Raw genomic sequence first — 131,761 nt, 5'->3', positions numbered from 1 at the left:
CACGTAATAATTTAAATCAAATGCTTTAATGGCAAGAAAGTTGCATAAACTAAACTATCTTTTTTTCTTTATAAGTTATAAGAGTTATAAGAACATAAATAATAACAAGATTTTTAATACCTACAAATAAGATACTATTTAAACAATAAAAACATGAACATGAACAATGAATAAAAATATGTAAAACATTTTTTATTAAATTAGCAATTAAATATTTCATATCTATTTCTAAATCAATTCACTATTAATAATATAGATTATGATATTGTAGAAAATGTCATACCCATGTCACTAAACAAACTTTGCCATACCCTTTTTTCTGATATACTACATAATGCTCATAGTTTAATTTACCATTTATAAAGACTTTTAAAATAAAGAGTCTCTTTTGTTCGTGTTATTGTGCCGACCTGTCTTTGGTTGATCTTGATTTATTTGTTTACATATACATTCATATTTTTTTCTTTGGGACCTTTAAGGCAGATATTTTAAATTTGTGTTTAGTTATTCATCATGTCTACTTCTAGTGTTGCAGTAGTCTTGTATGGTGATGCTTTTGCGTGTGCAGATTTGTTTGAGAAGTCTGCAGCACCAGACATGACGGAGAGCTGCAGTTTCATGAATTAACCACAGGAGGGCAGTGCAGTATAGAGCTATGAATGATCAACTTCTGTCCTGTGTTAATTTCCGAATTCTTTGACAGAACAGTTTTCACTCAAATCCTTCTGTGCATTCAACAACTAGTGCCTTATTATAAAGTCATCAGTAATATTTTGCTTTTATTTACTAGTTTCACTCTAGTCTTAACAGGATTTAGTGACTGAACACTTGATTTGTTCAATCACAAATAAACTAAATAAACAAGAAAGGAAAAAGTGCTGCTTGTCATTTTAAGCAAGGTAGTATGACTGTACAATATGTTCACATCTTTAGTGTAGTTTATATGTATAATGCTCATGCTTTACATGCTACATAATTGGTGGAGATGGAAATTAGTCATTTGAATTTGCACTCAGTTCCATGTGCTGATGAAGACAGGTGAGAGAAACCAGGTGACAACTAGTCTGGCTGGATGATTTAAATGATTTTTAAAAAGTTGACATGTGAAGGATTTGTGTTCACCACTGTGCCCTTTTTTGTATTACCACTTGGGGGCAGACAAAGTTAAAAATGTAAAAACAATCTCTAAGAGACGAGTCCAAGCGGCAACCTTCAGTTGTAAAAAATGATCAAATTCTGAAGTGTCAAAACATGCAGTTCCTCTGGTGTCCACTTGAGGCTGTCTCCAGCAGTGAGTCAGTCCCCATAGAGCCCCATGTTAAACTTTACAGCAGAAATAAACATGTTTACAGCCTGGTACAAAAAACAGTTTGGGTCTCTATAGCTCATTTCTCTCTTCATGACAACTGTACGGGGAGAATCTTTATACAGCTCACCTGTTTACATTATATTAACGTTTAAAGTGCTGCATCATTAGGGGCGTGGCCTCTTTGAGTGACAGCTGGGAGCTGCTAGCTGTCTGCTAGGTGTCCCCTCAGCTAACTCAGTCACTGAACGTAACCTCTGGGCCGGGTTTGTGCTGTTGGAGCCTTTTGGAGATTTGTTCATGTAAATATCAGACAGATAATCTGTGTGTGCGCTTTATTGGACTAACAGACCGTCCAACACGTCTCACACACTGTTTATACACTCAGTCACATTATACTATTATTTTGTTTCTATGTTAGTACTAATTAGCAGCCATCTGTGACTGTGCTCACCATACCTGGCTTGTTAGCTGTTGTCAGATGTCGTTGTTTGTCGCATTTTCAGTTATTTGTGGTGGCTTAGATCCACAGTCAGAGAAGTGGGTTTCAGATGCTGTTAAAAGATCCAATCAGGACTTTGTTGAAACACACAGGGGCTGCTTCTGATACTCTGCAGTCTTGGTGTCTAATTGTGTCTAAATTTTATCTGTTTTATTCATTTCAGTTAGCCTATACAAGCCCTGTCTTTAAGTTAACTCAGCACTTAAAGACAGGGCTTGTATAACTTCTTCCTTCTCCTTCAGGCTCTTCAGCAGAGACGAACACACAGAATATCGAGGCTGAGACATCATTTGGCTGTCAGTGCCTTCAGTCACCAGTGAGGGGAGCTCTAGTGTAAAAATCCTCTGTTTCTGTTGGTGGCACCGGTGATTCAGTCCAGCTTCAGGATCTGATGTTGAGGATTTGTTCCTGAACAGAATGTTTCTGGTAGGAAAGAGAGGGAGATATGGAGCCAGCATGTGAAAACTGTTAAAGGCTACATGAAGGAACAAGGCATTTTTCGAGGGGGGCCATGGGGGCTCATGAAAGAAAGCGACATAAAGAAAGAAGATAAAGATTAAAGATTTACTGAACATAAGCAGTAGGGAGATGAATGTGGTAAATAGCAGCGTCCTAATATAATCTTTTTTTAAGGGAATACAACAGGAGTCCCACAGGGTTCTGTTCTTAGTCCACTTCTTTTCAGTTTGTACATAAATAACCACAGTCATGTCTCGGAGCAGGTTTTCACATATATGCAGATGATACAGTCCTATATGTATCTGGTAGGACCACTTCTTCAGTTTCGTATCTACAGCTTGAGAGCTCATCTTTCACACTTAAAGAGGGCGCATTATGCTAATTTCAAGCTTCATATTTCACTCTGTGATATCTGTGGAGTAGCTTAGCATAATTTACAGTTAAAATACTCATCATTTTTCTGACACTGGTGCTCTGTGCAGGCCCTCATACGGCCTCTGTCTGAAACGACTCAGTCAGCTCTGTCCGTTTAAGAAACCCCGCCCCTACAAGCCTGCTTACTTCAGATTGGCCAGCATTCGAAGGCGGCTGAGGCTGCACTTTGTGATGTCACAAAGTGCAGCGTGTAGAAAAACCTGTCTGCAGACTGAGCTGAGAAGCCTGGGGATTATGCCAACATACTTTCACCTACAGATTGGAAACTTATATGTCTTAAAATGTGAAACAGAGAAATACCTCCTCTTTAACATTTTATTGTATTTTAAAGGCCTGTCTAGGGACGGGCCTTGCAAAAGAACTAAGACTTTAAATGCTGTATTGTGTGGCATAGTTTAACTTGCTTCATACTTGTTCCTTTACAAATAAACATTAAATAAATACTAATAATCCAATATGTATAAGTAAACTGGTAGAAGTTAGCTTGGTAGTTAGCACACACAAGTTTTTCACTTCACATAAAAGGAACACTGTTTTCCAAAGATGTACGACTTATGTTTTTTAAAAAGATATGTGAGCTACTTTCCACAATTGTTTTTAAATTTCCTTTTGCACTTTGACTTTCGTTTTAAAGGCTCAACTTTGGTATTGTGGCAGCTGACATCTTGTTTTTTTTAGCCAGAAGTGGCCGTATTTGGATAAGAGGCTAGAGCTGAATTATTGGTTAATGCTAGTGCTAGCTTGGTTAGCAAGGTGCTTTCATAACTTATGTTAACTGTGATATTAATTGGCAAGCTTTATTTCTTACCAGGCTTTGACAAAATATTTCTTACATAAAAAATGATCAGCTGAATCATCAGAGCACTGAATATGACATTTTTTGTCGACTTGTCAATCACAGGTAGCCCCGCCCTAAACCCTCCTCTGCTTCATGGTCTGTGTGACTCTAAATGGGAGCATCAGTGACTAAATGAACATCATGCTGCGTTGAAGAAGACGTGAAACTAGAGACTGAGACCATAAACTCAGAGAAGTAGACTTTTTTTTCTCATAGACTTCTATATAATCAGACTTCTTTTTAAGACCAGTGGAGTCGCCCCCTGCAGGACTTCAGAAAAAATGCAGGTTTAAGTTACTTCCACATTGCCTTCACTTTTCAGACCTGCAGGCTCTTAAAATTCTAAGACTGACTCTATGTACGTGCAGCCCTTTAGCAGCTAACAGCTCCACTCTGTTCACCAGCTAGTCATCTCTGTTTGGTGCTGAGAACAAAATGTACATATTTAAAGTGTATGCTGTTTTCACCATAAAATTGTCAGCTGAAAAACTAAGATACACGATAAGCTATAGAAACAGGCAGGTTTTACAGTTTTATTTTCATAGTTATATATTATTTACATACATATTTTGTTCCAACTCTGTGATGGTATAGAACATTTTAGTTGGGCGTGAAGGGTAACGAGACAAATGGCAACCAAAGTGGTACATTCCTTTAGAAAATAAGATTTGATAAGTAGAGGTTTAACAAACTCAGCTCATGGAGGGGGAAGATAGAGGAAGACAGAGGCAGAGATCTAGAGCCCCACTCTGTGACTGATGCAAAGTTGCATTGGTGCATTTTCTCATAAATATTTCAGGGAAGTGAACTCCCCCTCAACACCTCCATCCTGCACTCACTGCCACGGTTTAGACTGCAGGGAGAGACAGAGAAGATAAATTGAACTTACGATAATGGTGAGATCTGACTTCATGTAAGAAACAACTGCTTCTGTTGAGAAGAGAAAAATATATATATTTAATCTACTTTTAATGGCATGATGAACTACTTCAGTGGCACTTATATCATCGTGATTAACCCAGACAAGTGGTGTTCACAAAGCCCAAGAAAAGACCAAGAGTCTTTATACTTTCTGACTTATGTAACCTGTCTGTGACAGCAGTGGTTCCTTCTGCAGACCAGGCTGGGGGAGAAATAGAATACATGTAAGTGTTATTAGGACACAAAAAAGGTAGCCTTACTGTCATCCAAAAAAACCTAAATACATTCAACAGAAACTGGGATGATCCACAAGATTACAATTTTAAAACAAATGTAAAAATGTATAAAAATATCCTACCATGATCCTGCTCAGAGTGCACACATTACAAAGCCTGCTGGCTCTTCAGTGACGTTGTAGGTCATTTTACAGCTGCCATGGCCTCTAGTGAAAATGTTGCCATTTTGTCTTTATAGCAGAAAAAGGAAACACTTCAAACTATGTCATGTCCTGGGACTCGACTGCTTGTGTAAATAAACATTTACAATTAGGACAAACCGTGAACATTAGCTGAACTCCAGCTATTAATAGTTAAAGCTAGCTAAAGTATCCTTACTACTACTACTAGCTGGTACTAGCAATGCAGTGCTGCTGACTGGGATGGTGTGATGGCATAAAACACAAGACCTAGTCAGCAAGTTGAAACTTAGCTAGCTAAAGATGAATTAGCTAGCAGTTAGCTAGCTAATCTGTCAATCCAAAGAATACGACTTGGTACTATCACTATCATTGCTAAAATCTCAATTTACAGATTCTACATAGAAATGTAGATTTTAGGGATGGCATGTGTTCTGGTGTTTCCGTTTGTAGTACGCTTGTAGTCCGAGTAGTATTGACCAATCGCATATCAGCAGGCTGCGGCGTATGCAGGAAAAACAGTCCGTGAGGAGAGGAAAAGCAGGCGGAACGTAATCCACCGTAATGACATCCATCAGCGTCATCTGACAACGATTTAGCTTCTTATTAATCTCTATAAACAGACATCTGCATACTAACAGCTGTTCAGCGTTCAGATTTCCCGACTTCCTCGAATGCATCAGATGTGATCCGACCTCCGTTCAACAAACTTTTCATTTTAAAGTAGTTTTCTTCTCCGCTTGAGGACAGACCTGACAAAGCTTCATTTTGACTTTTTAATAATCTGCATCATGATGTTGAAATTTCAGCGAAGGTCAGACCCGGTAATTAAAATCAATCAAAAGAAAAACGGTTAATTTTTCTGTAACAATGCAGCGCGCGGAAAAGGAAGTCTTGACTGGAAGCTGATTATTGCTAACCGCTGGCTACACACCTGGCATGTTCACCGTCGTCCCCAGAAGCTATATTGTCGTCAGAGCCGATTGGATCCGAGATTGTGATTGATACTAAAGCTATTGAAAAAAGTGTGAAATATTACTAATAGGCCTAATATAATTTGATAAGTATATTTGTTTTTTAGCCTGTTTTTCAATAGTTAAAATTAGCATCCAATTAACAATGGATGCACCTTGCTAACCAAGGTAGAGGTAGCGTTAGCTGAAAACATCTGGCTCCAAAAAACAAGTTGGCAATAGCCAAAGTCAAAAAGTAGACCTTCACTAGACATTTAGCAGACAGGAAGAGTGCAATAAGAATTGTTGCATTTAGCGACATGTTAGTAACATAGGACAGTTGTTTATGTAGCCTCACAAACTAATAGTCAGGAATTATGACGTTTTAGTTACATTAGCTCAGACTGGTTGAGACATAAAGTTACAGTTTTGTGGTTCAGGAGAAGTTAAAATCTTGATCCTGCCATTTAAATGGAGGGTTCAGGGTCTCTACCTGCGATGCAAATACATCTGATGTAATCAACAGCAGTTAGCTGCTTAGAGGCAGAGTAAATGCTACTAATTCTTTAGAAAGGACTTCACATCTGGGCTGAGTGTTCGAGTGCGACAGGCCGAGGGAGAGAGAGAGAGACAAAGAGAGAGAAGGATGCAGAGAGAGACAGACAGAGATACACGGCTATTCAAACTTCGGTGTTTTATCCCGCTCTTATTGGAAAACCGTCCACAGTGAACTCAGCACTGAAATTAGATATTGATCCTTCCTTCTCCTCCCCCCTCCCTCCCCCTCTCTCCCTCTCCAGCTTTGGGACCAAACGTTTTCCCTTCTGGTTACTCCTTTTCTTTCATTCGGTCTTCCTCTCTCTCTCTCTTCCTCTCCATCTCTCCTGGGACTCCTCTCAATCAGGAGTCTTGTCATTTATGCATCCTCGCTTCCATCACTTGTATCCTCCCACTTAGGACACGAGGAGAGATGTTAGGATGAGATGTGAGACTGAAAGAAATGATGCTACACCTACAGCTTTGGATCAATGTACTCAAATGTTAACTGCTTATCATTTCCATATTACTACATTAGAAAAATAAAATATAAATGCTGCACAGAAGCGTCTGAATATGAAGCGTGGATTGGTTTGTCTGAACCACACACACACACACACACACACACACACACACACACACACACACACACACACACACACACACGCACACACACACTAAAACAAATGTTCCATCAGAATGCGTCAATGTGGTGACTCACTGACACTACAGCATTTTGTGTGTGTGTGTGTGTGTGTGTGTGTGTGTGTGTGTGTGTGTGTGTGTAGTTCAGACAAACCAATTTTGGTTTCATAGTTTGTTTGTTTTTTGTCATTTTTACAGTTTTACAATTTTATTTTGCTTTTCTCCAAAGCGACAAACATCTGAGAGTTTATACAACACAAGCAACGATCAAGACAGGAGGGAACAAAGACAGTGAGAGCCAACAAACAGCTTTATGGTACCTTGGGGCTGTACGCTGTGTTAGCCTCATAGCTAGAAGGTTCCTGGTTCGAGTCCCGGTTCAGACGTAGTGGGCCTTTCTGTGTGGAGTCTGCATGTTCTCCCCGTGCATGCATTGGTTCCCTCCAGGTACTCCGTCTTCCTCCCACAGTCCAAAGACATGCTTGTTGGGTTCATTGGTGACTATAGATAGCCCGTAGGTGTGGGTGTGTACATGAAGGGTTGTCTGTCTCTGTGTGCCAGCCCTGTGATCGACTGTCCAGGTGAAACCCCGCCTCTCGCCCAATGACAGCTGGGATAGGCTCAAGCCCCCCCTCGTGACCCTGAACAGGATAAGCGGTAAAATAATGGCTGGATGATAACTTTGGATCCATATGTTGGCGTAGGCACCCTGTCTCTGGTGCTGCAGTAGCCAAAGACAGCTCCAGATTCTCTCTTTCCAAACTGTCTGTCTTCAACGTTTATTAATCAGTGTTACAGCGAACACTGTGAGCACGTCACTGTCACTGTCATCCACTTCTTTTTATAACAATAACAGAAATCCAGCTAGATAATTCATGCAACCTAGGCCTAATACTAACGTTATAGTATTAACGTGGAAGTCGTGGGGTGTCAGTACATTGTTGCTATGGAGACGGTCAGCTGCGTTGCGTTGCTTAGATGTGAACGGCCCAGTTTTAGAACGTTTACGATGTCGAGGGATTCTTTTGGCAGTTGCATCCAGTCTCGTTGCGAATCCTTGATCTGAACTGGACTAAGTGGACATCACACATCTTAATCTTAGTTAGCAGCTAATGCTAGCTTGGTAAGCAATGTGCATCTAATATATAGGCTAACTGTGATATTAAGTCGGATGCTAGTTTGGCTAGCAAAAAACAGGCTGTAAACGCATTCGACACCTCAAACCAAACACTTGTGGCATTTTTACACTGGCAGTGCGCAGGACCTCAATTTCAGAGCGCTTCTCATCCGTGCTTTCTGTTGCTAGGTTACAAAAGTTGCCTGCCAGCACTTCTGCTTCGCTCTGAATGCCTCACATTTGCTTTAATTCCAGTTAATTTGACAAAGAAAACAAAACAATGAAAAGAATCGTGTCCTGGCGTCAGCAGCAGCTCTACACCCGGAAACTGTACCCTCATAAAAACGAAAGGATTAGCTTCTTCTCCGCCATTGTTGTTGACAAGTTGATATCGGAAGTCCAGCCCCTTCTTGATTATGATTGGTTGGTGAGTCAGATGTGACATTGACGAGCGTGGCGACAAAGAACAGCTTATGTTGAATGCTGAAAATGCTGCACTGCATTGGTTTTGTTTAGAAAATAGGCGTTTTTAGGTTTCCATCGTTGCAACTTGTCAATCACAGTTAGCCCCGCCCTTAAACCCTCCCCTGCTCTCTGGTCTGTGTGACTCTAAATGGGAGCATCAGTGACTAAATGAACATCATGCTGTGTTGAAGAAGACTTGAAACTAGAGACTGAGACCATAAACTCGTTAGGAACATGTTTACTGAGGGAATACATCAGGAGAGGAGGAGGAGCATGTTCTCATAGACTTCTACAGAATCAGACTTCTTTTTGCCCCCTGCTGGACTTATGAAAGAATGCAGGTTTAAGGTGCTTCTGCATTGTTAGACCTGCAGGCTCTATGCACCTCTTATATACAGTCTTAATATTAATTTTTATGGCATATTTTTTACTTTACTTGTTAAAACGTGACAAAAACAAGTCTCAGCCACATTTCAGAAACATGTCTTGATGAAAATGACAATACAGCGGCAAAAAAACTACAAAACGAGAACTTCAGTTAAGTTAAATATGTAACTTTACATTATGTTAAGAACAATAAGGCCCTAAGTTAATGTCGACTTCTGGTTTCACGTGAGACTCAAACTCCCGTCTCCTCTGAGCTTTAGTGCTCTTTATACTTTTCAAGGATGCTAACTGACTTTTCATTCGAATTGTTTCCATGATTGAAACTATATTTTGGTGCAAGGCTCCTCTGCAAGACAGCCACAAGGTTTGGTTGTGATGCAGGACTCACCTTTCTATGCTGAAGACGTGCAAATTGCTTTCCTCAGGGTTTGGGCAGTTGGCTTCATTGGGCAGGTGATCTGGCCCTGATTATATTTTGCACATTTCTATGCAGAATAATGTTTAATTAACTTATATCATATAAAACTTATGTTCCAGGAAAAGAAGTATTGTTTTATTCTTGGTTAGGAGGAGCCAAGAAGATGTTAATGCCCTCTGACCTGCTAACAGGCTAATTTAAAAAGTTTTTAAAGCTTCAAATTATTTCTGCAAACAAATATTCTGGTGTGCATTCACACAGTACACAGTGTTGTTTATGTAACATCATGGACCAAGTATCAGTTAAAGAACTGCTAACAAAGAAGTCAGAAACATACAACACAATCGAACACAGTTAATATTGATAAAACCTTATTTTCTGCTCATGGAGCAAACTTTATTTTCAAAAGTGTCAAAAATTTAATTAATCCCATTCTCTCTTTTTTTCACAACCTTGCAGCTCACAGCACATCACTTGTAGTTTTTGATTTAACAGGAACATTGTAGAACAAAAACAGAACAATCCACGAAAGCTTGCCAAGAAGAAAATAACAACCAGCGCTCTCCTCCCAACCATCTCTTCTCTTTCTCTTTCCCCTCCTCCTCCTCCTCCTCCTCCTCTCCCTCGGGCTCACCTTCACTCATCACCTCATCTATTTTTTCCCTCCTGTTGCCAGGCAACAGACAGGAAGAGCATCACTAGGAGACGTCAAAACCACAGGAAGAGCTCGCAGGAAGACACATCACGCAGACGATCCGCGGAGGAACCGGGCTCCATCGGAAGAATCAAAAAACATTCTGACTCTTTTCTCTGCGTTTGTCCTCGATAGAAACGAAAGCTTTCAAGCAGAATGCGTGAGCAGACGAGCTTTAATACATGTAACTGAATGAGTACAAAATATAAATAATTTAAACTGTACTTTCACATGAATAAGTTGTTAGACAAATACTTTTAATGTAATCCGTCATTCACTGGACAGACAGTTTGATGGACTGTCTGAGCGTGTGTTTCAAAGGTCGGGATCGAGGAGTTCAAAAATTTACAAAAAAAACAAAGAAATCAAGAAAAAAGTGAACAGAAATCTGTATTGCATATTACATTTTTTTTAAAATTAATAAGCAGATATAGAAATTAAAGTGATAATCTCAAAGATGTTCATGTAAATAAATGTCTGTCAAGTCTCTATCTCTGAATGAGGTAACATAATGGTGACTGAGCCTATGGCCCACTGATGAAAGCCTTTGCATTTGCAGTATATAGTATTATTATGGACTGGGTGTCTGTGGCGGGGTCTTTAGCTGGTAAATGCTCCACTATGCCTTACTAGTTTGAACCTCTGGTTGCATCCTCACCTCCTGGACCCTTCTAGAAATCTATGAAGGTCCAAGAGAGGAAGGAAGATTTCAGACATGCCGACATGACAGCTCCCTAAAAGTGAAGCCTAACCCTCTCTATCGCCCCCTGCTGACTGGCTGCAGTATAGCTCATAAAGCCCGCCTCCTCCATGTTAACAGATGGGACATGAGTCAAACTATAAAATCAAAATACACGTCAAATACATTTTTCGCAAACATGGTTTCTGTCATTATAGTTAGTTCTTATCATGCTGATTTATGTCCAAGTGTTAATTATTCTGACAAGTTTACTTTTAATTAGTTGTTTGATGCTGTAAAAAGGGGGCGTGGCTTCATGATTGACAGCTCTATTGACAAATGGGGCTCCTGCAGCGTTCTGTTCCCGAGTAGCAGAGTAGAGGAGGAACGGCGAGAGGAGACGTAACTAACACTAACACTACAGTCATTGAACTTTCCATCAGCGTGAATATCTGCTTCAGACCGACACAAGAAGCTGTTCTGCTGCAGACTGAGCCCACCTGAGGGCTCCAACACGCCAAGGACACCTGAGGGCTCCTACACGCCAAGGACACCTGAGGGCTCCAACACGCCAAGGACACCTGAGGGCTCCAACACGCCGAGGACACAAGGTAAAGGTGTGTTTTGGGTAGAGGAAGGGACGGGGCATCAACACTGCGGCTCCACCAGCCGATCTCTGCTGCACACACTCTGGATACAGATGAGCAAGATGGCAGCGCCCGCTCTGGGGGGGGGTTTGGCTTCACTTTTATAAAACGACGTGTGGAGACATGTTGTCCATCTTTATATACAGTCATTCATTTCAAGTAATGTCACAATTATTTTTAAGTATATTAATAAAGCAGATACATTTAGTCAGCTAGTGAGCTAAATTTGGATGCCGCAAGGCTCGCAACCCCGTCAAGGTCATCAGCACAACACAGAATTTTAATGTTTATTCGTTACTTTAACTGGTTTTAATCACTGAGTCTGTTTTGGAGACGAGACCTTGCAGATAATTAGGCTCTATGAAAAAACCTTGTGAAAGAATCCTAACCTATAAATAAGCTAGCAGCAGCTCCGCTAGCAGTCCCTCCTGACAACTTGTGTCCAAAGCCTGTTAAGAAACTATGAATTTTAATGTGGAACTTCTCTATTTGGTGTTTTAAGCGGTTTAAATCACTGGATGTGTTTGAGTTAGAGAAAGGGGACCTCTGCAGATTATTCGGCTCACTAAAAACATTCCACGCACACTGAAGGATCATTTTGAGAGTGGTTTGGTAAAGTTCACGGTGTACAATGACACAGCTAAAATTCGAGTGTGCCGAGATTGGACCGGCAAATGCAAGGAGTCTTTCTAACTGATGATTTGATTTGTCAACTTTAGGGTTCAGCCTTTTAAACATTATTATGATGCAAAGCTGCGTTTCTCTAAATGAGCTAAATAAAGTGTAATTTGTATGTATCTGGCTCTATGCATGTGTCTCCGCTGCACACACGCAACAAAATCCTGCTCTGTATGCCATGTGTGTGTGCCTGTGCATGTGTTAACCCGGCTCTCTCTGCTCATCAGTGGCCATGTGGTGTTCTGCTGCTGCTAAGAAAATGTTCCACATGATTTATCTTCACTCGGTAATGTGGCCCCTTTTCATGCAAGTAAAATTCATCCTTATCTCTGCAGCTCTTTCTCTCTGCTCTGCTTTTCATTCCCTTTTTTCTTCTTCTTCTTCGTGGCAAGCACAGCAGCAGTATTTCCTTCTCCTCTGTGTCACCTCCAATCCACCCCTCCCTCCCTCCCTCCTGCTGCTCCCATCCTCCCTCCCTTTTCCGCTGTGTGTTTGCAGATGAAACGGGCAGCCTGCCAGTTTTTCATATTTCTTGGCAGCAAAGTGGCTAGCCAACTTCCTGGGGACGGGGGGGAGCGGAGGGGGGAGTTGGGGCTTGCAAAAGGTTACATTTGCACAATGTGTCTGTGAAAATACAGCAAAAGAAAGAAGAGGGAGGGAGAGAAAGAAAGAAAAAAGAGTGGAAAAGCTGGGCTGGATCAGCTAAACGACTCCACCGTTCTGGGGTAATGGAAAAAACCCTCTGGGGGAATATTCAGTATGCAAGAGTATCGAGTTGCAGCAGTCTTTACAATGAAGTCTGTCCCTCTCTGTTTCTCTTTTTGTCTACCTTCTCTGGAATGTTCTCCCCTCCCCGCAGCACACACACACACACACGCACACACCTCACCTTCCCTCCTTTTCTCTCTGCCTGTGTGAAAGTGTTCTGTGAGGCTTTGGGACAACAGAGCTGCAAGAATCGACGCGTTTCTGACGGGTTTCTGCGTGCGTTCGGGGGGTTTTTGGGGGGGTGTAACTGCTGCTGGTTATATACCAACAAATACCAACCACAGAATGACTGTGTGCTCTGTCCTGCTGGGCTGTCAGGATTGAGTGAATGAGGATAGATAGTGAGAGACAGAGGGGGAGTTAAACAGTTGACTGAGAGGGAGAAAATGCAGTTGTTTACCTCGAAACTTCTACATCCACATCGGTCTCCAAGGAAGAGAAGGCTCTGTTACAAAACACAGATGAGAGCTGAAGGGATCTTTTATGACGTCAATTAAAAAAAGAAAGCAGCTAAACAATTTTCAAAAGTTTCAAAACTGCAGTTCTTCGAATGTCCACTTGAGCCTGGCTCCAAAAGTGAGTCAGTCCCAATACAACTTTAGTTTCATGCGACAAACATTTTTATAACCTGCTAAATCACAGTTTTGGTCTGTTTTTGTCGTATTTATCATTTTCCTCTGACGTCACGCTCAGGTTGGGAAGCTACAATGCAGTTTGTTTCAGTTCTGAAAATTGTATAAATGTAGGGAAACTAACAAATTGTTAGAATTTCGCTACTTTCCAATTGATCACTCAATGAAAAAGATAATTAATAGCAAAACTCTTGAAAGACTTTGGGCCATATTTCAAGTTAAAACATATTTGATAAAGCTGCTGTTCTTTTCCTGCTAACACTGCCATTTATTAGTGCCAATGATACACTAGTAATGTAAATTCCTATGGTTATGTAAAATAGCTAACGGTAATGGTAATTAGATAACAGTACTGCTTCGCTAGCTTATAGTTGATGTGCTTTGATTGTGTTGAAGAAGAAATGCATTAAAGTACATTGTAATACTTGTTAGCTAACAGTATATTAGTTAGCTAACAGTAATTAGCTTGCTAACAGTAATATTAGTTAGCTAACATAACCATTAGCTAGATATAATTGCCATTTGTTAGTGTCACATGATACAATAGCAATACGTAAATTTCTATATTATGGTTATGTAAAATAGCTAACAGCTAGATTAGCTAACATTACTGTTTGGCTAGCTAATAATATAGTCTGAATGTATGGTACAACAAAAAGGAGTTAAATCCTAGCAAACAGTCAAATTAATTAGCTTATAGTTATATTAGTTAGCTAACAGTAATAAGAGTTAGCTAACAGTAATATTTGCAAGTTAACAGTAATATTAATTAGGTAACAGTTATACGAGTTAGCTAACAGTAAGATTTGCAAGATTAAAGTAATATTAGTTAGCTAACAGTAATAAGAGTTAGCTAACTAATATTTACAAGCTAACAGTAGGCTAATATTAATTAGCTAACAGTTATAAGAGTTTGCTTACAGTAATATTTGCAAGCTAACAGTAATATTGATTAGCTAACAGTTATAAGAGTTAGCTAATAGTAATATTTGCAAGCTAACAGGAATATTAGTTTGCTAACAGTTACAATAGTTAGCTACTTAATATTAGTTAGCCAACTTTATATCAGTTATAAGAAAGGCCTGATGTCCTTGCAGATTATACTATCCATTGTCTTTTCAGTTGCCGATCAATCGTGGCGGTTAAATAATGAAGATTCATGATTCTTCACATTTATATGATTTGGAAACCTGGAGCAAATCTCTACGAAATTATTACAGCTTTTGAGCTTCCCACCCAGAGAATAAGTTAAGAGGAAAATGGCTGCCATAAGGATATGCTCATATTCCCAGTTTCTGAAGGGATGTTTTCTTCTTTTTGTGGTGTTGGAGCCTTTTGGAGATTTGATCATGCAAATTATGAACAAATATGACTGGCTGTGCAGTTTATTGTTCTAACAGACTGTCCTAGAAGTCTGAGCTCCAGACAAACTTAAACATATAAACAATTTCATATAACAGGGAAAGGTTGGGGAAATGTATGTAGATAAAGCTACTTACTGATGTAGTACAAAGTATTCCTAATGTGGTTAAATGTTAAGTACATGAATGAATAAATAAATAAATACTTTGATGAACTAAGCTACCTTTGCTGTTGCTGTAGTTTAGCTAGCTACGTTTCTCTGAGGTATAGCTTCAATGTAGAGAGATGTAGAGTAACCGGACGCTAGCTCACTAAACTCCACATGTAGTTTGCCCAACGCTGAGTGCTGTTAGCAAATGTTAGCGTGTTAACATACAAAAAAAGATGGAATATGTTAAAAATGACCTGCCAAACATTAAATATTGCATATCTACGATTTAACTGTGAGCACGTCAGCATGCTAAGGTTAGCATTTAGCTAAAGCTCCACTATCACCACTGCCGTCGCCTTTATCTTTTGTATTTTGGTCTCTACGTCAGATGGTTTTGCACAATTTAATGTTGCGATCATTTAATGACGTGGTTTAGAGAGTTTTGAAACACACAATTAGAGTCATATTAACTATTTTACTTATTAACTAAACAAATTATGTCTGACATATTTTGCTTGTGACAGCACGGTGAGAAGAAGACCCATAAAAATGAAAAATTAACTGAAATACTTTCCCAAACCTTCTTTTCAACAAATCCCTCTAAAAAACAGCCTCCACTGCTGAAACGATTCTCTCTCTTTCTGTTTCCCTGCCACACAGAAACAGATGCACACACACACACACACACACACACTGAAACACAACCCCCTCTTTCTCCCTCCCTCCCCCGCTCCCTCTCCTCTTTGCTGCTTCTATAATTCAAATTCTGTCATGCTCGTTCCAGACTGCTGGCTCCAGCCTCTCTCTCTCTCTCCTCCATCTCTCTCTCTCTCTCTCTCTCTCCTCCGTCTCTCCCTCTCTCTCTCTCTCTCTAGGAAAATAAAAGCGAGAAGAAAAAAGCTCTTTGAGGGACAAAGCTGACAGAACCACACACAGACAAACACACCAAGCTGAACCAAACAGAAAATGTGAGAAAGCCGGCTGTGCAATTGGATTCTTGCAGGAACACTGAGCATCATCTGGACTCGTCTCCAGACTCCTCGTCTCTGTTTTACACTCATTATTTCAGACTTTGCCTCTTCATCGTCCCAGGCTTCAGTGGTAGAAGACATCTTGTTTTGAGACCATTTTAATTAACAATACAAAGAGCTTCTCCACTATTTTTGAGACATAGATGAAAAATAGGTTTGACCAAAATTGAAGCAACAGAGATTGAGGTACCCTACTCCTCATTGGGTTTTTTTTATCAAGCTCTAAACATTTGCATCCTACACTTCCCATAATGCAACTTCACAGAATATTTTTCTTCCACGTCTGAAAGATGGCGATCATTAGGGTTAGACTTTAGACTCAGACTTTATCCTCAGAGGACATAATTCAACTGTGCTCAGAGGCTTTGTTTTCCCGATGAGAAGTAAACTCACCTTGATTGTTTAAATTAGTGGACTGTCGCTTTAAGACTTGAACTATTTTTAAGTTATTCTTTTACGATGAGCTAAAAATAGATTGTCGATAATAAAAACTCTGACAACATGTAGCTATGCTTTGTTTTCGTTAACGAGACGAGATGGGACTAAAATGTTAGTGGTGGGCTTTTGGACATTCAAAATCCAAGTGTTCCCACACTGTGTGTGATTGATCTGTCTGTCAAAACACAAGCAATGCATTCCTGTAACTGGTTGACTTGGTAAAATGTGATGACTTTTTATGGACTAAAACTAATAAACATTTTCGTCTGAAGACTAAATCTAAAATAACACAGAGTCGTCGTCTCTCAACTCCAACTCCATCCTCGCTTCCCAAGTTGGTAGTGAGACTGTAAACAATGTAGGAGCAGGAGAGGAAGTCTTGGCCTGAAGTCCTTTATTGCTCACTGCAAGCTACACCGGAAGACCGAAAAGTTGTCCATCACTCCCAGAAGCTACATGGACGTCAGACGGTAGCCGATGGGTTACGAGATTGGAATATGATATACATTTTCTATGGCATACCAATTATTAGAATTGCTTCACCGCTGTGCAGTAGTAATGAAAACAGGATAGCTAAAGACTATTTTCAAACAGTCTAACAAAGAAATTGTTTTTAGAGGAAGAAAATGAAAAGAACACAAAGAGAGAGAAGAGAAGAAGAGAGATTTAGTGATCACCTTGGTGGAGACTCCAAGCAAACTCTGCAGATACTAAAAGGTGTAACTAAAACTGTACATCAATGATGAGTGCAATGTTCTCTGCAGAGATGTTGACTTGAGACTTGGTGACTTGGACTCGAGTCGACTCAAGTCACTGTTTTGATGATTTGCGACTTGACTGGAGGCATGATGACTCGGATGACTTGCGTGTGTTCATAAGTTTGAATGTTAGCTGTTAAATATAAAATGATCAAATTCAAAGTTTCTGTCTAACTATCAGGTATGTACGCAGCGCAAACTAGGAATCATGATTGGACGACTCAAAAAGCTCCCCGGTATGTGATTGTCATGATTAAATGACTGGCTGTCAGTCAAACTCCTCACTATGGCAACACGCAACATCAAAGCCCCCAAAGAGAAGCCTCATCAGTCGTACTCGTTACTCCTCAGTACGCTCTCAGAGCAGACCATCATCATGGCTGCGTCTGTGCCAAGATAACACAGATACAATTCACTGTCATACTTTTTGAACAGGTTATATAAACTGGCCAATAATATCATTATTAGACGGGCTGCTAACACCTTGTGTTTTCTCTTTATAAAGACCGGATACTACAGGTCAGAGTGCTGGATCTGGGGTGGAAAAAAAGTGACTTGATTTGGGACTTGACTTGCCTTAACTAAGGACTCGACTTGACTTGACATAACCTGTGACTTGACTTGACTCGACTTGACTCGCCCAAGAAAAAAATATTCGAGACTTGCTTGAGATTCAGCATTGAGATTCTCCTCATCCTTAGATTTCATAAGGAATGGTCAAACCAAACTCCATTTAAAAAACAAACATTTTAAAAGTTGTTTGCTTCGTGTCTCGCAGACAGACCTGACAAAACAGGAATTCAGGCTTTTTACAAATCTGAGACATGATGTTGTTATTTCAACATCATGTTAAACTGTTCATTCCTGTAAAATCTCAGTTAAATCTGTTTGCTTTGGTTCATAGCGCTGTAGTAAGCCAGATTTCAATGACTTGCTAGATACAGTGAAACTGCCACTCAGAGGAGACAGATGGACAGGCGCTCCACAGCTGAAACAGAACGCCGGTAGTCGGTGTCCATCAGAGAAATCCTGGTACTGATCCGAGCTAACAGCTCATCACACTGGACACTGGTCAGCCTCGAGGAGCTGGAAGCAGCAGGAGAGTTCATCCAGACACAGCTCAGGAGGAGGAGGGGAGGTTAACCGAGCTTTGTCCAACTTTAGATGATGTTATGAAACGAGACACAACGGCAATTTCTTTTAAAGCCCTAATTGATGCTGTACGCTTTTAAATGCACCATATGAATAAGCTACCATTTACTTGGTTACCAATATTTCAACACAGTACAATAATGTAAATACTCTGTCTCCGTCTCCTTCAAGGTCTAATTCTGTGTAAGGACCTGAACATCCCTGGAGATGGCGAGCTGTTGGGCATTATGCCCTTTTCCCTGTCTGATGACCTCCACAGATGATTGGCAGGACGGACTCACGTATTCACCGTTGGCCTCTCAGGATGATTCAATCATAATGGAACATTTTCCGTGTCCCGGCCCGGTTCATTGCCCCCCCCCCCCCCCCGCTCTGATGATGCAACAGCAACAAAAGTAATGGTTCCTTTAGCCACGTCATAAAACCATCTAGGACCAGAGCAGCCATGAAATTGCTTCACGTCTCCAAATCTGACACATTCTGTAATCCAAACAAATAGGTTGCCCGGCATGTTCCTCAGACAAATGAAAAGCACAAAATATTCCTGGCTACCTCTTTGATTTGTCTTTCGCCCCTTGCTTTAGCTTCCAGGCAGTTTCAGACGTACGTCTACGTCAGTGAGCTACGTTCCACAACCTCTCTTAGCTTTTAAGTCTAATAGAAAACAAATACAGTCTGCTACCACCACAAGTAGAATGTAATGGTTCTCATCAGCCAGCTAATGAATTAGCCTTGGCCCTAGACTGTATGACTTTGATTGAGTTTGCAAACCCCTCGCTCCTCTCCAGTTCCTCCGTAACGTCAAAATAAGGTCACTTCTGGCTCTGAAAAAAAACAAGATGTCGACAGCCACAATGTTCAAATGTTCAGTTTGTTTTCCTGAATCAGTCCTTATTATATTTCCACACATGTTGTCAGACTCAGATCTGTGTCTCCATCTGAAGGAGAGAAGCAGCTGTTCAGACACAACAGAGAAAGACCTGACTAAGTATGGGAATGTTTTGCATCTTAGGCAGTTTCAGAGGTAATCTGATACACGTCTTGCATAAGAAAACACACACACACACACACACACACACACTGCAGCGTCCATGACTTTCCTTAGAGTTGCAAAATAACAGCATCCCTGCATTTCCAGATTTGTAGTCTCTTAAGGACACAAACAACAAGGAACGCTCACAGCTCACGACAACATCACCATCGATCAGGACTTGTGTTTAAACCTTGTGTGCTGTTTGGTGCAGGACCAGGTAGTGTACAGTGGGTGAACAGTTGTGTAATAAACCTAATTATACAGGCCACGGAGCTAAAACAACAAGCTGAAAGACACTACAAGGCTCTGTCAAGAGAAGTAGTCTGTGAATCTTCTGTGGGCTCAAAATGAGTGACCCATTTCCCCGTTCTGTTTAGTCTTGTAATTCATCGTTACTGTCAAAAGGCCAGTGCATGGTCTCAGTTTGCATACTTACACTACCATGTAGTACACTGTGTACACCGTTGCATCGAGCATGAAAGAGAAGTGTTGTCTCAAATCTAACGTCTGCTTCTTCTTCTTTAATAGTGAGTTGTAACCAGTGTTGGGCAAGCTACTCGTGACATGTAGTGAGCTAAGCTACAGGCTACGCTACATTAAACTTAATGCATTTCCCCCTTAGAGAAATGTAGCAAGCTAAGCGACAGCAACACGACTAAAGTAGCTTGTTAATTTAAAGCTACTTTCTTTTACGATTTACTAATTCTGTTACAAATCAGTGCTGTTATCATGCCGTTTTTTACCACTGCTCTGTGCTAAAGTTAGCAGCTACATTGCCTTATGTTTATATCAGTTGAACAACTGGTTCATTTTCTCCCACATCATTTGGCTCGACTTACCCCAGAGGAGTTAGTAAAATCTGCTGACCATTTTGCCTTTTGTCACGACTCTGTTTGTAAAGCAGTCGTGTCGTCTCCTTCAGACTGAGCTGTGCTGTCAGATCTTGAATAAAATGTAGAACTGTAATTAAAAATTGATTTAAAGTAGTTTTGCATATGTTCTGTCTGTAATGCAGGTTTGTTTCCTCTCAGTCTCCATCATGAGCTGGTGGGGTCACTTCCAGGTGTGATGTAACCCCTGAGCAAACGGGGAGCATAGAAACGTGTGTTTCTGCAGCAGAGGGTCGCTCAGTCTTTCTCCTCGATGAAGTCTGCTTCTTGTGTGCAGAGAAAATAAATATGCTCTGAGCTCCGTGCCATGCACGCCTGTGTGAGCAGCAGAGCCAACAGGGCAGAGGAGAGACACAGGTGAATCAGAGGGAGGGGGCCGTGAACCACAACCTGCTTTTTGGGGGTCGCGGCTCAAAAAGGTTCCTATAAACATGATTTTACTCATTTTTGTTGCTCACAAATTTGCCATTTTTTCTACGAAATTTACGACTTTAATCTCTGAATATTTCTCTTGTCCTCCAGCTCTGTTAGCCGTCATCATTTTCAGCTAAATCTACAAATATTTTAAAGATTTACATGGTTTGAAATGTTTTCATGAACTACAACTTCAGAAATTATCCCATATTTTTAATTGTGATCTCTGCTGGCACCACTAGAAGCCCAGAAACATTGACCGTCACCCTCAGAGGATAAATCGTTGTTAGATAACCAATTGGTTCAAAGATTGCTTGAATGCTAACTTGACTCCTGTTCAGTTTCAATAAAAATGAGCCGACTGTCACGTTTCGTGTCCACTGTTTCACACAATGTGAAAATGATGTTGCCATCTATGCTGATGAGTCCTTCCTCTCTGTTACATAGCAAAGATGGCCACCACTGAGGCCGAGAGGTGTCCAGCTAAACTTGCAAAATACTTAAGATCAGGTGTTTGCAGAACAGAGCTGCATGACGAGAGGCGGGTGGTTCTGAAACGTAAAGGCAGGTCTGTAAAAATGTGACTTTAGAGGAAACTAACTGGAAGACTTTTCCAAAGCTTAGGTTCCACTGCAGCATGTTGTCTTTGAGGTTTCTGTTCCCATCGCAATACAGTGTCGGTGAACCGAGTCTGTTTTATGATTGTCACAGCACAAAACAACATCAACATCTCTCTCCAGAAACAGTGACACTGTCTGGATAATTGAGAGAGCAGTGAGAGCCTTTGAAGACTCGTGCTATATAGAGCCTGTGGAAAATGGTGTTCGTTAAAGGCTAAAACAGAGATAGTAAGTAACAGCAACTGGACAATAATAGACAACTGCACAGCATGCTTTTGATGTCTTCATGCCGAAAGGTAGGATACTCTTTTCTTCTGTTATTGACATTTATTTCACATGTTCGCATTTAATTTAAACAAGGTGCGCCCATTCTTACTTTCTGGATAGGACCCAGAAAATTTTGGTTTAACTTCAGATTTCTGTCTTCAGTAAAAAGTAGCTCTTATAAAAGTTGTTGGGTCTTTTTTTTATCATATAGACTGCATAAAAAGATGGCCGACATGACAGCTCCCTAAAAGTGAAGCCAAACCCTCTCTGTCGCCCCCTGCTGACTGGCTGCAGTATAGCTCGTAAAGCCCGCCTCCTCCATGTTAACAGACGGGACATGAGTCAAACTATAAAATCAAAATACACGTCAAATACATTTTTCGCAAACATGGTTTCTGTCATTATAGTTAGTTCTTATCATGCTGATTTATGTCACAGTGTTCATTTTTCTGACAAGTTTACTTTTAATTAGTTATTTGATGCTATAAAAAGGGGGCGTGGCCTCATGATTGACAGCTCTGTTGACAAATGGGGCGTTCTGTTCTGTTCCCAAGTAGCAGAGTAGAGGAGGAACAGCGAGAAGAGACGTAACTAACACTAACACTACAGTCATTGAACTTTTTATAAGCGTGAGTATCTGCTTCAGACCGACACAAGAAGCTGTTCTTAGTGCTGTAAGTTGAATGTGTGTTTTGGTTAGCAGAAGAGGCAGGACACCGTTATAGTGGCTCCAACCGCCGATCTCTACTGCACAGTCTTTGGCTCCAAAAAACATCGGCAGTGCAAGATGGCAGCGCCCGCTCTGGGTGAATTTTGTTTTCAAATAAGTGCAATGAGAGGAGGTGGAGACACGCCTTCCATCCGTCTATTATTTCTATTATGTAAGTGACCCCATACTCAAAAAAATGACTGGTTTAACTGGCTTCAGGAGTTCACATTGCAGATAAAATGGAAAGAAAGGAAAGCCAAAAAGAGCTTCTCATGAAAGGGAATGATTGTGTTTTTTTCATTTGGCTTTTGTGTACGTGTTTTTCAACAATATCTGCAACTTCAAGATTCTGGCAAACAGTTGAGAACAGTTTTTTTATACGCTAACAGAACCGTTAGAGCCGTTGCAGAAATGAACCAGCAGCAGTCGTCATTCAGACACAGAAGGCGAGAAAGAGGAGACAAAGCTGCAGCGCTGTGAGCAGAATGTTTGCAGGCTTTCTTCCTCCTCCTCCCTCGTTCCCTCCACCCCAGTTAGCTGGAGACACACAGACACACACACACACACACACACACACACACACACTGAAGCTGTTTGAAAAAAAATGGAGGCAAAACGCAGCCACACAAAGGCAGCGCTTGCTTTCTCCATCGCCAGCTTACTAATCGGCGTCTTTGCTGTGCTCGATGCATGCCTGTCGCCCGTTACACGGCAGCATTGCCATGGCTACCGGGGTCTGAGTAATCATTTGTGCAATGACCCCTATTCTCCAGAGGGAAGACGGAGGGATGGAGGAGCTGAAGGGGGGAGGAGGAATGAAAGCAGAGCCAGCAAAGCAGAGGAGGAGGAGGTGGAGGAGGGGAGAGAGAGGGGAGGGGGGGAGCAGCAGAGCAAAGCAGCAGGGACCCAGACAGAAACAAAAAGGAAAAAGAAAACAGATTTTCTTTCTACTGGCAGCAGGGAAAGAAGCTTTTTATGTTTAACGAACACAACTCACCCAGAGAGGAGGGAGAGGGAGAGAGAGCGAGAGCGAGCTGAAGAAAAACATGGATTGAGTTAAAGATAATGGAGGGTAGAAAATGTGACGTGCATCTTGTGGACAACAGAGGGAGGCAAAGAAAGGACACGCGAAAGACAAAGGGTCACCAGACAGTTAGAGAGCTAATGTGCAGCGTTCATCACACCCAACATTATGGAAGTGTGAGAGGGGCTTCAAATGTAAGATTAGTCCTGAGGGCGGTGCTCGAGGAAAGGGATGAATAATTAACTTTAAAAGGGTTCATCCTCTGTGGAGCAGGAATACGCTCAGTAGATGTCTGAAGTAGGCCTACACGTTTACATTTGTTTGTTGGTGGTACTTCAGGAAGTCTGACTATAGAGCGTCCTTGAAGCCTTTGTAGACCTTGAATTTTATTGTATAACTTTATTGCAATAGCTTGAAGATTTTTGCTTCTCATGTTTTGAAATGAAAATAAACCCACGTTGTGAGCGCCCCTTTTTGGTATCTCATAAAAAAGCAAGAGGTAGTTTAGAGTCCGAATTCTCCTTCTAACACGAGGGTAACGTTAAACAGTATGGTTCGTTTTAGGCACAAAAACTATTTACTACTGCTACTACTGTGCAACACTCGCTAACATTAGCTTAGAGATGGAGTCCGGTTATGTCCACAAACAAGTCGTCACAAAGCTCAAAAAGTTGAATCAAGTGAAGCCTTTCTGCAAACAGTAAGGTGTCAGGTGTCAGGGAAAACTACAACATCAGCAGGGTCCTTCATTTGGTTTTGTTAGCTTATGTCACCTTGGTAACTAATACAGACAAACTGCTGGCTAGCCAATGTAGCAAAATATTGTCTTGAGGGTCTTGAACGTCAGGTAATTCATCCATTGATTGTCTCCCTGGATAAATCAGGCTGCTAAATAGCTAGCTTGCTGTTTTCAAACTACTTAATCAGCTAAAATTAAGACACAAACAACACCAGACCCACACAGCAGAGCTAAGTTACAGCTAGCTAGCTAACCTGCATGTTAGTTAGCTAGTTTACTAACTTAAATTCCTTCTCTCGCTAAAGTTTTCCATGATACTGTAGTGAGGTAATGTGGGGGAGGGTTCCTGTGGACACTCAAAGGGAAGAATCCCCGCGGCCGGGCAGTGAGTGAGAGAGACTGAACTGAGCTGCTTTGTCCGTAGCCGTGCCACGGTGGCGGGAGGGTGCTGTTCGCAACTTCTAGTGTTGCCGGCAGTGAAGACAACAGGCGGGGGGTCCGTTCCTATGTTAGGAGGGGAGGCTGGATGACTCCCAGGTAGAGAGAGAACGGGTAATTAGAAAATGCCTTGGCCTACGCCGGATCACCGTGGCTCGATACAGTGTCGCGCTCCGTCGCGCCATTACTGCCTGTCTGGCCGACTCTGCCGTCACTGTGGTGGCGCTACTGTTGCGCTACGCTGCTGAGTGTTGCTGGATTTAGAGTGTATCTTATTGAATATGATTAAGTATAAAAATAAGTTTAAAGTAATTGACATCATGTCACTAGCTCATTAAGAGACAGCACTGTGTGTGATGGGAGCCCTCTGCCTCCCCCTATTGGTAGAAATGGTTCTGAGCTGCCTACAGTTTGGAGTGGTCCTTACTGATTGCGGTGCATTTTGATATGTGTGCTCATTAGTGTGCAGCGACACTGAGTACAGTGATTCTTCCAGGGTGGTTGCAAAGTTTAATCTGAGAAGTTTTGCAGTGCTGTGTATGAAGGGGTCGCAGGAGGGCCGTCAGTTGTTGATCTCTGTGACGGCCTTTAAGCTTTGGTCATTTGTATTTTTAATGAATGCACATCATGGTGTGGACTAAATAGTACTTACAGCTCCTGTGAGGAGTTAACAGTTAATCCTGATGTCTCTGTATGACCTACAACAGCAAACAGACCGTCAGCAAGAAGATTGATTCTTTGTGTATAGTCATTTTTAATGCCTGTTTCAGCTGCCGTTGGGTCAGTGTCTGACAGAGTGATTTACAGCATGTAGAACGGAAGTGCCTTTGTTAACGTTTTCCACACAAGATTCACAGCGAGTAACACTTTGACTGTTTAAAGTTATTCTTTTTAAAGAATGGAATTTACTCATGTCAGCAAAGAGAGGAGACATACTGCTTTGTCCACAGAGGTCGCCAAGATCGACATAGAATGAAAGTTCCTCAACTCTGGAAATTTCCAAACAATTTCCAGACATTCAGGTCCTGATATTTTCCTTTCTTGCCCCTTCACATCCCACACAGTAGGAGATTGTCCATGTCAGACGTGTTCTCACTACAGGCGCCTGAGTAGGATGGTAGCCATGTTTTATGTAACACTGCCTCAGTTTGCAAAAAATTCAGTTAATATTGTCGACCATTTGTTGAGGACTTGATAACTTTTAACCCTTCAGTCCGCATAAGAAAATGAACAGACTACCCTACATGATGGCACGCAGAACAAAGGGGTGTGTCCAAGTGGTTAGTCCAATGGAAGGATCGGGCCTAATAATCTACAGCCATGTTAACAGCTATATCTGGCTTTACTTTGGAGGTGTTGTTTAAAGCTAAGCTCAAATGTCAGCATAGTATTCAGGGGCTGCAGCCTTCAAAGCACGTATTTGAAGGCTGATTGCGTCACAGCGCCACGAAGGATCCATCGGGTGCATCCAACGTATCCTATAATTCATTGTGTGCCAATCCAAGCAAGATGGCGGACTCTCAAGCGGCCGAGGAATACACTTTAAATATCAAACGTTTTGCTTTCAACTCAACCAAATATTTGGCGATACAAATGTTAAAAACCAAAAGAGGCCTTGAAACTTCAAAGTATCTTTAAATAGTAGGTTAAGTCACGAGACGTTAGCTATGTTAGCTAGTTAGCCAGCTAGCTACCTGTAGCTAGGCAACAGGAGCAGCTTTGTGATGAAAGGGTAAGTTGACGCAAACAGTAGACCAGACCGTCTCCTTTCAGTTCAGCCTTAGCGTCTACACAGGCTATGAAAGACTTTGTAAACTGCGTCTTTTAAAGGATGCAGACCCTGAAGTGAGACACAGCTGTTGAGAACATGCTGATGATGATTAATAGTGCAAATATTATACAGGTGAGGCTGATGGGAAAAAGTTTTACTCAAAACAACTAGTGTTAAATACATGGTGGTTCTAGATTAAAGGTCAGAGCGTCACCGAAGTCATTAGGGTTCATCCTCTGTGAACAATGAACGTCAAAGGTAATTCATTTATCAGTTTTAGAGAAGTCTATTAGATCTAAAAATGTTTCACTACTTGTGTGTCAGTGTAATCCCACATCTCAGCAGTGAGTTTGGCGAGTACAGTGATTTCATGTCTGATAGAACTGGTCGCCAAAGCTTCAAAAATATAACCACATTTGGAATGATCCACTTCTGCTAAATGTTCACTCATGAAAACACGGACACCCACAAGGCCACCAAAAATGACAACAGGTCTCAGTCTCAGTGGACCCTTCTTCAGTCAACAACAACAATAAGTGTGCCAAAACATAGAGCACAAGTACACAACCAAAGTACCATAATGATGACAAAATACAACACAAAACGTCTCCATGTCAAAGATGACAAATTACAGTTACATTTACACTTTCTGTCTCCTAAGTTTGGCCGTCGCCATCTTGGTTTTCTTGAGCCACAAGTGACCAATTTTGGACGAGAGGGTGAAGCTGGAAAGGAGAGAGGGCTTTGCAAATAGCAACATGTCCCACTTATAAAGTCTAGGGCAAATTCCTTAGCTGGCAAATGAGATCAGTACAGTATCGTGGTAGCTGATCAGAGTTAATAATTCATCAGACTAAAAAAGCTAAGAGAGCTCGTGAAACGCAGCAAACATCCCACATCTCAGGTGGGAGAGAGAGAGAGAGAGAGAGAGGCAGGTGAACAACACGAACTGGATAACTGGTCTTCTCTACGATCCTGACTTCCTGCACAGACCGCCACGAATAAATAAATGTATGAGAAATGATCAGCAAGCTAACAAGCCAGGTATGGTGAGCACTAACATATAGCGCTAACATATAAATAAAATACTCATATAATGTAACTGAGTGTATAAACAGTGTGTCAGACGTGTTGGACGGCCTGTCAGTCCAATAAAGCGCACACACAGATTATCTGTCTGATATTTACATGAACAAATCTCCCAAAGGCTCCAGCAGCACAAACACGGCCCAGAGGTTACGTTCAGTGACTGAGTTAGCTGAGGGGACACCTAGCAGACAGCTAGCAGCTCCCAGCTGTCACTCAAAGAGGCCACGCCCCTAATGATGCATCACTTTAAGCCTTAATATAATGTAAACAGGTGAGTTGTATAAAGATTCTCCCCGTACAGTTGTCATGAAGAGAGAAATGAGCTATAGAGACCCAAACTGTTTTTTGTACCAGGCTGTAAACATGTTTATTTCTGCTGTAAAGTTTAACATGGGGCTCTATGGGGACTGACTCACTGCTGGAGGCAGCCTCAAGTGGACACCAGAGGAACTGCAGCTTTATATTTATTTATTTTCTTTTGTGACTAAAGAGGAGAAGATTGTCAGTGAAAAGTCTCAGGTCCTGTTTACAGTCTCCTAAAGGGACACAGATACAGGAAATGCTTTCATGTTTCAGTCACCAAAGACGACAAACTGAACTATAACAAAAGCCCTTTAGACCCAAAGTAGCACTGAGGAAGGTCCTTTGTCCTGACCTCTATAAGTTGCATTGGGACCTCACCTTACATCACATCAGGGTGTGGTCACGTGCGAATGGTTGCACGTTGGACCACACCCAGCTTTGACTTCACGCCCTCTGAGGTGCTTCGGTCGGGGTGTGGCAGGGCATCCAGAAACTGGCTTCATGAGCAGGTTTCAGGCTCGGTGCAGAGACGCCTTCAGAGGAGAAAAGAACAGCTGATGTGATTGGACTTCATTAAAATTCCTCCTGCTGATACTGCAGTTCTCCTTCTGATAATGTATTCATCCTCCTTCCTCTCTCTCAGCCTGCACCACGCTGCACCAGGACTGTGGACGTGCCTTCAGTCAATGAAACTGTTAATGATAGTTAGTCACTACACCCTGAAATAGGCCAGCAACTGAGCTGGTGCCTGTATGAAGGAAGTATTAGTGAAAAAGGCCTTTTCCTAAATATGTCTATTTAGTTGTCAACAAGCAATTATTAAAGCTGCCCAGATAATATTTAATTTACACTATTATCTACCATTTCCCTGAACTCATGCTTCTCCTTGTTTTGGTTTTATAAGCTGCTAGTTTCTTGTTTTGGTTCACCGCTCTCATCCACCTGGTCTCCAGCTGAAACGAGCTTCTGTTTTCACCATATCATTTGTTAAAATCCAGCTGAACACTTCCTGCTTAGCAGCCAATAGTAGACATACAAAGTTAGCGCCCAGCTGTTGGAGACAGTGCAGTATTTCTGCGCTACAAGGACAAATGTTTACCACGAGAGTTGGTGAAGACCAAAATCGGAGCTAAAAGGAGAGCTTGGCTTGGAGGCCAGCAGCAGAACTCGTTTTGTTTTATAAGGTCCTGTAACTTAAACAAATAATGCTGTTTGAAAATGCAATCAGAGATTATCATTTAGGATGTTAAAGTTTACTGTCTGCACTCATACCTACTGTTTTAGTTTGGGGATGTCGAATAATGGACGTGAGGCATCCAACTTAAGGGCAGTGAGACGGCAGATTGCACAGAGAAGGACTTTAACTTGTCAGGTGGTTTTAGATGCACTTCACAGGCAAAGGAGAACACAGGTCGGGTTGGCCGAAGCGCAAACTGAGCAATGGGTTCTCCCCCTATTTACAAGAGTCTTTATTGAGTTCACCTGTGTCTAATTGACTCCAGCCAGCACAGGTGTGCACATTGCTCCTCCCAGAGCTCGGAGGGATCATGGCAGAGATTCCAACACCTATGAAAAGGAATTATTTGGAGGACTCACCTGAGGCAGAGGGAGGCTGACATGCTAATATCTGCACTGCAGGGTTTTTGTGCAGACGTTATGAGACAGTCAAAGCAACAGCTCCGGCTTAATGTGGGAAGTCAGGTGACGTAGTAAAGAGAGATCCTGGGTTGGAGGTTGAACGCATGGAACAACACAGGACCAGCACCACGATGTGTTTCCTAAACTTTAACCAGGTGATGTTCGAACTAAGAAAGAAAAGGGCTCAAGTTTACCTCGGAACAATCACAGATGCTGACTTGCACGTCAGAATGAGATGATGACTTGTTGCAGCCCCGTCACCATATGAACTGTTGTATGAGGATGCATTGAAGGCATCATTGCATAGAGACTGTAGCTTTTGTTAGTGTGAGTCTCTGCCAACTGGCTTCATTCAAATCCAATCACAAGCATCTGATATATTTTGTTTAACGGACGTGATATCCCCCCAAGCTTCAAGACAAGATCGTCATCAATAAATCATTTCACTGTAGTTCATTTTCAGTACAGTCGTCTTATTTGTTAAACTTAATTTTTTATATAAGAGCTGCTACAAATAATTTCTCTTTTATGAGCCTGAACGGAGCAGCTGGTGGAGAGGATGGTGAGAAGAGCAGTGATCAGACTCGAGCTGTAGAGATGCAGAGAAGTTTAAACAGGGAATAGATGAGAAGAGATGTAATTTGTGGTTTGGATGCAGGACTGCAGCAGCACAGACGGACACCTCTATGCTCGGTGTTGCTGACCATGCATGCAAAAGAAGCTGCGAGGAAACATCACGGGCTCTGCTGACACCTGAAACTGTGCTGCAGTGCTGCTCTCCCTCTCAAAGAGAAAGAAACTCGGGATGCAACCGAGGGAGAGAAAAAATGAGGATGTCAGTGCAGTGAGAAGAGAAGAGGTAGAAGAAGGCAGAGAGAATCGAGCTGTGAGGCTGAGAGATGAGGGGAGGAGACGGGCGAGAGTGGGAGGATGAAGAGGGGAGAGGAGATGCAACGAGGAAGGAGTGAAAATAGAAAGAGAACAAAATGTAATGAACGAATGTGGAGAGAAAGAACGCACGGTGATGTTTATGTTGACTGCTTTTACAGGTAGGAGTGAATACATGAGTATACATGTACATCCTAATTAAGAGTCAAGTTAATATGCCTTAGAGTCAATATAAAAAGTGGGTGTAGCCTGCATTTTATCTACAGTCCAGCAGGGGGCGACTCCACTGGTTGCATAAAGAAGTCTCTATGAGAAAATGTTCCTCCTCCTCTCCTGATTTATTCCCTCAGTAAACATGTTCCTAACGAGTTTATGGTCTCAATCTGTACTTTCAAGTCTTCTTCAACACAGCATGATGTTCATTTAGTCACTGATGCTCCCATTCAGAGTCACACAGACCAGGAAGAGGGGAGGGTTTAGGGTGGGGCTACCTGTGATTGACAAGTCGCTACGACAGCAACTTGAGAATCTTGTTTTCAGGTTCAGTTGTATGAAAAGACACTCTGAGGAGTCGCCTGTTCATTTGCTCAAGCTCTGTGTTGTGCTAGCCAAAATTAGCATTCAAATTATAATCACAGTTGCCATCAATTTAGTACACCCAGCTAGCAAAGCTAACAGTAGCATTAGCTGATATTTTAGCATTTGCTAACGCCTCGCTCCTCTCCAGCTCCACCCTCTCATCCAAATATGGTCACTTCTGGCTCCAAAAAAGATGCAGACTACCAAAATGCCAAAGTCAAAGTTAAAAAATGGCAGTCCACAAACCAGTGAGTGACGTCACAGTGGCTCACATAGAGTCTTTGGAGAGAATCCACTCTCCTGTGTAACATGTTTCAGCTTGAGCAAAGAATTTTTGGCTTTCCTTTATAAATGCACCTCAGTGATTTAGAGACACCAGTGGAAAGAAGATGCACCTGCAACAGTGCGTGTGAGCAGTCAGAGCAGTGGCTCTTTTGGGCACAGAAGCACGTACAATATAAACTCTTCAACATCAGATATTTCTATCCCACTCTAAGGCTGTGGTTCACATGTTTCCCTTTGGACAGAGCGATGCTACATGTTTCCCTCTGCTTCCACCTCTTATGCTAAGCTAGGCTAACGATGTGTTTGGTGTTGTTACTCTCGTTACACACTCGTTACAAAATAACCCATTAGAGTACTCTGAATACTTCTAGAAGTAACGCTTTACTTCAATTTACTGCAATTCAAGTAATTTGCCGTTTAGTTACTTTTTCATAAACAGTAATCTATTACTGAAAATTAAATTACTGTATTTCTCTTTTCCTTTAGTTACCACGAAAACAGAAACTCCCTAAAGCTCTGTTTCTGTTTCTCTCCTTCTTGGCAGGTAGCTGCGTACCAGCAGAAGGTAAACACAGCTGTGTCACCGTGCATGTGTAGCTAGCTAACTCAGCTAGCGAGCTGTCAGAGAGGACAGCGTTTACTTTGTGGAAATATTCACATTATTCTGAATGTTTGTGTGAAAGGGACGAGAACAACATGACGGTGAAATGAAAGCTGTGTCTGGAGGAGAAGTGCTCGTCAGCTGTGAAGAGCTCGACTTCAAATGTGAAGAAGCATCTGCAGCTAAACACAGCTCCACAACACTGGTGGGACTAAGAGCCTGTGTTGTATTGTTGTCATGAAACAGCTGTGCCTAATACTGTCTGCCTTTGCCCAGTTCACTGTCAGATTAACGTTACCTGACACTGCTAGCGATGTCCTGACTCCGGCTCCATCCTGAAAACACTCAGTGAACTCTTGGACAGTTGTTATTAACCTGCTTTCCAAGAATTCTAAACCATTGCTTTCGTCAGTGTTCATGTATTCATGTTTTTTTTTAAGTTTATTTAATGGTTTGCATATAAGGAGTGATTTTGCTGCAGCACCGCAACACAGTTAGTTTGGGTTTTATTTGCCTAAATATTACATATAGGGCGTGCTTTGCAAGAAACCACCAAAGGTAAGTGATTAACTTAACATAACTTGTTTTCATTTCGGTGAATGGACGCTTACATTTGACATGTGACAGTCGTTCAGCAAATGTCCACATGCATAAAGAAAGCGTGTAGCTTCTCTGTTGGTCCAGCTGTTATTTATTACAGTACTGTTAGATCCAGGGATTCTTATGGTACAAACTCATGCACTCTTTGTCATTATGTTCCTACACAAGATTTATTATCATGCATTATTAAATTACAATACTTTTGGTGCATGTTGTGTATGTTGTGTATTTGCTTATTTGCTTGTCAGTTGTTGAATTTGTATTAAATAGTGTCTTTTGTTCGTGCCTCTTAAATAATTAACTCTCCCTGATAAATCAATCCAGCACAGGTGCAGCGTGTTGATGCTCCTCCTTATAGGTTGAATATGAGCTGCAGAACCTCCAACAAGCCTTTATCTAGTGAGAGTAGGTGTTCATATATGAACCTGTTTGGTTTCTGGGACCCTCTGTGGTCTGTCCTCTTTGCAAACAGCTACCTCCTCTGGAAGAAAGAAGCGTCCTGCTCTGCATCACACATTCATCATTCATAGAGAACATTTCAGTCAGGCGTCCTTCAGGCAGCCCTGAGCTCCTCTCGGTCTGATCCAGAGGGACTGCCTCCTCCTCCTCCTCCTCCTCCTCTTCTTCTTCATCCTGCGAGGAGATAAAGATGTGGTTGCACCCTGCAGGCTGCAGCAGCACCGTCCCACCTCAGAGGGAGAATTTGGAAACGGCAACAAAGAGCTAATCACACAGGGCAGAAAACTGGAGCTGCACTGGCCTCTACAGGTTCAACACAGGTTATTGCACTCACATGGCAGCTTTGAACTGTGAGTAAACCTGTAGAGGCCACTGTGCTGCAGAGCTGCTCCTGCAGAGACAGACTGAGAGGGATGTCTCTGTGCTCAGACTCACACGGAAACTTCTGTTTTCGTTCACCTCCAACCATCCTTATTCATTCTGGATGTTCTGCTGCCTTTACAGAGAAACTATCACACACATTATGATTTATGAAAATGGGTTTTATTCCAACATGTTCACCCACAGTAAGAGTTTTAAATACTGAGGTCACTGCGCGTGAGGAGGCCTAAAAACAGAAACAAATCAGTCTACAACGATGTCATATGAAACATTTGTCATATGTGAAAAACAAAGCATTGGTAAGGGGTTGTTTTTACTTGAAGCGGTTTGGGTTTACATCTCGCTTCAATCTGGAGGCAGAAATCTTCATTCACACAAAGATGGTGCGGTCCATGTGAAACGAGCATGAGGACAGGATACCACCCCTGCTGACTGTAAATGTATTAAATGCCCCTTGAAAGTAACTCTATTTAACGCTGCCTTCATTTATTTTCTGGCCACTTGGGGGCAGAACAACAAAGATAAAAAACATGCAGCTTATATAAAAATTGCACGTAGCCACTATGACGTCACCCTTCGGTTTGGGGACTACCGTTTTGGATGTTGCCGTCTTGTGTTTTTTTTTTTGGGGGGGGGCAGAAGTGCTGTGCCTCTTACAGACAGGTAGCTGTGGTAGCAACTCGTCAATCACAAGTAGCTACGCCCTAAAACATAGACTGCTTTAACCTCTATTTTACTTTTTGAACATGTTTTGGGAGACCTATTTTGAAGAGAGGGTGGAGTTAGCGTTAGCTTTGTTAGCAAAGCACATGAAGTGACCATATTTGGACAATGAAGGTGGAGCTAGAGAGGATAAGGGGTTAGCAAACATTAAGCTTTTAGCTATGTCTAGTGATAGCTTGGTTAGCAAGATGCATCTGTTACTCACATAATCGCACTATTAATTAGGATGCTAAGTTAAGCTAGCGAAAAACACTTTGAACAAATGTACTCACTTAAGAAATGAACAGCCGGCTTCTCAGAGTGTTTTTAAAGTACAACTGAAAGCTAAACAAAACAGTTTTTAGGATGCTTTGTTAGTGGCGTGTCAATCACAGGTAGCCCCGCCCTAAACCCCTCCCCTGCTCTCTGGTCTGTGTGACTCTAAACGGGAGCATCACTGACTAAATGAACATTACGCTGTGTTGAAAAAGACTAACTAGAGCTTCAGGAGAGAGGAAATCAGGAGAGAGTATTTTCTCATAGACTTCTATAGAATCAGACTTATTTTAAAACCAGTGGAGTCGCCCCCTGCTGGACAAGAGAAAGAATGCAGGTTTAAGACACTTCTGCATTTGTTTCATTTTTTTAACCCAGAGGCCACGCCCACTTTTTATATACAGTCTATGCTAAAACACAACGTTAACATATTTATTTTAGGAGCTTTTATTTTGAAAACCCTCCTGCTGTTGGTATTAGGGGGTAGAAAAAAAGACTTAAATATGACAACTAGAAAAATAAACTGTTGACTTTTTAAAGAGTGAAAACGTAACCACATACGTAAAGCAAGAGAGACGCAGACGCCGATCAGAGCAGGGCTCGGTATCAAATTCAGAAGCATTTCACAGCCCCTCTCTCTCGCTCCCCCCCCCTCTCTCTCACTCTCTCTCTTCCTCCCCCCCTCTCTCTCCCTCTCTCTGCCTGTCTCTCTCTCTCTTTCTCCCCCCCTCTCTGTCTCTCTGTCTCTTCCTCTCTCTCTCTCTCTCTCTCCCCCTCTCCCTCTCTTCCTCTCTACCTCTCTCTCTCTCTCCCTCCCCCTCCCTCTCTCTCCCTCCCCCCTCACTCTCTCTATCCCTCTCCACCCCCCCTCTCTCTCCCCTCTCTCTCTCTCTCTCCCTCTCTCTCCCCCCCCCTCTCTCTCCCCTCTCTCTCTCTGTCTCTCTCTCTCTCTACCCCTCTCCCTCTCCCACTCTCTCTCTCTCCCTCCGTCTCCCTCTCCCTCTCTCTCCGTCTCCCTCTCCCTCTCTCCCTCTCCCTCTCTCTCCCCCTCTCTCCCTCTCCCTCTCCCTCTCTCTCTCTCCCTCCCCCTCTCTCTCTCCCCCTCTGAGTGTGTTTGTGTGTTAAACCCGCCTCTCTCCTGCTGCTGCCTGGGTACTTTCCACAAACACAGACCTGCTTCACAACATTCCCACACGTTAGCAGGTTAGCTGCTAATGTTGCTACACTGACAAGCCACAACACAGTATCACTAGGGACTGTGTTTACTGCTGTTCCAGTGGAGGAGGACGTGGCTTTGGTGCATTTCTGATTCAGTATTTGACATTAAATTTTAGGAAATATTTATCTGAGTCTGAGACTAAATCAAAAATGTATAAATTCTGCTTTGATTGACAGTTTAGCACATCGTTATTTAACAGTTTACACACCCCGAGCAACATCAGAGTTTCAGGTCACCTTTCACATGTAAATCTGATATTCCCTCTTTTATCTGCTGTTTGGTCCCTGATAAGTAAACTACAGTGGGTCTATCTCTGACAAATGAGGCTGAAAATTCTGAAAGTGAATCTAAATAAATACACTGTAAGTCCCTCAAAATCCTCTGAAGGCGGATCTGCAGTCGGTGCCTTAAATCTCTCACCATGACACGTAAAAGAAGAAATATTAGAGCCTCAGCGGGAACTATAAACTGGTGTGGCAAAGACATACTGTAGTGTAATCATATTACAAGAGAGAAGTTGGAACATCTGAAGTTGAATCCTGTGCACATTGTGAGGCAACATTTGAGTTATTGGATGCTTCCTAAAAATGTGTTGTATTCACCTGGTTCAAATATCTCTAAGTTATGCTCAGTGTTGTTTTAATATTCTTGCATGTGTCCTAATTTTTCCTATTTATTTCCTGAGGTATAAGTACAAACAGTGAGCAGGAACTTCCTGTTTCACTGCAGCTGTTATGGGAGATTTATTTTGGTGACTGTATGTTTTGTTTTTGTTGTACCGGCCCTTTAAACAGGTAAATACTTCCTGGTCTTTGTACTCATTTACCTGGGAATACACACAGTTTCTTACGCAGTGACTGTGGTGCGACTACACAAACTGAACTGAACGTTTCCTCATCAGTGAAACCGGCAGGAGACGATGACGATGAGTCACACACATTCCTGTCTTTGATTGACAGCCTGCTCTGTTTGAACATGGAGCTACATAAGAATATAATGACCCTGCTGACCTTGTCTTTTCAAAATAAAGTTGGTGTTATTGTATGATTTTTTTTTTTATTACTGTGAACAAATCCAATAAATAAGAATTAAATTAGAGAACAATTAAAACGGAAACCAGAAAATCCAATTGTATAACAATAGAATATGTAATTGGGTTTATGAGGACTTTTATTTTGTAGGGTATCTCATGAGGTTTTATAGCTTGTAGTATTCAGATCATTTGTTGGCTATGTGTTCCTTTATGTACTTATTTGTTTGTTTCTTTTTACACAGTTTGAGGACAAATTAAAGTTTTGCTTCGAATATTTTGGTCAAAAAAGTTCAATTTTCCACTTTAGAGAGTAAAGATTGAACAAACTGTGGAGACTTTATCGGCTTGATGTAAAAAGAAAACTCATTTGAAACTTGTAAACCCGGAACATGAACTGGTTTTCTGGAGCTCTCAGCTCTGAGGCCTGAAATGAGGACATTCCTGTTAGACAGCCTGGGAGGAATTTGAATAGTTCAGAGGAACCGCCGGACGCTGATTGGCCGAGAGCGACATATTTCCAGAGCACCAGGCTGTCATTCAACAGACCCCAGGCAGCTGATTGGCTCGCTCCAAAGAGGGCGGACTCTAAGTCTTCAGTATATATATTCTGTTTCAGGCCATCTGCAAATGATTGCTGGCTTTGAGGCGGAGGCGGATCGTTGTGTCCGATGTTTCCACACAGAGCTGACTTGAACCTTTCTCCTCCAACAAAACGCTTCCCTCTGAGATAGCTGAGAGACGCCTTTCTTCCCCCGGAGAGGAGGCACACTGACGATGATCAACACCATGGAGTGCGCAGCGGACGCGCAGAGCCTCATCTCCATTTCTTTAATGAAGATCCACAACTCCAGGACGCAGAGAGGAGGCATCAAGCTGCACAAAAACCTGCTGGTCTCCTATGTGCTGCGGAACGCCAGGCAGGTCTACATCAAGGAGAAATACGCGGAGATCTACAGGATGCAGCAGTACGAGGAGGTGATGACGGTCTGCAACGAGATCCAGGAGCTCAACCCGCTGGATCTGGACGCGGAGGACGCAGAGGATGAGGAGCAGGCGCGGGCTGCTTGCTGCGGCGGAGAGGAGGCGAGTCTGTGCGGCGCTGCGTGCCACAGAGGCGCGGCGCACGCCCGGACAGCGAGCGCTTTCCCCGGCTGCTGTCCGCTGGAGGAGGACAGCAAGGAGCCGGAGCCCTGCTACTACCGGAGCTGCTGCATGGAGTCCTCTCCGGTGTCACAGTGTGACCAGTTCTCTGCGAACAGCTCCGCGTACTGCAACAAAACCACCGTGCTGGACTTGGACACGCATGTGGTGACCACGGTGGAGAACGGTTACCTCCACCAGGACTGCTGCTGTGACGCGCTCCAGTGCGGACAGGGCGCGCAGTCCCCGGCCAAGAAGCGGAAGGTGGAGTTCGGTTGTTGTGTGTCTGATGTGGAGGAAATATCGGATTTTACAGCGGCTCGCAAAAGAGCGAAACGCGAGGACTGTTTGTTCTCCCACCCGGACTACACGGACACTTCCAACATCTCCAACCTCATCTCCATCTTCGGATCGGGGTTTTCAGGGCTGCTGAGCAGGCAGGCGGACTTGGAACAGATCTGTAGCAAGCAGGTCCTGGCCAGTCTGGGCGCGTGGACCCGGGCGATTGTGGCGTTTTGAATCAAACACTTTATTTTAGGGGAGACCGGGGTCAGATGTAACATGTTTAACACCAAGTATTAGTAACAGAACCCAGGGGCAGTTTTCTGCTGCCAGTCTCTGTGTGGGAACATTTTAACAAAGAAACGTTTCTAAGGTTCTCCACATCTTTACATGTTGATATGCAGAAAACGATGATTTGATTGAAACTTTTCTGAAACCTTTTGGGGTCATTCTTACATCATGTTAGAATGTCCTTATAAGTTTACAGAAAATAAAAGGGAACTCAGAGTTTCTAATGTTCCACAACAGTAATGTTTCAAACATGACAGATGTGCTGCAGAAATCAGTGTCTTAAAAGCATTTTTACAAATGTAGCGCTGAATGTGGGGTCTGTTGTAATGCTGCAGAAACTCTGCTGTCTGCTGATGGTTGCTGGTTTCATGCAGTTAACAGTTTTTTTCCACTTCCATGGAATTTTAGCTAAATCAGTGTTAGCATGCTTACAACTGACCCCAATGTTAGCAAACATAAATTCAACATATACAGCAGATAAAAATGTAAAGACTTAAACCTTAAACCTATTAATAACACACCTGAGTTTGATTCATTTATTGGTTTGCACTTGATGACATCACTCGGGCTTCTGATTGGTTGAAATTGAGGTGTTACAACAGCCCCCGGTCTCCCCTACTAGGTCTAAATCAACTTTATTTTTGCAGGAAAAATGAGAAAGATATTTAAATGAGCATTTTAATGACAGTGGTTTGGCTGGGAGAGGAAAGACTTTGTGCCATACTGAACCTTTTCAGCTCTCCTGGTGAAACGGATTGACTTCTGTAGCCTTAAATCAAACGCACATTACTGCGAGCTGAAAGCGAAAGTGACTGAATGTCTGCCCCGTCCTTCCGGAAAAACAGTTTGAAACAGACTCTGTTGCACATTTTGAGCAGTTTGTTGTCATGTAAAACACTTTCAATACTCCCTCCTGAACACTTTAATGGTACACGGACTGAACCAGCTCATATCACTTAATGAGTGCCAACACTTCAACTCTGTAACACTTTTTGCGCTCTTATTTTGGTAATCACTTCCTCTGTGTGACAGTAAATCAGTCTGGTTTTGTTTTGGCAGTTTGACACCCTCCTCTTTTAATCATGGTTGTTGCTGATTCATGACTCCAACACGTCTTGGTTTGTACAAAAGATTTGAGTCCTTTTGTTTTAAAAAGGAAACTCCTGATTTTAGCCATAACCCGAGCGTCCACGCGTTAGCTTTACGAGCACTATGTGTACCAAAATAAAGAGAGTATTCAGCCATTCTCGACATATTTTGTTGTTATTCTTGTATTTTTGTGCTTACTAAATTGTATATCACCGGGTAAAACTGTTCCAGATGATATTTGTTAAAATTTATAACCTTAATAAAAAATGGTAATCTTATTAATGTTGTGTTTGACTGTAGTTATGAAGTCTGTAACATGATACCAGCATGAAAAACACGTTCAGAGAGTTATAATTCACCTGAGAAAGACAGCATCTATAAAGGGTTAATAAGCTGTAAGTTATGACTCTATTACTGATTATTTAATAACTGATTAATCTGTTATAGATCAGTTATAAGCCTTTAAAATAAATCATAAATGTATCGTTTATATTGCATAATGACGCAGCTAACACATTTCTAATAGGCTAAGACCTCATTAATAATGTCAATATGTTATCAATGAAGGACATTTTATAATAATAATACATCAATCTGCAGCTTAAAGGTTAAATGATTAGTTTTATAGTAAGAAAAGGAATCTACAGCCATTAGCTGATTAGCTTAGCTTAGCACAAACACTGGAAACAGAGGGAAACAGTTAGCCTGGATCTGTCTACCAGCGCCTCTTCTTGCTATCATTTATTCTTTGTTAAATATAACTTCCTGGAGTGTCTGCTGTTGGCCCGGCAACACCTCAGAGATGATACCCCCACATAACCTCCGCTAAAAATAAAACTATACATTTCTCAGTTTTTATCAGAATAAGACAAATAAAAACTGTCAGGTGTTAATAAGTGCACTTTAGATTTTTTTTACTATTTAACTGATCCATGCTAATCGTTTCCCTTGTTTGCAGTCTTTAAGCTAAGCTAAGCTAACCGGCTATTGGCTCTATCCTACACTTAATTGGACAGATATTAGAGTTTATTTATTCATTATTTATTCATGCAGACTTAACAACAGCACTGAAACTGCAACAAGCACCACATGCATGCTTTTAGTCTTAGAACACACTTTATGAAAAGGTTTAAATAATTATAAGTAAAGAAGAGGACAGAAAATACAAATATAAAACAATAGAATAAAAGTACAGGTCTAAACTGGTAGGCATCTTTTCTGAAACCTAAAAGTTGTTGCTGATTACGTCTAACTTAATTATTATTCATTCAAGTTTTTGGACTTTATTAAAGCCAAAGGTAACAACTTATAAACTCTAAAGCACACAAAGTGGAAAGAAAAACTTATGTTTTAATAAATTACACTGTACTTCTGTCAAAAAAAACAACTCATTTTTTTCTACAAACAAACAGTAAGTAAAATAAAAAGATCTTTATTTGACTTGGTTCATACCTGCTGGTCACAGAGCATCTCAGTGTTAGAGATGCAGAACAATCTAAATCCTGATTCTGCGTTTTTATATTAACAATTCAAATATACAAGAATAATAAAAACAAAACTTACAGTCTAACTGTTTTAAGTGTAATGAAGAAATGTGTAAGATAACATTTATATTCTTGTTATTATATTAACCTATATTTATACTCGGGAGGAGCTTTTTGTATGAGCATGTTTAAGATGAGATGCAGTCAAAGCTCCAGAAACGTGTGCAGAGGATCTTTAGAAAACGAACTCTATGTTCTAACTTCATAAAGATGAGACCTCCTGCAGGGCTGTTGTATTGGACGCATTAGATCCACTGCAGGATGTTTATACTCATCTTAATAAAATAAAAGCCTTTTTCAGTTCCACTTCCTGCCCCGTCATGTGACTGATGCTTCACTTCTCGTCTCCGGCTGGAATTTCCTCTCAGAACTTTGCGTCCTGTTATCTCTGCTCTGTGCCACTTGGTGGTGTTCTTTAAATCAATGAATGAAGATATCAGTGAGGCTGTGTATGCAGAGCAGAGCCACCTCACACTGACCCTCCCTCCACCCTCCCTCCACCCTCCTCCTCCTCTCTTTGGTCCTCCTCCTCTTCCTGGCTGCCTCATTTTTCTGAGTGAGGCATCGCTCTGCAGGAACACATCACATCCATCGCTGCTGCCCGTTTGCTCCTGCAGCTCTGCAGGATTTTTCCAGCTGCCGCTCTACCCATAAAACCTTGCAGTAGGTAGGTTGCGGTGGAAGTGAGGAGGCAATGTGAACAATGCATGGTGTAATGATGCAGGAGTGGCTTGTTGCAGGGTTAAATATCTGCTTTTTATTACACAGAGAAACTGCACAAAAACGTTCTTTAAAAATAAAGATCCCTTCAAAATAAAAGCATGGAATGATATCAGTGCCGCCGTCTCCGCTGGTGGTGAATGGTGTGGACAATGGTTTTGTTCCATGGTGCAGACACAGCTCCTCCATCTGGATCGAGGAAGACTGACACCCACAAACACACAACATCGAAATCTATTCTGGCATCAGTGATTCTGTTTCCTTTATTTCTCAGTTTCTCCTGAAACTCTCTTTATTAGTTTTCTCTCTTGATTTTCATTTTCTTTGGTTTAAAACTGCAATCAAATTTTAAAAATACAAACAAAAAACAAATAAAAAACGTGAAAACAAAAAATATCTGACACAAAAACACAAATTAAATCATGTTTTTATAAATAGAAATGGATAAATAAACAAATAAAACCTGTAAATGAAGCTTTAGATGAAGATAAAAAGACATGAAAACAACTTATTTCTTCAGTTTCATTATTGATTTCACTTCTCTGATCACCTTCTGCTCATTAAAGGACGAAACCAGGTGGTGGGGTGACATGAGGGGGGTGTGAGGACTGAAGTGACCACTGTTTGTTGTGTGTGTGTGTGTGTGTGTGTGTGTGGGGAAGGGGGGCGATGGGGGGAGGAGAAGGAGGGCTAGACAACAGAGGGAGAAGGAGGGGGGCATGAGGGAGGCATGCTTTGTCAGGGATGGGGGTTGATGTGTTGGGGGGAGGAGGCCACATGTGACAGCAGAAGGGAGGAATGAGGAGGGGGGGGAGTGTGTGTGTATGTGTGTGTGTGTGTGTGTGTGTGTGTAGGGGGGGCTGTCGGGAATAGGTGCAGCGGCACAGAGAGGCAGACTGTGGCAGCAGAGATCGAACAGGTCAGCCGGGCCGCTCAGAGGTCTGAGGGGGGAGGGGAGGGGAGGGGAGGCCGGGGGTGGGGGGTTGTGATGCAGACCAGGACCCGGGTAGTGTAGACACGTCTGAACACTCTCCTTTTTTAATCCTGTTTCGTTCTGTTATTAAAACTATTCTGGTGCTTTTTGCTACTTCAGAGCGGAAAATATGAAATAATATTGTCAACAGAAGTCGGCTCAATGAAAAGGCAAAGAGACACTGAACCCTGAACTGCTCCCGACGGCGTCGCCATCGGTGTTTGACTAAGTGTGAATGGTTAGCTTTGATTCACTGTAAAATCTGAAGCCTCTTTCCCACTGGTCAAAAAACCTGCTTAACACTATCAACGTTTTTGCTAAGTAGGAAAGGTTACAATCGGCATTCAGACCCGGGTCCCATGACTCTGCAGTCGACCCGGGTAATTATCACCCCGGCTCCGATCGGCATTGATGGGGACACAAGACCCGTGTCGACACGCTAATCTCCTACCCATTTCCAGCGCGATGCTATGATGCGCATTGAACTTCCGGCCCCTGTCGCGTAAACACAGAAGAACAACATCAACAACAGCAAATGTGTTCTTTGTTTTGTGCAAGATGCAGCAACACTCACAGCAAGGCGAGAGAGCTTCCTCTGATCCGAGGGGAAGAGGACATCAGACGGCAGGTTTCTGGTGCATTTGTGACGTCAGACGGTGACGCAGAAAAGAGACAGACAGGAGTATACTCCACTGGCAATGGGAAAAGAGACAATCTGCATTTATTAGCGGGTCTTCCCGGGTCTGAAAAACCTGCACCAACGCGTTAAATTTGTTGGGAAAGGAGGATTAGACTGTAGGTGTGTGGACATGTGTGGAAGTGGAGGTAGCGTAGTACGTATTGGATGTGAGGTCGCCATTTGTACGTGGACTGCCGTCTTTGTAGCCTTTAGTTTTACATTTAGGCCGTCACCGCCTTGGGTTTCTGGAGCAGGAAGTGACCATATTTGGACAAGAGGGTAGATACGCATTGATACGTCTCTATCCTGGTTAAAAATGCCACAATAGGGACCTGTCAATCACAGCTAGCCCCGCCCTGATTCCTCCCCTGCTTTATGGTCTCTGTGACTCCACATGGCTAAATGAACATAAACTCATTAGGGAAATGTTTACTGAGGGAATAACTCAAGAGAGGAGGGGGACCATTTTTTAAATAAACTTTATACAACCATCGCCTCCTGCTGGACATGAGAGAGAATTCAGGTTTGAGCCACTTATATAGTCTGTGCTGTAAACATAAAGGAAATGGACGTGGATTTCTTCTACTGTTTATTGTTGGCTGTGAAACCAGCCTAGAGGTGCGTTAAGGGGCCTGGTTTATGCCGACAAAACAACAAAAAGAACATCCTTAAAACATGATTTGGTTCCCATTCTTATCTTCCAAAGAGCTGTCAGTGTGTGAGATGTCATGTGATCTCTTAATTAAAATAAAACATAAACATTTCTTATAAAATCATGAGCAATAGGGAGATAAGTAGCTACAAAGTCAGACAGTCACACTGATTGTGTTTCTAAGCATCTTTTGTTTTGTTGACTCCCTTCACTGTAACTTACACTCAGACGGATTCTCCTGCTTCTGGAAATAAACACAGAAACTATTAAAAAGCATAAATGAGCTGCTGAGTAATCACATGTTAACAGTCAAACTGTTAACTCCTAGCTGCATATTCATACGTTATGCAAAAAGCCATACTGTAGAATACGTTACACCCAAACAGGGTCTCACTCGTATTTGCATACTGAAGAAGTAGACCACACCCTTATTTACATATAGGCCACTACTGTATTTGCATAATGCCACAGAGCAGACCACTCCGCTTTGCATATCATTTACATGTCAATGACAACGAGACCACACCCAAATGTTCATAAATTAAAGGAGAGAATTAGACCACTCCTCTACGTGATGAACACTGATGGAGTGAATATTTACAGTAACAGACCACGCCTTCATTAGAATATTAAAAAAGCACTTAGATCATATTTAAATAAACCACTGATTGAATTAATACACATAATTTGGTTGTAATTTTAAAGTTATAAGTTTTTGTAATAAAACTAAGAGAAGAAAAAATAGTTACTTACAACAATAGACATTAAATTAATCATTAATCTATATCCGTTTGTAAAATGTTTCAGTCTATCTTGAAATGAAGGGTTTAACTTGAAGTTATTGACAACTTATTGATGTGTAATTTACTTTATTTTTAAACCTGGGGCCCTTTTTTAACCAGAAACAGCCGTGACATCATCCTCCTACCAGACTCCATTGACAAAAACAATGATTTTACTTTACAGAACACAGCAGTTGCTGGTCTACGGCTGCCTGGACCAGTTAGTTTGTTTGTGTTACAATGTGTTACACTAATATTGTGTTGGATCTGAAATAACCATTCTAAACACTGAAGTCACACAGTAACACGAACAAACAGAACTGATCGAAGCAGCGTTAGCCCAGAAACCTTCATGTTCTGCAATGTAAAATTAGTGTTTTTGCCAATGGAGTCTGGTGGCTTCAGAGAGAGCGATGTAACGTCTGTTTTTGGTTAAAAAATCATCTTCCTCTTTAACAAAAAGGTTTATCTCTGCAGGGATGCTTTCCGTAATGTTGTTAGATACTTTGAATAGCAATCTTTCAGTGGACAGACTTTGATCGGGCTCACTGGCTCTGAAAGGATACGTTGCAGCCATTGCAGCCTGTCCAAATATAAAAAAGGGCCTTGGTTTAAAAGCACCAGAATGAACCTTTAACTTTTCTAATATATAATTAATATATAATACATAATAATTTAACCTTCCTTTAGCCTTTGAGAGTTATTCGAGCTACCTACCATCTAAGATGTGTTGCAGTAGAAATAGAAAGTAGCATCACAGGGCCTAATCACTACTCATTTGTACTTAAGTACAGTATACTTGAGTCATTGCACTCTGTTACTTTCCACCACTGTTCTCCACCATCTTAGCTCTGCAGCTGCATCCCATTTCAAAGAGTGCCTCCATGAAAGTCTACATTCAGGCTCAGACATGTCGGAGCGCGTCGACGCAGCTGTCCCATTCCAAACATTCCTCCAAATGAGGCCAACAAATTCTGCCTTTTCCCCCTCAGTTTTACACCCCAAACACAACCTCAATCCACAGTCGTCACCAACTCGTAAAGTCGGACATGTTTTTATTCCTTGAGATCCCCGGAGCTGTTAAACCCCAGTGGTTAACATGTTCTTTGATACTCTGATAAAAGTACTTGTGATGCTTGACAATGGAAAGATACTGATAAAAATCAGTCAGTATGTTAGAATTACTTTTAAGTTCCCATGAAATCAAAGTAGATGTTTAACTTTGTCCCTATATTTTATTGTCCGGTCTAACCATTTTTAAAAAAGTCCTTTTGTAGGTTTTCATAGTGATGTTTAGAAATATTTTTTTTAGATGACTTACAATGTTGATCCTGAAATCTGGAGCTCGAAGTAATTTTACATCCAAATGAAACACTTTCTAGAAATGTTATATCTCTACATGGCGGCCATTTTCCTCTGACGTCACACTCAGGAGCTGTGTCCCAATCCAGGGGCTGCATCCTTCGGAGGACATATTTGAAGGCCGGTTGCGTCACAGCGGCGCATGGACGGCTGTCCCATTTCGAAGGCTCCTTCAGATGAGGCCGACAAATGCATCCTCCTTTGCGTGGGTCACAAAGGATCCATCAGGTGCATCCTTCGTGACCCAACTTATCCCAAGATTCATTGCGCACCAATTCAAACGAGATGGTGGACTCTCAAACGGCCGAGGAATACACTTTAAATGTAAACGTCTTTGGTTTCAACTGAATCGAAAAGCTTGCGATACAAATTTTAGAACATGAAAGGAGATAGCTAGTTAGCCCGCTAGCTACCTGTTGCTAGGTGACAGGAGCCGCGTTGGTGGCACAAGAATAAGGGCGGGAACAGCCGGTGACGCAAACAGGAAACCCTCCGTAGACCAGACCGTCTCATTTCAGTTCGGCCTTGGCGTCTACGAAGGCTGACTCATCCTCTGTAGACTGCGTCCTTTGAAGGATCCAGCCCCTGAATTGAGACACAGCCATAGTGTGAAGCTAACATGCTGTTAAAATGCTGTACTGCTGTGTTCAAGGTTTGTATAAAAGTGTGTAATCTGACATAAATGCTAACATCGCTGTTTGTTATTCGACATGATAGGAAAGGCACAAATTCCAACTAATTGTAGCTAGTTAGCTGTTAGCTAGTTCACAGTAGTGTAACATGGTAATATTATCTAAAAAGTGGCTAAATGCTAACATTACAGTTTGATACTGTTATTCAAAAGGACGATCCAGCTAAAGCTAATGTAACAAAGGAAGTGGCTGTATGCTAACATTACCATTCGAGTGTTAGACATAATCGGTAAGCCGTATTTTCCTGGCTAAAGGTATTGTTAGCTAAGAAGTGACTGTATGCTAGCATTACCGTCTGATCATTTACGATTCAATGGGAGGGGCCTATTGTCCTAAGTTAATTTTAGCTAGGAAGTGGTTAAATGCTAATGGTTGCTGTTGTCTGGAGGCTAGAGGGTTTTCAAATATGTACCTTCTCTAGCTCTCTGGTTTTAAAGGAAACACATTTTGGGGCTCAAATAGCTAGCTTGTCTGCTAGCTGTTTCAAAGGAGCTTTTGAGTTCTCCATCAACACTTGCATTAAATTGTAAGCCAGCAGCAAAGGCTAAATTCACAGTGTATTATTCGTTGGCAGCTTCACAATTATGCTTGTAAGAAACTGTGATGTGGATCTGAGCACCATGTTCAGGCTGCTGAATGGGACAAACAGCGGAGTTTATACCTGCCTCTCAGTGGACCAGATTTATTTAGCTCTGACTAAACACAAAGAGCTGGAAACACGACTTGATAAGGGTCAGACTTTATGATCTGAAGAGGAGCGTCTGACCACATCAGTGCTTTCTTTCTATGAGTCAGGGAGCAGGAACTCATGATTCGAAGCTGATTCATCGGGGGAGACCTCACTCCTCTGAAGGACGGGCCGGGCGTACAACAAGTCCCTCAGTCCCCTCCGGTCTGCTCTGCTTTACTGCAGCGCTCTCGGCTCTCCAGCTTCCTGTATGTGAGGGGAATTCCACCTCAGTCAGTCCGTTTTTTAAAAAAACTGTTGCATGTTGACTTTGAATTGTAAATTTGACAAGAATCAGAGTTTCCCTAATCCTGGTAACCACGCTTTAATAAAAAAAAGGTCCTTCTTAACATGGATGAGTAGATACAGTATCCTCACTCATACAATATTCAACACTTTCTCCCCTCTACTCAGAATCCATCTACCTCACTGCCGGGTTCATCTCTGGGTCACCGGCGAGGGAAAGTCTTCCAAAAGGCCTCGTGCAAAGAGACTTGACTTACTTAGACAGTTCTGATGTGGCAGGATGAGTTTAACAGTTCACAGCGTCAAACTGGAATCATCATCCTCTCGAGGATGGAGAGATTAAATCTGATAAATATCATGCAGACACAGTTAATGGAAATTAATATTATGTTCATCATATTATCGTCATGGCAGATTATTTACTATTTAGCTCCTAAAGAATTCAGGCAATGGAACATTTTAGATAAAAAATACTCTTATAAATACTTAATAAGGTCACACTGAAGCACTCTTTTGTTCACCAGTCAATCCTGAAATGAACTAGAGTTAAATCCCAGATCACACGTGCGTTAAAGGGCCGTGAATACTGTCTTCTGTGTTGTGAAATATTATGTCACATGTATGTATTCTGTATGCATCCATCCATCCATCCATCCATCCATCCATCCATCAACGTAAAATGTTTCTCTGGAAAAGAAGCTAAAGGATACCCTAACACAACCCTAGAATAAACCGGGTACTTAAAACAGATACTAAAAGTGTTGTTTTAGTACCTTTAAAATAGGTGACAAGCTTGTCTTGCTCTCTACATTACCACTGGGACACTAAGGGCCTGTGTCCACTGACAGCGTTTTTGTGGTGGCAGCGCCTCTTTGCTGCACAAAATCAATGAAGTTTTCAGCGCTCAGCGTCCCAAGTGCAAAAACACCCTCAGCGTCTGCAGTTTTTTGCTCTCAGTTGAAAATAGTTCAACTTTAGGAAAATGCCATGCTTGTCAATGTCACTTCTCCCTCACTGACCAATCAAAATGAAGAAGGGGCGGGACTTCCAATTTAAACTTTGTCAATAACAATGGCGGAGGAGAAACTAATCCTTGTGGTCAGACATTTATCTCATGCACCCTTACTCGTATTTTCAACGGTACATTTTCCAGTTGCCAGGACACGATTCCTTCTTTGTGAAATTTCCTTGAATAAAAGCAAATATTAAGCGCACTGAGCGATTTAAAACAGTCGCTACCAAGGGAAGAAGTACTGCGATACAACTTTCGTAGCCATCAACATTAGGCGGCAGTGAGAAGTGCTCTCAATTTGAAGTCGTGACCGCTGCCAGCACAAAAAACTCTGTTAGTGGACACAGGCCCTAACGTGGGGAATCTTCAAACTGTACATAAGTCTGTCACAGAAAGTGAGAATGAGGGTCAAGAGATCAAACATGTGAAAAGGGAGAAGTTTATTAAATCAGGATTTGACAGGTCAACATAACAACACAAAAATATCTTTTCTTTAAATAAAAAAACATCATGCCGAGATTTTTAAACATGCCAATTGAAACAGGTGCAGAGTTTGTGTTTAAAACTGGAGTAAAAAAACGACAGTATTTCATCTGGGTGGAGAATTTAGAGGGAAAAGCTGCAAAACACGGGTTCGTTCATCAGTTCATGTTTACCTATTCTCAGTGACTGAGTCTGAAGGGAGTTCAACTAATAAGAGAGATTTCATGCAAACAGTCTCACCTTTACTGTTCTGTCACGGAAATATGGTCAAATTAAGTCAGTACGTTTATTCTAAATGAGCTTTAATGATCCAGACTTTTGCTTTTCCCTGTGAGCGAAATATGTCAAAAAAAAAAAAAAGCCTTTAACTCAAGTGCTTCTTTGCAAATGACTACAGTGGCTCATTGGTTTGTATGTAAGGAGAATAAGAATACTGGTACTTTAACAAAACTAAACACTTGGCCTTAAAAGCAAAACCAAGAAAGTAGCTCAAACTGAAGAAGAAGCTATGGCAGAAGTTTTTAAAGAACTCACACGGTCTCGTTTCAGCTCACTCAGCTTTTCAGGATCCAAACTTTGAGGTAAATTCAAGCATCAATGATCACACCTCTAACCCCTCCGTCCCTCAGAAAGGAGCCCGACTCAAACTCTGAATATTTCATAAATAAAATGACAAAAATATAAAGATGCTCCAAAGTTCATCCACATCATGCTCTGCATTAAAGTTATGGATGTCCTACAAGCTTTCATGACCACATGCGTGCAACATGTGGGAGTGCGTGCGTCAAACTACGTGTGGTTGATTTCTGCTACTGTTGGATTAGCAGGAGAGGATGTCGGAGGATGTCGGAGGAAGGGAAAACTGTTGGTTCTGGTCAGGATTTTGGTCTTTCCATCGTGTGCGAGGTGTCATCATCAAGGCTTCGTTGGCTGGATGGAGAGCAGGCTACCGAACTTGAAGTGCTGGATCACAGGGAACTTCTCCAAACACTGGAAATAGGAGGAAAAAAACAGAGGGAACACTTTACTGAGCTGAGGAAAAGAGGTTAAAGCGAGAAGGTAAACAAAAGGCATGTAAGGCCTCAGTATGCTTAAAAAAGGATGCTCTAATGGCACCTGACACCTCCTTCACTTCCAGAGGGCTTCCGAGGAAAGTGTAAGCTGTCACTCTACAAAACTATGAAGGCTCCAAAGATGCAAGAGAAAGTTCTCTTTAAAATGCTGAGGTTGATTTTGTGATAAGAGTGGAAGAAAAAGTGAAGTTCAGTTGAAAAGTCCCGGCGTAGACGTCCATTATGTCAGTCGTATGTCTACACCTTTGTTTTAGCTACATGATAGACACAGGAGCAGCAGCATAGCAAGTCTTATCTCCCTCATTGTTCATGTTTTTACCTGAAGCGGACTCATCCACAGAGGTCTCCTCGTTTGGTTATTGAGCCGACAAAAACACTGAATATCAGGTCAAATGATAAACGTAGAAGCCATGGATGCGAGGTGAACAATTTCTCCTGACAATTTCCAGGAAATTACAAGACAGTCTGCACCTGGAAATTTTCCAGCGTTACCCTTTAGCACACGTCCCTCACAGCGGGTGATGTTCCCTGTTGGGCGGAGGGTTTCATGACGCAGGACGTGATGTAAAAAGCACTCTGCGCTCCCTGCAACTCAGCCCTCACAGCCTGAGGCTCCTGACTCTCCTCATCTCTCCAGTCTGCAGACATCTCTGCTGTCGTCTTGTAAACGATCCTTCTTCTTCACCCTCGGATGTTTTTAATCACCGTTATGTGTCGCTCTTCTGCTTTCACACGGGTCACATGATATGAACGTCATCACCCCGCCCAGGAGCTCAATGTTCCTGACTGTTACCTGCTGCGTTCATACGTCGGCTCACCCCGACTTCTTGCAGACATTTTACCAGGAGGCTGCAGGAAAAAGTCTGCGTACAGTCGGGGTGAAATGCATGTGAAAGGGGCTATACAGGTTTGGTTCAGCCCTATTCTAGTTGTACCTTCCCCAAAGCTTTAGATATGACATCTGTTTGCGCTCTTATTCTGAAAATTTAAATGCACAAATAAGCTGCATCACTGTTTAATTCCAGTTCCAGCATTTGTTAGCCATGTTAAACTGACCTTTCATTATCATATGCTCCCAGTGCAGCTTCAAATTAAGACCCCAAAGATGGTGAAAGAAAGTTTTTATAGCAGTATTTCTGCTCGGTTTATTTGATGCAAAGAGTTAACGGAGGGTTTTGTAGGTAACAGAGTTCATCGTCAGATCTGACCTGCTGATGGCGTCGTTGGAACAAATCTTTGTCCCCCAAACTCTGAAAGTTAACTTGACTTTAAGCGTTGTCGTTAACTCTTCTCTTCTTTTAACACGTCTGTGGATCAGCCCAGAGGAGGAGGCTCTTTGTGCGTTCAGACATGGACCCAGTTTTCGGGGAGCAGGGAGCGGGGAGCAGGGAGCAGGGTGGGTTGGTGGATGGGGGGGGTTTGTGGGTGTCTGCGGTGGGGGTTGGGAGTCTGCTCTGGGGAAATTGAACTCTGTGCTCAGTCAGTCTGCGCAGCAGTGACACTATCAGTCATGATCATCTGAGCAGAACGGGGCTGGAAACACAGGCTGCAGATATCTAATCAATGAGAATGTGTAAAATCATCAAAGGGTCATCGATCGATTAAATCTCGACTAAACTTTTAAAGGACGTCACTCTGCGGTTCATCCGTCCTGTGACTTTTAGACATTTCAGTTCTCGTTATCGACAAATCAAACTTTCCACACTCCTGGAAGTTTTCCACAGCGTTAAACTTTCCTAAACCTTTAGAGGTTTATTTCTGCAGTAGGAACCACGAGCTGTGTGCAAAAACTGGATGTAGCATCCCAGTCTGAGAAGTGAAGCTAATGCATTCTTTAAAATAACCAGCAGGGGGCGACTCCTCTGGTGGCAAAAAGAAGTCAATGAGAATATGCTCCTCCTCCTCTCCTCATTTATTCCCTCAGTAAACATGTTCCTAATGAGTCTCAGTCTCTAGTTTCAAGTCTTCTTCAACACAGCATGATGTTCATTTAGTCACTGATGCTCCCATTGAGAGTCACACAGACCAGAAAGAGGGTCGGAGTTAGGGCAGACTTTTCATGTTTTCAGTAAATACATTTCATTTAAATCTACTTTGTTGTGAGGTAGCATCCAAATTCATGTCACAGTTTGTTGTGTCCCAATTCAGGGGCTGCATCCTTCGAAGGACGCATTTGAAGGCTGATTGCATCAGAGCAGTGTGTCGAAGGCTGTCTCATTTTGAAGGCTCCTTCAGATGCGTCCTCCTTTACCCGGGCCACAAAGGATCCATTGGGTGCATCCTTCGTGGCCCAGCATATTCCAAGATTCATTGCACGGCAATTGAAACAAGATAGCGGACTCTTAAACGGCCGAGGAAACACTTCAAATGTAAAAGTGTTTGGTTTCAACTCAAGTGAATAGCTAGAGATACAAATGTTAAAAAAGCGGGCCTTGAAACTTTAAATGATCTTATCTAAATAATAGGTTACATTCAATGACTCCAGTTATGTTAGCTAGTTAGCCCACTAGCTGCCTGTTGCTTGGTGACAGGAGCGGTTTTTGGTGACCCAAGGGAAAGGGCGGGAACAGCTGGTGACGCAAACAGGAAATCCTCTGTAGACCAGACCGTCTCATTTCAGTTCAGCCTTAGCGTCCACACAGGCTACGAGTGACGCGTCCTCCGTAGACCGCGTCCTTCAAGGATGCAGCCCCTGCATTGAGATACCAGCACTTTTTACACTACGGTTCGGCCTCAGCGCCGTAACGAAGCTCCGCTGTCATGCAGCCTTTGCCATTTTACATTCGACCAAGCAACACCGGCGTTGCAGAAGCAAACTGTGCGCGAGGTGTAAACACACAGCGCCTGCTACACACACACACACACACACACTGTTCCGCCCTGCAGGCTCCGCTGTTTACACAGACGCCGCTTCGCCTCTGTTACTCCCTCTGATGAGGCGGAACGACTTCGCCCCACCATTCAGCCTCTGTGCATCCAACATTGAAGACAGAACGTAACAGGCGTAATAATCCCGCCTTCAACTGGCAGTGTGAAAAGAGCTACAGCTATCATGTGCACCTTGCTAACAAAGCTAGCACTGATTACTTCACTCACAGCTGCACCCTCTGTACAAGTATGTTTGCTTCAGGCTGAATGAACTCAATTGAGGCTTCACAACAGTGGTCCTAAAAGTAATGATTGATGCCATGTAAGCTACATCCAATTCTTATATACGGTCAATGGTAGGAACCAATTGATTGGAGCTGAGGGCCACAGGCAGAAAGCACTGAGAGACGTTTTCACACATTTTTTTGGTTATTTTTTCACGAGATTTAAGAAAGAGAAATACAGAATAAAAGCATCTTCTAAGTGTTTTAAAACGCGTTTTGTTCCTTTCAGAGAGTCTGGATTTAATTTATTTCCCTGCAGTTTGTGAATCTACTTGTTGAGACTCCCAGCTAGCAGACATGAATTATCCATCTGAAGGTAGTTTCAAGTCTGCACAAGTTGATGTTTTACAGTGCACTGAAAGGACCTGAACCTAACAGCCTCCTGAAGAATAAAACAAAGAAACGTGTGTTAAATCAAACAGGCTAAAACATCCAAAAGCACAGTGAGGGATTTTAAGTCGGGAGCTTCGTGTACGGACAAGAAGAGCAGTGTAATTCTGTCCTTTTAAGCAAACACGCCATTGTTCCTACCCTTGTTTCTACCACTGTTTCCTTGAGCATGTGTCACTTTAAATACTATTTTCAAACAGGTTTCAAGGCCTCAGATTCGCCTCTCGCAGTCGGACAAAAATGGAGGATTCTGCTGTTTCTCCGTCTCGTTCAACTCTCTGCCCGAAACCCTGTGTGGGGCCAGGAAAAGGGAGAGAGGAATGCAAGTCTGCTGATGGTTGCTCCAGGCTCGGAGGAAGGTCGGGACAGAGGGAGGGGAGAATTTAATGAAGGGAACGGCAGAGGAGGGGGAGGAGGAGGGAGGAGGGGGAGGCAGACAGCTTGGCCCCTCAGCTCTTTGGGAAGACTCACAGGCTGCTCTGGAAAACACAGGATGTGGGCATGCAGGCGGGGAGAACGGGCTTAGACATCCCCCCTAACCCCACCCCCAACCGCCCACACACACACACACACACACCAAACCAAACACACACACACAATTCCATTCTCTCCGATCCTCTCTTAACCCTTTCCTGCCTCTCTCCTCTACAGTCAGCCGCTCTAAAGGAACCCGGTCACAGTCGGGTTTCAGCGCCAAACTGATTTCTTAAACATCATGCAAACACAAAAACAGGTTCCGTAAAATTCAGGTTCAAATCCAGTTTACACAGCTACAGTTTGGGTTTCTAGTTCCTTAGATACCAAGTGATGAATAACCGTATAACAGTTTCTATTCTACATTTTCTACAGCTGAAAATGCATTTAAAATAACTATTAAAGTACACTGGGCATTGAGTGCAGGAGGTAACAGGAAACAGATTGTCTACTTTGAAAATACTGTGAACAAAGCAGCATCGCTGAGACGACCAGAGACTTCTTTGTTCAGGCCGACGATGAGGGGGAACTGTAGCTTCAAGCAACACACAAGTCAAACACCTTGTGACCGATTGGACACAGTCAGAAGTAAATGTCGGTGTCCACGTCAAAATTTCCCAGAGTCCCGTTTTGACCCCTGAACACCACGCAATCCAGGAGTTTCATCCAAAACAAGGTCAGCAGCTTTTTCAGAAGTCTTCATTAAAGAGATTTTGATAACGCTATCGGTCCGAATATAAGACGACCCTGATTATAAGACGACCCCCATTTTCAAGACTGTTTCTTTCGAATAAGACTCTTTGAAGACCAAATTAGCCCGTTACCAGAGCTGGACGACAGCTCTGGACTGTTAGCATTTTTATGACGTGGCGGTACAGCGGCCCGTTGCAGCATTTCTTCAGGCAGGGGAAGGCAGGACCGGTCCTGGGGGACTCCCAGGAGCCAGGGTGCAAGGGGAGGAAGGGGCATGGAGCTCCGTGGTTAGCCGCAGGGCTACGCATCGCTATGGCGGCCCCTGGTCTTTTTCTGCTCGCCATCTTCAGACGATACACTATGACAACGATTACATTGACATAACTTCCGGAGGATCACCGTGTCTCTCCATCTTTCATCCCCCTGGCTCTGTAGCTGTGAGGGACAGGCTGGCCTCAGTAAGGTCTCGCTTTACAGATAAGTGCTGCGTCTCCTGTTGTGAACGTGTGTCGGCCTTTAAAAGATCTAGACCCGAAATATAAGACGACCCCAGTTTTTTAGATTTACGCATCTTACATTCTTCTTCTTATAGTCTTATATTCGGACCAATACAGTGACTGGGAAAATCAAAAAGAACAAATACTGTGGATGTAGCATGAAGTCTGATTTATGATTCTGTATATGCAGAACAGGTATGAAAAGAAAATCAGACTTTATTCTTCATCCACAACATAACACATATATGATGGAAACTACAGGCCGGGGCATTAAAGACAGCATCTGTGATTGGTCTGCTTGGTTTAGTTCATCACACTTAAACTACAAGGGGCACTGGCAGTTTCAGTGCTAGCTTGATGCTAGTTTGTAGCTAGCTGCTACAGTGTGTTAGCTTCTACATAAAGATAAAACTAGGAAGGTGATGCCAGTTTCTGTTTAATGTGTTGCAGTAACTTTAGTAAAAAAACCAATAATACTTGTTTAACATTTCTTCAACTTGATGAGCTCAGCTTCAGGAAATCAAAGGAAAAAAGGAGGACACTTAACCACAGTGGCTCAGAAACCCCAGCGCCCACTAGTGTTTCGGAGGTGTAATTGCAGGGCGTAGCAGACACACCATCACACAGGTATAAACGCTCACTGTGTTCTAGGTTTAACACAGAAGCATAAACCAGGTTTCATCAGCAGCTCTGTGCTGGTGGGCTGCTGCTCCTCTTCTTTACAGGAGTGTTTGGAGCCAAATGCTGACATCAGCATGCAAACATGCTCACAGTGATACAGCTAACATGTTGATGCGTAGCAGATGTGCTGTTTACCGTGGTTGTCATAGTCATTTAGTGTATTAGCATGCTAAAACAGTAAATGCAAACATTTGCTAATAAGCATGAGAGTACAGCCGAGCCTGATGGGAAGTTACTTGTTATGCAAGTTTTTTGTACTTCAAACCTTTGACCCTCTGATGGTGTGAGAGATAATGACAAGGCATCAACGGTGGGCTGGAGCCTATCCCAGCAGTCATAGGGGAGAGGCGGGGTTACACCTGGACAGGTCGCTTGTCAATCACAGGGCTGGATTACTGAGATATATCAGACTGAATGATCAGAGCCATGACACTTAAGTGGCTTGAATAAGACATTATGAACAGACATTTAATGAAATTTAGCGACTTTTGTCTATTTGTCGTCACTTTAAGCATTTTATGACCAAACACCTGCAAAACTAACGACATTACTTCCAGCTTCACTTTGTTTTTGAAGCCAGCCTGTAAATGTCCAAGCAGGAGAACATGGTAAACTTTACATATCTTCTGAACATCGATGTTAGCTTTGTCACTGTTAACATGTTAGGATGCTGAAATTGGCTTGTAGCTTAAAGAAAGAATGGCTAACTGCAGCCTGACATGGCTAACCTTGTTGTGAAAGGAGGAATCTTTTCATACAGACTTAGTCTGACTAGCTTTTCTTTAAGTGTTTTATTTACACTGAACTCAGTTTATTTAACAGACTTGTCATGATCAGCAGATGTGTTTGGGCAGCTGAAAATTCAACCACTGATTTCTTTTTAAAATTTTGGTGAACTTTTGCATGAAAATTTGCACTATTTAACAACTGCAAACCCTCCCTTTGAGGAAACCAGGAGAACTGGATAAATATATGTGTGTCAAACCATCCATTTTTACAACCCTACTCTGCTTTAGCATGATCTGATACCCCAGAGAGATAGTCAGTAAAGACAGGTACCAGGACCATGCACTCATACTAAACTGATGCCTTAAAACCTACATTAACATCTTCTCCAACAAACTTTCTACCAGACTGATAAATGACTGAAGACTTGGACGGATCAGTGACAGCGAGGAAGGACTAAAGCAGGCGTACCTCAGCCTTGTACATTCTGATCAGACCCTGGTTGACTTTGGACCAGGAAGGAACGGCGCTGATGTTCCACAGCTGGTTGGAGTGTTCGGCAAACGGACCCGTCTTCATCTACAGAACAGAGGAAGAGAGAGAGAGAGACGAGGTTAAAGTGGAACAAGTGAGAGGTGTTGTGTAACTCTTTGACACAGAAAAAGCTTAATAACAAAATTCCAACCAGAAAAACTGAAATTTGGAACAGGATCTGGATTTAGTTGATTATGTCAGAGGATGGCAGGTCATCATTACATAAAAGCACTCAGTGTCAAAGATTGTGTGTATTTTTTTTAATTCATTGGTAGTATTTGTTACATACTTTGGTGTCTAAATGTCTTAAAGGAACGCTGCAACATAATCCTCAATGGATCAAAGGTCGTCCACTAAAAGTTCTTGTTGTTTCCACTGACAGGCTCATCGTTATTCTAAGTGTGTGACGTCATTACAGAAAGGATCCCTACAGAGATAGACCTTTTTGTTACAGAGGAAGATGACGTTTCATGGCTCTCTCCAAAGCCACCAGACTCCATTGACAAAAACAGTGATTTTATCGCTTAGAATTCAGTAATTGCTTGCCTACTTCTGGCCCAATCTGTTGGTTTGTTTGTGTGTAAACATATTGTCTTTATCCAAACAAACAATTTAAAGCACCAAAAGTCACACAACAACACGAACAAACTAACTTATCAAAGCAGTGGTAGACCAGCCACTCTTGGGTTCTGCAAGGTCAAGTTACCGTTTTTGTCAATGGAGTCTGGTAGCATTAAAGACATAGTCGTGACAGTGTTTCTGGTCAGGAAAAATCATCTTCCTCTGTAACAAAAAGGTCTATCACTTGTCAGACACTTAGATTAACAATCTGAGCCTGTCAGTGGAAAAATACAAGAACAAGGGTGCTAGCTCACCCTCATCATGTGGCGAGATTGTAAACTACAGTGGAAATTGTAACTTAATTCACGAGGTTAAATCAGTTGTCATTTTTTAACATGAAAAAGAGAATAAGTAATTAAACCTGGGACTTACTTTTTATATTCTTGGGTCCAAATAACTATAAAAAGATTTGGAATTGCTCAGCTACCAAACTATTAACAAAAACAGTCATTTTACCTTGCAGAAAACGAAAGTTCCTGTTCTACTGCTGCCTCTATGTGTTTGTACTGTTGGGTGACTTTAGTGTTGGTTAGCTAGGACCTAACACAACATTTGTTTAAAAAACACAAAATAACAATAATAATCAGGGAAGTTGTACTAGAAAGTCCTGTTCTCTGCAATGTAGAATTACTGTTTCTGTCAATGGAGTCTGGTGTCTTTGAAGAGAGCGTCCGTTTCTGGTTTTAAAACAATCATCTTCCTCTGTAACAAAAAGGTCTATCTCTGTAGGGATCCTTTCTGTCATGTTGTCACACACTTAGAAGAACAATCTGAGCCTGTCAGTGGAAACAACAAGAACTTTTAGTGGACGACCTTTGATCGGCTGCAGTTGCCCCAAAGGATTACATTGCAGCCATCATAGCCTGTTTCACTGCTGCCGGCTGAAGACATCTACTGGAGCAATTCCAAAACTTTAGCACCTTTAAGTCATTTAGACCCCAAAACATGGAGAAAAAATCACCATCTAACTCAACCCTTTACTCTATTTTCTAACACAAGGTATCCAGGATTTAACAGGAAAGTTGTGATGTGTCCAAGCATCAATCAGTCCCGCTGCAGTCTGGAAAAGTGGTTTCCAAATGTTTCGAGTTTCTTTGGTGATGAAGTTTTGGTCGGCCTGAGTTGAGTCACTAAGAAAGGAATCCAACGATGACCCATATTCATGGCAGAGAAGACATTTTTTTTGCAAATCCATGAGTTTTTGGAAAATAGTGAGCTCATTCACAAACAGGGGGGGTTTGCACTTTGGAAATGGGTCACCAGGAGAGTCCCTGATTAAAGCTGACTGGAGCTGCTTCTCTTAATTAAAATAGCAAATGACATAAAAATACTGTAATGTTCAGAAAGGGAGCGAGTGGGAAATGCTGCAGAAGTGATAATGAAGGAAGAGTACAGTTAGTGCGTCGTGTACAGGAACAGATCGTTCTGCGTATGAAGGAGGATGTTTAGCTCATAGCAGAGAGGAATCCAAAGATAATGCTGCTGTTTGATTAATCCCAAAGTCCAGAGCAGGACTTTATTTAAAATTTTGTCTTAATAAGTCAAGATTTATTTTTTGACTTGATGATCTCTAAAACCCTCTAAAGCACTCTCTTGAACAGTGACAAACAGAGGATTGCCCCAAACGTTGGAGCAGCACAAAAAGACGTAAACATGACATCGATCTTAAAATCAAAACCAACAAAGACACTAAACTCCCTACATCAAAGGTCTTCTGTGTCCAAAACAAAGACTGTAGAAAAAGATGGACACCACCCTCTCTATCGCCCCCTGCTGACTGGCTGCGGTATAGCTCATAAAGCCCGCCTCCTCCATGTTAACAGATGGGACATGAGTCAAACTATAAACTCAAAATACACGTCAAATACATTTTTCTCAAACATGGTTTCTGTCATTATAGTTAGTTCTTATCATGCTGATTTATGTCCAAGTGTTCATTTTTCTGACAAGTTTACTTTTAATTAGTTATTTGATGCTATAAAAAGGGGGCGTGGCTTCATGATTGACAGCTCTGTGGAAAAATGGGGCTCCTGCAGCGTTCTGTTCCCGAGCAGCAGAGTAGAGGAGGAACGGCGAGAGGAGACCCACCTGAGGGCTCCAACACGCCAAGGACACAAGGTAAAGGTGTGTTTTGGGTAGAGGAAGGGGTGGGACATCGTTACTGCGGCTCCACCAGCCGTTCTCTGCTGCACACACTCTGGATACAGATGAGCAAGATGGCAGCGCCCGCTCCGGGGGGAATTAGCTTCACTTTTGTACAACGAGAGGAGGAGATGCGCTGTCTACCTTTATATACAGTCAATGGTCCAAAATGACAGATTCACGATCAAATTGGACGCAATAAAGATATTGATCCCTCTTTCCTCTACTTCTAAACTTTGTTACTGAAACGTCATCTTGCCTGTCATAAAAAATAACGATAATTTAGGGCAGAGACTGACGACCTGTGGGTTATATTGTGCATCTCTTCAAAGCCTTATTAGAAAAATAAATCAAAACACAGAACAAGAAGAACAAGTGTGACTGAAATCAGTATAAAAAACAACCGGCTGGCCTTGTTTGTGTCTCTTACACTCGTCTTATGACTCTGATTACTTTGCTTTCAGCTAAATAATCAATGTAGCAAAAACAAGCAGAACAAAAGCGTGATTGTTTTTCAGCAATAATAAATTCTGAAATCAACAGCGAGTGTGTTCGCTTACAGAGAGACAACAGAAAGTGAGAAGAACAATAGACAGAGAGTCAGTGAACTAAGAGACAAAAACAAACGTATGAATTCATAAATGTATGAATGAATTTAAGACTGTTTTCCCACCATTTCATCCCAAGAGGCCGACGAACCAAAACCCAGACCCCGGGGCATCAATCTAACAACCCCCTCCTTTTTCCATCCCCCCTCCTAACACGCTGCTCGAGACACTTTCCAGGGCCTCGCATGAGAACACATGGGGGAAGGGCGTGGAAGAGGGAGGAAAGGGGGGAGGAGACAGCCCGTATTCCCTGGAGGAAGGAGTGATTCACAGCAGCATGTGGGGAAGGAAGTGACTCATGTTTAGGACCGAGAGCACACACACATGTACACACACACAGACACGCACACTGGAGCTTTGTGTGTGGATTAAAAAACAGAACTTAAAGTATCCACATGTGTGTGAAACGGAGGGAAACACTCTGGTGTGCATATGGAGCGTCGCATGCTAACAGTAAACAAAAGAAGGAAAACAAGCCTGAAGGCAACAATGAATTAAAGGGAGTGAAAGATCTGACGGAGGAAAACACGCCTCACACAGTGTTGTCATGTTTATTCTGTATCATCCACCAAAGACAACAACATGTTTTATAATCAGTTTAACCCACATTAAGGCTGATTTCACCTGTGAGGGTTACCTGGTTAAACTATAACGCCTCAGTATTGTCCTACGAGACAACCAGTGAGAGGAGTCACAATGTTTGCTTGTTGTGTCTGGGGTTGCTAGGGAACGAAAAGTGCAGCTGGGTGAGACCAATGACTATATATAAAGATGGACGACGCGTCTCCATCTACTCTCATTGTATAAAACTGAAGCCAAAACACCCCCAGAGCGGGTGCTACCATCTTGCACTGGTGGAGTTTTTTGCAGACAGAGACTGCACAGCCAAGATCCGCCGCCGTAGCCACCTCCGCTAACCAAAACTCACCTTTAAAGTCGAGCTGAAACGGCATTTCGAGAGTATCTAGCTTCCGTTTGGTGACGTATTTCGGAGTGAAACAGGACGTGCAGGCGGGACATATCATTAGAGGGATTTGATTTGATCGCTGAGAAGTGGGCGTAGACACGCGCAAGCTAACTGACCGAGCGTTCTTGGTGCTCTGCGGCTAAATGTTGCAGGTTGATTGGTTGAAATTGTTTGGTGCTAACTTACGTAAGCACGCGTGAAATTTAGTTTTACTGGAAGAAAAAATGATCGGAGTTTGATATAAGAATACGTAGAAACGGATTTTCTATATTTTTTTTGGCCTAAATTGTCAAATAGATGCACAATATTACCGGGGATGTGATCTAAAAGGATTAAAAGGACATTTTTCATTTCACCTCGATCCCACATCAGCGTATTTAACTGTCAACAGAGCTGTTAATCTTGAGGCCACGCCCCCTTTTTATAGCATTAAATAACTAATTAAAAGTAAACTTGTCAGAAAAATGAACACTTGGACATAAATCAGCATGATAAGAACTAACTATAATGACAGAAACCATGTTTGAGAAAAATGTATTTGACGTGTATTTTGATTTTATAGTTTGACTCATGTCCCATCTGTTAACATGGAGGAGGCGGGCTTTATGAGCTATACTGCAGCCAGTCAGCAGGGGGCGATAGAGAGGGTTTGGCAGCTCTCATGTCGTCCATCTTTTTATACAGTGGGACTTTCAGACTTATTTAGCTTGTAATATAATAAATTCACTCAGCATCTTCCTAAACTTCTGGTCAACAGAAATGGTGTCACTAAGCGGAGAGCGCCAAATGCTGCGATGATGTAAAAAGGAAAATATCTTCATTTTCATCCGACAGAAACTCACTGCTCGGATGTTTTTTCTCTGAAAACAAAGAACAAAATTTCCCTGCAAAAAATCCTTCGAGGGAAATTCTAAAACATCCCTTTGGCCTAAATTCAAACAGCTGTTCATATTGAAACAAAAGAACATTTATTTGATTACTGCATATTTACTGCTGCCTTTTAGGAAGATTTGCCCTGCTGCTGTTCGTCTAAATTTACCAGTTTCTCTGAATTAGCTGAAAAGAACATTTTGTTTTTGAAGGATGGAAAACACAACTTAGCAAACAAAGTTATTTTCATGCTTTAAAAATGTTCTTTGCACAAGAAAAGATTCAACAAACACGACCAAATGTCTATGTATTTTACAAGGAGCCCTTTCAGTGTTCACATTAGTGAAATCAATGGACAAAATGATTTTTTAAAACTCAAATTAACAGAAGATTGAACTTGTAGCGTCTTCTCTTTTCTTTTGCCTACTTTTATCTAACCTATTTTATTTAATCATGTTGACGCTTGCCTTTAAAAGCTTAAAGTTTGTACCAAGTCAAAGTTTGTACTGGAAATATGACAAACATTAAATTAACGTTAGCATTAGCTAACAGAGAAAGTATGATTTTATAATCAGTGTGTGTGGTGTAAGAGTATTTCAGCAGGTCAGTTAGTTTAGCTGATGTTGGTGATGCTTCAGGTAGTCTGATAGTAGATGGAGGAAAACTGTGTTTAAAGGTTTATCTTGTAACCTGACAGACAGCTGAAAATGACAAAAGAAGTCAATATTAGCTGTGTCCCAAAACAAACACATATTTGAAGGCTGATTGCGTCACAGCGGCGCGTCAAAGGCTGTCTCATTTCAAAGGCTCCTTCAGATGCGTCCTCCTTTTCCCAGGCCATGAAGGATCCATCCGGTGGATCCTTCGTGGCCAAACGTATCCAGAGATTCATCGCACGCCAATTCAAACAAGGTGGAGGACTCTTAAACGCCCAAGGAATACACTTTAAATGTAAAAGTTTTTGGTTTCAGCTCAACCGAACAGCTGCGATACAAATGCTAAAAAACGAAAGGGGTTATGTTAGCGGGTTAGCCAGCTAGCTACCTGTTGCTAGGAGACAGGAGTGGTGCTTTGTTACTCAAGGGTGAGGGCGGGAACAGCTGGTGACGCAAACAGGAAATCCTCCGTACCAGGCCGTCTCATTTCAGTCTGGCCTCAGCGTCTACACAGGCTACGAGTGACGCGTCCTTCGAAGGATGAGACACAGCTACTGTCATTGCTCACAAATCGTTTCAAGCTTCGTGGATGTCTGGTTTACTTTCATGATATGAGCCTAAAATAAACAGATTTTGCTGTAACTACTGAAACATCTACATCACAGCGCAGATTTGTAAAGTCTGAAGTCATCATTTGTCTCATTTGTCTACACGACGAGACGAGCTTTGAACCTGAAAATGATTGTTTTTTTGAATGGAGTTCTGTTTGACCATTTCTGATGCAACATGAAGACATCAGGAGAATCTCAACGCTCACAGGCTTAACTTCAGTTTAAACATTCTCTCTGTTTGCTTCTTTGTATTGACTTTGTATGTAATCGTGTCACATGAAATATCTGCTTCACCTTTGGTCTGATCACACCTTTATTTCAAAATAAAGTGCCTGTTTGGCACTAAAATGTAGCCAAACAGATAGGGGGGGTCGGGGTTGGCCGTGATCTAATTGGAAAACATTCATTAACAGTTGTTCTCTAATTTTCTTTCAATCGACACAATTTGTTTCAGCTGTAAAACTCTGGCCTCACTGATGAGGAGGACCCTGGAGGCCCTTCTTCCCTTCTTGACACAACAGCAGCATCCTTTCATGACCGTGAGGAGGAGGAAGAGGTCAAACAGAGGGAGGAGGAGGTGGAGGAGAAGGAGGGAAGGAGGTGGTGCCTCTGAGTGGGAAGGAGGAAAAGGATGTTGCTGCTCCACCAACGCCCTCCTCTACTTCCCTCCCCTCCTTTTCCTCCAAACCAAAAAACAAAGCGGACGGTTCCTGCTCTGGCGCTGCACCAACAGAATCCATCTGCCTTCCCCGTCTTCCTTTTCCTGGACCAAACCTCATTCAGCTGTGGTCCGATTTAATCCAACAGCTAAATCTGGACTAAATCTGCACAACGTCTACATTAGAGCACTAAGTACTGCAATATTACAATATGTAATTATCAAACACACCCTCTGGGTACGTGTCTAAAAAGTCAACAAGTAAAGAAATGTCATTTGTGTCGTTGAATTTGGCAGAAATCAACAACACAGTGAGGGTAATGTCCACTCGGGGTTGGTACCATTGTTTTGGATCATAGACTGTTTGTAAGAAGTGGACCTAAGTTTTAAAGCTGACGCCAATGCCGAAGCTATCTTTGTAATGTCCAGCAGGGGGCGACTTCACGTGGTTACAAAAGAAGTCTGATGATATGAGAACATGGTCCTCCTTCCATCCTCTTGATTTATTCCCTCAGTAAACATGTTCCTAACGAGTTTATGTCTCAGTCTCTAGTTTCAAGTCTTCTTCAACACAGCATGATGTTCATTTAGTCTCTGATGCTCCCATTGAGAGTCACACAGACCAGAAAGCAGGGGAGGGTTTAGGGCAGGGCTACCTGTGATCGACAAGCTGCTACCACACTGACCTGTATCCCATTTCAGAAGTTAAATAAATAAATAAATAAAATGTTAAGACCTGGCAGGTTTAAAGGGTTTGCTTCAGCCAATTAAAAAACATATTTTCCACACTTCACTTGTTAGCAAACATTCTGCATGTACACATCTACCAGACTAGGATCCTCATAAGAATGCATATTAGTGCTGGCGCTTCCCAAAACTCAAATTTGAATTTGTTCGATATAACGAGGGAGAGTTGGGTACGTAGTGGTACGAGTGAAGTGTGAAGGGACCGGAGCAGCGGAAGAGCAGAGACAAGACTGATTGGTAGCTATAACAGCTAAACAACAGCTTATAAACAACAGAACAACAGAACTAATGTACAGTTATGGTATGCTGCTGCTGGCGTACTAAAGTGACGGGAGATAGCCTCGAAGCTAGCTACAGCTTCGGCCTGCAGCAGAACAACAGTAAGTTACACCCAAATGTCACTGCCTGCCCATACCCACTCCCTTTGTTCTGCTGCAGTCAAACTGGTGGCAGTCACCCACCTCGAAGCTGGTCTCCAATAAAAACGAGAAGAAGAATTCTGTTTTGTGTCATTTTCCTTCAACTTAAAAACAGATTCCCAGTAAATGTTGTAACAACAATGTTGTAAGACCAGAAAGAATAAACAAAAAGGTAAAGTTACCGTCTGCCTAACCAAAATAATGAACCGAAATGAGACACAGCGCTTCATAGAGCTGAGGATGACTGCAAAGTTGAGTGACATTACTCTGTTAGCTTGTCACTACAACCAACACCTTTTACACATTTGATTTAATATCAATAAAATAAAATATTGTCCATAAACTAAAGAGGAATACAAGTGAAACATTTGAGGGGACAACAAAATGTGTTTGTTATTAAAGTGTGAGTGTTTCCCCACCTCATTAATAAACTTGATGCAGTCCAGAAACATGTAGTCCTGGTGATGCTCGTTCACCACCCTCTCGTCTATGAAGTGTCGAGGCTCCAGTGTCGGGTGATCTGAGAGGAGAAAGGAGCTGTAAGTGCACACGTTCACCACCAGGTGGCACCATTTACCTTCACATCTAATGAGAACAACCTCAACTCCCAGCTTTGTGCAGCTGTATCCACCTTTACTGCAGAAACATCCACGTTCAAATAAACGTATCATCAACTGAACTTTGTGAAATCAAAGATGTGTCATATACTTGATTGTAGCATACATTCAAAAAGCTTTATACACTTCTCTTAAACCATCTGCAGATCGTTACTGCTGAGGAGGTGATCCTCTGATCTGTGAGTAATGAATACTTTATATTTATGCAGATCGTTGGCAGCCATGACAACACGTGTGCGTCACCACGAGGGCTGTCTTAAAGAGTTCACACAGAGAGATTGTTGCTCATCGGAGCGAGCGCCGATCTGCCTCTGATCTGGAAAATCAGCCTGTCTTTATTAACCGTCAGGTCCTTTTCAGGGCCGAACGATTCGAGGCAAAGGTGTATTTTTCTGATCAATAGCGTTATTGTGATATAAATGGTGATTATTTCCTGACAATAGGCCTGTCTTTCATGTCTACATCAAATTTAAACAGGATACGTTTTTACCAGAAAAAGACTGGATGAGCTTTCTCACTGTATATACCCGATTATTTATCAGAAATCTATATTTTATGACTTATTTTATTTACCTGATGCCTGTATCCAAACTGATTTACATTAAGTGCATTTCACCATGTGGATACAAACCGTAAAGATGGATATACAGATAGATAAATGTACTTTATTGACTATAGTAACTATAGTGTTACAGCAGCAGGTTAACCATAATAAATGCACAATAAATACACAGTAAATATTCCCCAACACTAAAGGAGAGAAATATGTGCATCAAGAAAGTAGCCTCACCTGTAATAAAATAACATATAAACATAGTGTACAGGTCGGGTAGAAGATGGAGAGATGCTTTTTTCTGTAGCTTTGACCGAAGTCAGAGTCTCACCTACAAACTGGGAGCTCCCCCAGATGAAGGGCAGGAACTGGAAGTCATCCAGTCCCCACACACCTTGACTTCCAGCCGGTTCCATTCTGTAGGTCCTCTGCAGCTTCCGCATCACAGAGAGATACCTGCGCAAACAGACAGATACTTAAACGCCTCACGTATCGAGTTCTAGCTGTCATTAATGCACATTATTTCCACATGAAGCAGTCTCGTTCACTGATTAATAGGGACATTAAGCAGCGACAGTTAAAGGGGCGGCTACGGCCAAGTTCCACTTCCTGTTGTTGTCCTGTTTACTACGGGAGAAAGGCTGTTTGCCGTAGTCAGTACAACGTCAGGGTGTCAGGGTGTCAGGGTGTCAGGGTGTCAGGGTGTCAGGGTGTCAGCAGGTCGCCGTCATTTTGTTTATATTCGATTTGACATTTAGTAGTCGTATGGATTATTAGTGTATTTGTTAAAGATACCTGCTAATTTGACCGTTTGTCCTGTTTGTTATAGACATGTCATCTGTTGCCATCAGCAGTCAGGAACCAATCGTAGCTTAGTGACATTAGACTTCTACCATGAATGGTTCACGGGCGCTGTAGCCGTCCCTCAGCTGTCACTGCTTAAAGTCCCTGATAACACTGACAACAGAGGCCTAAAACAACCAATAACATCAATATCAATAGTTTGCAACAAAAGCTAATTTCTTTTAGATGAACTCAGAAGAAAGCAGTGGGAAATGTTTGTCCATCAAGAGAACACTTACGATACATACTGACTGTTACAGGACATCACCATAGACACAGGTTAATAAATGCAGGACTTTATTATTCAATCACTACTCTCTTCAGTTTCATCCATAGTGAGCAGTGAAACCAGATTTCAGACACTTTCATTTGGCATCATCGCTGATGGATGCAGAGTCATACAACTGCATTTCAGCAGAAGGCAACACATGGCACTGTGGGATTGTTAGATGTTCGTCTCAGGCTGCTTTCACACCTAAAGTTTGTTTGTTTGATCCGAATCAAAGAACAAGTTGTTACGAATCGAGTTGGTTTGTGTTCACACGGCAGCTTTTACCAGCGGACCAACAGTGTTGCTGCGCGAGGACACTGCTCTCTGATTGGTCAGAATTCCCACGTAGGAAAACTCCCTGAAGTAAACATTGTTATTTGTAAATTATTCAAGCTACTGCTTTTAACGACAGCATCAGGAAAAACTGCAACTTTCATGTTTTTTTTGGGGTTGTTTAAATAAAATTGCAGTTATATTGCTTATATTTTATTTTATTCCTATTTCTCTATATATTGAGTTTTTGACTTTTATTGTATTATACATATAATTTCTGTATTTTACACATTTCTTATTTCTCTTTCCTATATTTCTTGATGCCTCTAGTCTGAATAAAAGCAAATGCAATGCCTGAATTTCCTCTGCGATAAATTAAGTATTTGTGATTCTGATACTGAACAGTGAAATGATGAATGTTATAATGCGTGCTTTCCTAAATACAAATCTAATAAAAAAATAATTCTAGTTGAATTCAGACACATGGTGGGGGTAAGTAAGGTGATCTTTATAGTGAATAGGGAGATAAAGGGTGGACCCCATCAGACAGACAAAATAAAACGTCTACATGTAACATGTTGCACAGAACAGCATAAAGAGCTCACCTGTTAAAAACTTTAAAAACGATGGCCAGCTGGTCGTCCACCCTGAGAGCTCCCACTTTACAGAGGCAGCAGAGGAACGCAGCAAACGCAGCTTCATGACCTGAGAAGGTAAAAACACAATAGATTAGTTTATTTAAGCTAACATCACAATGAAATTAAATCCTGTAATTTCCTTCAATTGATGCATCAACCTTCTCAAAGATCTCTGTCATTCATTAAAGGCTAAAAATCTCTGTTTGATCTCTGAACATCCAAGTTTGTTTCTTTACATTTGTCAAAGTTTCCTCGTCCACAGTCATCAATCTTTTCTTTGCATGTTTAACCAAATTAACAGAATAGTCCCAATTCAGCAGAGACCAGGGAAACAGTACACGACAAGTCTTCTGTGCTAAAGCTCCAGGGAATCCTTTTTTGCCTCCTCAACTATTTGCAATGATTGCAATACATTTTTTCTACAGAACATTTGGCTTGCACGTATTTTTAAAAAGAGATATATATTTTTTTTTTTACCTGCATTTAGTTTTTTAAGCTTCCTTGTTTAGTCTTGTTTTTTATGGCTTCCCCCTTTTAGGGCTAAAATTCCTGCTGCCTTTGTAAAGCTCTGAATCAAGATAACCTTGCACCTGCATCATTGCACCTCCTGATGGTTAAGTATCTAAAGTCAGATGTGATTGATCACAATTTGCAGAACTGATCTGATATATAACAAAAAAACACCATCTCTCAATATGACATAACAGATCACACCAGGTAATGAACAGGATGCTGTTCAATCGCATGAAGATCATTTAATGCATGTTTAAAGTTTTGGGCAATCCTGATAACAAACATTAACTTACCTCCAGACTATCTCAGGACTTGCAGGTAAATATAAATATGTCCATGCTGTCCCATAACGCCTGCTGAACTGCTGATTTTACTGAGTGCTTTGAATACAAATGAACATTTTGCACTGAAGTAAAAACTCCAGCTGCCCTGTTACCTGTCCCGTAGTCTATCCTGGTGGAGTTCCCCACAGACTCTTTCAGATAGACGGCGATCTCTGGAGCTGCTGCACATTTGTCTGCAGGGAGCACCGCTGACACCAAGGCCTCTGCTTCCTACACACACACATAAACACACAGACTTGTAGTGGTAGTTTTAAAAGCACTGCATGGAGAAAATACATGCGTCAGATCACGACACAATTAAAGGGAATACTTCAGAGAAAAGCAACTGATGTTACATTTACTTAAAGGGAAATTTTCCAATCTTTACCCCCTTCTCTCTCCCTGTTCAGGAGGCATCTGAGCCATACTTTGTATCAGACATGGGACAGTCAGGTAAATGTTCCACTGTCTGAGCTCTTGGATGCGTTAGAGTGTGTGTGCTTGTACTAACCTGGTCTAGCTTGGTGTACCAGGTTCTGTAGGCCTTATTACCAAAGCGTGATGGTTGGTCGACAGGAGGCGTCTCGTTTATCCATCGGTCCAGAGTCTCCAAAAGATCGAGTAACTTCTCCACCGTCTGTCAAACAACGACACAACAGTCAGAGAGATTTATCATCATATTGTAACATCTTTGACTTCTTCAGTGTGAATAATAACTTAGTAAATTGGTCATGCAGGAAGGTAACCTTTTATTGTTACACTCTGACCTGAGACGACTCTGAAAGATGACATCATAAAAAACGCTCCTCTTTATGTTCTTTAATTGTATAACTTAAGTTTATTGCCCTTAAACAGATCACAGGATCATAATACTGCTCTGTCTGGGCTTCGTAAGATTAACAGATTCAATCATAAAACACTCACATGTCCATATAAACATTAAAAGAGTCGGTACCAAAGTGACACACTGATTGACGGATTAATCCATGAACCCTCAATTTACGTTTTTTTACATTTACAGACCAAAGTATGCTACGTTACAAAGGCATTTACAGGTGGAAAAATCTGTCTTAGCAGTCCCAAAGTTACAGGATACCGTGAGCTAAAACACTTCTTGGTTAAGTGGGTTATTGTACGAGTTTATGAAGGAATTTCATTAATGTTTTGAGAGTGTGAAAGCACTGCTAGCTCGTGCTCCTGTTCCTGCTGCCCTACTTCTACATGTCCTTCAAATTAGCCTGTTCTTTATCAAGAAGACTCATCAGGGGTTAGACGTCCTCTGTGCTATTTTTCTACATAAATATTGCCGAAATTAGAAACACTACCACCACAGAAAAAGTGGCCTTGGCCTTTATTCTTGCTCTTGGTCATTTTGATGTGTATGTCTCAATTGTGAATCATTCTGTGAGCTGCAGGAAACACAGCAAACAAATAGGAAAAAAACTGTTAAAATCATGGTCACACACCCTCATAAAAATGATCACATGAAACTCCACTACTGCTCAGAATCTACCTGTTCAATACATGCCACCATCGTCTGTAGGGACTTTAAATTAAGTATCCACATGTGAGTTATTATTTCTTTATTTAAATCCACAAAATAATGATCCTGAGAAAGCCACTGACATGTAGGACGACATACCTCTGACACTTTATATTCACATGTGAGCTTCTTCCCCTTCACGCCTTCGTTCAGAGTCAGAATGAAGCCCATGTAGTCGGCATACGCCTGTAAGAAGGAGAGGTGTGTTCAAGTGCAGTCAGGCAAAGTGCTACCAAAACTAGAATCAATACAATGTTATTAAGACGAATATATATCTACACTGATCACAATATTCCCAAGGCCTACGTGTATAATTTGGTCGCTATCAGTCCGAACTACTGAATTCTGCACACCATGAATCATAAGAACACATCCTTACAACCACAGGAGCCAAAGTACAGATCTGAAAAAAGCCTACGACCACATATGATAACTGTTTTTGTTCCTAAGATATCAATGCGATGCCAAATTAAATTTGTATCTCTAAGAAAGCAGAAGGTATTACAGGCAGGACCACAAGAGATGAGGCCTGCATGATATTTCTAACCCAGTCTTTAGTGTGGTTTGGTACTTTTGTTATCGTTGTTGTGTTTTGTACACAGATCAGTAAACATGTTCATACAGCCACATGCAGCTGCTTACTTGAGATCGCTTCCACTTGCCCATGTCAGGCACCATGCTGATTTCTTTCTTGGGCACCATGAAGATGTCGCCGACTGTGGCGTCAGCTGCTTCATCCTCAGGAGTGGATCCTAAATAAGTTCAATAGAGTCTTCTTATCAATCCCAATCAGTTAACAAACAATTCACACATTATTTCATTTTAAACATAGACCAGATATCTACTGTTATTGTCAGCTATAACTTTAAGTTTGGGAGCATTTATGTTTGCTGTCTTGTGGACTGTCCTGTAATTATAAAATGTGTTTTATGTTCTGTAAGTACCTGCCTCAAGACTACAGATGGAACTATTGTGCTAATTCCGGCATATTTACTTTTAAGTGTATTGCTGATAGGTTGATTAATGTGTACTATCCTAATTAAATAAATTCAATAAAAAGAAAAGAAGTTTGAAATACTTGACATCTGTATTCGCTCAATTTCTACTGTCCAATTGCAAATTATCTGTATTACAAATTATGTAAACGTTGTGCATATTAACCAAGGAGGGAAAGTCTATTGAAAAGATGCCTCTAGTTTCATTATGTGATATGAGGGTGCTTGAGTCCAAAATAGGGGATCAAATTCAGGATCTCTTTGTCTCTGTGTTTCCAATTTTGATAATTAATGTTGAAATCCGTCCTTGTGACTCCACCACCTCTTTAAAAGTGAAATACTAACTTGCTGGAGCTGCCCTTTAATCAGTGTTGGTGAGTACTTGGCTAAGTGACAACAGTCTGTGTGCATCACAGACTTAATTTAAAGACGATATGCATGGTTGGTTTACAAAGAGTAAAGCTGGAATAATTAAATATTATGCCTCTAAATACGAGTTTGTGCTGATGGTGTACCTAAAATAATTAAAAGCCGTTGATACAACACTGCAAACTCTCTCCTGCAAAAATACTCTACGTGCTAGCTAGCATCTTCTTTACAGTTAGACAAACAACTAAGATTTTCTTAGATAGTAACAACAACTGTTTAACGTTACACAACAATAGAGTACGAGTTCAAGTTTGTATAAAAGTAATAACAAGCTAAAAGGCAACTGAAGTTATTCAAAATGTGAATGGTTAGCTTTGCCTGTGGACAGCGATATTAAGCATTCTGGTCTTATCTAACAAATGAAGTTCATTAGTTTGACTTCCCATATGACAGTGTGGCACTAACGTTACTACAGCTTAATAAAAGAGAGCAAAAGTGATACAGAACTTGCTAGAGCTGAGCAGAAGCATTGAGCTGTGCTTTACCTGATTGCTGCTCTGTTTCCGCCATGTTTCCGGCTGACGCTCTTCTTCGTGGGTTTTAGGCATGTTTTAAAACAGCCATTGCTCACTATCGCCGCCGCTGTTTGAAAAGTAAATGACAGCCCATCCATTTTTACGTTCTACCACTTTCTCTCTGGGATGCCTATTCAACAATCAATCAATTTATTTATTTATAAATAGAAAAAATAAATGCACGTTATTAACTTACTTAAGAAAAAATTGGCAAAAACGTCCTGAAATACTAAAGTATCAAATATAAAATGCATAATGCATACTTTTAGCCCCCTTCAGTCCCTCTTTTACAGTGACATAATATAATGTAAATGCATGATTCATTATTATTTTCCTCAGTGTTAATTATTGGATCTAACTGTAACAATGCTTGCATATATGAATAATATATCAATATCATTCAATTTATTATAAAGAGGACGTAAGAACAGAACAGCTAGTCCGGGAGACCTGGATTTCCTATTGATCATGATATTAAGGAAACCCTATTAGAATTTCCTTTAAGTTACTTTCTTTACAAAGGATTACAATTTGAAGTGGATCCTTGCATATTTTGTCCTTAATAATCTTAAAACCAGTATGCCTTTATTTGCTATTGATAAATAATAAATAATTTTGTCAACTACTTTAAGCCGCTGAAGCTTATGGAAAAATTGAATTTTGTCCGACATTAATACTATATTTATTCGTGTTAGTAAAATGTGCATGTAATAAAAAAAAGGGGGGGAAATAGACACTTTATCAATATGTCACACACCCTCCCCTATTTATGGCAGCTGTCAACATGTGTCACAGCTAAATGAGACTCCAGCTATTGTGTTTAACAGCTGACTGTGCGCTTGTAATTACCAGTGACCGTCGGTGGCACTTGCAGCCTGAGTGTGTGTACTACTGTGGATCCGTGTGGTCAAAACGCCGATCAAACAGCTAGCTTATAGCGAATTGTTTATGCTTTACGTTGTGCTGGACTTTGAGCACTGACGGACCTGAGTCTGTGGGCGTTTTTTTGAATGCAGAATGTGGGGCATTTGCAGCAGAACTATGGTGAGTAACGCACCTTTGACTGACTATGCTTGTTTTAAATGGCTGGCTAACAGACATTTTTTGCGTAAGAGGCCGAAATTCAAAGTCTTAATAACTATATACAGTCGGTGATTTATATGCTATTTAGCTAACTTGCTAGGTGTTCAAGGAATACAAGATGCTAGCAAAATTAGCCGACTTAGCTTGTGATGAACTGAAGTAGCCTTGCTAGCGGTTGGTAACTGTTATGGCTGGCTAGGTAATATAAGTGGGTCAAAGGTGATTTACTGTTTTGGAAAGATTAAATATAACTAAAAGACAGTAGAGGACAAGCGTAACTGACGCTTCAATATTGACTTAAATTGCCTGGGTCTTTGTGAATTACAGTTCACTATTCTTTAGAGAAATAGGAAGAGAATATAACGTAAGGTTAAGCTTATTCTTAATTATTACTATGTTACTATTTTTAAACAAACTTCATTTAAAACAGTAGCATATGCATATTGGACACATAAAGTACAACAATTATAACATAACCCAGGGTGTATGCAAAAGGTCTTATTGTTGCTCATCATTAAACTGATCTTGATAGTCGACACTTTAATGGAGTAACATTAACATGTAAGAAAATATTTAGCACTGTCGGCAGAAATATCAATGTTGTTGTCCAGCCTTCAACAGGTTATAATATAATATAACAGTAGGTTAGCATTAGCTACATGAGACTGGTTTATAATGTATTTTGCTTGTAACACCTGATCGTTATATTCTGCAGAACATAATCAGATAAAATGGGCACTGCAAAAGCACATTTTAAATGTGTCATACGTTGATTGGGAGCCTCTAAAATGGCTTCTGAATATAAGATGTATTTGTTTTACCAATGCTATTTACTTTTTACTTTTGTTTTTGTTGCTGTAGGGAAGTTGAATATGAGTACAGACTGCCCTCTACCGGCGATATTTGTCACCACATTCCCTGAGCTTCTATGAAAAACTCAATTTGTATTGTAATATAATGCAGTAGGACAGGCCAATGATCATAAAAAATTAAATCAGTATACAGAGGGAGAAACTATAGACAAAGGTATTGATACAATGATGCTTTCTCTGGCAAATAAAAATATCTGGTTTAGAAAAATAATGCTCTTAATGAGCAAACTTTCCCAGTAAATCCTTGTATAGTGCAGAGCTGTTAGACAATGACATATTTATAACACACTCCTTCAACAAAATTACTCTGAAAACCTGTTTTTATTGTCTCTCAGGTGAAGGTGGGGATGGCGAAACCCTGTGGCATAATGAAACCATGTCACTTGGTGAAGCCTGTGTCGGCGACCCGGGTCTCCGGCAGATACCTGACCCACCAGAAGGGTCTGCCCACCCTGCCTGTCCCCCCTCTGCAGCAGACCTGTGAGCGCTACATCTCCGCGCTGGAGCCCATCGTGGAGGTGGACGAGCTGAAACACACCAAAGAGCTGCTGGACGACTTTCAGAAAGCAGGAGGGGTCGGGGAGAGGCTGCAGAGAGGGCTGGAGAAGAGAGCGGGAATCACCAACAACTGGGTGACACACTTTGGTCTCATACAGTAACAATGCACCTGATAGCAGTTATTCTTTAGTTTTCTGACATAATGTTTAACTGTGTGTGTGTGTGTGTGTGTGTGTGTGTGTGTGTGTTTGTAGTTGTCAGAGTGGTGGGTGCAGGTTGCTTACCTCACGTACCGCCTTCCTGTGGTGGTTCATTCAAGTCCTGGGTTGGTCCTACCTCGCATGAACTTCAGGGATAAGCAGGGACAAATAAGGTGATCACACACCAACAGAGAAACAATTACAACAACTTTAAAGGAGGGCTCGGTGATAAAACAATCTCCATGTAGGATGGTGATTAAAATGTATGTAGATAACAATGATAAACTTTGGGCGTTTTTTATTTGATATAGAAGCTTTAACTGCCTATAACACAGCAGAAGTTAATGTGACAACAGCCTGTCAGTCTGCAGTATTTAGCTTGCAAGTAAAAGTACACAACAAAGTGTTGTTTGAGCTTCTGGTGAAAAAAGTGGGTGTTATCTGGAAAAAAGGTGCAACCAACGGGAATGAATGATATGGTGAAGGTGAACGCCTGTATCCGCCAAAGTTGTTGACAAAAAAGGAAACAGGACATCAATTATATGGAAAAAAATGTTGGAGCACAGATTAAAGCAGTCTGAAAAAGGCCAACAGGAAGGGAAACAAAACAAATCTTTATCGTCACAGGAACAAGTTGATTCCTTTTATTCTATCAGGGTGAGAACATTTCCAGCCGACAACTTTCTGAATGTTTCAAGTCACCATCAGGTTTTTAGATTTTAGTCAGCAGAGGAGCATCTGAGAAATGCAGATTTTTAATGTGAAACGACTTTTATCATTGTTTGAGTATCTTTACTCTGTGTGATGGACCCCTTTAAAGCATGTTAATAAACTATGTAGCTCTGTAGCAGGTTGGGTCTTTAAAAACGGGCGTTTATTTCTTGGGCATTTTTCTTTGATGATTCCACTTTTGTAACTACTATTGAATAAACATAATACAAACGCTTCACCAACTTATACAGCTCATGAGCTAGCATGAAACAAATCATGGACAAAATGACATTTGGCATAAATATAAAACAAAGACAAAAATACCTCGTTGCCCGCTTGTAGAGAAAAGAGTTTGCAGGATCCTAAAGAATGTCCTTCTGACGTCTGCTTTGGCTTCAGACGCAGATAAATGTGACCTCGATGTGCAGTGTGTAGCAGAGCCTCATATACGACACCTGCTCACGTTTTCATTGTCCAGTGCATCTACTAATTAGGTCGTTCTGGTAACAAAGAAAACTTTAGTTCCTGTACAGAAACTCATTATGTTCCTGTACTGTATGATACAAACAAATATAACCACATCAGATTTACATTTTAACTTCACATCAAATTAATTAATTATTCATCTATTTATTTATTAAATAATTGCATGGAATTATGGTCAAATCAATTGTGAATCAGTTATGAATTAATTATCATGAACATAGGTTATTATGCAACTGCATTTACAAACTATGTTCAGTCTGTTTTTTCAGGCTTCTGTTGTTATCAGGACGCTCCTTAAACTGGCAGCATTGATTTAGACTTGAGCACACTGTGCGCTGGAAGATATGATGGTGCAAAGATATTTCTTTAAAAGTTTTATAAAGCTGTGTCTGTATTTCCATTATTTAACACTTATAAAATAAGGAAATGTTTATAGAAGTTAATGTTTAAATGACTCTTCTTCTCTGTCTGTAGGTTTGCTGCCAAACTGATATCAGGTGTTTTGGACTTTAAGGCAATGATTGACAAGTGAGTACTGAGGTCAGGATGTTCTCTTTTGTCCTCGTGCAGCTCGTCTATTTATTGTAATATAGTTTGGAACAATCAGCTGGTTACACACTAAGAAGCTCATGTTAGAGAACAGTTATAATTTGGGCCACTATTTAAATATTGGTCAATGTTTCTCTGACTGCTCTCGTAGAAACTCTCATTTTCCCCAGGCTCATTAAGACAATCACGATGAGCTGTACATCATAACACTGCTGAGACGTTTGCTGAACTGCAGGCAGTACAGACAGCAGATGTCATTTTACATAACACCTCACAGTTACGCTTCCTCTGTAGACAGGAAGTACAAAATAAGAGTTGGAGCACTTCCTTAAAATATCAGACACATTTGAGCGACCGTGCTACCATCCTGCTACTCTTGAATTGAACTCTGTGTTCTGGGGTTAAATGAATACGTGTGTATGGCTAAGCATTACTGTTAACACACATTAGATGCTGGAGGGGGCTGTGAAGTTCGATCCTTTAATGAACACAAAATCAGTTTCTTGGAAGATCAAAAGCCCTCATCTGGACATTCCTCTCCTTTAGTTTATATTTAATTTTTAATCCTTTTAAATTCTTGTATGCCTTATTGACACAGAGAGAGGACAGTGGATCGTGTCAGGAACAGGGAAAGAGAGAGTGGGGATGACACGCGGCCGAGGGTGCGAGTGGAACAGGGGTTGCCGCCTTGAGCCTCTGTATATGGGAAGTGTGATATAACCGCTGAGCTAAACCAGATACCCATCCTTTAGTTCAGGGGTTCCCAACCTTTTTACTACACGGACCAGACAGTATCAGTAATATATTTGACGGACCGTGGAATGAATCCTTGGGAATCAGCTCTGCTCATTGTCATGCATGCGCATAAATCACAGTCACACGCACGGAAATACAGACGGATCATGTCTGTATTTATTCAGTGAGGAGACTGCATCTAAGTTTTTGATGCGGGATGAGCTGACGAGATGGACGGAAAGATGATCCATAGTGTGATCCTAGCAGTTCATCTGAATGTATAATGTGATCCAGCAGTGAGCAGTTTATTATCATGCAGCGCAGTGACTGATCTGTGTGTTTCTCGGGCTCTGCCCCTGACTTAATAGGGTCGCGATCGGTCCTGTATTTCCGTACAACCCTTTATAAAGCTTAAAATACGTCTGCACACGCTGTGACTGAGATGAGCCGGAGGTGATCCACACGTAGTTTATCAGAGTTATCACGCCGTGCAGGGAGGAGACAGGCGTTAGGAGACGATCAGATGTGACGCAGACCTGTGTGTGTGTGTTGATGCTCATACTCGAATCAATAACGTTGCGATCTGTCCGTATTTCAGTATAAGTACTGAACTTCGTCTCCACAGGCTGTCATATGACCATATGCTGTGTAGTTCATATATTTCACTGATAGACACAGAGCTTTAGAGCGGCATCAGGCTTCATGAGCAAAGTTTCATGTGATGCGAAGCCAGGGTTGCCAGGTCCGCACTTTCTCCAGCTGAATTGGGCGACTTTTGAAGTGTCTTTAGAGGCGCGAGGCCCTGTGTGTTCGCACAGGGCACACAGCCCATGCGACGGTTCTGACTCCACGTATGTTTGGAGTGTCACAGACGTCTGTTGGGTTTCGCGGCCCGGTACTAAACGGTACGGTACTGGTCCGCAGACCGGGGTTTGGGAACCCCTGCTTTAGTTTATTTAGATTAAAATCTGTATACAGCAATATGACCATCAAAGACGTTTCTGTAAGTGCTCTTAAATAATGTCTACAAATACTTAATTTTTTCCTTCAAACCGTCATTATGTGCCTCAAACCCTGAAATGATGCACTAATCCTGCAGCAATCAGTGGTTGATGCAGCTGTCGGGACACCTTTTGCAACACACTGTGAATAATATTATGGCTGTGTTTGTGTTTAATGTCTGTTTTGCAGTGAAACACTACCTGTTGAATACCTGGGAGGGAAGCCTCTGTGTATGAATCAGTACTATGAAGTGCTGTCGTCCTGCCGTATCCCCGGTCCGAAGAAGGACTCAGTGGTGAACCACGCCAAGAGCCCCAGACCCCCCAAACACATCACTGTGGTGCACAACTTTCAGGTGAGGAGGGCAGGTCCCACATCTGTGCCTGAGGCTGCACCACAAAGCAAGTTTAACAAAGCCAGTAATCATTGTTTTATTTGCCAAACATATCTTTGAACTAAACAGAAGCCTTTCTTGTGATTCCTCTTCTTGTTCAGTTCTTTGTGTTGGACGTGTACAACAGCGACGGGACTCCCCTGACGTCCGATCAGCTCTGTGTTCAGCTGGAGAGGATCTGCAGCTCCTCCCTGCAGAACAACATGGAGCCGGTCGGCATCCTCACCACCCTGCATCGAGACTCTTGGGGCAAAGCTTACCTCAACCTCATCAAGGGTGAGCTAGCAGTGTGCATGGGCGGGATTGTGAACTACAGTGGTAGTTATAACTATTTTAAGAATTATTGGGTCTAAATTCCTCTAGTAGATTGCTAAAGCCAGAGACATTACAGAGCCATTACATCACTCTCTACAAAGCTACCAGACTCTATTCACAAAAACTGTAATTTTACCTCGCAGAACTCAGGAGTTCCTGGTCTACTGCTGCCTCGATTAGTTTGTTTGTTTGTATTGTTGTGTGACTTCGGTGTTGTTAGCAAGCATCTAAAACAATATTAGTTTTAAAAAACACAAAATAAGTAACAAATCAGGGAAGTTGTAGATCAGCAGCTCCTGTGTTCTGTGAGGTAAAATCACTGTTTTTGTCAATGGGGTCTGGTGTGTGTGCAGAGAGCGATGTAACGTCTGTGTGTGGTTAAAACAATCATCTCCCTCTGTAACAAAAAGGTCTATCTCTGTAGGGATCCTTTCTGTCATGTTGTCACACACTTAGAATAACAATCTGAGCCTGTCAGTGGGAACAACAAGAACTTTTAGTGGACGACCTTTGACCCATCAAGGATTATGTTGCAGCCATTACAGCCTGTTTCACTGCTGCCAGTTAATGCAATCTACTGCAGACTTTCCAAACCATTTTGTACCTTTTACAAAATAGGGCCCAGATGCCAAAATGCCATGATCATCCTGTAAGTGCACCCTGATAAGCAAACTATATATATCTAAACATAGTAACATTATGCTTGTTTTGTGTGTGTATTGTTGTGTCCAGATACGACCAACAAACAGTCGGTGTCGGCCATCCAGAGGAGCATCTTCACGCTGTGTTTGGACGGAGCGATGCCTCGAGTGTCTGATGAGACTCGCCGCAGTACTGCTGCCGTCCAGATGCTGCACGGGGGAGGCAGCCAGTGGAACAGTGGCAACCGCTGGTTCGACAAGACACTCCAGGTAACCCACAAAAGGCTTCTTAAAGATAATTTTTTGTGCCTTTATCAGAGAGAGAGAATAGTGTTGGAAACAGGGAAAGAGAGAGTGGGGATGACACGGGGCAAAGGGATTAGGATGGGAGTCAAACCTGGGGGTAAAGTTATCTTAGTTAAATGTATGTGTCGCTTCAGGCTGCTGCTCTGACAGAGTCAAGTTTGCATTTCATGTTTCGGTTGTTCTTTCTGTCTAACTTTGTTTTTGCTTTTCACTTATTTAACAGCATTTAAATGTGAAGCCTAGCCCCACAGAGAGGCTTTATATTCACTGACAGAACTTTGCTTTAGTCCTATATCATATGAGGAAGTTGATGAAGCAAGATTACCTGTTACTACCTGCAGTATTTGAGTTTAAAGGCAGGATTTTGAGGGAAAGTTGGTCGGTCAGTATGATGACATTTATCTCTTAATGAAAACATGATTTTGACTGGACGTGCCTGAACGCACTTAAGGCTGGACAAGACATGAAAAAAGGCTCAGGAACTTTTATTGTGAATGTTAAGTTTGTTGGATAATGACTTGACCTTATAAAGTGTCTCGTGGCTGTTACAGTTTATTGTCGGAGAGGACGGGACGTGTGGAGCGAACTACGAGCACGCTCCAGCTGAGGGCCCACCCATCGTGGCCTTGATCGACCATGTTGTCGAGTACACGTAAGTAGGTCAGAGAGGATTTTGCCTCTGTGGGCGTCCAGTTTGATTCCTTCTTGTTGTAACATCTTTAAAAGGTCACGACAGAACAGCTGACGCTGAGATAGCAGCACTCTGCTACTAGCATCACAATGAGGGAACTCTGAGGATCTTTTCTGTCTCGTTTCTGGAAGCAGGAGGAAGCCGGAGACGTCTCGCTCTCCCATGGTGCCTCTGCCCATGCCTCAGAAACTCCACTTCAACATCACGCCTGAGATCAAGAAGAACATCGAGGAGGCTAAACAGGAAATGAACATGTGAGGGCAGATTGAATATATAAGTATAATTCTTTGTATTTATACTTCCTGTCAGTAGGCATTGACTGGGTCTCACTGTCCTCACATGCCTCTTTCCACAGACTGGCGGATGACCTGGACATGAGGGTCACGGTGTTCGGTCACTTTGGGAAAGATGTTCCAAAGTCGCACAAAATGAGTCCTGATGCTTTCATACAGATCGCTCTACAACTGGCCTACTACAGGTGAGATCATGCAGGCAGAGCTCACCAGAGATGTAAGGATTCCCTATAAAAGGCATCTGAATAGAATAATGTTCCTAAGCTAAAAAATAATAACAATAACTTTATTTATATTTAAAAGCAGCAGCTTTAAAAACAGAATGTTTACAAAGTGCTTTGACAGACAAAGCGAAGGCAGGAACTCAGAAAGATTACAGAATACAAAACAGTCTAAAGAACTTTCAACAATGAGGCCAAACAGAGAGTACTGAAGAAATCTCATCAAAGGCAAGAACTCAGGTCAGACACAAAGGTCAGCAAGAAGAAATGCAAGAAGAAGAATAAAAGTGACAAAAGGGAACAAAGGCAGTTCGAGCAATAAGCAATGCAAATTAAGAGATAAATAAATAAAAGCAATGAAAGACCATAAAAGGTTATAAAAAACACGATAAAATAAAAAGACGACATCACATCAGAGGAAGAGAGATAAAAAAAAAGGTTGGGATCAATAAAGTGAATAAGAGAAATATAAATAAATTAAAAAGTAGATCAAAATGCATTTAAAAAGGTATAATAATAATAAATAATCTTTTTGAGCAAAGAAAGTTAAAAGTTAATTTAAGTTTTAAGTGCTGTAAAATAAGGACTTTAGTTGTGTCTTCTTTAAACACTTTACCTGCTGAACATACACATACACAGTAAAGCCAAATAGTTTTTATGTTCAGTAGCTCGCCGTGTTCTCCTTCCATGCTTTTGTCACCTGCGTGAACAAGTCTGCTTTTGCTTGCACATTCAATTTATTTTGGTTTTATGGCACATTTCATACACAAATAAAATCAATGTGCTTTACAATGAAATCGATCCACAATATTAGATAGACACATTAATACAATAATCTTACAGCCACTAATAAAACACCTGCAATTAGATATAAAATACAGTATTTTATAACTGCTATCCTTTATGTGCAACATAAACAAACATTGAGGACTATTTTTATTTTTTCCATCATTTCCTGAATTTGATCATTTTAGCTTTTACATGTTGTGTCAGACTTTGTGTCTTTAAAGAACGTCCTGCGTCTTTAGATATTTCTACAATCTCTTTCCTGCTCTGCATGTATTTGTGTTCTGCCTCTGTGGTGTGAAACTGTCGCCTGCTGCTCAGTCCAAACCGACTGAAACTTCTAGTAGTCTCTGAAATCACAGCAGAGCTGAGATCAAGTCTCTTAAAGTATTTTATGTCTCGTATTTATTCTGAAACATTACTAACTTATATTTAGAAATTTAGAAAACTTCAGACAATCATTTTTGGCAGCTTTCTACATCTCTGCCCTGACGACTCTTAACAACATTAAATGTGCTGCAGAGCTTCCTCACACCGTCTCTCCTCTTGTGTCTGCAGGATGTACCAACACAGCTGCGCCACATATGAAAGTGCCTCCCTGCGTATGTACAGACTCGGCCGAACAGACACCATACGATCTGCCTCAAGTGCTTCAGCTGCTTTCATCAAAGCCTTTGATGACCCCAACAAACAGGTCTGACATTAAAAAGCTCTGCTTTGTATTTACATCTTTTTTACAGTTCAGCAGCATCATGGATCCTAACTGGGCTGAATCTGTCCCTTAACTTACTTTGATGATCCTGATTATTTTCCTCAAGAGTAAGATTATAGTCTATGTTTTATGTTTTTTACCTGCCTGCAAAGTAAATTTCCCTCAGGGGATAATAAAGTTAAAGTGGAAAGTTGAAAGGAGTTTAAAGATTTGATGCAAAAGATTTTCACTGCCAGTCAAAAGTCCAAACTGAGGTTAAAGACAAATAAAAAAATATTCTTCTTTAAAGGGATAGTTCTTGTTGTTTGAACTGGGGTTGTGTGAGGTATTTAATCGTAAGTGTACTACGTACAGTAGACAACAGTCAGCACAGCTTCTGTTAGGAGAAGCCAGCAGAGTTCCCACACAGAAGCTAAGCTAAGCACGGCTGCAGACGGGGTCAGGAGTACCACGTACTTTAGCCACTTGAAAGAGTCCTACATATAAACATGTCAGTTTCGGTTTACGCTGCAGTTTAGTTTTTGTCACCACTTCACATCTATGTCAGACCGCCCTTTCCTTCAGCACTATCTCTTACTCTGCACAACGGCCCTGTACACCTACGCATGCAGGGCACGGTCTCACAACAGCTGATTTAAGTTGGTTGATAGAAGAGACAACAAATAAAAGAAAATACGATGTTATGTAAACAATGAAATTACGGAGAGGAATACATACAAGCCCACATGAAAAAACTAATAAACTATTCCTTTAAACTTTGTTTATTTTAAGCTAGAGGGAAACAATTTCAAGTTAAACTATGATTGAAACAGGCTTAACAATAAATCTTTGTCAGTGCAGCCCAGATTCAGGAGAGTCATGAAGCTGCACAAGACCACTGAGCCAAATGACAGAAACACGAGCCTCATTTCAGGACAAGATCAAACCAGAGATGGAGCCAAACAATGAGGACGATTGATTCCTTTAGTGTTGTGAAGTTGAACAGTTTTAAACATTAACAGTACAACACCAACAGCTATAACCAGCTTTACCAAATGTAACTTCCCTGCTTCTTCTTGTTTCTCCTAGAACACAGAGAAAGTTGATCTGATGGTGAAAGCTGTGACAGCACACCGGTCGTACACGAACATGGTGAGTGCAGACAGCATCAAGATCTACAGAGACTTAAAGACAAGTCTGGCATGCGCTGTCGTAATTGTTCCTCGGTTCAGTTTGTCTTTAGCGAAGCGATGGTTACACATTCAACAATCCCTTTCGTCCTGGAGGCAGCTCTGTTCATCTCAGCTACACTTTCCCCCCACAGGCGATCAGTGGTCAGGCCATAGACCGACACCTGCTGGGCCTGAAGCTGCAGGCTGTGGAGGAAAAACTCTCTGTGCCTGAAATCTTCAGTGACCCCGCCTACGCCAAAGCCTTACACTACAAGCTGTCTACAAGTCAGGTAGGAGCAGGGCTGAAAGAGGAAGAACAAAACAGAGCACAGACAATGCTTGCTAACTGACCCCTACGTTTTCTGTTCTCCACAAGGTCCCGTCGAAGGCCGACTGTGTCATGTGTTTCGGCCCGGTCGTGTCAAACGGATACGGCGTCTGCTACAATCCCATGAACAATCACATTAACTTCGCCGTGTCGTCTTTTAACAACTGTAAAGAAACGAACGCAGCACAGCTGGCTCAGGCTGTGGAGGGCGCTCTGCTGGACATGAGGACTCTGCTGGATCAAACGCCACGAGCTAAACTGTGAAACTCCTGCAGACGTCAGCGACCTCTGATGAGTCAGACCTGACGGGAAAAAACCAGCGTGCAAAAACATCAGAGGGTTTTTATAGATGTAAATTAATCAGGATTCACAGTGAGCCTTTAGATACGGCGGAGTTTTAGGGCCAGATTAAAGTCGTAATATTAGGAAAATAAGGTTGTAATTTTAAAAGATTAAAGTCGTAATTTTAGGCTATTGTTAGCCTATATGTTATTTTGAAGGGGAAAATCAGAAGAGCAGCCAGCCGCCCAACAACTTTTTTTCTCGAACGACTTTTTTCTTGTGATATAACGACATTTTTCTCATAATATTACGACTTTCTTCCCTTACGACTGTATTTTCGTAATATTACGACTTTCTTCTCTTACGGCTATACATTCATAATATTATGACTTTTTTATTTTACGTGGCCCTATTACTTAGTCGTGTTTAGACCATGAAGCCTGTTAGTTTGGCTATTTATTGCAGCTGTTAAAGTAACATTTATAGAATAAGTAAGAACTTAGTCTGTTTCTGAACTTGAACGTAACCACTGTATTCGCAGGAATATTTTACTAATTTAAAAATGCAATCATCAAGGAGCACGATATGTTCTCACCCCTCGTCCTTTCCTCCTGACACACGGGGGCTGCGGTCACAGAACGACCAAACAAAAGGGTAAATGTTAATTTAACATGACACATTTAAATGTCCCTTTAAGTAACATAGACAGCTCCACTTGTGTGCCTAAATACTTAATTCATCTCAATATTTATAATAAAATAAAAAGGCCATTTCTGAAGTAGTTTGCACTTTAGAATGTTTTCATGTGGAGCAATTTAAGATGTATTTAAAATTGTGTTTATTTTAGGGTATTTTATATCTATTGTTGACGTAGCCGAGCATAATTCACTTAATAATTCACGAGAGGCACAGACCTGAGGGACGGAAATCACCCGCCACATCCCCGCACCCTGGGAGCTCCACTGTTAATGTGACTGGACTGGTAACTGGTACTCTGACCCAGCGTTTTGTTTTCTCACCATGTCATTGATCTTCATCAGCACTTTAAATGATTTCACACACATTTTTTGACACTGAATTATCACCAACAGAAACGATCTTTTGTTATTAAGAATCATCTGTGTTTACTGGTTTAACAGTCTGTGTCTGACACCTCCATGAGACGATGCGTATCACAGTGCAGGGGTCAGGATTCAACGGTTCGATTTTTATTGCAGCCAAGGCGATTTATCCCAATTTTCTTTTTTCATCCAACTTCACACCTGAGTGATTAAAAGTTTACTTTTTGTGCTACCAGAACATTTGGATCTGTATTTGTATTATCACAGTCCTAATGACATCATGGCACTACTTTTTGTGCGATCAGACGAAAGGAATTCACTTTTTTCTATATCAGCATATTTACCTTTTAAAAGCATCAGGTGACATCTTGCTTTGTTAACCTGTCAGCGAGGTTTACTCTGAAATAACTTAACTGCACTTTTGACTGCCTCTTTGCTGCATAGTGCAGAACCCACCTGAGGCCACAGTATGCACAGAGTGATAATAAACCCTGCTTATAAACTGATAAGTCTTCCAGATGATGCATTTTGCATTTAGATTAAATGCAGAAGATGCAGAGTCATAGCACGTTGTACAATTACTCCTTGATTAGGTTCTACTTTAGAACAGCTCTCCTGGTCTGTACTTTGTCATCACATATTAATTACTTATAAACAATCATGTCAGACTTCTGCAGAACTCTGAGCTGCTGACGGGAAGTCGATTTGTCTCAGTACAATGGAAACAAGTTACAGGCCAACAGGGAGCCATAATCTGTTATCTCGAGGGTACAAAGTTTACAATACCAAAACTTTGGCTTTTATTCTGAAGGCTGCATCAGAAGTCTCATCTCTTCCATGAGTTTCTTTACGTCTCTGTGCACACAGTGCTTCACTGAGCCGTGTATTAGCCCATGTTCTTTGTTTAATTATAGAATTCATCTGTGCGCTCTGATTTCCCACATCCACACTTCAGTTTATACCAAATGACGCCCAGTTGGTTCTGTTGTGATTCATCCTGCGTTTGTGTTTTTTACTGCTACCACATCAAATCAAATCGTACTGATCCGATCTCACTGAAGTGCCGAGTTTCACATGATGTTTTATTGTTTTTTTTGAAGTGTCAAGCTGCAGATTTTTGTTTTAAAAAATCAGTGAATCTTCCTCAGAGAGACGTCATATTTGATTGATTGACTTTTGTTGGCCAGTGAGCGTTTATCAGCATGTTGTGTAAAATAGTGAACATACAGAATGTTTAATGGAGGAGATTTAATCACTCTGATTGTAGAGGTTGAACTTATAATACTGGGAGGATTGTACAGAAGGAAATTGCATCATTACAGGGAGCATGTGATCGTCTGTTGTTGACATTGTTTGACACTTTCCTCCCAAATAAATGCAGTATTTTTAAAGCACTTCCTGCAGCTTATCTCCTGTTTTGTCCTTAAAGGTGAAGAGATTTTATTTCTCCCGTTATTTACTATTGCAGGTACATAAATTCTCAGAGACGGATTTAGTGAAACCAAGGACAAATATCCTGACCTTTTCGACAAATATACACCGATTCAGGATGTGTGATTACCAAATCGGGAAGTATCTGTTCAAGACTAAACTTTCTGAACTTTCACAACCCTCCGTCCAAAAGGAAGCCTGTTACCCTTCAGTCAGGGAGTACAGCTGCGCTATGTTACAGCTACATTGTGAGTTAAACTGGCGTGTAAAATCTGTGGAGTTCCCCAGTATATTGTTTTTTGCTTCACTTAATGCTCAGTGGGCGGGAGGTTATTAATAACACTTTATCTTTCTCTGCAGCTGACACGACATTTTAACGGCATGTGTCACGTCTTCTACAAACCACAGGGCGTGATGCCCGTGTGCTGCGTTCAAGTGGTGTTGGAAGAATCTGAAAAGTTAGATCCAGACTTGGAAAAAGGAACACAGATGCAGAAAGTCAGAGAACATTTGAAATAGTCTGCAGAAACATGTCGCACGAAAGTAAATATCAGGTTAAATCAAGGGACTCTTTTTATTACTTCACCTATTGCACATTCATTTTCAGCTCATGTTCGTTGTGATATAGTATAAAGTCAACTACAGTGACTTAGATTATGTATTTATGAGCTTTCAGCCTGATAAAAAAGTCAGGTAAAGCAATATTATAGTGCTTTTAGGTGATGTTGTCTTGAGCAGCAACAAGTCTGCGACATATTTAGAAATGTCAGCCACAGCCTGAGGTCACAGCTTGACCTCATCAAACTGGCACCTCCACCAGGTGTTGGGGAGGATTGCAGCGGAGTGTGAAGCGGTCGGGATGAGAGTCAGCACCGAGTCTAAGAACGTGGAAAACTATGGATTGCTCCCTCCTGGTGGGAAGTGAGTCTCTACTCTGATTTCTCGGGGGTCTTGGTCATGAGTGAGGGTAAAATGGATCGTGAGATTGACAGATGGATCGGTGCAGCATCAGCAGAATTGCGGGCGTTTCACTGGACTGTCAGGGTGAAGAGTGAGCTGACCCGTAAGGCCAAGCTCTCAATTTACCAATCTATCGACATTCCAACGCTCACCTGTTGACATGAGCTTTGTGTAGTGGCCAAAAGAACAAGGTCGCGGATACAAGCAGAGGAATTTGTTTCCTCTGCAGGGTGTCCAGGCTCAGCCTTAGAGAGAGGGTAAGGAGCAGAGATATCCGGAGGGTGCTTGGAGGAAAGCCGCATCTAAAGGAGCCAGTTAAGGTGGTTTGGGCATTTGTAGAGTCCGCGTTGTTCCATCTTACGACCTCAAGGTCATGAGGAACTTTCTCTGGAAACAGAAACATCCCTGGAGCAAGTGAAAGCTGCATTAGAAGAATAAGTCACTGTCACTGTTACTGGTAATGAAGTATCTACTGTACCTACATGTGGGGAGTGACTTCCTGTGTGTTTTTCACACTGAGAGCTCAGACAGCATCCTGACACTCAAGTTGCCCTTTCACTTCTCCGTCTGCCAGCTGAAGCCTGACTCACTGTCTGCCCTCCTCCCCCCTCTGAAACGCCCCTTCTCTCCAGCTGCTCTGTCTCCAGACACACAGTTTATGATTAGATCTATTCCCAGGTATTTTCAATGACTCCTCATGACTCTGAACACCGTCATGCCCGTGTCTGGCAGCATACCAAGGTGTGATTAAAAAAGGTTCTTGGCTAAGGGGGAGGGAGGCCTTTAAAAGTAGGCCAGTTTTCATGGATTCATTTATTACAGATTTAATTAAATGTCTTTAAATTTTTATTTAATGGTGAATTAAAACCATGATCACTTTATTATATTGTTATCATCATCCTGGATCTATTGGAACCAAAAGACTGTATAATAGTGGACGTAGCCTCCGGGCCTGAAAAGTAAAGCAACTGCTGAACTGTCTTAAACCTGCATTCTATCTATTGTCCAGCAGGGGGCGACTCTACTGGTTATATGAAGTCTATGAGAAAATGCTCCTCCTCCTCTCCTGATTTATTCCCTCAGTAAACATGTTCCTAATGAGTTTATGGTCTCAGTCTCTAGTTTCAAGTCTTCTTCAACACAGCATGATGTTCATTTAGTCACTGATGCTCCATTGAGAGTCACACAGACCAGGAAGCAGGGTGAGCTTTGGGGCGTGGCTACCTTGTGATTGACAAGTCGCTACCATGGTGACTACGACTATTATTTAATTTATCTTCTATTATCTTCCTGTTACACTTTTGTGAGAGGTCGTGACCTCAGCTTCCTCTTCTTTTTCTTTCATCTTGGTTTTTGAACCAGAAGTGATCCTATTTGGACGAGAGGGTGGAGCTGGAGAGAAGAGAGATGTTAGCAAACGCTAAGTTATTGAAGTTATACTGTGTATGCTAAAGGCATTAGCTGGCTAATTTGCTAGTCAACAAGCTAAGTGAACAAGCCTGGTATGGTGAGTCTAGACAATGATACCTCCTTATTAGTGCTGACATATAAATAAAATCATACCAACATTTTACTCCAGAAAAAAAGGAATAAAATGTTTGTAAAAACTAACTTTTCAGCTAATGCTAGCACTAGCTTAGTTAGCAAGGTACAACTGTAATTCATGGTCAATGTGATGTTTTGGGATTATTCTTTTGGCAAGCAATAATCAGTTTCTCCTAGATGTACTTATTAAAAAAATAAACAGCTGAGCTTTTAGAATGTCTTTCGTCAGGTTGCCTTGACAACAACTTGTCAATCACAGGTAGGCCTGCCCTAAACCCTCCCCTGCTTTCTGGTCTCTGTGACTCTAAATGGGAGCATCAGTGACTAAATGAACATCAAGACTTGAAACTAGAGACTGAGACCATAAACTCATTAGGAACATGTTTACTGAGGGGATCAATCAAGAGAGAAGGAGGTCCATTTTCTCATAGACTTCTATAGGCTACAATAGGACAACAAGTGGCGTCTCCCCCTGCTGGACATTATGACAATGCAGGTTTTAAACACTTGACATTGGGCTTTACTTTGGAAATCTGGCAGCTATGTCATTTTCTTTTGCAGAATTCTGACTTGACTTGAATTATCAACTGTTGCAGCGGTTCCCAAGGTGTGGACCGCAGCCCCCTGGAGGGCCCTGATGGTACTGAAGGTGGGCGAGAGAGGTCATTAACAATAGTTTAATAAAAAGTCTTAAAATGTACTTTTTGCTGTTATTTTGTTGCTTTAAAAAATGCTATGTGTCTATGAATGGGTTAACGTGAATGCCAAAGTCGCACTTTCGAATTAAAGTTTTCTGTTTATTAAATGAATATGATGGGAAAATACGTCATGGTAGCCTCGGGTCTCAGTGGGAGTTGAGTGATCGGGGGTTTGAACATTTTTGGACTTCCAAGCAGGCTGTGGTATCCTGACCTTAATGAATGGCTGAACTTCTGTTTACTTCCAGTCTTTTTGGCTTCCTGATAGCAGCCTGGATGCTAGAAATCCTTCGTCAGTGTTATAAAGAATGTGAAAGAGACTGACAACAAGCATTCTCCAGCTGGCACGGTGACTCAAGAGAGTTAATAACTTGTCTGGATGGAGACCCATCAGAGTGACATACTGAAACTTAACTTTCTTAGGTTATTTCCAAGAATGAAAACATTGAGCTGACCGTGCATGCCTGATCCAGCCCCCATTGTGACTCACAATTACCAGAAGCTGCCTCTCTGCTTCCTGCTCTGAGGTCCACATGGATTTCACAACAGCACTCCAGCAGCAAATGGATTTTGTAAGCGTGCATCATTGGCTTCTCTGGAAGGGAGTTGTGCTTCAGTAACTTGACACTGTGACTCTCTCTGTGTTTGAGGCTCTTCCTTAACAGACTTCAGAGTAATCTAATTCTCTGTGTAAGATCTGAAACAACCAGTATCCGCTGGTATCAGGTGTAGTCAGAGGATGTTTTCCTGATGAAAAGGCTGAAAACAACCAAACAAAACCAGGATATTAAACAGTCACTGTAAGGAGGATTACAATGATCACATGGTTGTTACTGTTGGTCTCACTGTTTCACGAGAGCACACAGGACGGACATGTAAAAGACAGTGGTGAGTACGTCTTCATTGTTCTTCTAATAGTCTGCAGGTAGAAAGAGTTCTGTTATTGATAGCAGGAGAATGTGTCTCTAATTCATGTGTATCTTCAACATACGTCATGTTTGACAGAAGGCTCTGGCCTACTTGTTTACATTCCTCGAAGACTGTAAGTGTATAGTTTACTTACTGTAAGATACTTAGACTTTTTAAATGTTTGGTTCTAACACTGCTTTTCCTTTTATTTCATGACTTGTACTGATCTGTTCTGGTGATATGAATAAACACAGCATAATTCAATTTGTATTCTTTGCTCCAGTATGCGGTGCTGGGTAAAAAGGTGGGGGTCATAGACGTCCTCGGCCAAGACTTTGATACGATAAACAAGGGCTGAAACATAAAGAGAAATTACCACATATTTAAACTTGGGTACTATTTCTTTTTAAAAGTGGGATTTAAATGACAAACAGACTAAGTAAAAGTTTTGTAATTGCTGCAGTAGATTGCTTCAGCCGGTAGCAGTTCAACAGGCTGTAATGGCTGCAATGTAATCCTTTGGGGCAATTGCACCTGTTCAAAGGTCGTCCACTAAAAGTTCTTGTTATTTCCACTGACAGGCTCAGATTGTTATTCTAAGTGTCTGACAACATGACAGAAAGGATCCCTACAGAGATAGACCTTTTTGTTACAGAGGAAGATGATTGTTTTGAACCAGAAGCAGCTCTTTAAGAAGCCACCAGACTCCATTGAAATTAGCAGTAATTTTAACTTATAGAACACAGAGTTGCTGGTCTACTACAGTTAGTTTGTTTGTGTTAATTTGTGACACAAGTGTTTAAATGATTAGTTTAGACCAAGCACAATATTTGTATAACACACTAGAACACCAAAAACCAAACCATTGAGGCAGCAGTAGACCGAGACAGTCATGTCAGAGAGGTAAAATGACCCTTTTTGTCATTGGAGTCTGGTGACTCAGCTCTTTAAAAAGCCACCAGACTCCATTGAAAAAAGCAGTAGTTTTACCTTGGAGAACATATGTTTGTTTATCACTACCTTGATGGTGTTTTTTTTTTTATAATTCTGTGTTACAAAAGTATTGTGCTTGATCTAAACGAACTATTTAAAACACCAGCGTCTCCCAATAAAACAAATAAACTAACCAGTTGAGGCAGCGATGCAGCGAGTCTGGTGGCTTTGAAGAGAGCAATGTATGTCAAAACAATATCTTACATTAACATGAAGGTCTTTCTTTGAAAGGTGTAATTTTGTCACATGGGGCGGCTGTGGCTCAGTGGTAGTCATCTTTCAATCGGAAGGTTGGTGGTTCGATCCCCAGTCCTTGGGTAAGACACTGAAACAACGGTGTGTGAATGTGATGACTGATTGACAGCTGGGCACTGAACGTAGCAGCCTTTGCCATCAGTGTGTGAATGCGAGTGTGAATGGGTGAATGTTACATATAGTGTCAAAGTGTACTATCTACATACTTAGATAAGGATAATGTTGCAGCCATTACAGCCTGTTTTGAAGCTGCAGGCTGAAGTATGTAGGGATCCTTTCTGCAATGTTGTCGTAACAATCCGAGCCAGTCAGTGGTTAAAACAAGAACTTTTTGGGGATGGACTTGGCTGTGTGCAAGATGCCAATCTTGAGGTTTTAAAAATGTAGTTCACAAACTAATGGTTGACGCCATGGTGGCTCCACTTCTTGAATACAGTCTAATGTTCTGGATATGGGATGTTCTCTAATATGTACTATGGTCCTTGTCCTCAGGGGTCTTGCAATGTGGACCTCAGAATCTGACACTTTCCGGCTCTGACCAGATGATCCTGTCCACATGGGAGGACGACCCGTCCTGCTCTGCACTGCGCGACGTGCTGATCTACGAGCTGGTGGTTCTTATAGACGACCAGCAAGTGCATCATGTAAGAGTTTGTTAGTATTTCTCCAATGATGCTGACGTCCATATCAACAACTTTGGGGAAAAAAACAATGAATCTGGTTATGTTTTAGGAAGAAGTTGCTGTGACACTGGAGCAGATCGGATCCACTCACTCCTGGAACTGGACGTCCCACTTGGCGTTGGAGTGTGCTTCACATTCAGTCAAGATCAGTTCCCGATACAATGACCAAAGAAGCCCCTGGACACAGGAAAAGACTCTCCCTGGTTAATACTTTCCTCACTATTCTTTACATTTTGATCATCAGAAACATTCCTCCTTTCCTTATCCTACTTTTATGCCAAGTTTGGGAGTGTAGGAATCAGGGAAAGGACCCAAATGCAGATCCAAACAGGCAAATGGGGGGAATTCAAGGACTTTTTGTGCAAAAGAGAGCTTACAAACATGTGCCTTCAAGTAAGAGAAAAAACTTAAAAGGTCGCAGGACTAATTCGAACTGGGAATAGGGCTGGGGATGAGAAAGAGGGAAAGTCCCTTGGTGTCCATAATGATGCTAACTTTGTCTTTTTATGATGTCCTGCAGGGAGAAACCCGCCCAAAGAGCCAGAGGTTTTCCCGCGAGACAAGTTGTTTGCAGTTGGCAGTAGAGTCACTTTCTGCTGCATTCTGCCAGCGGGGAAAGTTTTTACAAAGCTGTATGTGACTGGATATAATGGCTCCAATATGGAAACAACCAAGGTCAACAATCAGACGTACGCTTTGACTGTCCTCCTGGACCGGCCGTCAAAATTCAGCTGCACTGATGTAAAATGTCAAACCCCTGACTATGGAGCTTGTGCTTATATCGACTGTAAGTTTGATCTTGCAGAATTTCCTGATTTCAGAGTCTTAAATGTGTAAATAAATGAAGCTGTTCCTTTTTCTGCCCTGACTCAGACCCACCTGGTGACAGGGATCTTCAGTGTGAAACTCGAGATCTGGAATCAGTCGAATGTCACTGGACAGTTGGACCAAAGACACACCTGCCGAAGCACAAGCTTTCAACAACGTACATGCTGGTTGGAAAGTAAGCAACAAGTTGGAGTACAGAGGCAAAAAACGGATGTACGGATTGGGATCTTAGATGAAAGCGAATGCATGTAACTACTCAATACTTGGAACAGTTCTCTCAACACATTGTCAGACTTACAGTGGACACTTCAAGAGAGAGGCTAATGTAGCCTGGAGCTGTTAGCCTTACAGTGACTGCCCACTAAATGTATTTGATACAGGGGTCTCCAACAGGTAGCTCGCGACCTTCTGGGTTTTCGTAGCCCGCCAAGAGGTTCACAGACAAAAAAACTGATGACAAAAAAATGCACCTTGAAACCACCTCAGTTCAGTCAAAAGCACAGATGTCCCACCCCCTCCAATACATAATAATAGGATAGGCCAATCAGCTGTCAAATAAAAAACGGTGATGCTAGTGGCAAGTTTGTCAACGTCTGAACCGAACCAATCACAGCAATGTTGCAGCAACCTCCATCGACAGGTCGGGTCAGTTACGCTGTACGCTAGTTGAGCTAAAGTGAAGGTGGCCACGCCAATGAAAAGCAGAAAACAAACTATCTCCACGGTGAGTGGGAGAGTTTTTATTCACGGATGTGAAGGACAAGCGTGTGCGCCTCATCTGTGGTACCAACGTTTAAGTCGACAACACGGGGCGCCACCAGCAGTCACAGCGATGTGATGCACGGAGCTCTTGGCCACTTTCATTTTTTCAAAGTAGCTCTCAGATGAAAAAAGGTTGGAGACCCCTGATTTGACGCAATCAGTGGTTATTCATTATCATAATAGGTGTCAAAATGCTAACAAATATAAATGTCTTGTGCATTCTCTGCTTTTGCATGTCAGGATATCTATGAAAGTGAGACGTATATATTGTCTTTAAATATTTGTATTCCAGTGACTGTTCAGACGGGTCTAAGGGGAGATGCTCTCAGAAAGTGCAAGTGGAAGTTGGTGAGAGAAACTGGACGTTAACAGTACAGAATAAGCTTGGGAAGGCGGAGCTAACAGACAGGGCGGACCTGATGAAAAGAGGTATGAAAATTTGCCTTTTGTTCGGTAAAATTCGGCCTGTTGATATGTGTTTCTAGTAATTACATCCAGAGGATTGTGGTTTATTTTAGTGCACATGCTCGCTCCAGAGGACATTGTCCCCTCAACTGTGAATGCCAGGAATGTCACCCTGAGGTGGAAGTGGGGAGTGCAACGCTACAATAATGTGAATATTACATGCCAAATGATCATCAGCCATGGGGAAAGAAATATAATGGTGAGTTAAAAAGGGAGGGTGAGATAATTGCAAAGTTTTATTATTTTCTGAACTACACTCTGAACTACTCTGAACTAGGATTATTTTAAAACCTGAAACCTCCAAAAGTTTTGGAATTGCCCCAGTAGATGTCTTCAGCCAGCGGCCGGGAAACAGGCCGTAAAGGCTGCAATCCTTGGTGCCTGATTTTTGGAGCTTGTTGTTTCCACTGACAGGCTCAGATTGTTATTCTAAGTGTGTGACAACATCACTGAAAGGATCCCTACAGAGATAGACCTTTTTGTTACAGAGGAAGATGATTGTTTTTTACCAGAAACAGACGTCACATCGCTCTCTGCAAACACACCAGACTCCATTGGAAAAAAAGGGTAATTTTATCTGTAAGAACACAGAGTTGCTGGTCTGCTGCTTTTTTGACTGGTTGTTTTTTTTGTGTTGCAGAAATATTGTGTTTGACCTGAACTGACTGTTTGATACATCAAAGTCACACAATAATACAAAAGACTAACTAATTGAGGCCAGCAGCTACCATGTTCTGTGAGGAAATATTCCTGTTATTTTCAATGGAGTCTGGTGTGTTTGCAGAGATGTAACATCTGTTTGTAGTTAAAACAATCATCTTCCTCTGTTACAAAAAGGTCTATCTCTGTAGGGATCCTTTCTGTCATGTTGTCACACACTTAGAATAACAATCTGAGCCTGTCAGTGGAAACAACAAGAACTTTTAGTGGACGACCTTTGACCCATCATGTATTATGTTGCAGCCATTACAGCCTGTTTTGCGGCTGCCAAATGAATCAATCAATCAATCAAATTTTATTTGTATAGCGCCAAATCATAACCAGGGTTATCTCGAGACACTTTACAGAAAGAGCAGGTCTAGACCGACTCTTTGTTAAGTTATTTAAAGAGAGGCCCAACATCAATCCACCATGAGTAGCACTTAGCAATTCGGCACATTGGCAGAAAAACTTCCTTTTAACAGGCAGAAACCTCGAGCAGAACCAGACTCATGTTGAACAGCCATCTGCCTCGACTGGATGGGCCGAAAATGGGATAGAAGGAGATGCAGGATAGAGACAGGCAAAGAGAGCAACAACAACATATGTTCTTGTTACCACAACAACATATGTCCTTGTTACATGAACAACAACAGACACATACTTATGGTTACAATGCCAATAATAGTGGTAGACTAGGGTGAAGATTGGCTAAATAAATAAATAAATAAATAAATTAGCGAGAGAAGCAGAGTAATGATAAAGGCTGAGGTAATCGTAATTGTAACAGTTGAAGTCAACAGGTCTACTATTAGCATCAGCAGCAACAATAATGATACTATGGGGAAGGCTGATGTTAGTAGTTGTTGCAGTCGAGCAGGTCCACAGCAGCAGGTGGTCTGCAGCAACGATCCTCAGGAACCTTCAAGACAAGGGAGCACAAGAACTCCCGGGAAGATATGTGGTTAGTAATGTTAATGGGACCAGAAGATACAGAGTTAATGAGCTGCATTAATATGACAGATAGAGAGAGAGAGAGAGAGAGAGAGAGAGAGAAAGAGAGAGAGAGAGAGAGAGAGAGAGAGAGAGAGAGAGAGAGAGAGAGAGAGAGAGAGAGAGTCAGAGAGTCAGAGAGAGAGAGAAAGAGAAGCTTGGTGTGTCAGATCCCCCCGGCAGTCTAAACCTATAGCAGCATAACTATGGGCTAGTCCAAGCCTGAGCCAGGCCTAACTATAAGCTTTATCAAAGAGGAAAGTTTTAAGTCTACTCTTAAAAGAAGAGAGGGTGTCTGCCTCCCGGACCTTGACTGGTAGATTGTTCCAGAGGAGGGGGGCCTGGTAATTGAAGGCTCTACCTCCAACACTACTCTTAGAGACTTTAGGTACCACAAGCAGGCCTGCATCCTGGGAGCGCAATGTTCTAGAGGGGTAATATGGCACTGTGAGCTCTTTAAGATATGATGGTGCCTGACCATTAAGAGCTTTGTAAGTAAGAAGAAGGATTTTAAATTCTAATCTATATTTTACAGGAAGCCAGTGCAAATGAAGCAATCTACTGGAGCAACTCCAAAACTTTTTGTAGCTGTTAGTCATTGACGCCCCAAAATATGTAAAAATAGGGCCCAAGTTTTTAAAAGTAATTCAACATCACTCTTGTCCATCTTGTGTTTTCAGAGTGAAGCCTCTGGAGTTGGCCTTCGTTCTGCACTAGTGACAAACTTGATACCAAATTGGACGTATAATGTGACGCTACGATGTGGAACAGCTCAACATTTCTGGAAATGGAGCGACTGGAGCACAAGTGTCAACATCGGCACAAGCGGTGATGGTAAGTGTCGACATATGCAAACCACAAACTGTCCAACAGATTCTGTTTTCCTGTTACTGATTTATCATTTTGTCTCACAGTTCCAGATGCTCTTGATGTGTGGATGCAGACAAAGGATAACCAAACTATTATTGTTTGGAAAGTAAGTTAGTTGACCGGTTACCAGTTGTTCTAAGTGCTATTATGAAGCCTTTATTGAAGCCTTTTATTGCAACGCGTAGGGCGATAAAAGCACAACACTTACCAGCAACCTTTTAGTGTCCGGCTGATCTGCTCCCACAAACGTTCTTTTTAGTCTCTATTGTGATACTATTAGTCATTTAGACACCAAAATATGTAAAAAGAGTCTCCAATACTGGAATTCCTCTTTTAACGTTGATGTTTCCTCTCTGCAGGAGCCACAGGCCAACCAGAGTCATGGAGACATCAGTGAGTATGAAGTCAGCTGGAGGAAGACCACAGAAAGCGGACCACAGAATACAACTAAAGTGGACTACAACAATCACAGTGTTGACCTCTATCTGGACCCCACTGAGGAGTACATCGTCACAGTGACGGCAAGAAATATAAATGGCAGCTCAGCCCCGTCAACCATCATCATCCCCAGCCTCAATCCAGGTATGAAGCTGATCAAGTGTTACATTTATGGAGGAGCTAAGGCCTTGAATCAGCATGAAGGGGTTTTCTGACCAAAAGAGGCATCACAACTGTTAAGTGTAAATAACTTCATAAAACACCTGGATTTGGTGCATCATGGGTAATTTCAGTGTGTCTTTGGGAGTTGGGTGGATAGGGTGTCGCGCTGTACAGCGTTCTGGATGTCTGTCTTGACGCTGGAGGACAGGGAGCAGCTCGTTCTTCCTCTCGGTTAGTCGTGTTGCTTTGCGGCGCAGACGCAGGTTTCATGACCTCTTTGCTGATTATTGTTTCTTCTTAACATCACTTGACCAAAACCTGAAACACCTCCGAACAACCGATGACGAGCCGTTTTAGGGGCACTGGTGTTTCAGTTTAACGACTTGTTAAATTACTCGCTCTCTTCCTGTTTTACCGAGCAGTGTTCAAAACGCGGCTGAGCGTTAGTCGCCTACATGACACGTTTGCACAAACAACACTTCAAAGACGTAACAGAGAAATATATTATGAGTTTGTAATGAAAAACAACAAAGAGGCGTTCACAAGCACAGCTGCGTATTCTCTTCCGGTTTCCAACAGCTTCTGTAACCACAGACACATTCGGCACAAAGTCGCCAGTTAACACGGTCACTCGTTGAACTGAAACACCGTCTCTGTTGTTCACTCTTCCACTCTAAACTGCCGCTGCAATGTAGGCGCTCATCACATGACATACCAGCTCCCACGAAAGTGAAGCCCAAAGCTCTCCATCGCCCCCTGGGGGAGCGGCTGTTAGTTTAGGGAGCGCTTGATTTGATAGTTTTTTTACGGGCAGAGCATTTTAAATGCCAACATCACCGTCAATCATAATTATTATTAGAAAGAAAATCGTGATCATGATTTCTTCGATTAATTGTGCAGCTCTAATTTGCGCTAGCTTGGTTAGCGTGGTGCACCCTTGTTTTGAAGTAGGTTAATTTTCTCATAGTTGTCTAAATAATCTGACTTGTTTTTGCAATCAGCTGAGTTGCTCCTGTGAATATTAGAGCCTTGATATTTTATGCTATAGGATGCTTTTATAGTTAGAGTGTCAGCATCAATAATTAACACGTAAAATGCAGCTGAATGTTAAATCCAAGAGTCTTACCTTTCAGACAGACCTGGAGTGAACTCTTCTTGGATCTTTGGCAGCAACAGCAGCTTCCTTCTGTCCTGGTCTGCTAGTCCTGCAGCCAGCTGTGGGTACATCCTGGACTGGTGTCCTACGTCAGGGCTCTGCGATGTGGAGTGGCTGAAAGTGCCCAGAAATACAACTAATGCAAGGATCATTTCCAGTAAGGCTTATTTGTTGACCACAAAACAATAAGACTAAACATTATATTGTTCTACAAATCATCTCTTCTGTTATTTTTCCTCTGCAGAAAACTTTAAAGATGGACAGAGATACTCCTTGTCAGTGTACGCCTGCACAGACGGAGCTCCAGTGTTAATAGGAAGAAGAGAGGGATATGCTAAGGAGAAAAGTAAGCTTGCTTATTGCTTCATAAATGTTTCTGTTTCATAAATTAACAACAGTTTTACCAACAGTGTTTCTCGTTGTCAGGAATAGAAGATTACCTGTTTGAACCTCTACAATGGAAACAACACGAGTTAGACATCGAGGTGTCCTGGGAGCCTGTACCTTTAAGAAACCAGACCGCTTACATCCATGGCTACGTTCTGTACTGTTTGGACAACAACAACAACATAGTCCTCAATGTCAGCACAGGTATTGTGACACCCAGTTGGTGCCTATTGGGTCTAAATGAATAATAGATACATGAGGTTTGGAAGCAGTGAAAAGATTATTGAAGCCAGAAACAGCTTTTATGTCGCTCTCTCTAAAGTCACCAGACTCCATTGACAAAAATGGTTCATTTTACCTCTATGAAGACATGACTTTCTCGGTCTACTGCTGCCTCAATGGATTTGTTTTTGGTGTTATAGTGTGTTATAAAAATATTGTGTTGGGTCTAAACTTATCATTTAAAACACTTATGCCACAAATTAACACAAGCAAACTAACTGTAGTAGACCAACAACTCCTGTGTCCTGTGAGGTAAAATTACTGACTTGTGAATGGAGTTTGGTGTCTTTGCAGAGAGCGATGTAACGTCTGTTTGTGGTTAAAACAATCATCTTCCTCTGTAACAAAAAGGTCTGGATGGATGGATTGAAGTTGCAGCCATTACAGCCTGTTTTGCAGCTGCGTGTGCAGCAGTTTACCGGAGCAATTCCTCTTTATCTATTATTAATTTACACAAAATAGGTTTAAAACCAAAATCTTCAAAATCAGCAGCACTCAACATGCATGGCTCTGGTTTATATAACTCTCTTCCCCTGTGAGCGGAGGCTGCTGTATGAACAAATAACGAATGACTATAGATAGAGGTTTAGTTTTTTAAGTGCACTCTCTTGTGATTAAATGTCTTCAGGATGTTTCTTTATAACGTCCATCTCTGTCTCTTGTTGTAGACGATCCTGAGGCCACCAGCCTGACAGCAACAAACCTGAAAATCAGCACATACACGTTCACAGTGAAGGCAAAGACAGCGGCTGGAGACTGTGGAGATACATCCATCACTGCCACGCTGAACTCACTGAGTATGTCGCCTCTCTTCCTTTCAACCCACAAAATATGTATTATTGTGCAGAGTCAACCAGCTGACTGCTGTTGTTGATCTAAACTCACCAGCTGATAACTTGATCGAGGTGGTGTGCGTCTCCCTCGTCACTGTTTTTGGTCTCCTCTCCCTCATCACCATCCTTTGCTACAGAAACTGGTCATGGTAAGAGAGTCAACATGTACATTTCAATGCACTTGGCTCAGTTGTTTCAATGAGTACATGATGATGTATTTTTATATTTTTTATTCAACAGTATCAAGCACAAAGTCTACCCTCCGATCCCGAAGCCAGTGCTTCGTGAGACTTGGTTGAAACAGGTAGGTTTGTCACAATCATGTTTTAAATGGACAGAGCATTAATTTACACATGGAGATCAGTTTCTGCCGACAATACACGAACACATTGTGGTGTTTCAAGCGCAAACACGCCCATAAAGTTTCACAGCTCGTGCAGTTTGCTCTTGTTTTGCGTCTGATTGTGGAGAGAAGTCTCCACCTCCTCTCTCTGCTCTCATTTAACTGAGCTCCACACTGACGGAGCTCAGCTCCATCCACAGATCGAGGATGAGCAGAGAGAGGAGGGGGCAGCTCTGTAACAGTTTATAGTAAAGTTCAGTCAACAGGTGTTCACTAGTTTAACTGTCTGTAACGCAGCTTCAGTTGTTGAGCGAGCAACAGCAGCTCGTCCAGATAATAATCCCCGTCCTGCGTAATGGCTCCACACATGTGGACAAAGAGTGCCCGTGTGCCGGGGTCGAGCCTCGCACAGCCCCGGACTGATCGGTCTCCCACTTATGATAATAATGAAATATTATTGGCAGATTGTTTTTACAGACAACAGATCTTATAAATGGGCAGCTCTCTGCAGACGGTAATATTTTCACTCTGACTGCGCGGTGCTGTTAGCGCTGGCGTTTGTGATTTAGGTTTTTTTTGCCACAAGGCTCATTTGCCTCATGGCCAAGGGTCCAAATTAGCCCCGAATGTTTACATAATGACTCATTCAAATACGCCCAAACGGCACCGGAGATGCTGTCTGCTCTGCAGCGCACTTTGGGGTGCATTCAGCCCTCTGCGTGTGCTTCCAGAATTAGGCGAGGTCTTTTTGTGTCTTTTGCACGGGCTTAGCTTCAGCAGTTTAAAGCTTCACAGAGATGCAACAATGGCTGTAAATGCTTCTTAACTTTATATGATCTCTATAAACAGATTTCTGTTTATGAATGCAGAATCTGTACAAACAAGATTTTAGCATTTAATTAATGTCTATAAAGATATATCTGCATGTGAAAGCAGAAAACAAGTGGTAGATGTCAACGTTCGGCTGCAGCTGTTGTGCCTGGTCAGACTGTAAACGACGATCAGCACACGGAAAAATTGTCATAAACCGGGGACCGGACAGGAAATACTAGACATGACGCAGGAGGAAAAAAGAAAAGGAAACTTAAACTAACAGGCAGGCATGACAACAATAAGTCTTGGCCTGAACATGCAGACATCTGCTGGAAACACAAAACGGTCTGAAACATCGGGAGGCAACATTACTGTCAGACTACAGCAGAAGGGTTCGGATTGATCCTAATATGACTCTCTGAAAACAAACAACACATCTGTGAATTCATCCTTTAATCTGCGGTAGAAATAAGTTTTAGTTTTCCTCTTATTTTGCAGCATTGGTTTTATCTAGCAACGAGCATTTTTGCACACAAAGAAACGACCAATCTTCTTCATGATTGTGAGTTAACTTTGTGTTTTTCCAGGATGAAACTCGTCGTTATCCTCTCCTGGTGGATCAGAACAGCCAAAGGGAAGGTATGGATATCGTGGCTGTCCGGGAGCTGCTCCAAAAATCAAGAGCACCAGTGAACGAATGTGTGATCCCGGATTACCTTCCTTATGTTACCGTCCTAACTCAAGACGGTAATTACACCCCGGTAAAGTCAATCCCACAGCCCCTCAGTTTACCCACCACAGCCGCTCCACCTGAGCCAGCAGCACCAGCTCCTCTATTCAGGAGTTTACTTCCAAACCCGTCGTACAGCCTGCCGATGGAGCCGGGGTATCAGCAGTGCAGCTCGGATCCTGGGCCTCAGGAGGGGACCCGTGTAGAGCCAGGCTGTGATGGATACCAGCCTCAGGCTCAGACAGAGAGCCTCTCTACCAACCAGGAAGAAGAGTGTCCTGACAGCCCCATGTTCTGTGTGCCTACTTACATTCTGTTACCGCAGGCACTACACTCATAGACGCTGCATGCACGGCCTTTATAGTATATTATATAGAGAATGGCACATATGACAGTGCTGTTTGAAGAGATTAATTTAGGACATGTTTAGAATGACACAATGTGCATATATTTCCACATGCTGATGTTATTTTAAAGGTTTATTCTGATGGATTCAAACCAGAGAACAAGTTGTTTAAATTTTGGGGTTTAAACGGCTTAAAGGGGCTGAGTGGTGCTGCAGTGGTTAATGCAGTCGCCTCACAGCGAGAAGGTTCCTGGTTCGAATCCGGGTTCAAATGTAGTTGGCCTTTCTGTGTGGAGTCTGCATGTTCTCCCCGTGCATGCGTGGGCTCCCTCCGGGTACTCCGGCTTCCTCCCACAGTCCACAGACATGCTCGTTAGCTTCATTCGTGACTCTAAAATGCCCGTAGGTGTGAATGTGAGGTTGTCTGTCTTTATGTGTCAGCCCTGTGATTGACAGGCGACCTGTCCAGGTGTAACCCCGCCTCTCGCCCAATGACAGCTGGGATAGGCTCCAGCCCCCCTGTGACCCTGAACAGAATAAGCAGTATGGATGATGGATGGATGGAGTGTCTCTTGAAGCCACCAGACTCCATTGATCCCAGAACAAACGTGCTGGTCTGCAGCTGTTTTGATGACTGACGTTTTATGACTTAAATATCTCAACAGTTTTGACTGCATTGCGATAAAATTAGGGAGAAACATTCAAAGCTGCAGAATCCTAATGACATACTGACATATTGTAATCGTGTGACTTTTTAGACCTGCTGAGCTGAACTTATTTTAAACATCCCAAAGTGTGTGTGACAAACTGTGTGTTATAGAAGATCTTTGTTGTGAGCACTAGAGGGAGCTAATGCTACACGACTGAAGACTGGAGTCTGTGTGTGACTGAACTTTTACACACTAAAGTTCAGGGTAAGTGCAGAGTTGAGCTATGACTACTTTACTTTTGTATTTCCTGTTTTATACTTGAACTTCACTGCTTTACTTTTCTAATAAAACATGATCAAACCACTGGTTTCCAAACTTTTTCATTTGTAGCTTCTGACTGTAGTGTCTGTTTTTGGGCCTCATGACACAGATGGCTTCATTTAGTGTCATAGACGTCAAATGATCCAATAATTAAAACAGAACAAAGACAATAAAGGAATATAACCTTGTGTATCATGTTTCGTCTCCATTTAATCGTCCTGCGAGCCCTCAGATTTACCTGCTGAACCTTTGGAGGAGGACAGCAGTGGCTGTCAGTAAAAGCTATCGTTACCTTCAGCAGCTGCAGGAGCATAATGCTGCTAACACATTCATTAATGAGCTTCAAGATTCAATTCTGCATTATAATCTTAGATTTTCTACAGCATAAGGAATCTAACTTTAGTATAAGTTCATCAAACCACAAATCTTCTGTACTTTTTCTCAAGTCGAAGTTCCACTATTGTATTTAAAGATATAATCTTGAAGACTTCAGTTTTGCTCTCTTTGGCGCCTCTAATGGTGATAAACGGTAACTGCAGGAGGGCACTTCCCAGTTTAACCAGTCGTCCACGGTCGGCTCCGGTTGTAACTCCTGATTTTCCTGGCTGACGGTCGTTTTCCTTTTCAGACTGTTTGCTTCATCTGAGCGTCGAGTTTGTTTCTTCTTCTTTGGATTTTCACTTCTTGTTGAAGTTGTATCTGTAGTCATCCATCTTTTCTTTGTTTGTTCAGCCATAGTAGATTACTGTTTACTCGCAACACTTGCAGAGAGCGGAAAGGCAGCCGCTTAGCTCCGCCTACCCTCTCTGGCAGACCAACCACTGCTGGCTGATGGAAAACGCGTCACTAACTGGGCGCCGCTTGGGTTTTTTTTCCATGAATATCTCCACAAACACGAATCCTCGAGATTATATCTTTAAATAAACATGTAGTGTTGTAAAGTCGTGGGGTAGTTAGACGGATGGAGGAAGGTAGACGGATATTTTTGTCAAAAATAAATCTGTCCCTCCTGAGGACTGCTCTCTCATTTATGGTCCCAAAACAGAGTTACTGAAGTTTTCAGTGAACTGGACTCAAACAGGAGGAAATAGTGATAGGGACTATTTTGGGTGGCGGATTAATCCACCTTTGGTGCATTAGAACTCATAAACTGGCACAAATTACACCATGTACCCCCGTTTGATATGTTTTATCTCAGGGTCAACCGTCTAAATGTAAGATCCAAGATCAAAAGTCTTACGATCATCGTTGAGTTACTTTTGGGCAGAATAATCGTGAAAACAAACGGCTGGGGACACACTTCACCCCCTCAAGGACCCCTGACCTAATGGAGCTCTATGACACGGAGGTTAAATGCACCAGCTCTTTCATAAACATCAATAACTCTTCATACATACGGGACTGCAGGTTTTAATAAAGAGTTTCCATTCTTTAGTGCAGGTTCATTATTATTACACACACTCATTAATCATGTGCAGATTAAAAGGACTCTTTGTTCGGGTGTTTCAAAATAAAAGCGGCCAGATAAAAGAGGAGTTAACTTTTGTCCTGTAGTCTCTCTCTCTCTCTCTCTCTCTCTCTCTCTCTCTCTCTCTGATGTCATCACGCCTGTGTGTTCGGATGATGTCATGGCAGCTGATAACTTTCAGATGTGTGTGAGAGAGATTTTTTCCATTACCTTCAGTGGACTCCTGCCCCCTGACAGCATCCAAATAACCTCAGAGTGAAGTCAGTTTCACTCTGGAGACAAACAGGAAGTCACAAATTCACAGGTCAGATTTCACAATAAGAAACTACTAAAACAAGATGTGCTTTTAATTTTATAAGTTAAATATTTTTTGCATGTGTGTGTATGTGCATGTTTGTGTTTGTGTGTGTGTGTGTGTGTGTGTGTGTGTGTGTGTGTGTGTGTGTGTATTATGGCCACTCCACCTACAGTAAGAACGATAATTTCTTCACCCTGCCAACGTAAACACACTAATCTTTCATCACACACACACACACACACACACACACACACACACACACACACACACACACACACATTACTTGTTAGTGGGTCTTCAGACTGTCATTATTTATAGAACTGACAGATAAACCATTATCAGCTGATTGATTTCTGACTAACTGTACAACTGCACTTGTTTGGCGTTGATGACATCATTGGCTCCTCCCCCTGAGGTCACAGAGGTCATGTCCTCCTCACTGTTTACATGACTTCATTTATAAAGACACGTATTTCACACATGGCCGTTACATAATCAGGGCTTTTCTGGGATTTCTTTGTGAGTCGATAATTATAAAATGGTCCTTTAAAGGCTAAACGACTCTGCTCAGTTAAACTAAAATAAAAGGACTTTGTGTGTTTACAACAGAATAATATTAAAGACCATGTGGAGTTTTCTCTAAGAAGCATTTATAACTTCAAAAAGGGAAAAAGGGAGGGAAAATTAGTAGATAAAGAAATATATTGAGGGAAAGTATTTTTTCTTCTTGCTAAAGGGTCCAAAAGCTGCAGTTCCTCTGGTGTCCACTTGAGGCTGCCTCCAGCAGTGAGTCAGTCCCCATAGAGCCCCATGTTAAACTTTACAGCAGAAATAAACATGTTTACAGCCTGGAACAAAAAACAGTTTGGGTCTCTATAGCTCATTTCTCTCTTCATGACAACTGTACGGGGAGAATCTTTATACAACTCACCTGTTTACATTATATTAAGGCTTAAAGTGATGCATCATTAGGGGCGTGGCCTCTTTGAGTGACAGCTGGGAGCTGCTAGCTGTCTGCTAGGTGTCCCCTCAGCTAACTCAGTCACTGAACGTAACCTCTGGGCCGTGTTTGTGCTGTTGGAGCCTTTGGGAGATTTGTTCATGTAAATATCAGACAGATAATCTGTGTGTGCGCTTTATTGGACTGACAGGCCGTCCAACACGTCTCACACACTGTTTATACACTCACATTCTAGTATTAAGTTATTTATATTTTAGCACTAATTAGCAGCTATCTGTGTCTGTGCTCACCATACCTGGCTTGTTAGCTTATTCAGTGTTTTAATATATACTGATGTAAATTTGTGGCGGCCTTGCTACTAAATCTGGTGTATTTACTTCGGTTTGGAAGTGGTTAACTGTACATTGTGCTTTTAAAAATATTAACATAATATTAATAACAATATAGTCTGTTTTTATTGTACTTTAGTCAAGCAGAAGGTCCAAAGAAAATATGAATAATGCCTCCCACCTCAAACATTTATATTCCCTTCTTCATATTATTGTGTATGTCTTATTACGTTTGTTTAATCGTCTTGTGGGGGGGGGGGGAAACAGTCTTCTAGCCCTTTAAATGTGTCATTAAGTTGAGTTTGTTTTTAATATATGAAGTAAATCAAAGCAAATAATAAATCAATCCCTCAAACACGTCTCTGTAAATACATGACTTCATTATAAATGTGTTAATAAGCTAATGAAGAGAAAGCGTCAGAGTGAGTCACTTTATGATGGAGAGCGCGCGGTGTGTGTGTGTGTTTGTCTGTGTGTGTGTGTGTGTGTTTAGTCTCCCTCTCTCTCTCTTTCTCTCTCTGACTCACTCTCTCAGTTCTCGGATCGTTCAGCAGCTCTCCTCTTCCTCTCTCTGTGAGTATCAGCCTTTAATATCAAACATTATTAATATTACTCACATTAACTTCCGCTCTCTGTGTTCTGCTGTGATAACACACTTAAATACGACCAATCCGCTGTGTTTGGTTCTTTTACTACGCGGGACTATTTCGCTCTCACCCATCACGTCCTGCTGCCTGGCGCGCTTCTCTCCCGGTGTGAAGTTAAAGGCTGTACCGGTACCGGAAACTTTACCGTGTTTTAACGCGGGTTAAACATCCGTCCTGACAGAACCAGGTAGAAAGTGTCACAGCTTAAACACTGAGAGATTATTACTGTGTTTAGTGTCGGAGGAAAGTCTGAGTATATTGTTTCAAACGTGATTTCACCTTTTAATTCATACAGAGCCTGATTGGATCAATATCTGATTGGAATATTATTAGATTATTATTATTATCGGTGGATTAAAACGTCAGTTTAATGATGTAGCCAGTGAACGTCGAGCTGATTTTAACCATTTTACACACTTTGGAGACGTTTAATTTAATCGTTTTTTGTCATATATAATTATTTATATATCTCCAAAGTAACATGTATTCTATATATTCTCCATGAAGTGTATTGGAGAAGTATAAAGTATTAGCTGATGATACTTTAATGCTCATGTACGGAATATGTTAGAACATGTGTTGATAAGTCACAGTATTGGAGGTTATTTAGAAGCAGTTACATCGTCTGTCCACCAGAGGGCGCTGATCGGTAGTAGTGGGAGTACATGGAATTAAATTTGGAAATTGAATTTAATTGCAATAACAATAATTATGGCAGTTTGAAAATACATACATGAGAAAATTAGGAGCATTAAAATAACAAGCAAAAATAAGACACTGGAAAATACAAAACATATTAAGATATAAGATCTAGGTCTGGTCAGAACAATTCAACAACATGCTTAAGCTTAAGTCTACTGTGGCTTTAATTATAACTTGTTATAATTCACCTGAGTTTTCCCATATGTATACATATATGACTTGTTGATTTGTTGGTGTGTCCGGCTGGAGACGCAGCCGGCTTGTGTCTGTGTTTACTGGTCGAGCTTTGGCTCTTCTCTGCTCCCTGATTGCAGATGAACTGACTCAATGCAGCTGGTGATCATCAGAATAACTTCACGTGCAGCGTAGCGCAGAAAGCAGGTTGCACTTTTCTTCTATTTACGAGTGAAGAGTTATTTATTTTATCTCTTCCTAAAGTAAGAGAAGATTTTCCCTTTTTAGTTCAGGATGCAGGATTGTGTGTTCAGACCCTCGTGTTGCTCGTCTTGTTGTTGTTTTTGTTACTAGATACCTTCAGACTGGAGCTCTGTAGGGTGATGTAGCCGCTGTTTTTTTTGTTCTCAAGGTTAAAGTAAAGCTTTTTGTTTTTTACTCGTGCTCGTATGGAAATTAAAACTCTTTTGGTTCTAAATAAATGTTTCTCTCGTTCATACTGGACCCAAAGAAACATATTAAAACCATGTTAATTGAAGTGATGGCAAAATCCTCCTCTGTGACATAAATTCTGCAAGATATCATGCAATCAAAGAAAGATTTTTTTTTTTACTTATGTCTTGCATTGACTGGTGGTAACCTTCATGCTAATATATATACATTTTTTAAAATAATTTTTTGGGCCTTTTATGCCTGTATTTAAGGGGAGAGGACAGTGGATAGTGTCGGAAACAGGGGAAGAGAGAGTGGGGATGACACGCGGCAAAGGGCTGCCGCATCGGTATTTTGAAGTTATTTATATCCTGTAAAACATTGATAAAATTTTAAAGACTGATATTGGACTATTTTACTAACAATATAATTTTTAGTCCAAGCAAACTTGTAGAGTAAGATAGAAAGAGTAGAAATGTTCTACTTTTATGTCCCTTCATCACGACTATAAATTCTGCCTGTTATCCTCCAAAGCTGAGGACCAGTGAGCTAGCAGGTTAGCATCCAATGCATGTTAACCTTTTGATTTCCCTGCTGCTCCGCTGTTCACCTGGAGGCTCAATTCCTCAGATTTATTTTCACTCCAACATGATGAAAACCCAAAACCTGCCCTTCCACTAAATTTGTTACACATAGTATGTGATGGTTACACACTTGAAGCTCTATTGGCTGCTGTATGCGCCAATCAACATCCCTGACGAATCCTTCCTAGTGTACTGTTTTTAATCGCACTCTGCTTGATGTGTCATGTCATGTGCATGAATGTTCCCTCCTGCTCCTGTCGGTTGCTTCTGAAACAGGCTGTAATAATCCTTGATGGGTCAAAGGTCATCCACTAAAAGTTCTTGTTGTTCCCACTGACAGGCTCAGATTGTTATTCTAAGTGTGTGACAACATGACAGAAAGGATCTACAGAGATAGACCTTTTTGTTACAGAGGAAGATGATTGTTTTAACCACACACAGACGTTACATCGCTCGCCGCAAACACACCAGACTCCATTGAGAAAAACAGTGATTTTAACTTGCAGAACACAGGAGTTGCTGGTCTACTGCTGAAAGGAAACGTTAGGCTGATTATGTTATTGTGATGCATTGCTGTTTTTAAATGGTTAGTTCAAATCATAGACATTTCTTTTGTACACACAACATTGTCTAAATGGAGTCAATAATAGATAAGCATCTCCTGTTGTCAGTGAGGTTAAATTACTGTTTTTGTCAATGGAGTTTGGTGGCTCTGAAAACAAAGCTGTAACGACTGTTTCTGAGCATCTTCCTCTGTAACACAAAGGTCTATCTCTGTAGGGATCCTTTCTGTAATTTTGTCAGACACTTAGAATAACAATCTGAGCCTGTCAGTGGAAACAACACGAACTTTTAGTGGACGACCTTTGATCCATCAAGGATTATGTTGCAGCCATTATTATAAAGCTATTATAAAACTTTCATTTAGACCCCAAACCATGTTAAACCATGTTAAACCATGTTAACCATGGTCCAGGTTTAAAAATACCAGAAATACCCTTTAAAGCATTTTCCAGGGCGTTTAACCACATCACACAGTGTTAGATATGGTCTTTGGTAACACTAAACACACTAGAGCATTATTTTCCAGCAGGATATTTGTCTTCAGTCTCACCTCCCACTTTAAAACACACACACAACATATACAGAAATACAGACACACACACATTTAGACAGCAGTAGTATCAGTAGTGTCAGCAGCACCTCCCAGTTTGCACTTTAGTAATCTTTAATTCCTCTTCGTCCTCCTCTTCATCTCACAGATCTGTTTGCTTTCCCTGCAGGCACTCCGTCTCTTCTCTTCTTCTCTCCGTCCTGCCGTCATCCTCCAGCCGCCGACGTCAGTGGAAGGTTTTTATCCCCTCTGATATTCAGGTTAATCTGATTATGAAGATTCCCTCTGAGACGCCTCTTTGTCAATGACGACCAAGATGGAGACTCCTTTCTACCACGATGACTCCCCCGCCGTCCCCGGCTTCAGCCAGATCGCAGAATACGAGCGCTACCAGGGAAACAAGATGCTGATGACTAAGAAGGCCATGTCAATGGGGGGCAGTCATCACTACCCCGGCAGTGGGAGAGGCGGGCACCACAACAACCTGGGGCTCGCCGGAAACAGCTCCCTGATGGCATCAGCAGCCTCTGCGGACATGAACTTGCTGAAGCTGTCGTCCCCGGACCTGGAGCACCTGATCATCCAGTCCAACCAGGGACTGGTCACCACCAGCCCTGTGCCCAACTCCGCCAACCCCTTCATGTACCGCAACCAGGCCACCAACGAGCAAGAAGGATTCGCTGATGGCTTTGTCAAAGCGCTCGCTGACCTTCACAAGCAGAACCAGCTGGTGGGAGGCAGCCCCATGTCCCCGCCCCCGTCCTCCACCGTCTCCCTGCAGGCGTCCTACCAGAGGAGCCTGATGTCCGGGGGAGACATGCCCGTCTACACCAACCTCGGAAGCTACAACCCGGGCCAGATGGCGTACTCTGGAGCGCAGATGGGGTACGGTAGCGGCTCAGGACATGGTGGCGGTGGAGCCCCTCAGCCCCATGCTCGTGGCCTGGATGCCCCTCAGACCGTCCCTGAGGTTCCTCACCCACCAGGAGACCCCACCTCCCCGCCGTCTCTGTCCCCGATCGACCTGGAGACGCAGGAGCGAATAAAAGCCGAACGCAAGAAGCTCCGTAACCGCATTGCGGCGTCCAAGTGCCGCAAACGTAAGCTGGAGCGGATCTCACGTCTGGAGGAGAAGGTGAAGGTCCTGAAGAGTCAGAACTCGGACCTGGCCTCCACCGCCGCCATGCTGCGGGAGCAGGTCGCTCAGCTCAAACAGAAGGTCATGAGTCATGTCACCAACGGCTGCCAGATCGCCGTCGCTTCGACCGCTGCCGCCAAGTCTCGGGGAGGAGGAGGGGGAGGCACAGGCAGCGAGGACTCCAGCTGCTGAGGAGGACGAGGATGTGAGAATAACCTGAGAGGACGAGTTGTTACTTTCAGATTTCAGCATTTCGCTCGCAGACTCGGTCAGCGCGGGCAGAGAAGATGTGCTAATGGCGCCTCAACTCGACAGGTGGATGTCATCGGGATATGTAGCCCCGTAAACCGCTGTCAATCATACAGCCAAAAGGGGGCGGAGCTGAGAGGAAAGGGGTGACGGATAAATCCCTAAAATGGGCAAAATTCAAACTCCGCCAAATATGAATTTTGTTGAAGTATTTAAAAATGAATGGTGACAGATTCAAATTAAAGAGACTGTCAAGAACCAGAGTTTGACACTCTCAGAGGTGTTTATGTTTGTGAACAGACACGTTCATGTGTGTAATACGTTTACTGACAGAGTTCCAACACAAGCTTTTGTACAGCTGAACAGTAAATGAGAGTATTCACGTCGTCTCAGCGGATAAACTGTCCTGGAAACGGTGGAAACTCGATGTTTGAAGTGGATTTTAATCGTGAAAACATGGTTTTAAAAAATGACATTTTCACAGTATGAAGTTTATTATTTTTGAATTGTATTTGAAGCAGAGTTAAGAACAGATCTTAAAACGAAATCAACATACTTTAAATGTAATTTATGTGGAAAGGAGAGTTGAGTAATCAGATTACTTTTAGTTTCAAAGTCAGTCTGTAGAATTTTCTTGCCCTAATTTATGTTTTCAGAGAGAAACGCTTGTGAACGCCTCACACGCAGCTCTTGTTTATGTAACCTGACTACTGTAACATCTTCACATGTCTGTAACTGAAGCTACAAGGCGGTCGGTTAAAATCAGTTTGTTTGTATCTTTGTAGCTGCTGGATGTTAAACCTTTAAAACAACACTTTGATCAGAGTTTGAAGTTTCTTTTTTTCCGGCTACCTGTTTATTTATTTAAGTTTCACTTTTTCTGCATCTTTACGGCTAAAACTGATGGAGAAGTTAAATCCCAGACCCGCCCGTGAGAACGTCTGTGTATGCTTTGAGTGTGGAAAAACACGGAGCCGGCGTGTTCAATAAAAACATGGTGTAAAGAGAGATTCTTGTAGTTAACATGTATTTGACTGATTGTTCACATCTTTAATGGCAGGAGAAACTTTTTGCAACATAAATGCAGATGATCGTGTTTTATATCTTCTTTACTTTTACTGTGCAAAAGAGATACGGGGATTGAATAATATTTATTATTTTGATAATTCTAATGTTCTTAATATACCTGTTTATTTTTGGCTTTTACAGATCAACAAGTATTATTCCTTAGAAATACATTAAATTTTATTTTATTTTTAGCTGCTTTGGAAGCCGAGGGAAACATGAAATTATATTCTTTATATTGGTTCTACTGTACATAAAAACCTGGAAGAAATGTTTTTTTTAATTTGGGATTTTTTAAAACTAAATTACTGATAATTTTTTACGGTGTAAAAAACATGCAAACAGGCAAATAGCAAATAACTAAGCTGAGAAAAGAAACATGAATTTGAAGGCCAAACCCATGATCCCAAATGTAAACAAAGTGTATATGAGGGATAATGCACTCCTAGCTGTGCTGTTATCAAACATAACGCACACACAGCGCTGTTCCGCCCTGCCGGCTCCGCTGTTACGCCTCTGTTACGCCTCTGTTGCTACCTCTGATGCCGGCTCGACTTCGCCCCACCATTCCGCCTCCGTGCGTTTTACATAGAAGATGAAACGTAACAGAGGCGTAATAATCCCACCTTGAACTGGCAGTGTAAATTGGGCTTTAGGGTCCTTGAGGTCTTTGAGGTTCCTGACAGGATTTCTGATGACCTTGAGGGTAACAGAGGTCATGTAGGAGGTTAAAGAGGGGGTGTAGTAAAAGTCTCTAAAGGGGATCTTAAGTTCTTGAAAAGGTTCCTTAAGTGACATAGGAGCTGTAGAGGTATTTGAGGAGGATCCTGAGGCCCTTTAAAAGGTAGAAGCCTCTCAGTGAGCTGACAGCTCGGGGTGACTGAAGCATCGATACTGTTGCAATGGTTAGCTGCAGTTTAGTGCACCTTAAGCTCTCATTTAAACTTTTCTTTGTGATGATACGATATAATATGATAACAGACACCTGCCAGCCAATCAGAGAGCAGCCTGTTCTGTAATGTGTTACTTTTGACAGTGCATTACTGTTCGATTACTGGACATGATCTGTCAGATTTTCTCTCTTTAAAGCAAAGGATGACAGGTTGGGCATTTTTAATTTTAGTAAAGTGGAAAATTCCTTTGACAGAAAAATAAAGTAAATGTGTTGTTATTCCTGCAGTGAGGATCTATTGATCTCTTTCTATTTCTGAACTCGTTTTGTACTGACTTTACTGACCAGTCAGCACGTCTGTTTCATGGTACGGTTTTAACTGAGCTTGGAACAACAAATGAGCATTCGCTTAGCATGTTATCAGACCATTAAACGGCTCCTTTGATACAATATATGAACACAGTTTGAGTTACCTTTGTTGTCATCGTTACAGTGCTAAGCACCAGGTTAACGTTGCGAAATGGTCGTGGTTTGATTAGGCTGAGACAAAAGAAAATTACGAGGTAGTACGTGTGTGACAAACTCAGAGGATAAACAAAATCAGCTATTTTAACTCAACTTAAACGTAAGGTTTTATCAATAGAGAAGAGAGCGATGAATCATCTGTTTCTGGTTAAAAAATCCACCAGACTCCATTTACAAAAACAGTAATTTTAACTTGCAGGTCCACTGCTGCCACGATCAGTTTGTTTTTCATTGTATGACTGAAGTGTTATTGGGTCGGATTTATTACAATATTTGTGTTACAAACAAAAACACAATCCAATTGAGGCAGCTGTCGAGAAGTGAGTCCCACGTTCCTACGGGTAAAATTTAGTTAAAATAAAGGTTTTTGTTAATGGAGTCTGGTGGCTTTGAAGAGAGTGATGTAGCCTCCCTGGAAAATGCCATAAAGGATATTTCTGGTATTTGTAGACCCGGACCCTATGTTACATTTCATTTGAGGTCTAAATAACTAATAAGTTCTAAAGGTTTTAGAATAGCTCTTGTAGATAGCTTCAGCCGACAGCTGTGGAACAGGCTGCAATGGCTTCAATGTAATCCTTTGGGGCGATTGCACCTGATAAAAGTACATCGGCTAAAGGTTCTTGTTTTTCCACTGACAGGCTCAGATTGTTATTATTACGTGTCTGACAACATTACAGAAAGGATCCCTACAGAGATAGACCTTTTTGTTACAGAGGAAGACGCACACAAACAGCCGTTCGATCTTCATTTTCAGAGCCACCAAACTCCATTGACAGAAACATTCATTTAAACTAACAGAAAACAGGAGATGCTTATCGACTGCTGCCTCCGTTTGTACATTGTTTTTTATGTTATTGCTTGTACAAAAATATCGTGTTGGATCTGAACTAAGCATTAAAGAGACACGAATGTCTCATATTAATATAATAATACTGACTTTCGCGGCAGCAGTAGACCAGTAACTCCTGTGTTCTGAAAGGTAAAATGACAATTTTTGTCAATGGAGTCTGGTGTGTTTGCAGAGAGCGATGTAACGTCTGTTTGTGGTTAAAACAATCATCTTCCTCTGTAACAAAAAGGTCTATCTCTGTAGGGATCCTTTCTGTCATGTTGTCACACACTTAGAATAACAATCTGAGCCTGTCAGTGGAAACACAACAACTTATAGGGGACATATGCTCCAATGATTACGCTGCAGATATTACAGTCCGAGCATGTACTGGAGCAATTCCAAGTTTTGGTATGACCCCAAAATATGTGAAAATAGGGCCCAGGTTTAAAAATACAATAATATTTTCTTCTGATAACGGCCGTTTAATGTGCTGATAACTGATATGAGAGACTTGCAAATATACTGTCGGCGATCATCCAACAAATATTTATTTTTTTTAACTTGAAGGAGACTTTTTCAGTCTCTGGGTCTATTTTTGTACAAATGTATAAAAATCGTTATTAATTTTCTGAAACGATTGTTTGTGTGCAAGATGTTTGACCCGATCAGACACTTCATGTCTTTATTTATTATGAACATGTATCTTTTGTTTAAAACGTGTGTTTATTTCCTTCACACTGTTCTGCTGTGTTGAGATGTTTGTGTCAAAATATAAGTGATGAAATATTCACCTGCTGCTGCGTCCCTGGTTTTAAATTCAGAGATGGATTCATGTTGTATAAAGTGCAATTTCCTGCAATCAGTTTAGGGCATACAAAATTTAATGTAAAGGACAAAAAACTTTTTTGTGTTAAAACTTGAATATTCAGGTAAAACAGATGTTGGTTTCATGTTGAGAAGGGGTTACTGCAATAACAAAGACCATCACACACTTCCTTATTAGGAAGTTCCTGGTTTTGTTTTCACTTTAAAACAATGGCTGTATACCAAGATGGACGAGGCGTCTCCGTCTAGTCTCATTATACAAAAGTGAAGCCAAAATACCCCCGAGGCAGGCGCTGCCAACTGCACTGGTGACGTCTTTTGGAGCTGCGCAGTAGAGCTCGGTGGGTGGAGCCGCGGTAACTTAGTCCCGCCCCTTCCTCTAACCAAATCACACATTTACCAAAAAAGTGTAGTTAGGTCTCCTCTCGCAGTTCCTCCTCTACTCTGCAACTCGGGAACGGAACGCTGCAGGAGCCCCATTTGTCAACTGAGCTGTCAATCATGAGGCCACGCCTCCTTTTCATAGCATCAAATAATTAATTAAAAGTGAACTTGTCAGAAAAATGAACACTTGGACATAAATCAGCAGGATAAGAACTAACTATAATGACAGAAACCATGTTTGAGAAAAATGTATTTGTTGTGTATTTTGATTTTATAGTTTGACTCATGTCCCATCTGTTAACATGGAGGAGGCGGGCTTTATGACCTATACTGCAGCCAGTCAGCAGGGGGCGCTAGAGAGGGTTTGGGGAGCTTTAATGTCGGCCATCTTTTTATACAGTCTGTGCTTTAAAATGAAAAAGGCAATTGAATCCCAAAAAAATATTTTACCTGCAGAACTTCTGAGTTTTTATTTCCCATAAGAAGCGATTTAGTTATTTTTGTAATTACAGTAAAAATGCGAAAACCTCATCGAAGGTAACAAACATGTCCACACACGTTTGTCTTTCTTTGACATCTTTAGAGAGAACATAAAAGCATTCAGAAAACAACATATTAAAATGTATTTCCATCTGTGAAAAACTGAAGTGATTACTTTATACAACATTCTTCTAATTTAACGTGTTATATTTTTATTTTTACATAAAATTTACACTTTGAACATTCAATTTTAGTCAAAGCGTTCTGGGCATTTACCTCTCTATATAAAAAAAAATCAAAATGCTTAAATTATGATATGACATGAAAAAAAGATGGTCACACAGGTGGTTTTGATGTGTGCTGCACGAGTGATAGGAAAATAGTTTTAACCAAATGTGAAGAAGAGTTCCTCTACCTGCATGGAGGTGTTCAGAGAGAAACTTTCTTTTTGATTAAAAAAAATGATCTCTTTAAATTTATATCTATAAGTACATATTTTAAAATCATATCATTATAATTAAGGAGCATGCACTTGACACCACAAGCAGACTCACAGGTGTACGGCCGTCTGCCTCAACCTGCAGGGTTAAGACAGAAGGGAGATTCAGACAGAGATGCACAGCAACAATAACACCAAGAACTAAGATCAGAAATATGACTAATAATATTAATAGTAGCAGTGGGAGTCAAGCAGGCCCACAGCAACAAGCAACAACGATCCACAGGAGGCTGCAAGATGAGAGCACATAAAAGATATTAACATGCATTATGGGACATGAATGCAAACAGACAGAGCTCCAATACTACTCTGAGAGGCTTTAGGTTCCACAAGCAGGCCTGAATACCAGAAGTTCACGAGGGGAAACATGGCACGACGAGCTCTTTAAGATGAGATGGTGCATGACCATGAAGAGCTTTGTAGGCAGAGTCCAAAATGAACGATCTGGTCTAACTGACTATGTCTGAGCTAAAATATTTTAACCGGCCATAAAAACTGCATTAATGTCATTTAAAACAATGCAATGACTCCAAACTCATCAACTGGCTTTTTAAAGTGAAGTAGAAGTACCTGCAGCTAATGCTGCAGCTTGTATTAGAGTTGCTGTCCTACAAAAGCCAATCTCTCCTCACCCTCTTATCCATGAAGCGCCACTTCTCTGTGAATTTTCTTTTTGCCGTACTTCCTCCCTGATCTTCATTCTTCCTTTTGGGTTGTTTTACATCGGATAAAGGCTGCCACATTCCTAAAAGTTGGCCTCTCTTCCCCGGTTAGCGGGAAGGTTGCACCAGGCTGGATCACCGCTAACTAAATATTAGCTGTGTCTAAATTCAGGGGCTGCATCCTTTGAAGGATGCAGGCTGCGGAGGATGCGTCATTCGTAGCCTGTGTAGACGCTAAGGCCGAATTGAAATGATACCACCTGGTCTACTGAGGATTTCCTGTTTGCAGCACCAGCTGTTCGCCACTCCTGTCACCTAGCAACAGCTAGTTAAGCTAACATAACTAAAGTCTCCTAACTTAACCTGTTATTTTAAAGATAATTTGTTTCAAGGCCCCTTCGTGTTTTTAACATTTGAATCTCTAGAATTTCGATTGAGTTTAAACCAAAAACGTTTATATTTAAAGTGTATCACTCGTCCGCTTAAGAGTCCAATATCTTGTTTGAGTTGGTGCACAATAAATCTCGGGATACATTTGGCCATGAAGGACGCACCTGATGGTTCCTTTGTGGCCCGGGAACGGAGGACACTTTTGTCGGCCACATCTGAAGGAGCCTTCAAAATGGGACAGCCTTCGACGCGCTGCTGTGATGAAATCAGCCTTCAAAGGATGCAGCCCCTGGATTGAGACACAGCAATAGTGAGCAAAAGCACAGAAACGGTGCGCAGTGAGGGTCAATCCAAAAAATGCGATACAGAAAATGACGTTATGTTTGCATGCTGATACCAGTCCACAGAGTCGATGCTAAGCTAAACGTTATCTTACAGTTTATGTGTTGTAGTGATGGTAGTTAAAGAGTTAAAGAGAGGAGTCGAGCCTTATTAATTTTATTCACCAACATGGATTTTTTACCTGCATTTGGCAGGTGGCAGGTGGAGTAAACTCTCTGTAATGCAGAGAAGCTATCATGAGAGGAACATGATCTCTTGTTTGCTCTTCTCAGCGAGCGAGCAGCAGAACTTGACTTTAGACGATGATTCATGCGTTAATTTCTTTGATCAATGAGTGAAATTCAGAGTAAGAAATAACCCAGCAGGAAAAATATAGTCAGACCCAAAGTAAACTGAAGGATGTGAATAAGGCCGTCCTCAGACTTTTGGCTGTGGTGTGTTTGATCAATTTATCCTCCGAGGTTTTAACTCATCGATGAGTCACCGGGATGAAGTGATTTCTCTGTCGGTGAATCAGAGCAGCAGGACTGAAGCAGCAGATGACTCTTCTATATATACTATATATCATTGTTGTTAACCAGTTGTGGTTATTGCTTTTCTTTCTTACCTTTCATATTGACTGTTTCACATCCATTTTTTAATGATTAGCAATGAGACTCAGTGAAACAGAGTCTGGTTATCTGATGACACACTGAAGAGGTCCTCGTGTGTCAGAGGGAACTCATACAGGGGGTTTAAGGAAATGTTGACTCATAAACACAGACTGTATGCACCTTACCTCCATGAATCTAACTCTAGTTTCTTAAAACAGAACATCCTTTAGAGGACTGATAAACTGAACCTTTTACTGCAGATTCGAGGCATGAATGAACTCACAATCTGAGCTTTAACCAAGACTGAACCCTGAGATTCAGCTGGACGTAACAGCGACCAACAGGTAAACGTTTGTTTTGCTGTTGAATCAGGAGTTGAACTGAGTCACCTCCGAGTTAATGACAGTATTTATGGAGATCCTTCAATGATAGATCCGTCACTCTGTTATCAGTCAAACACACGCTGCAGGACAGTCCAGAAAACCTCAGGAGCATTAACGGCCTTCAGCGTAACCTTGAATTAGACGACAGAGAGCTCCACAGAGGAGCTCAGTCAGGCCTTTTTATTCTTAGAAATACTTTAAGGATTATAACCTGCAAATTTAGTGCTGAATTTCACAAGTGAGTCTCATAACCAAAAAGTAAATAACCCTTTAAACTAGGGATGCACGATATTGGATCTTTTGCCGATATGCCGATATTTTCCATCCCTTTTTGCCGATTGCAGATTTTGATACCGATACATTAGGCAGATGTCTTTTTCCACCTAATAGCAGAGAACATCGAGTCTCCCCTGTGGTGGAATTCATATCATGCCTATACTCTTATTGTAGTGGCCCACTGGCAGATGCAGAACTAACACTAACACTAACATAACACTACATAACAACTACTTAAACTGAGATTATGTAAAACTTAGACCGGCTTGATGTTCTCCCTGAGACAATCCTCACAACAGCCACAACTAGGGCAGATTTTACCTGTTGCACAGAACAAATACATAAAGTGAAATCAACCTCACCGTCTGTTATGGAAGCTATGGAAACTGGCATACCGCAGACATCTTGCACTCTTCTTCACGCTTCACAGAAGAGGTGTGGTGCAGGCGGTGCGCGCACACTTGTACCGAGTTAATGTCGTAGCATTACCATAAGCTTTTTTAGGGAATCATCGAGCATTTAGGCAGAACTAAAGCGTTATTTTACCGGTGGAAAATATTGGCAGAAAAATGACATGCCTGCCGATGTGCCATTTTCAAGCCCAAAAAAAATAAGTGAAGTCAATGCAGAAGTGTCTCAAACCTGCATTCTCTCTAACCGCCAGCAGGGGGCAACTCCCCTAAGAGAAACTATGAGAAAACGGTCCTACTTCTTTCAACACAGCAAGATGTTCATTTAGTCAGTGATGCTCCCATTTAGAGTCCCAGAGACCAGAAAGCAGGGGAGGGTTTAAGGCGGGGCTAGCTGTGATTGACAGGCTGCTATGACCTCAATCTGAAAAAATATGTCCTGTTTAAAAGACACTCTGAGGAGTGAGCTGTTCAGATTTTCAGTTGGTATGATTTGTTTTAAGGATGTTTTTTGCTAGGGTAAATTAGCATCCCAAATAATAACAAAGCTAGCCCAAGTTAGCATGAGCTGATAAAATTGATTTTGCAAACCTCTCTCCAGCTCCATCCTCTTGACCAAATATGGTCACTTCTGGCTCCAAAAATCCAAGATGGCAACAACCAAATTACTAAACTGGCTTCAAAATGGACGTCTGCAAATCAGTGGATGAACTAACGGTGGCTTCGTCCAACAGCCCAGCTAGCAGGGAACGTTTCCATAACATCGGCTAACATTCAACAACTCCTTCTAAAATCTGCTCTGAAATCAGACAATTTAGGCCGCAACTATCACAGAAGACGTGAAGGAGGTATCATACAGGTAACTCCTCCTCTGAACTTCATGAACTAACCGCTCCACGTCTACGTGAGCGACAGGAAGGAAAATAGAAACAGGGTGTCGGGGTCAGAAAAGAGCTCCGCTCGAATAACAAACAATGGAATCAAACTGATTTTGTCGCTGCCGCTCGCTTTTGTCTCACGCTGTTAGGACACGGTGTAAGACGCAGTTGGAAGCTGCATCTAAATCAGCAATCAGGGAATCTGTGCTGAGATTTTTTCTTTTAGTCACATTTATGTAGAGATAACTGATACTTTGGGTGTCCAACATAAACATTTTGCTTCTCCTCTCACAGATCTGTAGATAGAAGACAAAATGTAAATGGTCACATGGCGGTGCTGTCAAAAACATACCACTTCTTTTCTGGCCAATCAGAAGAACTTCATCGTTGTCTAGTGAGAAACTTAAAGCAGGAAACTCTCGTTGAATAAACTCCACTGTGAGAAAGAAGCTGGAAACCTTAAGCTGACTGGTGATAAATATTTCAGATGTAACGCTGACTTAAGACTTATTCCAGACTAACTCTAAGAATTTAAAGCCCTCATATTTATAACGCAGAATTCCATGAAGCATGACGGGCATTTAAAGGATAAAATCACGTGTCTTCTTTGATAATGTCGCTAATTTCCAGCTAATTTCAGGAGTAGCAGGTGACCCCTCCGGCCGCTCAGCTCGTGTTTTCCTGGTTTTCCCTCCTGACTTTATGTTTTTTTTGTGTTGAAGCGTTTGCTCGAAAACGTTGTGTTGCTGTTTTTCCATATTCTGCTCCAGATGGAGTGACCCACTTACTGAGAGAGAGAGAGAGAGGCTCTGTGCCATTTCTGGTGACTAATACCCCCTCCACCCACACCTCGGCACACACACACACACACACGCGCGTGTGTGCGCAGCAGTATTAGTGTGTTCGCCGTCTTGTTGTTTCTGTGTTTCTGCTCTCTGATGATTCTGTTTGTTAAAAATAAAGACGTTTGTGATTAAATGAGTGTTGACAGTGAACGTCAGCGCCTGTTGTTGTAGTTTTACATGTTTTCAGCTCAGAAATATTCAGCCCGACGTTCACTGCAGCTGCTGCATGACACGTTTTACACACAGACTCTGAGAGGTTCAAACCGAAGAGACTTTTTACTCTTCGACCCTCTACTGAACTTTTCAAAATAAAAACATAAGATTAAAATAATATAGGCTTTACATTTCTACTTACTGATGAATAACTGACGTATGAAAGCATCTAATGATTTCCATGTCCTCCTATTTTTATTATTAAAATGCTAACTTAAAGCTAATCATAGCTATAAAGATAAGGTTGGCTGGGCTTCAGCTGGCTTGGGCTCAGAGTGAATTGGTGTCAACCCATAAGAAAGTACAAGGACGAGGAATGGGCATTCTAGTCAGACAACAAGCATGGGTACTGGATGGGTCCCATGTGGGCTACAGTCATCCACTACTGGCCCAGTAGAGCCCATCAAGGGCCCTTCATTGGTCCATTGGTGATAACCCATTTGGAGGGCCTTGAGGAATTAGAAGGACCCCAGTTGGGTTTCCCAGATCAGCCAAGGTGCAACCAGTTTGGCCCAAGACGGTCGGGCTCGTTAGGTAAATACTAGGGCGGCTTCATATTGGAAAACAGACTTTGTGATGACTTTTTGTTCTGTGATATTTATTTCGATTTTAAAAAATAAAGGAAATTATACCAAATGAACGCAGTGTGTTTTAATGTCCGTAACAATTAACAATCACACTGTTTATTATTTGGAACTTTTAAGTCTATTTTCCTCTCGCAAAACAGAACTCCTCCTACTTATAGCACCTTTGGTTCAGCGACTCTGATACCCGCATGAACAAGTAGAGAGAGTTCAGGTGGAGCGACACGGACCGCTTATTAAATTAAATCAGCACTAAATAAAACACTGATTAACTCTGAATACAACTAGATCTGAATTTATACAGTCTGAATTAACCCACTGGGACTTTTCCACAATTTCAAGTTGTGTGATTTCAAATACACGGCCAATTTGAAAACTTCAAGGGTTCATTATTCAAAAGGAAAATTCATCCACCCAATAGTCAAGAATAATGTTGGAATTCAGTTAAATCTGGATCTTTAAATCTAAAATGATCTCAAATTTTCTTTGTGTAAATCAAGACATAAAACTCCGATCAGATCATCTGGGACACAGAGGACATCAGACCACTGCGTTAGTCAAATGAAAAGGGTCAGAAATATGTGACAGCAAGAGCTAATCAATAAAGCCAATTTAGTGTTAAATGCTGCAGTTCCTCTGGTGTCCACTTGAGGCTGTCTCCAGCAGTGAGTCCGTCCCCATAGAGCCCCATGTTAAACTTTACAGCAGAAATAAACATGTTTACTCTTGTCTCCTGTTTCAAATCGTTTGTTCATCCAACAAAGAATCCACCTGAAGATGATCTGCTCTGAGACATGTTGCTCTCACATGAATAAATACACACGTACTTTAGGGAGACGTGCATGTGTATGTAAATAAGATTAATTTCAGCCTCCTGCTCTGAAGCTGACCCCGGGTCAGACCGCTACAACTCACCAGCTCTGAGCCCGCCCCCCCCCCCACACCTGGAGGGGAAAGTGGTCCAGTCCAGTCAGGCGTCTTCCTTCTTTCTGCCTCGTTAAATATTCATGAGACTCACCTGCGGCGCTGCAGAGGCCGCGCGGCGCCCCCTGAGCTGTCACACTGCGCCTCCATGTCACACTGAGGTGGCGGTGGGTGTCTTGATGTGAGCCGGTCTGTGGGGGAGAAACGATACAACATGGTGGACGTCAGGGAGGATCTGAGGGAAGGAGGAGATGTGAGTGTGTGACAGCAGCTGACTGACAGCAGACTCTGCTTCACCTCCTCTGTCTGCAGTGATAGTGTCATGTCCTGAGCTGTCAGAGCGACTGCAGGATCTCACTGCTGCAGAACCTCCAGGGACACAGATCAGACATGTTGAGTCTGATACAGGATTCAGAGGCTCCGCCCACACAGGAAATAGTCCAGGCAAGGTGGGGTAGAGATTGGAGAGCAGAGGACTTTCCGCACTCTTTGCCAAATACTTGATTTTGAATTGCAAACTTACAAATGTATAAAGAACTTAATTTATCTGTTAGAAACTTCTTTTGTGTAAAAGCATGGGTGCATATACAACACACACAGACTGCAAAGAAAGAGTAGACGAGATACAAGGACAGCTGAAGAAAAACTGTTTACAATGCCACCAGAAAGAAAAAGGTAAAGGAATAATTAAATTGTCAAGCAGCCTGACGATCTCAGGAGTTAATGAGTCTGATGAAGTAGAAACAAAGCTCGACTTTTATTGTGTGTGACTTCTTGCTCAGCTCGTGTTTTTAGCTTCTGTGACGCTTCGAAAACAAGGTCACTTCTAATTTTCTTCACATTTGTTGGTAACCGGGCAGTCTTTATATACATGTTGATCTGTCATCTCAAAACAATGCATGCTATAGAGCAGGTAAGGTGTGCAGAATAACTGAACCTTGCTTTCACATGCTGCCCAAATGCTCGGAGATCTGAAACTGGGAAGACGTTCTCTTGACTTCATGTGTTCATGCGCTTAAATACAAATACAAGACAATTTGCTCAATTGCTCAGAAGTAAGTTAATGTGTGTACAGCAAGTAACAGTTAAAACACATGTGAGCAAAATTTGTTCTGCAATACATGAAATAATAAAAAGCTCCATGCCTTTAACACATTTACTTTTGTCAGCACCTTTTCAGCTTTTTACGTCGGGTACCAAAACTTTCTCCTACTTTCTGAGTTGTTCAGGTTTTAGGGGGCGTAAACTTTCCAAGTCGAAAACTACATCTTCAGATTATTAATCTCGTAGATTTCAGTTTCGTTCTCTTTGGCGCCACCTATGGCGATAAACGGTAACTGCGGGAGCACACGTCCCAGATATCCAGACAGTGCTGCATGTGTGACGTCCACGGTCGGCTCCGGTTGTAACTCTTGATTTTCCTGGCTGACGGTCGCTTTCCTTTTCAGACTGTTTGCTTCATCTGAGCGTCGAGTTTGTTTCTTCTTCTTCGGATTTTCCCTTCTTGTTGAAGTTGTATCTGTAGTCATCCATCTTTCCTTTGTTTGTTCAGCCATAGTAGATTACTGTTTACTTGCAACACTCGCAGAGAGCGGAAAAGCAGCCGCTTAGCTCCGCCTACCCTCTCTGGCAGACCAACCACTGCTGGCTGATGGAAAACGCATCACTAACTGGGCGCATTTCTTTCATGTCAAAGGTTAAAGGGAGGCGTGGTTGTTTTCTTTTGTGTTCTCTTTGGGTTTGTTTGCTTTTTATCTTATTGAATGCTTTGAAAATGTGTTTAATGTGTGTAAAATAATTTGTAAGCTGTGTTTAAGAAGATACTGTGTTAATAAAGTTTTACTTTCCTGAAAAAACCCTGTAAACACCTTCCTGATGTTACCTCCCTATCACCAAATCCTGCCTCAGCTCAGGTGTGGAGACGGAGCCCTCTGATTGGTCCTCCTGTCCTCGCTCTCCTTCATCCTTTCTCTCTCTCTGTTGAGGTTGTTGTTGACGAATTACTGCGTGTTACATAACCACACACTTATGCACACACACACACACACACATGCGCGCACACACCCAGTGAAAGTTTTCAGCTGTCTTTGTTTTGCTGTTTGGGTCGGATGTTGCCATGGTGAAGCAGACGAGAAACAAAAACAGAGGTAGAGAATAAAAAGACGAGCAGGACAGGAGACTGTGAAACACATGTGTGAACATTCAAACACTGAGGCAACGGTTCACCGGCCAATCAGACGACGTTTTATAATTTATCACCACATTTTTGTTGTTGAAAATCATATTACGTCTCTCTGCGTTTAAATACATCCAGAGCCATTAAAACAGACTCAATTCCTTCTACGTGAGCACATGAAGCTGATGCTGATTTTGAGCTTTCATTGAAGTAAATGAATTAATTAAAGTAACAAATAAAAATCTAATTAGGTGATTGACTTAATAAGTAGAGAGAGAATAAAGGCCGCTGTGATAGCACAGGTGAAACGCTGCGTTCACTCGTTCACTCGTTTCCTCAAGTAAATAAAACAAACGATTAAAGGAGAATAATTGACTTTAACAACGAAGTGAAGATTCAAAAAGATCATTTTAATAATGTGTTTGTCTGAACCTGATGGAGGGATGATGGAGGTGTGCAGAGATGGAGAGATGGATGGAGGAATGTATTATTGGCTCTGTAGTTTGTTTGAGGGTGACTCAGATGCTCCGCCCACAGACACGCTGAGTCACCGTGAACCGCCAAGTACTGCTCGTGTGTGTGTGTGTGTGTGTGTGGTGTGTGTGTGTGTGATGTACCTGATTTAAATGTCAGTAAAGTGAGAATCTGACTCTCTCTCACAGTTTTTTTTCTTGCTCATCCTCTGATTGGACGATGTGACGGCGAGAGGTTACAGCAGGAGAACACGCTTTAATGATCTGAAACATAGCGAGCTACAAACTCGTTTACCTCCGCGCTGCTGCCGCGGAGACGTTGAGAGGCTTTTAATGACGAGTTTACACCAAACGACTTTTCAAGGAATTTCAGAGCTGAAAATGTTCACTTACATGTAAGGCCAGTCCAGGCTACAGAGGGGAGGTTCAGTACAAGGCAGAGCGGCGTTCCCACAACAACCTGGACTTAAACACGACAAAAACAAAAGAAATGATATCTGACTTCAGGAAATCAAGGCACATTAAAGACTCCACCCTCTGGATACGTAGTGGAGGAGGTAAAGTGGATGGAAAGCTTCAGGTTCCTCAGAGTTTACGCTGACCTCACCTGATCCACAAATATCTCTCATCAGGTGAGGAAGGCCCAGCAGAGACTTCATGAGGAGGCTGAGACAGGCTCAACAGGAAGCACCTACAGCGGGTGCTGAAGGCGGCAGAGCCGGTGATTGGGACCATATAGCACTCCTATGGACAGGCCGGCTCCCAGCTGTTACAAAGTTACAAAACTACAATTTCATTTAGCAGACGCTTTTGTCCAAAGCGACAAACATCTGAGAGTTAATACAACACAAGCAACGATGGAGACAGGAGGGAACGAAGTCAGGAGGAGCCAACAAACAGCTTCAAGTGTGATCGGACGCAGGTGTCGGCAGGAAGTGCACAGACTGTAAAGAAGCATCATCAACATCAACAAGGTCAACATCAGTAAGGTCAGAGGTGTTCATAAAGAGCTGGGTCTTCAGCTTCTTCTTAAAGGTGAGGGCGTTCAGGTAGGCAGGAGCCGTTTCTGTGGCTGATTTGTAAGCGAGCAACAGGGTTTGAATTTGATGCGAGCGGCGACTGGGGGCCAGCGGAGGGATATGAACAGTGGAGGGATTTTTTGGGCTGATTGATGACCAGTCGCGCTGCTGCATTCTGGATCATCAGCAGAGGTCTGATTGTGCATGCAGGGAGGCCGGCCTGCATTATAGAAGACCCCACCCACCCTGGACACTGTCTGTTCTCCCCCCTTCCCAGTGGAAGGAGATACCCGACAATTAACACTAACAGACTAATACCCCTTTCCCACCTAAAATTAGCACGTTGATGCAGGTTTTTTAGACCCGGGAAGACCAGCTAATAAATGCCGATTGTCTCTTTTCCCATTGCCAGTGAAGTATCCTCCTGTCGGTCTCTTTTCTGCTGCGTCCCCGTCTGACGTCACAAACGCGCCGGAGACAGAGTTAGTAACCAGTGAAGGTGTTACGGTGGTTAGGTCTTTACTGTGTCTATTACTCATTCAGTCTGTTTATCAAACTCGGCGGCGACAAATTTGGAACGATGGGAGACGGGCGGGATTTGTAGCAGACATGACGAGGAGTCACAGAAGTTACCGACAGAGCATGCCATCGTGCCGGAAACGGGGCGGAGATGAGCGTGTCAACACGGGTTTTGTGTTCCCATCAATGCCGATCGGAGGCGAGGCGATAATTACCCGGGTCTACTGCAGAGTCATGTGACCCGGGTCTGAATTGTAACCTTTCCCACTAAGCAAAAACGCTGAGTGTTAACGTATTTTTGGACCAATGGGAAAGCGGCTTAAGAAACGGCTTCTTTCCACACCTGGTTAAAATGTGGTGTTAAAACAATCTTGGCACCATCTATCTATCGAAGTCACACATTAACACAAAAAACTCACTGATCAAGGCAGCAGTGGAGCAGCAAGTCCCAAAATGTGCAACACAAGATAAAATCACTGTTTTCTCAATGGAGTCTGGTGTGTTTGCAGAGAGCGATGTAACGTCTCTTCCTCTGTAAGAAAAAGGTCTCTCTCTGTAGGGATCCTTTCCGTAATGTTGTCAGACACTTTGTTTTGGTGCATTTGCCCCCAATCATTTTATTATATTGGAATTAAATAAAGAATTTCAATGACAGGAATATTATCAACCACCAATAGGAGCTCTCTCTCCAGCAGCAAACAGGAAGCAGCAAACAGGGTGACAGTAAACATGGAGGGGGCTGCAGGGTGTTGTTTGGTGATGTGCTGACACCTGAACGTCTCACTGAAGACGCCTGTGAGATGCTGTCGACAGCTGTGGAAAAGCTAGCTGTGTTTTGGAGTTGAACTAATTCTGTCTCCAGCAAGAGCACATTTCCAGACTTTTCAAACAGACTCTGCTGAACTCTGCAGCCTTTGTTTGTGTTTGTGTTTATTATGTTCAGACTGCGCGCTTACATAAAGCTGTCTCTAACAGAGGGGTCCGGACAGGTACGCTCCTCGCCTGTCACTGCTCGTCTCACGCTGCCTCAGAGTGATGCGATGACTCCTTCAGGATGCTGTAAAAAATGACGATACTCACAAGGGAACTGCTTTAAACTCAGGAAAAAAACAGGAAGCTTTAGCTGTTGTGAATGCACCTGCAACAAAATGTGGAATTGTAATGATATGGTTTTATGCTTTGACTCTACAAAGAAAAACAAAATTACGTATTTAGAGTCAAAATATTCAATTTGCAGCACCAACATTCTGAACTAAGACATGTTTTTTACACTTTCAGAAGATGAGAATTTGTTTTATCCAGTTTGGTTTGAACTTAACCCCGTCCAACACCTCCAGCCAACACGTCCTCCTCCGTGCGCTGCTTTGTTTACAGTCCAGTCAGCAGCTCGAGAAGCGACCGTGTGTTCAGATCAAAGGTAAATTCTCCCTCCAGATGTGTCTGCAGAATAAACGCTGTCATCTCTCAGTTCGTCCCATCCCCCGGAGGAGCGCCCGTTCATCTGTCTGTGCTGAGTCTCAGTCTCACTGTAAACAGGAAGTTACACAGAGGCTGCACTCTGGCTTACTGCAGCGGGATGAAGCCCAAACAGAAACAGATTCTCTTGTGATCGACTTTAATTAACGGCTCTTCAGTTTGCTGAAAGAACAACATCATGATGCAGATTAGGAACAACATGAAGCTTTGTCAGGTCTGTCCTCAAGAGGAGAAGAACACTACTTTAACATGAGACGGAGGGCGGAGCCATCATTTATGATGCATTCAAGGAAGTCAGGAGAACGGCTTGCGTGACATAGCATCAAGCAGATTTGTCTCAAGTTGAATTGTTGATGTAGAACAGATTGTTAGCTGAACTTGCTGCAGATGTTTGTTTATAGAGATTAATAAGAATATAAATCATTGATGGGTACAACAGCAGATTGTATTCCTGTATTCAGTCACAGCTGGTGTTCTCTGTAATCGATAGAAGCAATATTTAAAATTATTGCCATAGCTGTAGAAAAAGTTGTACAAACAGCTTGTGGTTTCGCCCATTCTACATTCCTACAACACCCAGCATGCATTGCGCCCATCCCTCTGAAAGGAACGGCCCAGTGAGAGACGCTTGAGTGAAATACTATCGTTTTCGCTGCAGGCAGCGGCTCAGAGCGGGACAGAATATACCGGTGGATCGTCTAAAAAATCTTCAGGTCTGCAGGCTACATTTCAAACCTGACGATTTAGAACGAGACATGACATCGGAGGCGGCGTCCTAGATTGAGGAAGTGTAGTTTAGCGAACTCGCTGGCCTCCGCCAGATGGCGCGTTTTACGTAGTCTGGCGGAGGTTTTCCAGGGCCCGTTGGAGAAGCAGATAGCGTCCTCCAAAGGCACAGAGCCAAATTGCATTTTTTTTCTACCATAACAGCATGATAGGACTGAGGCTGAAAATTGGCAAACAGTGCCTTTGAAGCCTGCTGATACCTGATTGGTCAATACTACGCTGACTACAAACATACTACAAACAGAAACCAGAACGCTTCCCGAACTAAACTCCGGTAAATAAACCTGGAG

General features: G+C 41.9%; 5 protein-coding genes across 5 annotated transcripts; 4 read left to right on the top strand and 1 right to left on the bottom strand.

Moving 5' to 3' along the window:
• Positions 1-36,989: 36,989 nt before the first annotated feature.
• On the top strand, positions 36,990-39,394 carry ier5l (immediate early response 5-like). Its single transcript, XM_069677224.1, has one exon. It carries the CDS (start codon positions 37,121-37,123, stop codon positions 38,003-38,005), a length of 885 nt encoding a protein of 294 aa, XP_069533325.1. The 5' UTR covers positions 36,990-37,120; the 3' UTR covers positions 38,006-39,394.
• A 9,566-nt stretch (positions 39,395-48,960) lies between these two features.
• On the bottom strand, positions 48,961-73,062 carry ptpa (protein phosphatase 2 phosphatase activator). The gene is made up of 10 exons (XM_069677218.1): positions 73,023-73,062; positions 71,756-71,865; positions 71,213-71,299; positions 70,082-70,207; positions 69,684-69,801; positions 68,702-68,801; positions 67,041-67,165; positions 65,959-66,059; positions 57,178-57,285; positions 48,961-50,010 (listed from the first exon to the last, which is right to left on the bottom strand). The coding sequence occupies exons 1-10, from the start codon at positions 73,045-73,047 to the stop codon at positions 49,936-49,938; spliced, it is 975 nt and encodes a 324-aa protein (XP_069533319.1). The 5' UTR covers positions 73,048-73,062; the 3' UTR covers positions 48,961-49,935.
• An 835-nt stretch (positions 73,063-73,897) lies between these two features.
• Positions 73,898-87,753, top strand: crata (carnitine O-acetyltransferase a). The gene is made up of 14 exons (XM_069677317.1): positions 73,898-74,096; positions 75,343-75,639; positions 75,760-75,878; positions 77,377-77,430; positions 79,378-79,543; positions 79,684-79,858; positions 80,630-80,808; positions 81,396-81,496; positions 81,670-81,789; positions 81,891-82,013; positions 83,394-83,529; positions 84,616-84,678; positions 84,851-84,988; positions 85,075-87,753. The coding sequence occupies exons 1-14, from the start codon at positions 74,070-74,072 to the stop codon at positions 85,288-85,290; spliced, it is 1,914 nt and encodes a 637-aa protein (XP_069533418.1). The 5' UTR covers positions 73,898-74,069; the 3' UTR covers positions 85,291-87,753.
• A 3,850-nt stretch (positions 87,754-91,603) lies between these two features.
• On the top strand, positions 91,604-105,070 carry LOC138605130 (leukemia inhibitory factor receptor-like). The gene is made up of 17 exons (XM_069677228.1): positions 91,604-91,891; positions 93,653-93,804; positions 93,893-94,046; positions 94,364-94,630; positions 94,717-94,846; positions 95,726-95,862; positions 95,952-96,097; positions 98,271-98,424; positions 98,505-98,566; positions 98,820-99,042; positions 100,194-100,373; positions 100,461-100,562; positions 100,643-100,807; positions 101,554-101,682; positions 101,774-101,867; positions 101,959-102,022; positions 103,462-105,070. The coding sequence occupies exons 1-17, from the start codon at positions 91,819-91,821 to the stop codon at positions 103,942-103,944; spliced, it is 2,715 nt and encodes a 904-aa protein (XP_069533329.1). The 5' UTR covers positions 91,604-91,818; the 3' UTR covers positions 103,945-105,070.
• Positions 105,071-108,517: 3,447 nt separating this feature from the next.
• june (JunE proto-oncogene, AP-1 transcription factor subunit) lies at positions 108,518-114,150 on the top strand. Its single transcript, XM_069677269.1, has 2 exons — positions 108,518-108,550; positions 111,848-114,150. Exon 2 carries the CDS (start codon positions 111,935-111,937, stop codon positions 112,958-112,960), a length of 1,026 nt encoding a protein of 341 aa, XP_069533370.1. The 5' UTR covers positions 108,518-108,550; positions 111,848-111,934; the 3' UTR covers positions 112,961-114,150.
• The last annotated feature ends 17,611 nt before the right edge of the window (positions 114,151-131,761 follow it).

The sequence above is a fragment of the Semicossyphus pulcher genome, unplaced genomic scaffold, assembly GCF_022749685.1.
Source record: "Semicossyphus pulcher isolate SPU_LCO1_2020_fin unplaced genomic scaffold, fSemPul1.0.p SCAF_28, whole genome shotgun sequence".
Taxonomy (NCBI): Eukaryota; Metazoa; Chordata; class Actinopteri; order Labriformes; family Labridae; genus Semicossyphus; species Semicossyphus pulcher.
Note: the sequence above shows the minus strand (reverse complement) of the source record. Positions and strands in the feature narration are given on the sequence as shown.

Excerpts from the sequence above, each read along its gene's own strand:
- LOC138605130 (XM_069677228.1), top strand. The coding sequence starts at position 91,819 with ATGATCACATGGTTGTTACTGTTGGTCTCACTGTTTCACGAGAGCACA. Across the intron at positions 91,892-93,652 it reads CGGACATGTAAAAGACAGTG|GGGTCTTGCAATGTGGACCT; the intron begins GTGAGTACGTCT and ends CCTTGTCCTCAG. Across the intron at positions 100,563-100,642 it reads GGGATATGCTAAGGAGAAAA|GAATAGAAGATTACCTGTTT; the intron begins GTAAGCTTGCTT and ends TCTCGTTGTCAG.
- ptpa (XM_069677218.1), bottom strand. The coding sequence starts at position 73,047 with ATGGCGGAAACAGAGCAGCAATCAG. Across the intron at positions 70,208-71,212 it reads GTGAATATAAAGTGTCAGAG|ACGGTGGAGAAGTTACTCGA; the intron begins GTATGTCGTCCT and ends GTTGTTTGACAG. Across the intron at positions 67,166-68,701 it reads GTTTTTAAAGTTTTTAACAG|GTATCTCTCTGTGATGCGGA; the intron begins GTGAGCTCTTTA and ends CTGTTTGCGCAG.
- crata (XM_069677317.1), top strand. The coding sequence starts at position 74,070 with ATGTGGGGCATTTGCAGCAGAACTATG. Across the intron at positions 74,097-75,342 it reads GCATTTGCAGCAGAACTATG|GTGAAGGTGGGGATGGCGAA; the intron begins GTGAGTAACGCA and ends ATTGTCTCTCAG. Across the intron at positions 79,859-80,629 it reads TTACCTCAACCTCATCAAGG|ATACGACCAACAAACAGTCG; the intron begins GTGAGCTAGCAG and ends TGTTGTGTCCAG.
- june (XM_069677269.1), top strand. The coding sequence starts at position 111,935 with ATGACGACCAAGATGGAGACTCCTTTCTACCACGATGACTCCCCCGCC.
- ier5l (XM_069677224.1), top strand. The coding sequence starts at position 37,121 with ATGATCAACACCATGGAGTGCGCAGCGGACGCGCAGAGCCTCATCTCC.